Consider the following 142,589-nt stretch of genomic DNA (forward strand, 5'->3'; position numbering starts at 1 on the left):
TGACCACAAGTAATAACAATTATTTGTCTTTTTTTATCTTTTTCAACGATGATATAAAAATTTGAGTTTAAACGGTGGAATGTGTAGACTAATTGACATAAAATTTAAATATAATTGCGTTAAATATACAGAAAAATAACTTTGCCGCTTATAATAATTTTACTCTACTCAAATAAAATTACATTCAACAGAAAATATCAGTTATGTATTAAAAAAATTAAATTTATCTATATGTAAAGTGTAAATTAAACCATTATGATTCTTCATTGGATCCGCTTTAAGCTAACCCTTAATAGGTTAAACAATTGTACTTGTAGTCATCAGGCAAGACTTGGGTAATTCACATTATCAAATTGATAAGCTCAAATCTCATTACTTTACCTGTATGCTAAAAAATGAAAAAGTCTTTAGGTAGGATCATTCATAAAAATTTTGGCTGCTATACTTTTGAAATTAGTCAAATTATACTGTTATCTTGGAAATGCAATTTTAGACTTAAAGGAGTAAAATTCTCTTGGTCAACCGTAGCTACACATCACAATAAGTGAGTTAAGATAGATACACCCGTAATCTTCTATTCATGACTAAAAAAGTACTTACATTGTCGGCAATATTCCAACAATATTCCAACGTTTGCACTTGATTAACATATATAACGTAAATTATATATATCCTCACTGTGAAAAACAATTAAATAATTTGCACTCACGGGGATTATTTTTAGTTTCTGTGGATACGATGGAGCTGTTGGCTTTTCTAACGCTTCTTGTGTGTTTCTTTTCCATGAGGGACAAATCCAAAATAATTAATTATGACAACTCTTATAGCTTACACTACAAATCCTTTTTTTTTTTTTTTTTTTTTTTGGCGATTGGGAAGGGCATGACCAGGTTTAAAAACAAAAGGCTATAACAGGACAAGAGAATCATACTATGATCTTCTTTCTCTTCCGTTATTTTCTGTTTTTTTTTTATTCGCAGAAGTATTCTCTTAACTCCTTCTAAGAGCCAAGAGAAATGTTTAAAACAGAAAAAAAAAAAAAAAGAAGTAAAGTCATTGTGAACAAATTAAGAACAACCAAAGATCAAAGGGGAAAAGAAGGATCCCAATCATACACATCCATAATTTTTAAATTTTTTTTGAAAGGTTATATTGTAATTTTAGTTTTTATATTTCAATTTATGTATAATTTTGGTTTTCTATATTTTAATTACTCACATTTAGCTTTTATAATTTCTCAATTATTAAAATTGAGTTTCTCATTTCTAATAATGTCTAATAAACGTAAGCGTGACATGTTATTAACTTCTTTATTTAATTGACAAAGAAAATAATTAAATATTTAAATAAAATAAAACAAAAAGACTTTCATTATAATTTGTAAAATATTTTATTTAAAATTTTATATAAATTTTCTTTATCAGTTTGTACAAATTAACACAAATTATATTTTCATTATATTATTACTAATTATTAGATTGGATATGTGATGAAAGACTTTATTTTAATTACTAACATTTAGAAAACTATAAAAACTTATTATGAACAATTAGAAGGAGATCGATCAAATTTGTATACAAATTAAAGTATGAAGATTGAAAGTGTAATTAAGTCTTTTTTAAAATAAATAAATTAAATTTTTATATAAAAATATATTATTTTAATTTATTATATAATTATGCATATGTGTTTTTTTCTCCTTTATATGTTTTCTAAGTTTGTCTCTTATTATGTAGAAAAGCGTTAAAATGCTTCTTGTGATTATTATGTTTGGATATTTAGTGATGCGTGAAATAGAATATGATGAGATGAAAAAATAAAATAATAAGATGAAATAAATAAAATTGTCATTTTGTTGTTTAGATAATTTATAGTGAAATAAAATATAAAAAAGATCCAAATTATATAAATATAAAAAGGAAAATATTATATCACACAAAATACGCATTTTGCCACAAATTCATTCATTTGTATTTTAAATACTTTATATAATGAAATCTAATGGGTCATTCTTTTCTATTAATCCCAAGGTAACCTTAGTCAATCTCCATTTGGAGTTTTAGTTGGCCAATTAATTTGAAAGTTGGGCCAGAAGTTTTTAGGGAAAAAATAAATTAAAATGCATCTTTTTCTAAATAACTTCTTTTAAGATAACTTTTTATTTTTGTTTGGGAAGGTTTTCCTCTGTGTATTTTTTTGACAATTTTGTTCAAAATATGATCAGATATTAAATGTTTATATTGTTTTTTTAACATGGATTCAAACTTTGATTCACTGCATTATGGGACAATAACAACTCCATTGATATTGTGGGACTCTAGGTATGTTTATTTTGTCGATAGACATATGATGATACGAAATAAACACACATTCACAGCAAAAACAAGGTAATTGGTGTTTCCCGAAAATGAAAATTTGCTTAAACCAAGGTAAAATCCAAACACACTCTTTTCTACTAGACCCAACTTTTTTTCCTAAATTCTACTAGACACGACTACTCCGTATTGATAAGTAATTAACTAGTATTTGTTTTCTTTGCCCTAATAAGCGTTCAAAACAAAAAGGCACAGTCATATGATGAATAGCGTAAGTGATTTGGTAGCGTCTATTATTGTCTGTACCTTAATGCATTGGATAATTACCTCAGATTGTCTTCATTAACGCAACAAATAAAATATCAAACCACAAGAGTTTGCACGTTTTCACAACTAAATTACTTTTTCAGATAAGGGAAGGCATTATATCCTGAACACAGAACCTCTGTCCATGATTATGAAGCAAATAAATAAATATCAATAGATGCGTGTCGTTGTTTATATGTATTTATAGAAAAACATTTTATATTGTCTCTCACTGCTTGTTAATATGATACAGGATACATTGGTCCAAATTGGCTGCATACTTAACTTTCACGTAAAGTTATGTGTCAACAACACCTCAAAATATTGGAATGTTCTATAGAATCAATAATGGGTCCAAGCTTAATTTGAACCAATTAATTATCTTTTTTAATTGTTTCTTTATCACATGATGTTGTGCAATCGAAGGAGATAAACTCAGAACAATTTATATCACATTATATCAAAATACTTTAAATATATCATATAAATAAAATTGACATCACACTAATTTTAATTCAAAAAATTAAAAATAGTTCAAATTTATAAGTTTTGCTCTTACTTATATAATATTTAACTTTCTTATTTATACTTAATGTAAGATTTCTCACACTTGTATTTCAAACACATGAATCAACTCCTCTACCAGAAACATAAGTTTTTCTATTTATCAAAGAAACATAACAAATTAACTATATGTGAATGCATCCATTGCTTGATATATAGAGAGATGAGGAGGCATAGTGCATCATTTAAGCACTGGTTTTAATATCATGAAAGCCACGAAGCACCAAATTAAATTAGGTATATTCTATAGAATGAATTCCTATGTTGTAGACTTCAATTAATGATGAACAATATTTTCAATGAAAGAATTTGGATTCGTACATAAATTAAGAGCTAACTTGCTTGATATTCAAAAATTAAATGATTCTATTTTGAAAAGAAAAAAAAAACAAAATCATAGTATAGATGGGTAAAAGGGTAGTCACTCATGTCGTCTCTTTATACTTGGAGGAATATTCTTATTATTCTTCATGTATGTTGTTAAATATATACAGTTCAAATATTCTTATCTTCCCTTTCATCTTCTATTTTGATTTCATTTTGTTTCGGTTTCATTTCAGCTATGATAATGAAAATTATCATTTATTAAATAATAATAATAACCAGCACAATAACGTTTCTACCAAGTCTCCACCCGAGTAAAAGGACATCACGTCGCATCAGAGACTTGGAAAATAAAACGCCAACATTTTATTATTTTTGTAACTAAGCCGAATTTGGCACTTTTACAATAACACGATATCTATGTTAACTTTAATAGAAAGATGATAATTGTAGGTACAAGACATATCAACAACCATTTTTCTTTCTTTAAATTGTTATAGCTTATGTACATGTGACACTAGATCGAGTTAAGACTTTTTAGAGCTTATACTTCCGTTTTTTTGCTTTTTAGATTTAGTTCATCATTATTGAACAATTGCTGAAGGAAAAAAATGAACATTGCAGATAATATTGTATAGTATGATGATTACTATCTTTTCCAAATATTAATGTTAATACAAAATCATTTTCGTTAAATTGTAACCTAAGGTTAGATAGTCTGCATTTATCGGCATAAAAGTAAATCCGACAGAATTGAAATTTGAAACTCAATTATTTTGTTTGTTTATCTCTTTACTGCCAAGGAGCAGTAACCGTTGAAGATACAAATCCCCGGCTGATTAGATAGAATTTGTTTTTAAGAGGAAACCATTGGTCCACACCTATATAAAGTCTAATTCAAGGGATTGATGTATTAGTTATTATATTCGCATGAAAAAACAATTTATTGAATCAAAGAATTCATGTTTAATTTTTATTTTATTTAAAATTTTCTTGAATTAATGATTGATGAACTTTCGTCATCCTTGACTTAAAGAAAAAAATATCTCTAAATCTAGTTTGTAGCTTGCTCCACATGCATGACACATTGACCAATAAAAGTTGAACACTTTGATTAACTTACTTACCACCGTGGCAGGTAATAAAACTTTCTTTTTAAATATTTAACAATACAATATAATTATACATATAGAGAGAGATAGATAAATGAGTGTTTTAGGATTAGATTGAATTGATTTTAAGGAAAAAAATATCCAATCCAATCACTTTAGTTTTCTTAATTTATTATTTATTATTTAATTGGTTTGTTTTAAAATTTTAATTTGATAGTAAGTATAATTTAAAATTATTTAGATTGGATAATTTTTTATTTTAATCTTATTTTTATTTTTCTTCTACAAAATATTAAATAAATGGTAAAGATATAACAAATATAAAAAAATAGATAGGAATGTTGTTATAATTATCAAGTTGCATAAATTTATTTTTCATATAATACATATTTAAAAGATTATACCATAATTTGTGTTATATAATGACATAAATAAAATATTTGATATTTTAAACTATTTTTTATTATATTTGTTTATATCATATATTCTTCTATTTACATTATTTATGAACAAGATATAGATATTTCCTATTATCGGATATAATTTATTATTAGAGAATAGATAAGATAAAATCACATCTTTCTCTATTTATATTATCTTAAAAAAGAAAATAAATATTAGATAATTCAATCTCATTTTCATAAAAAGGGATCAGCATGATTCATATAATTCATTCTGATTTCACTATTGATGCTTGTTTACCTTTTAAGTCTCTATAAATTGTAGTTTGAGACCTAATAACCTCAAATAATAAAGAAATGAGAAAACAATTATTATATTTTAAAGAAAAATGATGAAATGATAAAGATTCATTTCATGTTTTTAACCAAATTTAAAAAATGGTAAACAATAATATATATTACATTAATCCAACTGCTCATAAACTCATTCTTGCATGTTCCTCCTCCTCCACTACTCCCAAGTCCCAATCTTTTTATTGAAAAATAACAATGAAGTAATAATAAATAACAATGTAAACAGCTGCAAAAGGCAAGGCTTTAGATTAGATCTCTGTCACCAATCACCATCTCTTGAATTTGTTATTGTGCATCACTTAATAAATGTTAAATTATTTATTTCATCTTTATAGTTTTATAATTCTTATTTTTTTTAGTCATAGTTTTAAGGTAGTCTTTTTAATTTCTACAATTTACATTTTAATTCTCTTTTAATTTCTGTAATTTTGAAAGTGATTTTTTTAGTTCTTATAATTTCATGATTGTTATTTTTTTAGTCTCCATATTTTTTAAATTAGAGAGACTAAAGAAAAATTAAAATGTAAAGACTAAAAATGTAAGAATTATTAAAATTATAAGGACGGAATAAGTAATTTAATGTTAAGAAAATAAAAAAGTAGAAATTTCTTTAATAAAAAAAAAGTATTTACGATCTCAAGATATTACAATGTTTGTGTACTGTTAGAAATGCAATACCCACTTCCACGCAACCTCTCTGAAGCGAAGAGAAGCCGAGTCTGAGGTACAAAAATGCTATTTTTTTTTAGTGTTTTCCCATTTCTGTGTTCTGTTTTTTTTTTTCCTCCTCAGATCCATACCCATTTTCTGAATTGCGCCTGACATTATCAAAATGCTAACTTTTTCATCTCTCTGCATCTGCCACCGCAGAATTTACTCTTTTCATGAGATGGGTCAGTGAAAGTTGGCAACTACCGGTGACGACGCCAATTCACATGCATATACCCATATCTAGTGTTTGTGCCTATGTCCCTTTAGATTTTTTTTTCACGTTTGGAATATTTCAACGTATTCTCTAATTGGTGCCATTACTGGTGCTCTTATTTTATTGCTGTTTTTTTTTTCTTTCTTTCTAATGTTTGATTTCAAAATTCTGCCTAGAAATTAAAAATGATTTTTTTAGGATGTTATTGGTACGAAGTATCCACCAAGGACTAATCTTTATTGGCAACTTGACTAATCACCTTTAGGGAGGTTTTCCGAATCTAATACCACTCGCACCAACAATTTATTGGTATTTAAAAATGATTTTGAGTCTGTGTACTTTGATCCAATAGTGATGTTTTCTTTCTGAAGGAGTGTGCTTCTGGTGAATTTGGTTCAATTTTTCAGTCATTATGGTGCTAGTGCTAGTGAGTGCTGTTTCATTTGTTTCAATTTCAACTTTGTGTGCAGTTATTGTTTCGTGGCTATAAGTTGCATCAGCTAGGTGCTTTGTGGAACTGAATTTATGCCCTTGAATCATTGAGTGTGGTGAGAAAATTATGGATATGGTTATTTGATTGAAATTTAATAGTTGCTTTGCCTTGTGTACTATCTATTTGTTATCTGCCAGATGAAGTTAAAACAATGGTGAAATGTGATTCTTATGCAGTGACAAGAATGGGGAGAGGGAAAGCAGATGGGAAACCGAGAAAGCGGTTGGTCACAACTGTGTTACTTTTAGCGATTGTTGGTGCTTTATTTTACCTGTATTCTAGGAAAAATGGTTCATCTTCTATTGAGCATGGTAGCAAATCTGTAAAATTTGGAGATGACAGTGCTATACCAAAGACCATTCCAGTGAGTTATCTTAGTCTGAACTGAACAACTTATACATTTACCCTTTCCAATAGCCTTGAATGTTGGTGTCTAGTATGAGTCATTATAGTTATTTTACTCTTGTATTCATTTTTTAAGGTCTGTGATGATCGTCTATCGGAGCTGATTCCATGTCTAGACAGAAATTTCATATACCAAACAAGATTGAAGCTTGATCTGACTTTAATGGAGCACTACGAACGGCACTGCCCAATGCCTGAGCGGCGCTATAATTGTTTGATTCCCCCTCCTCCAGGGTACAAGGTGTCTCTCTTTTCTCTAGGCATTGCTTCTCTTAGATGGAACTATGAAAGTTAAATAAATTTGGAAGTTTTCTGTGCTTACAGCTTTGAGTGTCTTATGCTGTTCTTGATGATAAATTGATTATAGATTCCAATCAAGTGGCCCAAAAGCAGAGATCAGGTATGGAGGGCAAATATACCTCATACCCATCTTGCAACTGAGAAATCTGACCAGAGATGGATGGTTGTAAAAGGTGAAAAGATAGGTTTTCCTGGTGGAGGAACCCACTTCCATTATGGCGCTGGCAAGTATATTGCATCAATTGCCAATGTAAGCTAGTTACTCCTATCCGGTATGGCACTAAAATAATCACCAAAACATGAAACTCTTATATGACTGGAAAAAGTTATAAGTTTGTAGTTTATATTCATGATTGGTATTTCAGATGCTCAACTTTCCAAACAATGTGATTAACAATGAAGGAAGACTTCGCAATGTTTTTGATGTTGGCTGTGGTGTTGCAAGCTTTGGAGGATATCTTCTTTCTTCTGATGTAATAGCAATGTCATTAGCACCAAATGATGTTCATGAAAACCAAATACAGTTTGCTTTAGAAAGAGGAATTCCGGCATATCTTGGTGTCTTGGGGACACTAAGACTCCCTTACCCTAGTAGATCTTTTGAACTTGCCCATTGTTCTCGCTGTAGAATTGATTGGCTTCAGAGAGATGGCATACTTCTTCTTGAGCTAGATAGGATACTCAGGCCGGGAGGCTACTTTGCCTACTCATCTCCTGAAGCCTATGCTCAGGATGAAGAGGATCAGAGAATATGGAAAGAAATGAGTGCTCTTGTAGGGAGGATGTGTTGGAAAATAGCTTCTAAGAGGAACCAGACTGTCATATGGGTCAAGCCTCTTACAAATGACTGTTACTTGAAAAGAGAGCCTGATACTCGCCCTCCGCTCTGCAGTCCTAATGATGATCCTGATGCTGTTTGGGGAGTTAAAATGAAAGCTTGCATCTCACGCTACTCTGATCGTGAGTGATATTTTCTCCATTTCATATAATGATTTAGTCTGGTTTGAAAACGCAAGACCATGAGATAAACTGATAATAAGATTGTTCCTATAGACCTTTAACAGTTCAAAAAAAATCTAACTATGAAATATGAATAATAACTGCCTTGTGATTATGGAGCCGTAACTAGGAGTTGACTTTGTAAATCAGATGGCTTTTGCTATTCTAGATAGGTCCATGCTCTCCCCGATTACATTATATTTGGCCCAAGTTACACAACTGCATTTTTGCATATATTAATGTTGCATGATTTCATTCCATTCCATCATAATTCCTGGTATTATTTCTTGACTCTTCTATTAGAAGTTGAAAAGTTAATAACCATATATTCTTCTGGTCTATGCAGAGATGCACAGAGCAAAAGGAGCTGGTTTGGCTCCTTGGCCAGCTCGATTGACCACTCCACCTCCTCGTCTTGCTGACTTTAACTATTCCACTGAAATGTTTGAAAAGGACACGGTAATTTAAAATATATCCTGTTTTACACTTTTACATCTTGCTTATAATCATCACAAGGAAGTAGCTACAAAGCCTTTGGGTAACAGTAAAAAGAGAACAAAAATATGAGTAAAAATACAGGAGAAGTGGGAGAAGGACCTGCTGGGAAGGGGAAACCCTACATTAGCCAACAGAAAGTATAAACAAAGATAACTGCGATCACATTTCTGGCTTGACTAGATTTGATATGAACTAACTAATTATGAACCTCTATTGCTGTCCAAATGTCCTAAGGAAGACAATCTAAATGTGACACCATGTGAATATTTCTTTCAGTTGTGGATTTCCTTTTCACCTCGGAGATGAAATTGGTGCAATGTGCTTGGTTCACCTTATTTTTGAGGAATAGTCGCTTATTTTTTCCAGCTCTCTGAAAGAGTTTGAAAAATAAGCGATTATTTCTCTAAATCACTTTGTTACAAAACATGGACTGAATCTAAGGCATGATAATTTCATTGTAAGATATCTGATTATCTGGTATTATGACGCAACTAATTTTGTGCAGGAATATTGGCAACAAGAAGTTACTAATTACTGGAAAATGCTAGGCAATAAAATTAAGCCTGACACAATTCGGAATGTGATGGACATGAAAGCAAACTTGGGTTCATTTGCAGCTGCTTTGAAGGACAAAGATGTTTGGGTTATGAATGTGGTGCCAGAAAATGGGGCAAACACTCTCAAGATCATATATGACAGAGGGCTGTTAGGAACAGTTCACAACTGGTATGACCCTTATTCTTGTATTTACAAAACAAATAATCTTCTGTAGGTTATATTAACACTGCAATTCCTGTTTAACTTATTGCTTCACTTTTTTCAATGCTCTCTAAAAATTTGGGTTTTTACCAAGTCAAATAGTGTCGTGTGGTCCATGTAATCTAGTAGGATAAGGTTTTGTTGTTATTGTCTCTAAAATGCAAGATACCCGAATGAAAGTGCTACCTGATATAATTAAACCACGTCTTTGTTGTTGCAGTATGACCTTGTTGTGATCTTGTTTTGGCATCAATGTAACAGGTGTGAAGCATTTTCGACCTACCCTCGTACTTATGATCTGCTCCATGCATGGACTATATTTTCTGATATTATTGAGAAGGAGTGCAGTCCAGAGGATTTATTGATTGAGATGGATAGAATCCTGAGGCCGAAAGGTTTCATCATTGTCCATGATAAGCGATCGGTGGTGTTGTCTATAAAGAAGTTCTTGCCAGCATTGCACTGGGTTGCAGTGGTCACATCTAATGTAGAGCAAGATTCAAACCAAGGCAAAGATGATGCAGTGTTGATAATTCAGAAGAAGATGTGGCTGACAAGTGAGAGCATCCGCATTTCAGAATAACAGCATGCTCCCTCTAATGGATGCCACCATTCTTTCCATTCACTTGCAAGTTCAAAATCTCAGCAATACACCCTTGTGGAAAATTGATCTTGTAGCTTTTATCTCGTGCTGTAGGTGCTCTTTTATATTTTAGTCATATTCTCTACACTATATATAGGTAGAAGTGCTAGTGAAAGATCATCCCAAATCATCTTGGTTGAATTTATTTAATTTTGGACACAAGTAGTCACCCTGCTATTGTGATCAAGATATTTTAGATGATTTTGAGTCTAAATTAATTTGAACATATTACAGGATACTGAGGTTTTGTTTATTTATTTATTTTTCCATTTTGCTCCTGCTGATCAAGTTATCTTATTTCAAGCACAGTAAGATCCTGCTTCACTTTCCACATCGCCCAATCCCAACCCCACATAAGACAAGGCAAAAAAAAAAAAAAAAATTGCTTTTGCTTTTGCTTTTGCTTTGACCTGCCATAACTTAGTTTAAACGAGATATATAAGCTTCAGTCACTTGAGAATAAGGCTTTGCATGAACTTATTTTGAGCTGTAATTACATCTGCACATACTTCTGGCTTACATGGTACTCCATTTTTGTTTGGTTGATCTGAAACATAGTACTCCATGAACATTGAAAACTTGTTCACATCCTATTCCTATATTTAGAGATGCCCATACACTAACTTGGCCCAAGCGCAATATGGATACTGCTTTGGCATGTGTACTCAATCAATTATAAACTACTGTTGATATGATTTTTAAAATAATTATTATAAAAATTAATAAATTTATTATATATGATGAGTTATGATTGAATGACGGTCTAAAATATTTTTATAAGTACATAATCTTTATTTGATTTTAATTTCTTTACTTTCAATTATTTGTATTTAATCTTCTTAATTTCTCAATTATTCAAATTAAGTCTATTACCTCGAATTTTCATTTAACATAGAATTAACAAAAGTGTAACATCATTAATTTGTATAAATTAACAAAGAACAAATCAATAATACATCACGCCTCTTACATTTCTATTAAAGGGAAAAGTTTATAAATTAATTAAATAAAGATAACTTCCAAGTTAGGCCAACCAAATCCATAGCCTAAATCAGACCCCAAAACTCATTAGGTTTATGATTACTCAACCCAACTCGATTAACCTCAGTTCTCAGGTAGACTCAAGTTACTGACTCAAACAGACCATGATCACTCGGATTAAATTCTTCCAACCTATACTCAACTTTAAGGTGAAGAAATCAAAGTTTATGCGTAAAAAATTAGGTTGAACCGACTTTAATCATAGTTTATGCGAGTATGTAATTAGCATTGTTTGTCCAACCTTTATCCAATGCTGAAACTCAAGACATTAAATGACAATCTCACATGACATAAATTACTTAAGTTGGAACAGAACCCCTTCAAAATAAATTTGCCTTTATAGTAATTGCATATCCATCCTTAATTTAATTTCAAGCATACTGAGAACCCTAACTAGCTAAAATTTAAAAATAGACACACCTTTACCAATTCACTTTAGGGAGCAATTTCCAAAATAAAATGTAATATGTAAAATATGATACTAGCAATTTTTGTTGTTGTGTGTGAATATATTAGTAGTAGATGTGGAACAAGGTAAGTGGAGAATACATTGATATGAATTATGGACCGTGAAGTCTCCACAAAACTAGCAGCTTACCGTAACGTCAAGGGGAGGTAACATATATGCTAAAATAACTGGTTTGCCAATGACGTTCATCAGGATCAGCCCAGACTCAATTAAAGCTTTTCTCTCAAGGGGTGTTTGATTGGAAAGAAAACTTTCATGCCTGAAAATCTTGAATCTGAAATCATATTTCCTGAAAATAAATAAAATTTATTTGATTGCGCATTGAAATCTTAAAATAAATTTTTTAATAATTAAAAAGTTAAACGATATTTTTACTACATTAAATAATTTAATAAAAAATAACATGATATTATTACTGTAGTAAAAGAAAAATTATTAAAAAAAAAAATTCACCTCCCCCATGAGAAAATGTGAAAAACTTATTAAAAGACATTCCCAAAAAAACATCTTTTCCCAATAATATTATTTTCTTAAAATTGATACCAAATATGAGAAACTAAGTCTCCAGACCTATGATTCTCGAAAAACCAAGAATTTCTCTCTTACCAAACATTCCCTTGCAATGTAATTGAGTTCTCTTCTCTATAGGATACAATTGAGCTCTCTAAATTTGTCATTAGATAATTTAACAACGGTCCTACAAAATTGAATTAGTACCATTCCTTAAAAGGGAAAAAAAAACTCAAATTTTCATTGTCTTTATAAATAGAAATTATTTGTTGTTTCACTCATGCAGATTTCAACTTGGCAGATGTAAAAGCGAGATGAGAAAGAATTCTGTGCCCCACAAACATCAGTATAGCTCCCAAAAGACCAAATGCTTTGAGTGTAGTGAACAGGTCCAGCTGCACACGGCCAAAAAAGAGAAAAACATTTCAGAAGTTGGAACAAACTGATAATATTGCCGTGCCAGAAGAGAAATGGAATAAAAATGAACAGTCCCAAAGAAAACACCTATGGATCAACATCACTGGCTATGCCAGTTAAGCATTTCATCAGGGGAGATAATGCTTCTGATTAATAATAAATTACTTTTGCATTACATGCATCAATAGATACCACCTAATAGAAGAACCTGACTTCATGATTACTTGGATCATAGATCATTTAATAGTGCTACCTGAATGTAGAGTGGACATACCTTCAACCAGAAAAGTACATAAAGTAACAAAACCGCCGCAATACCAACATGGAAAAGGATCCCAAATGTGGCAGGTACTGTTGAACCAGGGAAATTCTTTAGGTTCACCCCCAAGCGCAATAACTGCCAATGACATAAAACAGAGTAAAAACCACGGACTATAAAGGAAGATAGACCAAATCAAAGGATAAAAACAGCTTAACAACATTGTTGTGACAACACTGAACGCAAGTGCCAAAAAAATCCTTTACCATCAAAAAAGCATATTTTCCATAAAATAAATAGCATGTCTGTATAGCCATACTAACAGGTATGAGTGTAGACCTTAAAGGGCTTCCCTACATTGGGCTGGTTCTTATCACATACCACATTTCTGTTTCCATTTCTCTTATTTTTCCCATTCTTATCTCCAATTCCCTTTTCTCTTAAATAACAAGTATATTTATGCCACTTTCTAGTGGGAATTATATTGAGACTTACCCCAACCAAAAAGCCAATGAATGGCAAAAGGATCAAACCCAAGAAAGCAAGAGAGAGTTCCTGGTGAGGTCTCTTTTCAGGAGACCTGAATATATGGGTAATCTCTGCTTTGGGCCCATATCTTGAGTAAGGATCAACAGGTGGTGGTGGAGGACGGGGTGCTTTCTCAGGTGCTTCTGGAAGATCTAATTCAACATGGCCAAGTAGCCGTAAGAAAGAGTTCTCCTGAAATACAATATTTTCACTCAGATTCAGCAAGACTATAGGGGGAGAAGGGGGCAGGTGGAGAGGGGAGATTTAAAATGTGGAGGTAGTGCCAGATACCATGACAGCATCACCAACAGTCAGCTCAATTTCATATTTTCCCGAGAGATAGAAAAGTTTCTCCACCAAGCCAAGAAAATCCTACAAGCCAAAATAACAATGTAAGCTAAGTGAGAGAGAGAACCATTGGAGGAAAATGAGAATCAAAATAATGTTGCAGCATTCCCCCAATATAAAAGGGCAAAACAAAAAATGATAAGCAATTGTATCACAGCCAAGCTCAATAGTTCCAATTAAAGATTAAAAAAAAACTTGCAGTTGCCTTACAAGTGATTAAAGTTGCAATACGTTAATGATGGTCTTGTCTCTTGATTTTTATATTGGATGATATACACACTATAATGAATTGTGAGGATTCAGCTGTATAATAGTTATTTATCATACAATGTAACAAACTGAACAAGTACTCAAGGATAAACTTCAAAACCCAGACAATGAAATAATATGTAACAAGAGATACTTAACGAGAACTTTCTCAAACTTCTTGCCGGTATTTCCAACCACAAAGATGTGTTCAACCTTTGTCTCATGTCTCAACTTGAAAAACGCCTGCAGAACAACAAATACCTCAATAAACAGCATTGAAATGACATTCATTCAAAAGGTCCAAGAGGCGACTGCAAACCTGATGAGGCTTAAAAACATGACCATGAGGAGTTGTCAATTGGAAAGAAAACCTCAACTTCTGCAGGTGGTTAGCTGAGAGTGAAACGGCATCATTTCCAGCCAAATCTAGCCTGGTTAGGACAAGCATAAATGAAAGTAAAAAATTAAAAAAAAATCAAAGCCATACAAGAGTTACATGTAAAAATGCAGAAGAGATATAAATTCATATGCAACAGTTCAGACTTCAAACACATGATAGAATGACAATCATTGAACATACTAATTAGAAGGAGAAAAAAAAACCTATATATCACCATTGATAACTTACAAATAGGATATTAAACCAAAATAGACAACATACTTTTTCTGGGTTTCAGCACTTCCAAGATCACTGTCAAGAACTGTGATTTCTGCATTACCAACTTCAATAATTCCAGTGACATATATTGGTACATGAATTTGGCCTCCAGTTGCATAAACTTTTTCACTGCCAAAATCATGAAGCACAATCTGCAAAATAGGGTAAAATTATACTGAAGGTAGATACAAACATACCTTGATGTAACTAAATGAGAAATAAGTAACTAAAATTAAACAAACAGGAATACCTCAAAAACAAACACATATGTCCCCACATCCACATTCTTCGGCAAAGCATCCAAGACATGAAATCCACTTTCTTGGTCATACCGGAGCTCCTATCATAGAGGTCACCAGAGATAAGAAAGAATCCCAGGAAACTAAATGATTGCATCTGAGGGGGAAAATATTCTCAAGCCTCACCCCTCGGAATAAGTGATTGACTCATCACTCACCTTGCTGTCAATAATAGCTGAATCTTTTGCACCTGTGCTAAAAGCACGGACAAGCTTCACTGTTAACGGTGGTGCAGCTGAACCAAGCACTGTATTCACCTTGACCTGATTTGAAATAGAAATTTGTCAGATATTCCTAACAGTATTGAAAACAGAAAAGTAGAGTAGAAATGCAGAAGTATTGCACAATCACAAATCTAATACTGCAAAGAGACCACAACAGAAAGTAAAATTGTTTAGTTGAGGAAAGCAGATGCTGCTGCAGATATTAATGAAAATGGGTGAGATATTAATGTAGAACTGCATGCAGAAGAATCAACAAAAAATAAATAGGGGATAATGCAACCAGAATGCAAGGTAGAGCTTGTTAATCATTCTAAATAAAAACCATTGAAAATTAATGGGCTAATAATAACAAGTACTATCCTATAGTTACAAAGGAAGCCTAAACTGTGAACTGCTTTAATAAATTTCTCAGAGGTCAGACTCATTAACAGCAAGATTATGACAGCAAATGGAGAGAGAACTATAAATTTACAGGATGGCTGAGACTCAAAATCGACTACAACCAAATGGCTACTAGATCACCATTCACCAACTATTTCCTACTTTCCTTTTGCCAGACAAAAATGACAAATGTCGTGATAAGGCAATGGGATTACCCCATCAACTATCCCAATTTCAACGAAAAACTAATTAAAATTTATAATAGTAGTAAAATAAGGATTCTAGACATATTAAATTAGTTAAATACCTTAAGCTGGCCTTTCTTGGTCAATGAATAAGCTGTTTCTGGGAGTGACAATATCAATGGAATGGAAATCCTACACCACAATAAGAAATACAAGTTACATATTATCACTACATATAATGAGGTTAAGATATCTCGGCAAAGAAGATACAGGAAAATATATGGAAATATCCCCCATAAAGCTGCAATTTAAAATAAGATTGTTTTTAGAAAAGCACTTGCCTGTTGCTCTCTAGAAAAGCTAATGACTCAACTTGATTGAAGAAGTCCTTGGCATCTCCAGGGATTCCAATGCCCAAGAAAAATTTTGCCAGACCCAATATTTTATCCCCTGGAAGCTGGAAAACACAAAGCCAAAAACATTAGCATTAAATTCTAACAGATTGAAAAAAAAAATAAACAGTAATTCCTTACACTCCACATACATTTATTTTTCCAGAAGTTACAGCAGCAAATGCAGTAACCCCTCTAACAACTGAAGAAGTTGTGGAAAGAGAACCCCGTTGCTCATGTCCACCAACATATTTCTCATCAAAATAAAAGGTTCCATCCTCTGAAAAATGACAATAGGTTGAGTGCAGTAGGTGAAGTATAAGGGATAGAGAACGGCAGGGCAATGTAAGTGCAATACCCAAAAAAAATACAAATGGAAAAAAAATATGAGCTTCAAGCAAATTATGTCATTTGATAGAAAATAGCACTCCGCAGCACAGAAACACGTTGAAGCAAACATGCAACAATCACAAACCAACATAGATATATAGGATTGTCAAGATTCAAGCATTTTGAAGGGATGCATCTACTCTCTTTAAGCTACTTATTTCACAAATGCAGGACATTGAGTTTAATAATAATAAGGTCCCATTACAAGCAGTTAATTCAATAGAAACCCTCAATTCTGGTAGTTTCTTCTAGTAAAGCTTACACCCACATTGTCAGCAAAATAATGATAACTTAGATCTTAAGCAGGTAATTGCAACTTGATCAATTGTTAAGCCCACAATAAAAGCAGCAAATAATAAACAAAATGCGATGAAACATAAAAGCACCAACATAAGGAGAAATTTGGAATCTACCACTTACCAAAGAACAAATGCTATGAACAGACAGTCAGACACCAAGGCTGCTAAACCCATTCTAGCTAATTCTAAATTTAAAAATAAGCATTAACATCAATCATTTGGGATGAAGTAAAAGCAAAGCTACACATACCATATTTCTCAATGCCATCAAAAAGCTTTACTATGCCATTTTTCACTACGTTGACCTGCCAATGTGGAGCTAATATAAGATATTGATAGAAGTGCCAAGACAAATTATGTTAGCAAGATGCACCAAAAGCTACAAAAGAATGTATAACAAAGACTAAAATAGTTACTCAGGCTAAATGCATGCGGCTAAACTGGCAAGTTTAACTTCAGTTTCGTGATATGCTGCAATAACATTCTAACAACTATTTATAACACAAATAATGTCATATGCATTAATTTCTGGACATGTATGAAAACTATTACAAACTTAAAAAAAAAAAATGGCAACCAATATAATGATCCAGAACTTTACCTTAGATTGATCAAATTCAGAAGAAGCTAGTGAGATCAATCCAGCAAGGGATTCAAGAGCTAATCCTGTGAAATATATGATGAGATTAAATTGTTAGCATGGATAAACTACAGCTATTACAATATTCCCAAGGATCTCATGATGCTAGCTTTAGCAAGAAAAATATTGGGCATAATGGCATATGAGAGAAATTAAGTATCAATACTGTTGGATTTAGGGGAAGATTTAAGACTAGCTAAATGAAGAAGATAATACTATAGAGAGAATCTAGAAAAAGAAAATGGTTTCTTATTCAGACCTTCCATTATGTGAAATGACTACTAATTCCAAGGCTAAATGAGTGCAACTTCCTAATTACTAATTCCTGTAAATACTAAATGCATTTTAACAAGTGATACATGAACTGCACATGATTCTAAAAAGTACATTTCCATGCAGATTATTACCAGCAGCATAGGTACTAGACTCTGGATTATCAGAACTATAGCGCCATCTTCCGTCACTTTGACTGAGAACCTGCTCGCAATGAAGACACAAAATAAATTTGCAAATTGCAGTTTGAATTGGAGTTGCAACAATATTGAGGTATCATATGGGGGAAACTAAAACAGTAGTTGGGTGCTGTTCTTATATGGAAGCCCTACCATCCACATAAGAAGAGGCCAAAATAGTAGTTACCAAAAACAAAACCTAGTTCCTACCTTATTTGATAAAAAAAAAAAAACCACAATAATACAAACCTTGATTGATTGGAAAACCCCATCAACATCAGCAAGAAGCACATCAACATTAGAATCCTGATCCTGTGCACAAAGAAGGTAAGTACCATAAAACAATATAATATCACATTACCAATAGGCAAGTCACAATTAAAAAAAAAAGTACCACATCCACCATTTAAAAAATAAAAAATCGGAAGATTAGTCATATAATCCATGACCGTGATCTAGGCCGCAACATCAAGGTTTTTTAACTGTCTGCGACTGCAATTGAGATCGCATAGGCCGCATTTGTCTGCGATTTGCTGCGATATCAACAAACGCGACGAAATCGCAATGTGATCGCGACCAATATTTAAAACATTGGTCATATTCAAAGAATTTCGGATATCAATCATACACAGGGAATGAATAGGAAATAAACTTGATTAATGCACTAGTACTCCCTAAGGACTCTACTTAATTAACATATATCTATTTTGGCTGATAAAAAAAAAAAACTCCCTAAGGACTCTAATGAAAACCGTGTAAGGTCACAGTAAAGTAGCGGCTAGAGAATTACCTTTATAACAACCAAACCTCCAATTGAATAGTAGATGTCAAGCAAAGCACTCGCATCATGAACAGTGGCTTTAAGTCTTGAAGCAATATCCTATAACAAAATAAATAAATAAATAAACGCTAGCATCAATTTTCAGCACACAAACAGAACTTTCATAAGCAGTGACACTCAAACTGCAAGCATAACAAAAAAAATAATAAAAGAAAAGTACCTTAAAAACGTTCCCATTGACATTGCATTTTAAAATGGCGTTAACTTTCAAGGCATAGAACAAATCCTTGAGAGGAGAAGACGAGGCTAGACTTTCAACTACTTTCTGACACGTGTCCTCGTTCACAGGAGTATTCTTCTCTTCGATTCCGAGAATCTGAAAAACTCTAAGCGCCTCGTACGCGTCTTCTAAGCTGTGATAAAATAACAGATCAAAGAACGACAAATAGTTGACTTGAGTTACGCAGAACGGTTCAAAATCTCAAGAGAGAAAAAAAAAAAAAAAAGCGACACAAATCTAACAATAATCCTTTCACAGTTTCACGTCCTTGGGATCGGAATCAAACGCAGCGTTGTGAACATTTATTTTTTGGGAAAATTAAACGGAATTGACGGAATCAGAGAATAACAATGCAATGTGTGGGGATCATGATGCGAGGGAGTTTAATTATTAGGGTTTTTGGTTTTGACCTTGTGGGAGTGGCAGCGAAGAGGTTGATTGCAGCGGATCGGTGAGAATGGGAGATGGAGAAGGAGAAAGAGAAAGGGAGAAGAAGTAGAAGAAATGCTGCCGCTACTATCACGTGACTCACGTGCGTGGCCATTGCTGGTGGAGCGGCAATGAATCGGAGAAAGAGAGAGTGGCCACACTTGAAAAGGGAGAAGACTTTCTCTAATGTTAATGTAAGGAGTTAATAATACCACTGGAGATTGCTGGGCTGGGTGGAGTTTTTGGACTGTTTTGTTTGGCACATTATTTTTATTTTTTTTGGGTTAAAATTACAATTTAAACTCCATTATAATTTCTAGTTTTGCATTTCTCTTTTCAACTTTTTTCTCCAAAAAAATCATGTCAACTCTTCACGTGTCATCTCTCAGTACGTGTTTGGTTTCATCTTAAAAAAATTAATTTTAGATAAATTTTTATATGTTTGGTTTTATGTAGACAGAATTTTCTATAATTGATTATGTTGAAACGATTTAGTTAGTTTTTGTATTGGATAAATAATTTTATTTTTAGTTTTATTCTTAGCTTTTTTTTTGCTTTTATAAAAACATTCAATTCAAACATAAATTATCACGCGTTAAAAATAATTTTAACCAAACACACACCAAATCATGTTGAATAATTTGTTTTGGATTCATAATTGATTATTAGCTCAAATATTTAGTTTTTATGCTGGATAAAAAATTGTACTTATTTTTATGTTAAATATGTGTTTTTAATAAAAATCAAAATATAAATTACATCACATTCAAATTAATTTTGTAAGATTAAAATTTTCAATGTCCATATAGAGACACTAAATTAAGGTTATAATTCTATTTAGATTGGTTGAAAGTGCTGAAATAGAATTGAATGTAATAGAATTTTGGTTAATGGTTGAAAGTGCTGAAATAGAGTTGAATGTAATAGAATTTTGGTTAAAATGTAATTTTGATACTTTTATTTTTTTAAATATGTGAATTTAGTTTTCATCATTTTTAATTGAGACATTTTGTTCATCACTTTTAATAAATTCATAATTTTAGTCCCTCTAATTTTTAATTAAGACATTCAGTCTTTCACTTAAAAAAATATGATTTTAATCCCCTTAGTCAATTTCAGACTTGTTAATTGTATATCTTTTAATTCTTTTTTAACAAATTAATTTTTTTGGCAATTAAATAATTTTTAAAAACATTTATCATGTGTATAATAAACAAATAGATGTCCATTGACATTCACAAAGTATATAAATTAACGTTTAAAATTGCCCACAAAAATTAAAATTGTAAACCTTTTAAAAGTGGAGGACAGAATATTTTAATTAAAAAATTAGGACTAAAATTTTAAACCTTTAAAAAGTAAGGATGAAATATCTCAATTAAAAAATAGAGGGACTAAAGTGCAGATTTGAAAAAATAGTATTTTAGCCTAGAATTTTGTTATATTTGCATCCCACTTTATTTTATTTTGTTATATTTCAATCTATTCTATTAATTACTATTCGATAATTAAACATAGTAAGGATTGCTTGCCTTGTAAGCATACTAAGGATGGTCAATATATACACGCGGTTAGACCAGATTACCACCAAGCTCTTCACACACATCCATTTCAATTTTCAAGCATTAACTAGTGTAATTCTTGGAGATCTTTGGACGAAATTGTGGAAAATTCCCACTTTACCTAAATGTCTCCCTTTACTTGTTTCAATGTCATATTTTGAACTCCCTTTACTTATATTTATATATGAGTACTATAGTTAAAGTAGTGATTTTGATGATTTTTTTAAAGCCAAACCACTTACTTATATCATTTGAATCATAATCATGGTTCAATATAGGTTGGAATATAAAAAAAAAAATTGACTACAAGCAAAAGATCTTGATGCTCACAATTGACTGCTTGTGTTTGCGGGAGAAGTTCCTTGCATCATGTGATTATAGAGCCAAATTCAGTCTTATTTGGTTTGCTGTTAGAGAGAGAATTCACAGCATGGTTGCAGTCCGTTTCAATCAAACAGTTCTGGAAATTCATGTGCTTTATTCACCTTAAAGTCTTACGAAGTGCAACAGCTTCAACTTCAATAGGAAGCGGTGATCCATGCTTCCCATCAGAATTTGCAGCGACAAATTAGAGTCTTTTCTTCTTCTTTCTTGATGTTATGTCTATATGAATATTTTTTCCATGTGAGAAAAATTATGGCATCACTACAATTTATATTACACATTTTATTGTTGAAGTTGCATTAAGTGTGGCTGATTGGTCATTATTGTCAAGTAATTGGCCATGTATGACTTTTTTTTTGTTAGTTTGTGAAATTGATATTATTCTTATAAGGTGTTTAGATTTTTATTTTTTTTAGAATTTTGACTAGTTGAATCTTGATCTAACTTGTTTCAAATTCAATTTCAGTTTTAATTTTACTTATTAAAAATTAATTTTGATCCTCTTTGAAGATAAATAACAGCTTAATCTTGAGCTACTGGTTACACTAAATGTTGATCCATATAGTTATGTTCCTATAAAATTTTACATTACATTGTTAGAGTTTATTTGATATCCAGATTAAATAAAGATATTAATAAGTAAAATCTCTTACGATGAAACATATCCAAACTATTTACAACATTCAATTTTATCACAGAAGGCTAACATTAAGTGGAGCCTATTTCAAAACCACAATGACAAATTTTTGTCAAATAATAACATTAACCGAGGATGATGATGTGACCATAAACATTTCATTGATTTGTTTTTTTGGTACAAAGGAAATAACATGGCGTTAGAAAAGAAGAAAGATCATTCCTTAGTAACTCTAAAACTCCATCAGGAGGTGAACTCCAGCTTGCATCCATGTTGGTTAAGTCAGCTCCCCATTGGACAAAATCAATGTCCCAATCTAACAAAGCCAAGGCTCTGATGTTCGAAAGCAATGATATATGTACGGTTCTCTTCCCAGTTGTTTAAGAATGCAATAAACTTCCATGTTATCTGATTCACAAAACACTTCTTTGATGGACAGTATCTCAGCCCCACCCACAGGTGCTCATCCCCACTGGATTTCGAATGATACCACCAGCTCCCAGGGACAACACATGAGTGTGTCAATTCTCGGCCACACCCGGATCCTAAGTTGTTGATCTGCACTTTACTTCCGCAATACTATGATGAGCCATCTTGCATGCATACTCAAGTGGTCACAGGTCCTGGGAAAATACTACATTGCATCTCACTTCCAAGCCCACCACATAGTTAGCACCATCTGCACGCACTTCGGGTGATTAAGAACCCAGGAAACAAACTCTACTCTCTCTCTCTCTCTATATATATATCATAAATGATCAATCAACTAGAGGTAAGGATGATAGAGATAAATCTGGATGTCTAAGATTCAATTCATCATGTTATTAATTTTAATAAAAAATTATTTTTATTTTATTATCATATTTTTTATTTTATTAAATTGTTAATATGTCAAGTTCTTGATTAAAATTAAAATTTTATTATCATGAATATTAAATATGACTAACAAGTTATTGGTTATTTTTTAATTTTGGATATCTAATGTTTTAGGGCACTAGTTGAATGAATATTAAATATGATTAAATACTTGTAGAATTAATTATTAAATAATAAGGAATCCATTAATTATAGGTAATAAGTTTTACTTCTACAATAGATTCAAGACCAAGGTAATTGAGTGAAAGAAATTTTTTTAAAATTATTTATCGATTAAATATAACATGTTAACTTATTAGAGTTTAATCGTTATACTATACTCTACAATTAACCTTAACTTACTTACTCGGATTGACATTAAGGGAATATTGCTAAACCTGTGAAATTAGATACAAATGAATGTTTTAATCTTTCCAAAAAAAAAATTAAATTAGAGAATTTAATTTAATCAAATAAATATTTTAATGAAATATTATTATATTCTTTAATAGCACAAAAAATACAATTAATATAAATAAAAGAGGATTACTTTATAAACGTGGAAGTTATCCATAAAATAAGAATAAAATTTTATTTTTACATATTAAAATCAAATCATGTGATTAATTATCATATTTAATTATACGATTATTTAAAAATTATCTTTATCTTATATCAGAAAATTTCTAAAGATAAAAAAATATGAGATAATTTTTTATTTTCAAAGATAAAAATAAAGAAATATAAATAAATTCATCCAATAATTGATAATAGAAATTGACCTGGAATGGATACACGTGCATAGAGTCTTCACTCACACCGTTCAAACAAAATTTGTTACTTTAAGAATGTATATTCAAGTATATATATATATATATATATATATATATATATATATATATATATATATATATATATATATATATATATATATATTATTGTTATATATTTTAAATATAAAATAGATTTTAATTTTTTGTTGAAAACACTTTTAAATGATGTCAGGTATTATACTAAAACATAACTTTTTTTTAGTTAAGTAGATGACCAAAATTAAATTTTAGATAATAATTTTAAAATAATATATTTTCGAAATATGAAAAACATATTTTAAAAAAAAATATTTATCATATTTTAATCGCACTGATTTTAACCTAACGGTTTCCCTTCTCATAAAAATGAGTCCAACAGATCAAATACAAACGTGATCCCACGGCAGATAAAACAAATATTTTCCAACTGTGTGCGGTCCTTTTCCTTCTTGGTAGCCAGCACCTTTTGTGAATGCCACTAAGCATCATCCAGTATCCAATTCAATTCCTCAAATAACTGGGATTCCTCATTTCATAAAATTCAATGTACCACAATATATTGTATTCATCAGAAGATAGACTATGTAGCAAGGTATGAAAATAATTTTACATATTCATTTCTTTATAATTATAATTCATTATATATAATAAATTTAATTTATTTTTATGATAATTGTCATCATAATAATAATTTATGGTTGAATAACCATACGAATATATTATCATTACATTCTTGTATTATTGAATTTAATGTTTATATACTAATAATATAAAAAAATAATTTTATATTATTATTTAATTACAATTTATTTATTAAATTACTTCTAATATTTTAAGAATTAATAAATTTAACATATACTAAAAAGTGTGATTGAATGATTATAATATAAAACTTCTGATAGCGTGGGTGCACATCCTTTTCTCTATATTATCATATGATAAAAAAATATAAAAGTATCAATTAATTAATTGCAGATTTTAACAAGATTTGATGCCTTAAAATAAAAGAAAAGATCGAAGAGTTACTGAAAAAGAAGATAAAGCAAAAAAAGAAAGAAAGAAGATTTGGATAGTGCATCTCCCGCAACAGTTGACCTTGCGAGACACAGACACGGCACCTTCAATTCTTCATTCCTCAAATCGCAATTCACAAAGCGTCTCAAATTCACATTAAATTTTCCCAAAACTCAAACTCAAACTCAAACTCAAGTAATTCTAATTTTCCCTCCCCGAAAACGATGTCGTTCGAGGTGGAGGAGGAGGAGGCGTTCGAGCACACGCTCCTGGTGGTGCGCGAGGTGTCGGTGTACAAGATCCCGCCGCGAAGCACCTCCGGCGGCTACAAGTGCGGCGAGTGGCTCCAGTCCGACAAGATCTGGTCGGGGCGGATCCGCGTCGTGTCCCGGCGCGACCGCTGCGAGATTCGCCTCGAGGATCCGAGCTCCGGTGAGCTCTTCGCCGCCTGCTTCGTCTACGCCGGCCAGCGCGAGACCGCCGTCGAGCCCGTCCTCGACTCGTCGCGCTACTTCGTCCTCAAGATCGAGGATGGCCAAGGCAAGCACGCCTTCATTGGCCTAGGGTTCAATGAGCGCAACGAGGCCTTCGATTTCAACGTCGCGCTCTCCGATCACGAGAAGTACGTCCGCCGCGAGCACGAGAAGGAGGCCGGAGACGGAGCCGCCGCTGAGGAGTCGCAGATCGACATTCACCCCGCCGTCAATCACAGGCTCAAGGTATATCAATCAGAATTTCTACTATCTAATTGTTTTGATTCGGTAATTGAACCGAAATTCGCGATCGTGATTATTGTTATGAATGCTGAATGATGAATTGGTTTTTTTTTAGATGAATAAACAAAAGCCACTTAAAACATGCTGAGATGTATAATTTCATTGGTTTAGTTAAGTTTGAGTGAATGAAGCAATGATTAGATGTTGTGGTTAACTGGATCACTGAGATGATGCATGTTTTGAGCTTAATTCTTTAGTATCTACTGTATGCTATTGTTGTTGTGATGATGAATTAGGATCTGTTTCGGTAAGCTTCTCCATACTTATAGGAGAAGAAGATCAATTTATGCACGTAAATTTGTATAGAAGCTCTTTTCATTTAACCTTTCCAAAAGCTTAGGTACATAAGTTGATTTTAGCTTGGGCAAAAGCTCAATGCATTATATCTTTTGATTTTCTTTTCTCATAAGTGCTTATAAAAAAGTTAATCCAATTAGGGCCTTATTTTGCTTTGGTCAAATCCAATTTTTTGAGCAATTTCTAAGGGTGTTCAGTTTCACAATTCTCCAAGATTTTGATGAATTTACTTTTTTCTATTGTCTTAACAGTATGTTTTTCTTACCCCCTGGATCATGATGGCTTTTTCCTGTGTTTAAGATGGTGTGTTTGTTATTTGGCCTGTAGGAAGGGGAAACCATTAGGATTAATGTGAAGCACAAATCAACTAGTGGAACTGGCATGCTCTCAGCTGCTGGCCTAACCAGTGGGCATGCTGCGACACCAAAGCCAAAAATCGTGAGTCTTGCTCCCCCACCAAGTGGAGCTGGGAAAATCAGGTCTCCTCTTCCACCCCCACCAAATGATCCAGTTGCTGCTCGGACTGCTTCCACCAGTCGTGCTACTGGTCCTAAAGGGACATACGAAAGTGTGAAACATTCTACCAACGCTTTATCAGATTTTTCTCAACTACAGGTATGCTGGTTCTGCTCGTTCTCTTGGCTGTTTGGCATGTTTGTTCATGTAATTGAAAAGTTTAGGGCTTAATAGTTATTGCATTGCATGACTTAACAGCAACGTTGTGTCTTATAGATTGTTTAAGCATGTTATTTATCTATCTCCTTTTTATATGATTGGTTGGCTTAACTTTTTCATCACTGCATTCTTGATCTTGTATCCCCAAATGTGAAGTTATCGTTCCTTTGTTTACATAAAGGTACTACTAGTTTTGTGCTGATTTTATTCGGTAAAGACCAATAAGAATATTAACTGCATTTATTCTTGTATGACAATTCTGGTAGATTTGTCTATTGTTTTAGTTTTAGATCCTAGTCATCAATCTAGGTTTCTACATATAGTGACCATAATGATTTGAAAAACAATCAATCATCAACTGACTTTCTGGAGCATCCCTGTTCAACCATGAGGCTTTCTGTATGAGTTAAAAGTCCCAACCGTAGTCTAAAATCTAGAGTAACATTCACATTTCTTGTCTGTTTGCATTTACAGAAAAATCTTCCCACAACAACCACCTCTGGATCGACCACAGCTTCAGGATGGGCAGCCTTCTGATTATATATATGAGCATTTTAACAATGAGGCTTTTATTATTCTCTGATTTTTTTGGTTCTTTATTTTGAGAAAAGAAACAGTGGAAGAATCTGCAGAAAGAGATTTCATAAGTAAAGTTAGCACAAAGTACCAAGTAATTCGATTGCTTGAGGAATGAATATCCTGGAAATATTTATGTTTTTCTTTGTTTGTAATAACAGTTTTCTCATATCTCTATAAAAAGAATCACCCCCCGAAAAGAATCTTTCTTTGACTGAGGTGTGCTTGTTATTTTATGTTCAAGGTACTGTTCCGGATGCCATGTGTTTAGGTATATATGAAGTTATTATGTTGCTTGTAATAATAATTATAATTACAAAGTGACAATGTCCATTTTAACAGCTGCTATATGTTACACTTGTAGCTCTACTCGGACGATTGTACTAAATTCTAAAACTCAGAACTTGACATTATATTTTTTGGGGGCTATAAATTCAGATTTAGCATTTGTTCTAATAAAATTTTCATAAATACTTATTGGAAAAGAAAATAAGAAATCTATATGAGAGTTTCTACAAATTAATTTATACATAAATTAATTTTAACTTTTAGAAAAACATATTTCACTTTTTCTTTTTCTTTTGTTCTCTTGTTTATAATTTTTTTAAAATCAAAACAGGCTATTAAGCCATTGATCCAAACTCAATGGGTAGGCTGTACCATTATAGGATTGCACTAAACTAGCCGTTCAAGTTTCAAGAAAGAAAAATTTGAGGTTCAGGATTTTATTTTGAATGCTTTATCACTCCGATACTCTATTCAGGATTCAGATATCTAAGTAATAAATAGCCATAATACTTAAATTGTATTTTTTGTCACTCAAATTACGTTTTCTCTTCCAGTTTTCCAAACAAAAGTTTATATATTTTTAGTCATTCAACTTTTTTCTTAAAAAAAAATATTCTCAGTCCCTTTCCTCAAATAAAAAGTTTACACTTTTTAATCCCTCAACTCTGGTCGAAGGACTAGAGTATTTTTTTATAAAAAAATTAAAAGACTAAAATTTTCATTTAGAGGACTAAAAAGCAACAGATCCCCTAATTTGACAGACTAAGGATATAATTAAACCTATCTATAAAATCTTCCAGTGCTAGTAAAAATGTGGGATTCATGCACACATGTACTAGACAGAAATCATATGGTAAGGAATCGAGATGAAAGAACCAAATGAATCAAAATATAAATTATGCGGCTTTACAAAACTACTATTTACTGCACACCTTAGAGACGTCTGTTTACCTATTTGTCCCTTCTCACTTCTCAGTATACAAAATTGAGCTAAGAACCCAATGATTGGCTCTACTGGCATTCTTCTCACATGTAACCCACAAAAAGAACTCAAGATCAGTACAAAAAGTAAACCGTGTCAGCACAAAGAATCATGCTTCAGAGTCTACCGTTCGGACTATATAATGAATATTTCATCAACTTAAAGCACCCCGCAGTCAGAATTGATACATTGGCAAATAGCCTCTGTTGATGGTCTCGTTTCAGAATTGGTAGTCTGGTTTCAGAACCCAATTTGATCCTTTATGCAGAGTAGCAATTTCCTTTAACAGATTCTTAAACAGCACAACATCTTTTGAGGGAATACGGTCCTTGAAATACTGAACTATGCTGGCTGAATCGGAACTACCACCTCGTTGTTGTATAAAAGTACAGATTTTCCGAATCAATACTTCAGGTTGTACGGATGAATTTTCAGTAGCCATGGAAGATCTAGCATCTACAGATCTTGCTTGATTAGTGGAACTTGACAACACACCAAACTGATGTTCAAGCCCGGCACCAATGGCTTTCTCTTGGTTACCTCGAATTTGAGCCAATAGTTCGGCGGAAGATAATGCTTTACCAGAAGATTCCCCAGCAGCAAATCCATTGATCTTGTTAGTTCCCTTGTTGGGTAATTCGTTAGATGCTTTGCTATCATGGCTTCGGACCATTCGTGACTGACGTAAAGCTTCTGCAGCTCTTTGTGCAACCTGGGATGCTTGCTCCATCAGTCTCATCTATACTCATCCTGGGCATTCATGATCAAATCATGGTTCATGGCACTCTGCCATCATAAAATGAGTTTAGCACAAAGGAAACACGTGGAAAAAGGAAGTACCAGAAGAGTAAAAAGCATCACTTTATAACTAGAAACAGACCAATATGGCAATATCACATTCTAATGTAGCCAGAGGCTGCGAGCATGGTAGAGATACCTTGTAATTCTTGTATAAATCAACATATGCAGTATGCTTGCTTTGTTCATAATTATCTTAATTCTTGAATATTATGCAACAGGGTGTGGATTTCCTATAATTAGTCAGTCAAATAGGAAGTAATGATGCATGAAAAATTGGATGTGTTAGCTGAAACACAAACACACAGAAGAAACTTACATGTATCCCATTGGCATCAAAAAGGCTTTTCAATATATTTGTTTCCTCATCAACCTTATTACTATTATGTTCAACCTTCTCTTTCCCCTTTCCTCTTAAAGAACCTCTCTCTGATTTGTCATCATTACCAACTGCAACATCTTCAGAATCCAGTTCAGCAGGTTGGCTATGTTTATACTTATCCTTATTTTCTTTGTGTGTCCCAATGATATTGGCTTCTTCAGATATTTGACTGAATATTTGACGTTTCAGTTGACCCAGTTTCTCCATCCACATTAGGTGTGAAAAGATCTTTCATATCCCGGGCTTTAAAGAACCTTTTCTGTTGTGGGTTCTTCAATATCTTATTGGTAAGAAAATGTTTGTAAATCTGACGGTGATACACTTTCTCCTCTATAGTTCCACGCGTAATCAACCTGTACACTGTTACATCCCGCTTCTGACCAATACGCCAAGCACGCTCTCTGGCCTGTTAAAAGAAACAACAATCTTCTAAATAACATTTTAGGATTTAAATTTGAAACCAGAACATTATCCTCCATGATAATGAAAATTGAAACAATTTCAAAAATTTGAACATATCAGACACAAAATAATAAACAATTTACTTCCAAAACTATTAGCGTTGTTTGAAATTGATGGTTATGGATGGGAATGAAATAGGGTGATAAAAATGCTTCCTTTTCCATAATATTTTAATCCACTCACCATAAAATATCTAAACGCAACTTTTGTTGTCTTTATATGATTTATACCCAACTAGTTAAGTGAACATGGTGAATTCAGGGAAGTTTGTCTTTCAACAATTCCAAGAACAAAAGGATGTATTAAGTACAAACTTACCTGCATATCAGTTGAAGGATTCCAGTCAGGGTCATAGATGATCACCCTATTTGCACCTGTAAGATTCGTCCCCAACCCCCCAACTTTGGTTGTTAAAATGAAAATAAATATTTCACTTGAATCATTAAATTCATCTATTAAAGCCATTCTCTGTTTTACAGGAGTGAGACCATCCATTCTCCGATAAATGTGACCAGAAGTTGTCAAAAAATTCTCAAAAATGTCAAGCATTTGTTGGGTTTGAGTAAAAAGGAGAACATGGTGATCCTGTTCCTTCCAAACTTTAAGCACTTGAGCTACAACTTTCATTTTCCCACTACGTTTTGGATTTCCATAATCTGGATCATCAAAGGCATGATCCCTTTCAAGTAGGTTGGGGTGGTTGCAGATCTTGCGCATCACATCAATTCCATAAAGAGAATTCCTGCGTCCATCCAATATTTGCTCCACATCAGTGCTAGCTAAAAATGCTCTATAAGCAGATACTTGCTCTGATGTAAGGCTGCAAAATAGAACATGCTCAGTTTTCTTTGGAAGTTGGGCATTCACATCAGCCTTCATTCGTCGGAGAAGATAAGGCATGATTAAATCGCGCAGCACCACAGCACACCTATAAAATGACAAAAGTATATTGATATTATTTGGTATTGGAGGCTTACCTTCAAAGCTAACTAACCAACATCTGTAGATGAAATATGCCAATAATCTAATTTAAAATATTCATCAAGAAGAATCTTTTGCTTATTTTCCCACTATATCCTAAGGATCAGGATGGGTGAATCTCATGTAACTTGAGATTAAAACAATATAGTTAATTAAATTTTATGTTTGAAGAATTACAATTTACAAAATCCTGGAAAAATATTTGCAGTTAATGAACAAAAAGCATTTATGTTTTAAACAAGAAATACTTTTGGAATGAATTTTCAAATTGTTTTCTCCAATTCATTAAACCTTGGTCAACTTACAAGTGACAATAAGAAGGATATGAAAACAACTGACCACCTTGACCTCATATACCCTCAAAACTTTCAGTTGGTAGTGTATTGTAGTACACCCATAAGTCTATCAGAATGTGCAATTTATCGATTCTGACTGCTGTCGGTGTTATTCAAATTGGTTATGGAATTCAACAGTTGGGGAGGTAAATTGCACCAATTAGAAAGTTGATGGGAGCAAATTGCTATAATTTTGTTAGAAATTCTAGAGTCTAATAATCATGGTGAATGCTTTACTTTGCACATTAGGATAATTTTTCTTTTTGGGGCAGGGGGGATGCTACAATGAAAGTTGAAGCTAATAGCAAATTCGGTGAAGTTGAGGATTGGTTTCCAAAGTTAAATTAAGTATATGATCTCTATATTTGACACAGCTTTATATTTTGGTCCCTACATTAAGAAAAACTCTCTCTCTCTCTCTCTCTCTCTCTCTCTCTCTCTCTCTCTCTCTATATATATATATATATATATTAATGAATCGATTTCTACTATTAACCAAAGTTACAACAGTGTTAGACACTTGTCTTACACAACAGTAGGGACCATAGATACCTAAGTTTTAATTTAAGCTTTCTCTATATTTACCCTTTCCCCCAACAACAAAAAAAGGAATATTTAACCAACCTGTATGTATTACACTATCAAATAATTTAAAATCATCATAATATAATTTTTAAAGTAATTATTCATTTAATTAAAATTCAACAAATTTATCATGATAATAATATGTAAATTTGAGGTTTGAACCTCAGCATGATCTAATTTACTAACCAATACCTCTGTAATGAGATTATATAAATGTGATATTACATGATGTGATTGAACATAACTCTTTAAAACTATTAGGATTGTCCACCTTTGGAATGAGAGCAGTAAGGATATTTGCAAGTGAGGCATCAAAATGACTTATGAAGATCAACATGTTGGGGTTAGGGCTAGCATATACTCCTATGAAGGTGTATTTTTTCATACCTTAAAGGATATCAAAAGTAACAAAATATTGATTGTCTTAATAACTAAGACTATAATTATTGTCATTGGATGTATAAGGACCTAAAGGCCACCCGAATGTCCATAGTAAAGATCGAAGTGTACCTCACTTGGGTCCAAAAGGTCTTCCTTCTATCAAATTGGATACAAGTCTACATAAGTATAATGGGAGTAGTTTTATGCCTCCTACTAATGCCCGACCATGCCTCTTTACTACATTATTATTATGTCCATGATGTTCCAAGAAAGCACTAAAATATCCCTAAATTTTGTCATACAAACTATGAGAATAATCATCATTTAACATTATCACAACTCGGAGAAAAACATAGACGTAATAATATTGCCCTTAATTCTTTGACGCATGCATGTTTACATTCACACTTGGTGGATGGACTTGGTTATCAATTGTTATGTCATGCATGAAATTTTCTTATTGCAGGTCATTTGTGATATCCTTCTCAAGTAAAGTCTTGCCAATCAACCAAAAATAAAAGGGGGCTAATTGTTCTATGTATGGTTGACTTGAACAAAGTTTTTGGTACACTTTGTAATGTCGCAGGATTAAGAACACTTGAGTGTGTCTGAATAGTTGGAGGATTGTTGACCATGAAAAAATTACTTTCATTATAGCATGAACATTTGAAGAAGATTGGGAATTTAGACTAGTAGTAGTATCCTTAAAGGTGGGTAGATCATGCGTTTTTTTTTTCGAAGGGTGGTTTTGAGGGTTGATAATGATCCCACACATGATTGACTGTTGAGTTTGCAACTTCATTAAATGTTGGTGCATTATTACATTTATTATCAGTATTGGTTACATTTAAAGGTCTATTAGACTTAATTTATAATTTTCTTTTTTTCCCTATCTTTATTAATGGGAGAAACATTTTTCTTATAGGTGGTAATCATGCAGTTACCATGCAAATAAGTTACCACTATTTTTGCACTTTCCATATTTTTCTCCAATGTCAAAAATTTCTACATGATTATTACTGAATTATTAGCATTCAATGCACCACCTTGCCCTACCTCATGGGACTAAGGAGTCTGCCATGGATATTGTGGGTTTGCTGTATAGTTGCAAGACGATGGTTGTAACAGTCACACTTGTACGAATGAGGTGAAATCTTTCATACCAATTGTAACTTTATACTAATGGCCATTGAGTCATAATTTACCTCTCCACATTAATGGAAATAAATTTTCTTATTAAACCTTTAGTGTGTTATGATCCACCTTGATTTTGGTCATCTTACTATTGAGACTATAGCTTGAGAGAATCTTCCATCATAGTAGGAATGAAGACCAAAATCAAATGGTCCCTCTACCTCTAAAGTCACATTGTCTTTTGACAAATTAAATTTTACCAAGTAAAAATCGTTATCCATGTCCATTATATCAAAGTCTCTATTTAGACGTCTCTCCTCCATAACATTACAACTAGTATTCTTCCTTAATAATTTTAGATTAATTAAATATTTTTTCATCTTTGTAATTTAATATTTTTTTATCCTTGTAATTTTTTTTATTTAAGTCTTTACAAAATATTTTTTTTTCTTAAAACACTTAATATAAAATTTTAAAGAACAAAATAAAACAAACTAATATTTGAATAAAATATAATAATGCAACAATGTTCAAACTTTCAAAATTCAGGCCGGCTACAACTGGCAGTGGTTTTGACTCCACCAATTTTGCAAGAAAAAACGATACCTATCATTCATAACATTCTCTCTGCCAGCATCCGCATGCAAAGGTATTTTTAAAACTTATCCAAAACTTTTTTTAATATTATTTCCCCAAAAGAGACAAAATTCTTTCCCATTAAAAAAAGGGGCAGCATTGAAATCGAAACCAGTTTCTCGCGCGATCCAAAGTAACTAATTTTTAAATGTAAAAAAACCGAAAATTGCCCTTTAATATTTTCTTTTCTTTTAAATAAATAATCAACTTCATCTTCCAAAATATGATAGATGATTAATTAATTTCTAAAAAATAAAAATATAAATTTAATATTCAAATATATAAAAAATATAACAACTTAATTATACTATTAAATTTGTGAGATTATTTTCTTATTAATTTTTTTTTATATTTGTAGAACTAGTTTCAAACTCACTTTTTAGAATAAATTTGATTATTTATTTATTTTTTGTGCATTTTTCCATTATTATTATATTTTTGTTTTTGTTTTTAAAAAGAATATTTTAGTTGCAAATTTGGCATAAAAAGTGAACGCCATGTCATGTACGAATACACACGCAGAGAGAAAGACAGCTTGAAACACACAAAATCACGCGCAAAATTCGTATCTCTCACTCAGTTCCTCACCGAAGCCATTGCCAATCGCAGTTGCAGTTGCCATTGCGCAACGAATTTGCTAATCTCTCTATCTATCTGTCTAGGGTTTCGCGGGATCATCATAACAACAACACATATTTTTCATAACGCGGTAATCCGAATTCTCAGCTTCTTTCTAGCAACGCAATTCTTCTTCCGCGTTGTGGTTTTTTCCTTGCTTTTCCTAAACCCTAAAAAAGTTAAATCCTTTTTGCTTCTTTCACCTCATGCCATCGAATTTACTATTTTAGCCCCGGAAATGCCTGGAACCGAGGAATTGAGGTACCCAGAAGAAAAAAAAATCGTTTTTACTCGTAAGCTTTTGAGGGAAAATGTAAATATCCGTCGTGGGAAATGGTTTATCAGCGAAATTAGAAAGTGCAGGGAAACAAGACTAAAAATTTTACCTTTTTGGTGTGTGTAAAAATTGTAGGGTGACTTATGTAATTATGTTCATATTGATGAAGATTTCTTGAGATTGAGTTTTTTGTTTTTCCTTTTAGGGGTTTGGAGTGAAGTGTTTGGGAATGGTTAGAAGGGTGATTGTGAAGCATTGAGGTGTGGAAATGGATTCTGCAAGGAGTTGGCTTCAGAAGTTCCAGCCTCGAGATAAAACCAGGGCTGCTGGGAAGAAAAAGGAGGAGGATGGTAATGGAGGAAACCAGGATTCGAATGAAGCCATAGATGAAGCATTGCTTTCCAGTGTCACGAAGCAGAAGGTGGCAGCAGCAAAGCAGTACATTGAAAACCATTACAAGGAGCAAATGAAGAACCTTCAGGAGAGGAAGGAGCGGTATGGTTAAGTTCATCTCTGATTCTGATAAATGTTATATATATATATATATATATATATATATATATATATATATATATATATATATATATATATATATATATATATTCGGAAGGAATATGCTTAACTTAACTTTACGAAGAATGACTGCATGAAAACTGACAAATGTTTTTAATTGGTTAGTTATTTAATATTTGATCTTCTTTTGATTTCTGTTAAATCCAAGTAATTACTTGCTCACCTTAAAAAGCTTTACACATGTACTTTCGTGCATAAGGTCATTTGTTCTAAATAGCATCCCTCAATTCTGAAACATCAAGTGAGGACACCTGCTCGTCTTTAAACCACTTGCCTGTAGTTTTTTGTGGCGTCCCTCTCTGCTTCTTATAAGAACTTTTAGTGTTATTCTTTAGGCCGGAGTTGTCTCTTGTCAATCCTATTGGCTGCTCTGAAATTCGATCTCTATAGCTGATGCTGTTGATTGATACTAAGTTTTAAAAATTTTCGGATAGAGTGTTATTTTGTTGATATTTGTTTACATCATTTTGGACTTTAGTTCTGTAAATCTTCTGATATTTGTTTTTAGCATTTCCATTGCACTTTTCCATCACCACGTAGATACGAGTCATACCGCAAGATATGTTAAATTGTTTGCACTTGGCTGCACTGATTTAACTGGGATTTCCAAGAATACAGTCAATGGGGTGTGTGATTGAAAATTGAAGTTGGAATGTCTCATCGAGTTCAGTCTTATGAAAATATTTGTATTTGTAACTCAAATTTGATAGTTATTGTCTTTATTTCCGTGAGGAGGTTTGAATGTTTTTGGGAAATTTGGAGGACTATCCATACAAAGAGTGAGTTACTTGTTTTTTTTTTCTTCATGAAACTAGTATGTGAACTTGCATCTACTGAGTTTGAAGAATCACTATTATGTTCTTAATGGGAAGGTTTAATGAGATCCAAGGTCATTGGCTCATAACACAAGCTCTTATACTGTGGAAGCTATAAAGTTCTAATAATTTACTTGATTGGAAATGTACTATAGTGGGAAATGGTTTCCTCTCTCTACTTTTTGTTGAGGTGCATGAGAAAATTGCAGAATTGGAAGTGGCATCTTTGCTTCAATGTTAATGTGTACTGTGTTAGCTGTTTTGGCAAATATGTGATAAACTTTTATAACATCACTTGCTTATAACAGTCGAACCATCTTGGAAAAGAAGTTGGCTGATGCTGATGTCTCTGAGGAGGATCAAAACAACCTGCTTAAGTTTTTAGAGAAAAAGGAAACAGAATATATGCGCCTTCAGAGGCATAAGATGGGTGTTGAAGATTTTGAGTTATTGACAATGATTGGAAAAGGCGCATTTGGGGAGGTATGTATATGATTATTGTGATATGACTGACTATGCTTTCTTCCTCCTATTTATGAATATGTTTTAAAGACTGGTAAGCAGTTGGCTCCCAAATTGATCTAGTTGGATAGTGAGATATCCACTATTTTGAAAATTTTTATATAGTTTATAATGTATATCACATACATATAAATTCTCAAAAATGATAAAAATTTAACTATTTAAGTTTCCTAGATAGGAATCAATCATCATCTTCAAAACCTAAGTCTTCTTTATCATTTTCACTACTATTACAGCTGTAGATTTCATTCTGGAAATTGAAACCCCAAAAATAGCTCCCCAAAAAGCCCTAATGTCCCTGTTCTGAGGGTTTTTTTTGGAATCAACTCATAGTGCCATTATGATCGCTAATCAGGCCGCTATTCAATCTGCTACAACCGCTACAAGTAACCATTCTATTAAATGAAAAAAAGTTCTTTTCTCCTCTCTCTTTTTTCAAAAACAAACTCTAACTATATCTAAAACTCTGCCGTGCTGAAGAGATTTGTGTGCGCAAATAAAAAGACTGATTTCTGTCTGAAAAAAATGTAATTTAGTTGAATATTGTATGTGCTGAAACACCTGCTCTTTTGTGAACCCCAAATTCATTTTTAGATTATGTGTGTAAAAGTGTGGCAGAATTATCCAATTGATCTCCTCCCTTCTTTTCCCCTGAAATTTGAATTGTTCCAGGTCAGAGTCTGTAGGGAGAAAACTAGCGGTCACGTATATGCAATGAAAAAGCTGAAAAAATCAGAGATGCTTCGCAGAGGCCAGGTTACAATCATTGATCTTGCTAGATTATGTTATTCCAGTCCAGATATTAGTAGTTTAAATGCCTATGGTCAATAAGGTCATCATACTTTATACTTATTCCTGTTTGTTAATATTTTCAGGTTGAGCATGTTAAAGCCGAAAGGAATCTCCTTGCAGAGGTTGACAGCAATTGCATAGTCAAGCTTTATTGTTCTTTCCAGGATGATGAACATTTGTATCTTATTATGGAGTATCTACCGGGTGGGGATATGATGACTCTACTTATGAGAAAGGATATCTTGACTGAAGATGAAGCCAGATTTTATGTAGGAGAAACAGTTTTAGCTATTGAATCTATACATAAGCACAATTATATACATAGGTATGCATATACTTGTTCATTTACTTTCGGAGTAGTCCTATTTCCTTAGTTGTACCACATTTAACTTTTCTATTTAGGGTTAGCTTCTAATTTGTCCTGGTATAACTTTGAGTTAATTTCCAGAATATACCGTTACAATTGTGAAACTTGTCGTGATTGCTACCAAAAATATTTTGAAGGATCCAATTGTGAAAACTGTTTGATGTATGAAGTTGTATTTACATGTATGTGTTTATGTTTGAAACTAAAGCAAACTTAATCAGTTATACATAATACGTTTGTCTATTTAATATTTGGTGTTACAGGGATATCAAGCCAGACAACTTATTACTTGATAGATATGGACACTTGAAATTGTCAGATTTTGGACTTTGTAAACCATTAGATTGTAGTACACTTGAAGAAAATGATTTTTCTGTGGGTCAGAATGTGAATGGATCTACACAAAGCTCAACTCCTAAACGCTCACAACAGGAACAACTGCAACACTGGCAAATAAACAGGAGAACACTTGTAAGTTCCCTGCTAAATTGCTATTATGTTCTTTTTTTTTTTTTTTTACTTACTATGACAGTGCATGCAATTGTAAAACTTGATGTGGTGTTTTTCCTTATGATGTAGTGACATGCCAAAATAGTATAATAGTATATTGATAAATTGTACATGTCAGGCCCTTCTCCCCTCACCCAACCCAAAATGAAAAAAATAAAAATATAAACAAAGGTCTGCATTATAGTATTTTGGGTATCTATATGAATGGTGTTTAAGATAGTGTTCTTCGACATCTTTTTTTTGAGTGCTTGTAATTTTTGAATGTGTAAACATTGCAGGCTTATTCCACAGTTGGTACACCAGATTATATTGCTCCAGAAGTTCTTTTGAAGAAAGGTTATGGGATGGAATGTGATTGGTGAGTTTTATGCATGTGAATGTTGGCATGTTATCAAATATTGGTTTCTCTGCTATTTGTGTTTGTATATCATAGCATCCAAGTTTATCTTTTAATTCATTTTTGGTGATCTTTTCAATAATTTTCAAGTTTCAACCTAGTTTGGCATTCAAATTTATTTCTTCCAAACTTGGGATGCAATTTGGGACTATTTTTTTTTATTTAAATTATTTCCCTTTCAAATGTTCTAAAAGCATAAGCATATTGAGTTTTGCTTCATTTATGTGGAATTTGTATATATAAGGTCAGGGTTACATATTTTATTTTGATGCAATGATGGTTGTTACAAAATTCACAGGTGGTCACTTGGAGCTATTATGTACGAAATGCTGGTGGGATATCCTCCTTTTTATTCTGATGATCCAATGTTAACATGCAGGAAGGTAATCTTTTTGAAAGAAATGTTTCTTGTGACTAATGCTTAATTGACATTCACTTTTGTAAAGAGTACACTTTCTATAAGTGCAAAGTGGATCATCATTGATATTTAAAATGTGTTCTTTAATCTCTATATTTTTATGAAGTGCAAGCAATCTGATAGCAATGCCTGGATTTTCAGAAGTTAATTCTTTCGATTTTCTCATCAATGGTAATATGTTAGAGACTCCCAAGTATCAATGTTTAGTTACAATAGAGTATCAATAGTTTGTACAATTTGTTAGAGTGTATTTGGGAACTTGTTTGCATCATCGCAAATGGGCATTCACACTTTCCAAAGTATGAAATGAAGAAGCAACATTTTGTATTACTGGCATTGAATGTCCATATGGATGGTTTGAACTGATAACCAAACACACAGTTAGTAAGAGTGGTTGAACTATTTTAGCTTAAAATAGGAGAGGTAGAAAGGACCACGATTGAGATTTGCTAGAACAAAGCTGGAGCTCAGTTGCATAGGGTGGAGGAGAGATCTTTCTCCTTGATTTATTCATTTTTTTCAGCAAGTATTAAAATCACTTTTTTTTCCCTCGATTTCCATCAAAAGGTTTCCTAAGATAACCTATTGTGTGACCTACACTTAGAGTAGCAAAATCCTGTTAGCTTAATAACTCTTTTTTTCTTTCTAAATTTTATAGAGCATGCTAATCTTTGTTTCTCTTTTGTGCAGATAGTAAATTGGAAAACTTACTTGAAATTTCCTGAAGAAGCTAGGCTATCCCCAGAAGCTAAAGATCTTATTAGTAAACTTTTGTGTAATGTCAATCAAAGGCTGGGGTCAAAAGGTGCAGATGAAATAAAGGTGTTGTATGGTGTGCCATTTTCTAAATTCTTAGATTTGTGATATTATATATTTGGGTATGGATTTACCTTTGTGCTGCATTCTTCTTTAGGCTCATCCATTCTTCAAAGGTGTTGAATGGAATAAGTTGTATCAAATGGAAGCTGCATTTATTCCTGAGGTCAATGATGAGTTAGATACTCAGAATTTTGAAAAGTTTGATGAGGTATTCAAGTCCCTTATATTCTTGTTTTGTGTAGCTTGTTGTCGGCCACTTTCCTTGTTCATATTTTCTCATTTTGTCTTTTGCATTTGTAGTCTGACAGCCAAACTCAATCATCTTCAAGATCTGGTCCATGGAGGAAGGTAATCTTAGGTGTTTTATTCTCTGTTGGAAATTTTTAACTAGTTATCTGTAGAGCTAGTCTGCTAGTGTCACCTTTTGGTTCACATGATGATGAAGTATGTTTTTCCTGTTCAATCCCTTTTTTAAGTACAGGGAAGAGCAAAGAAAATCAGTTAGTCATCATTGTTTTGTTTATACTTTTGAGCTACTTATCTTTTAATTACTTTGCATAGCTGTGATTGTGAGTAGGCTGTTGGTATGCCTTTTAGTCCCAATGAGTTGAGTAGTTGTTGAGATGGTATAAAGCATAGGCAGGACCGTGGTAGTAGGAAATATCTTGTAAGCTATCAAACTTAATTGGCATTCTCTTATCAAAATTTTTATTTATTCTCCATTTCACTTTTAGACAAATTTTGGCTTTAGAAATTACTTGGCTAATTTCAAGCTTAACTAAAACTTCTTCAGACTTTTGATATGAATAATGTCTTGGCATTGAGCTTTTGATACCTAACAAATAATTCACACTTTTCTTGAGTTCTTAGGAAGCTCAAGTTATGGCTTGGGTAGAAGTGTGTATTTGTTAAGCTTTGCTAAAATGTCCATTTTAGGTTAGCAATAACTTTCATGATTGAGGGTTGTTTATATCTGCTTGAGTTTGAAATATATGAATTTATACTCAAGGGTTATCCACCCTTGATAAAAAAAGCATACCAGTGTTTAACTTGCTATTAGCAGTGGCCAATAGGTGTCTCCTCAAGTTCGAACTTCAAATTGTTAGTTATTTTGTTCTTTACCTGACATCTGTGATCTGTCACAGTTTTTTTAATATTTTTTCTTGCTGTCTTATAATTCTCTATCTTCAAATCTTCAAATTGTTAATTTCAGTTGTTCTCTCACCTCTATTCATTTCCTTTATCTTATTCTTCTTCTGTTGTTTGTTGAGATGTTACAGATGCTTTCATCTAAGAAGGATTTGAATTTTGTTGGATACACTTACAAGAACTTTGAAATTGTAAATGATTATCAAGTTCCCGGGATGGGTACATCTCTTTTTTCTCTTTTCACGGCTACAAGTTGTTTTATGTTTATATGTTTGCCAGGAGGTTCTATTTTTGCTATGTTCATGGCTATTATGCTTGTTTGTAATATATATTTTATTATAAGAGGGTCAGAGGGATATTCAGATATTCATAATCATTTTTTAGAGAATTATGGTTAAGAAACTCTTTGTGAAGATATTTTCAACTTTGATACATTAACCAAAAGTATGAATTGTTTAAGTCTACTGGCTATTACATTAAAAATTAATAACATTGTTGAACATTATTCTTTTGGTTAATGCCCCTCGACGGAATTTATTTTACCAAGAGTTCTTGAATGAATAAAGTATGTATGAGCCTTTTTTTTCTCCATATATTGAGACAAGGATAATTTAAAAGAACATATTCTATGACAACCTTAACTATAGTTCTATCTGTTTCAACTTTCTTATATTTTTTTTCTTCCAGAATTAGCATGTAAAAAAAGATTATAGCCCATGATCTGTCTCTTTCATAGAAACTATGTTTTTGTTGCGGATGGCTGGATGAACATACATTAAAGAGAAAAGAAGATAACAAAGCAGTAGGGTCAATGGAAAGTTATATTTGTTACTTGTAAACCAAAAATTACATGCAACTTAGGAAAGTTAATCTACAGGCAAAACCATTATGTGCAAAACTTGGTCCAGATGATTAGATCTGGCAGATATGATTCATTCCATCTTATGAGAGAAGGCCCGGATAGTATGGAACGATATATTAAACCATAGTTTCACATCAATGAGGTGACATGTCTTTTCAAGCAGGAATTTAGAACATAAATTGGTGGGGTTATGTTGAAAGTAAAAATTCTTTGAATTTTTGTGTTTGTCTTTGTGCTGGATTGTATTTACATTTAATGTTCTGGAAGGTCGTGTGTTTTGTTGTTTTCCGTTGACTTTGCCTTCCTCTTGCCTCACAGCTGAACTGAAGAAGAAACAGTCCAAACCAAAGAGGCCAACCATCAAGTCACTTTTCGGTAGGCTTTCTCATGCTTTGGGACCATTATATTCCTTCCAGCTCTTCTCGTTTAGTTTGTGTTACACCTTTGTGTTTCTTGCATGTAAATGTAATCATAAAAATCTTTTTCATGTGATCAAACTGGCTGACATATGATAGATTGTGAATCAGAAACACCAGAGGCGTCCGATACGTCTGCAAATGATCAACCTGCTCAAGGAAGCTTTTTGAAGCTCTTGCCACCCCAGTTAGAGGTATCTCCTCATCGCGACAAGAATCTTCCTCCCAGGTCCTAACAGGCCCCAACCACATGATCTCTGCAGCAGTCTGACAGTGTAGGAATCATCATAACTCAGCATTTTGACCATTTCCGCGTTTAAAATATCACTCTTGATGCGTTGGATTTGTTCTAAGTTACACGAAATCACTAATATGGCTTGGACCAGTCTCTTGTCAGTGGCCACAACTATTGATTTGTAAATCTCTCACTAAGTATCCGTTGTCACACATGCTACACTAAAACAGACAATACCATGTATATTCGCGTTCTTTTAATGATAGCAAAGCATTTATCCCTGTAACATTGGAGTGTAATGATTCACAAGTTATTTAGCAGAACAAGATATGTTTGATTTTTTTTTAAAAATGTCAATAATCTGTAATTTGTTATGGTTCGTTTTTTTAATATTATTTTTTATAATGGACGAGATTCCTCTAAATTTAAGGTATGTCTAAGTCTTTACTTACACTTTTCCTATTATATTATTGGATGGGCGCATTTCCTTGCTTTTTCTGCACACTATGAATTCTTCTGTAATCTTTTGCCAAGTTAGCATGATACTATGTGTTTAGGAGTAACTACACCTTCATTCTATTTACAGCGGAAATTATATGTTTTCCATTTTCTAAGTTGTACGTACTTAAAACAGAATGATTGGTGTCAATGCTGAATTGGTTGAGAAGAGTGTGAGTTATTATAAATTCTAGATATTATTTTCGATTTTCATGGATAAGAAATATACTCATTAGTCATAAGGGTAATGATAATTACACAAACCAACAAATAGTGCCTTAACACAAATTAGAGTGGACTTTTGACGGTTGAGAGGGAAGAAATGTCTTAAATATTTGTAATTTTAATAATTTTTTATGTAAGCATAAAAATTGCAGGCGAATACGAACGGTTATGATTGATTGCTGCAGGAGCATTACAAGAAGAATGATTCGTATATGCCGTTGAGACTTGAGAGGTGGCATATGCCTAGACTAGATACTCTTTCTTATATTTGGCATCTTGTTATAATTTTATTTTTTATTTTTTACGTAATATTATCTGATCTCTCACTCCTACTATATTTAGCAGTATGAAAATGTCACGTAACAATTCTTAACCGTTCGTTATATATGTCTGATTTAAAACAAATCTAAATAAAATTCAATGTTTCTCTGTATATTTTTTTCTTCATTTTATTACAGTTTTGTTTTTTAACAATGGCAACAAGTTTGAATCTATAACCTTATGCAAATTACCTAAACTTTCCATCATTAGGCTAGCCAATAGCCATAGTGTAGTGAACTGGTTTCATTTCATTACATCATACACACAAATATAAGATGTATGTCCCGTGAGAGATGAGAACATGAAATTGAAAGGAACAAATTTTGGTCATACGAATAAAATGGATACAATTGGCTGATAATTTTAATAATCAATGTATGATTGTAGAATCAAAATTAACTCCTCTCACCTCTCATTAAATATGTTCCATATAGTTTTCTTGTAGACAAACACAATCTGTACCTAATAGTAGCAAATATAGATTAACACATTTTGACAATTGGCTCCTTTACCGTAGTTCGAACCTTTGATTTCTTTACACATTTACAGTGACATTGATATATTTATATATATATATATATATATATATATATATATATATATATATATATATATATATATATATATATATATACACACACACACACACTGAAACGGTCCCATGCTTTATTTTTTTCCTCTTCCAAATATATAAAATAATGATATTCTAGAGTATAGCCAGTGAAGCTATTTTTTATTTATTTATTAAGCAGCCTGAATCAGGAAAATGTCAAAATGACAAAATAATAATATGACAAAATACCATGAACCAGCCCATAGATACGGAAACCATTATTTTCATGTGCCGTGTGTTTAAAGCATATTAACAAAACAAAAAAAGTTTAATTAAGTTTTTTATACATAAAATATAAATTATTTTTATATTATTATTTAACATTATTTTTTTTCAACCAAGTACCTGAAATTTTTTTTATGTTTCATGTTACTATCAACTGTCAGTCTCCTTTCGTTAAGTTATGACGTACGGATCAAGTGTCACATCATCAATCCACATCAATGCCTAGTCAACACTACATCATCATCTTCTTTTCCTTCTTCTCCTTCTCCAATAAAAACTACTACCACCACCACTTTGCCACCACCGCCCATCGTGCTGTCGATCGTTACCACCGCGCTGTCCAACCCCTTCTCCTTCTCTTTCTTTTCTTTCTCTCCTTCATGGTACAAGGTGGTTGGGAAAGGGAAAAACCTAAAATGAAAATATGGATTTGATGATGAAAAGATCACAAATCTAGAAAAAAAATAGAGATAAAAAAAAAAACAGATGTGAAACACAGATCATTTTCCTCTTGTTGGTGGTGCGCCAAATCAAATCTCAAACTCCAAATCAGTAGAACAACTTTTAGATTTTTGGAAATCATCAACTAACAGAGATCAACCATGGTAACGTGAAGAAATTTATGAAATCTATTGTGGTGTGGCTGTCAAAGAAAAAGTGAAAAAGAGAACAACCTGCAGAGGAATGACGGTTGCAGTAGTGAGATTGTGCTAGAGGAGCGACGACAATGGAGGAAGTGTGAGATGTTGAGGGCTCAGCGAAGGCAGCTATTGCAATTGCAGGTGAGATGGGTATGGGTGATGACACATATTGGTTGTGATAGGTACTAGGTGGTTGGGAAAGGTGGCAAATCTGTAATGATTTTGTGGGTGGTGGTATGGTGTGATGAAGTCGCATTTAGTGACATGGACACTTGTACCTATGTGTTTAGTGACAACATGTAATGACGTGACATTATGTCTGTCACGCCATCACTTAAAATATGCGGATTAAGGACAAGTAATAAAATGAAACTTATATTTCAGGTATTAAAAATTTAATTAAACAAAAAAAATCTGAATCTTGTGACCCACAAAAGTAAGCAACTAGATGGCTGAGTTTACAAAATCAATCATCATTAACCATATGTTCTTTATTAATCAGGAGACTTGCATTCTAATAAAAATTAGACATGAATAAACTTTGTATATTAAACTGTCATTGTAGCATGGTAAAATAACTAGGACGGTCGTTCCATTCCCCTACAGCCATAATAAACTAACATAGGCATCACTTTCATCTAAAAGGTGATTTAATAACTGAATTAATATATGTTATTTTCAGTTAATAATCAATGGATACCCGTACAAAAGGGGTTAACCTACTTGTTAAAGATGATGTCTCAATAACCTAGCTAACTACTCGGATTTAAACTTTCTTATTACTCAAATCAATTAATTTATGCTACTAAATATGTTAAATCTACATGGGACTGGGAGAGATGTAACTTTTAAAGATTGAAAAGTGTTCGAGTAAAAAGACATTACTCACGGAAGAAAGTAAACTGGATAAGATAAGCCTAGTCATTATAGTATAAGAATGTTATTCATACAATAATTTATATAACGAATTATATCCAAGAGGAAAGTAACAAATTAATATTTACCAATGAAATAAATCAAAACAAAAGTATATAATGTAATAACTAATAAACGATACCATAAACAAAAATATACATAAAAAATATTATCGTAAAAAATGTTATGTGAATTTTTTAAATGAATAACACATTTCTTCATAATAAGTTCATAGAATTGAGTCATAAGTCATTGACTATGGCGACCGGAGCTTTAGGAGAAAATTTTTAGCATGTTCGTGGAGAAGCCATAAATGTACAAAATTTTTATGCTACTAGCTTCGAATTAGTGTCTAAATTTTTTGTGGATGTGCCTAAAATTAATGATGATTTTTTTTATATAAATGATGAAAATTTTATGTTTAATTTAAGAGCATCCAATACTTTCTCCCTAAAAGATTAGTTAAAAAAAACTGAGAAAGTATATATCTTATCACTTCAGCTTTATTTGTTTCCAACATAGATATATGCAACGAAAATAGCAATGTTCTATTCCTTTTTTTTTTTTTTATGTTTGATTCCTGTAATATTCCCTATTCCAATTAATCTTAATTATCTTAAGTTCCTCGTTTTCTGAGCCTCATTAGAGCCAATATCATTTAAAATGATAAAAACAGAGACAATATCTGCCCGCACTACCGCAGCAAATTTGAATCGAGAAACAATAATTGTATAAATAAAGAGAAATTAAAAAAAATGTAAACTAAAATATTTGATATAAAAAAGAGAGAGAAAAAAAACAATATAATAAAAGTAAATAGTCTATATGATGACGGTGTGAAATTTTTATATTATTATTTAATTACAAAAATTTATTTATTTTTATAATATTTTTTAAAAAACTCACACCAACGTACTATTAAACTCATAATAAATATGTATGTATGAATAATATAATAAATCAATTCAGTGTCTGAATAATTTTCATTTCTTTCCTAACCAACGTAATCTATGACCTGGGATTTTGATTATTGCAATTTTCTGAGTGCCTTTTGCCAAGTCAGAGACCATTAAAGATAAACAACTCAAGCAATTTTCACTACAGTTTTATCATGACATTAATCAAATTATTTTATATAGGGTAGTTGTTGCTCCTTCTCCATCGCCATAGTCACGACAAACAAAAACGTCCCTCTCCTAGCTATTTTACATCAACTATGGAAAATAGCTCAAACAGTTAAGCCATGTAATTAAAAGGTTTGAAAAAATTTAACTTCATTAATTAGTTTAATAGTAAAATCACTGCCAAATCGACGTGTAATGATTAGCTTCTAGTCACTTATTTTTTTCTTAATGTCTTGATTAAGCCGGCCATCCCATGGAATTGGCAATGTCATTGACAATACAATACAATACAAGCCCCCATCATTTTATTTTTCTTTATTGTGCCACGAAATTTTGCCTTTAAAAGTGACACAAACCTCTTCTTCAAAGCCCCCTCTTACACCAATTCCTCCCTTATTCCACTTCTTTGTGTTTTGCTACATGCTTCTTACTTTCTTTCTTTTCCCTATCTCATAAATTTCCTATACATAAGTAGATATCATATATAGAAGCATTTGATATATCCTTCTATATAACTTTTCCTTATCTCGTAAATTTCTTTTACAAAAATAGATAGAAGTAGCATTTGATTCCTTCTATGATGAAAGTGGGATTTGAGGTGGTTCATGCAAATTATAATTCAAACATGATTCGTCCACACATGCATGAAACATGGGATGATCACTACTCAAATAACATTACTACTTCCTTGCCATTTTCATCTCCAACAACCCCATCAAACCCTTATCCAAAGCCAGCAACAGAAAACAACCATTGCCTCAACATGGGGCAGAATAATGAACTCTGTGATTGGATGGAGGAACAAGTTAGCGACTTCACCAAACACCTTGTTGAAGACTTTCCAGAAACAACAACCACTTCTGATAACTTGCTTTCTAATAACCCAACAAGGGTTAACATTGCTTCCCATCACAACCTTAATGTTCCCTCACTACTTTCACCCAAATTCAGTCAAAGAAAACCCTCATGTTTATTTAGACCCCAGTTTGAGTCCTTCACCAATAATGACCCCCCAAACTTCAATCTTCACATTCAAACAAATACCTCAACTTTAGATCAAAGCCAACACAATGTTGTTTATGATCAAGGGTTGAGCCTAATAACCCTTCTAATGGAGTGTGCAGTGGCAATCTCAGTTGACAACCTAGGTGAGGCTCATAGGATGTTACTAGAGCTAACACAAGTGTCCTCACCCTACAAAGCATCATGTGCTGAACGTGTTGTTGCTTATTTTGCGAAGGCCATGACTAGCAGGGTGATGAATTCATGGCTTGGAGTGTGTTCCCCTTTGGTTGATCACAAAAGCATAAACTCATCATTCCAAGTGTTCAACAACATCTCCCCTTTCATCAAATTTGCTCACTTCACTTCGAACCAAGCAATTCTAGAAGCAGTGAGCCATTGTGACAGCATCCACATAATTGACTTGGACATCATGCAAGGGCTTCAATGGCCAGCTTTTTTCCACATCTTAGCCACAAGAATGGAGGGTAAACCACAGGTAACAATGACAGGTTTTGGAGCCTCAATGGAACTCCTTGTTGAAACAGGAAAACAGCTCACAAACTTTGCAAGAAGGCTTGGCATGTCACTGAAATTCCTCCCTATTGCAACAAAGATTGGTGAAGTAATTGATGTGTCCACGCTTCATGTGAAGCCTGGTGAGGCAGTGGCAGTGCACTGGCTTCAGCATTCACTGTATGATGCAACTGGACCTGATTGGAAAACATTGAGGCTCCTTGAGGAGTTGGAGCCAAGAATCATCACCTTGGTGGAGCAAGATGTGAACCATGGAGGAGGAGGGTCTTTCTTAGACCGTTTTGTTGCTTCCTTGCACTACTACTCCACCCTCTTTGATTCCCTTGGAGCATACTTGCACAATGATGATGAAAACCGGCACCGTGTCGAGCATGGCCTTCTCTCCAGAGAGATCAACAATGTGTTGGGCATAGGAGGACCTAAGAGGAGTGAAGACAAGTTTAGGCAGTGGAGGAATGAGCTTGCTAGGCACTGTTTTGTGAAGCAGGTTCCAATGAGTGCCAATTCAATGGCTCAAGCACAATTGATATTGAACATGTTTTCACCTGCTTATGGGTATAGCCTTGCACAAGTTGAGGGAACTTTAAGGCTTGGATGGAAGGATACTAGCTTGTACACAGCTTCTGCATGGACCTGCAGTAATTCTAGCTAGATATACCTTAATAAAGGTTCATAGCTAGCTTTTCAAAATTGGGTCTTCAAAGTGTTCAAAGTTCAAAGTAGTAGCTGGAAAATTGAGCTGTATATTGAGAAGATTGATTACAACTTTTTAGGTAATAGATAAACAATTCTGTAGCCATTTTCATATGTTCACACATAATTTATGGTTTCCTTAAAAACTAGTTTGTTTGCTTTTGTCAAATATTCTACTTAGACAAAAGTTAATTATCGCATGGGGTATGTTGTGATTATTTTTTATAGCTAAATGTTAGGTATTAGCTTTTTGTTGGTGAAAAGATTCAAATTCACAGTCCTTTTTTACTTTCTTATTTTTTACTACTAAGTCTAACATTATAATTTTTTTATAGATAAATGTTAATAGGTAAGATTGTTAGCTTTGTTAGTAAAAGAGATTAAACATGTTATCTTTTCACTTTTCATTTTTTCTCAACTCACTTTATATCTTCAGTTCAAGTCAATCTTTTTTTCTTTTTATCATAATATTGATATAAAATTATTTATAAAAAAACAATAATAAATCTTTGTCGAAAATTATAAACACACACAACATATATATTCCTTACACAATTTATTTTAAACACAAATGATTAACATGGATTCGAATTCTATTATTAACTTCATGTTACAAACTTATTCTTCCATTTTTTGGGCCTCGGAAGGTGCGGGAATCTCTCTACTTTCCATCTTCTTGTCTCTCATTGGATGCTTCCGTATCTTGTTAATTTAATTTAACCACATGACCAAACGTGGAAGAAATTAAATGCTATCATGAGTACTTCAATCTTTTCTCTTTCTCTGTGGTCCCAATAATGTTGTTTAAATTTAGGCACGCACCTCCGTGTGCCTCTCTACTTGCATAAACAAATTTCCCAACAAGCTGCAGAACAATGGATGTGATATGAGTTCTAACAACTTCCTTGAATTTCACATGGTTATGTTTCACAAATTTAACCTTGTAGGCATGCTTTTACATAGTGTTCCGCAGATGTGGTCTTAATGTCAATATATTTTAATTCACCACAATACAATCACAATTGCAGTCACCTAGTCGTATTTTTTCACAATATAAAGATTTTTCGATTCACCACAATACAATTGCAATGACAACTAACAATAATTTAAAACCATGTTTTTAGGTGTGAACAAGAAATTAATTATATCAGGCATGTCCGGTGATGACTATAGACTATAGTTAGGTCATGGTGTGTGCACTTCATTAATATTGAACCTATTGAATTGATGTCGTTTTTTTTTATAAGCAATGGTGAAGCATGTTTTGCGGAAAATTTGTAGTCGAAGAATGAATAGGGAAGAAACGCATTTGATGCCTTTTTAACGCGTTTTATTAAAAGCAATGGTGCTGCATGTTTGCGTTTCATGTAATCCCCACTGGGTCAGCCTCTTATGAGTTATGAGGGTACGGTTTAGGTAATTTTCACAACATTCTAAATTAAACTTATTGCCGTATCGTGTATAAAAATAAATAATAAAGCGTTTTATGCTAATATTTTGGCACAGCACAATGAGATGACTAGTGTGTAATATTGATGACTAAGTCCTTATTTGTTATAAAGTTTTAAAAAAAATTATTATATATTTTTTTCAATAGAAAATATATTACATATGTAGAAAGAGTAACATTAGGTGGGAAAATTTGATTATTATAAAAAAAATAAGAAATACGAAATAAGAAATGTAGGGAGGCGTTTCTTGAAAGTATGAATTTTTATTCATATGTTTGTTAGGTATCAGAAAATAAGAAATGTGGTTGTTTTAAGAAATAATTTTATATTCCTGGCCATTGTGTTTGTTTTGAGAAATAATATTATATTCGTAAGAACAAAATAATTATAATGCTATTATGTTTTAAAATAATGATATTTTTGAAAACATAATAGTATTATTTTAAATATATAATTATTTTTAAGAAAATGGTATTTGATAGTTTTCATTGTTATGAAATAGTGAATAAATACATGATCTTCTCTACCGTCTCTTCATGATTATTGAAGACAAAATATCAAAATAGAATCACAAATAAAAAGAAAAAAAAAATAGGGATTTGGATCAATTATAATTTAAATTCAGATCATAGTTAATTTCTATAATTAATGGATTCTAACACTCCCTCTCAAGTTGATGCAAGAATGTCACACATTCTCAATTTGTCAAGAGAATTATTAAGGGCCTTGGATGCTCCTGCCTTGGTCAGGATATCAGCAAGTTGTTCTAATTTTACAAAAGGAAAGGCAATAATATCATCTTCAATCTTCTCTTTGATGGAATGTGTGTCAATTTTCACATGTTTTGTACGATCATGTTGGACGGGGTTGTTAGCAATCTCTATGGCTGATTTATTATCACAGTAAAGCTTCATTGCATCCTTTTGTTCATATTCAATATCCTTCAATAGACTTCTAATCCATAACAGTTCACATATTCCAATTGTCATCCCTCTAAACTTTGCTTCAGCACTTGATCTAGCAACTACTTGTTGCTTTTTACTTCACCAAGTTACTAGATTTCCTCCCACAAAAGTGAAGTAGCCAACGATAGACCTTTTGTCATCTGCTGATCCAGCCCAATCAGCATCAGTATAACCCTCAACTTTGAGGTGATCATGATTTGAGAATAACAAACCTTTTCCTGGTGCAGATTTTAAGTACCATAATATATGTTCAACATTATTCATATGCGGTTTTTTTGGGGCATGCATAAATTGGCTCACGACATTGACTGCATATGCTATGTCTGGTCTAGTATGAGACAAGTAAATTAGTTTTCCCACTAGTCTTTGACATCTTCCTCTATCTGCACTGGTTGCATCAGCACAATGAAAATTCTTGTGATTTTATTCTATGGGAGTATCAATTGGTTTACACCCAAGCATTCCTGTTTTAGCTAACAAGTCTAAAACATACTTTCTTTGAGAAAGAAAGATACCATGCTTGGACCTTGCAACTTCTATTCCTAACAAATATTTGAGATCTCCAAGTTGTTTCATGTCAAATTCAGAAGCTAAATGTCTCTATAAGCTTAAAATTTCATCAGGATCATTTTCGGTCACAATCATATCATCAACATATATTATCAATGCAGTGATCTTACCTTGATTATGCTTGAGAAACAAAGTGTGATCATAATTGCTTTGTGTGTAACAGAAAAACTTCATAGACTTTGTAAATCTTCCCAACCAAGCTATTGGTGATTGTTTCAATCCGTATAGGGCCTTTTTAAGCTTACACACCAAAGGAATATTTGCGTACTTTGGTATACCATGAGGAGGATCCATATAAACTTCTTCCATTAAATCTCCATGTAAAAAGGCATTTTTTTACATCGAATTGAAGAAGTGGCCAGTCTTGATTTGTTGCTAGTGATAATAACACCCTCATTGTATTGAGTTTTGCAACTGGTGCAAAGGTTTCTTGGTAATCAATCTCGAAGGATTGAGTGTAACCCTTTGCAACTAGCCTTACTTTATATCTCTCCACATTTCCATCAATTTTATGTTTGACAGTAAACACCCATCTACAACCAACTGTGCTATTTCCATTCGGTAAGGTTACAAGTTCCCAAGTAGCATTTTTCTCCAATGCTTCCATTTTTGTTTTCATTGCTTGGATCCACCTAGAATCTGCTATAACTTCCTGCAAACAACTAGGAGTAAAGGCACTAGATAATTGAGATACAAAATTGACATATGACTTGGATAGCTTTTCAGATGACATGTAGTTGTTTATGGGGTATTTGACCTTACAATTAAGAGTTGGTTCATACTTAATTGGGGGTTGTACTCTATTTGTAAAAGGTGGAAGAGTGTAAAGGCTCACTATAGGGTTAGAATTTGGGGTAGAATAGACATTGCATTGTATATCAGTGGAAACACAATTTTGTGTATCAACAACATAATGAAAAGGAGTAAGAGTTTCAGGTGATACCTCTACAAAATTATTTTCGAATTGGATCAACAATGGATTTGAGGTTGAAGGAGAGATTATACTATCATCTTCGACCATATTCTCATTTACATTATTCTGAATTTGATCATTCATGTTCTCATCTCCATTATCTTGAATTTCGTTATTTGTTGTTGTCGGCATAACATTAAATAACCTGATATCTTGGTCAAGTCTATCATCATTCTGAACCTCCAAATCACCCCCCCCCCCTTTGAGGTGAAGAATGAAGTGTTTTCCAGGGAAAAAACTTTTCATGCTCTTGAAATGTAACATCTATTGACACAAAAAATCTTTTTGTAGATGGATGATAGGCCTTCTATCCATTTTGAGTGGTGTTGTATCCCACAAAGACATATTTCATTGCTCTAGATTCTAATTTTGTTCGCTGGTGAGGATGCAAATGCACATATATGACACAACAAAAAATATGGGATGGTAAATGATTGATAAAATTAAGGGTGAAATGATGAGAAAAGACATCAAAAGGTCTCTTAAAGTTTAACACACTTGAGGAAACTCTATTAATAAGATAAACTGCATAGCTTAAAACTTCACCCCATAAGTTAGAAGGAATATTAATGTCATATACCATGATGTTTGATGAAGAATACCAACAAATTTCATAAAATTTGTCAACTCATTTTTGTAGTATTCCCTTCCATTATCAGACTTGACTATCTTTATTGGAGTATTAAATTGTGTGCTTATCATTTTGTGAAAAACTTGAAAAACCTTACACACATCACTTTTGCGTTTAAGAAGGTATAACAAAGTCATTCTTGTACAGTCATCCACAAATGTCACAAACCATCGCATTCCATTATGTGTGGAAAGAGGGGCAGGTCCCCAAACATTAGAGTAAATAATAGAGAAAGGAGCATCAACTCTATTGTTATTTATAGGAAAAGTAATGCGATGACTTTTTGTCATTACACAAGTTTCACATTTAAAATCACAGATATGACAATGGTCAAACAATGAAGGAAATAATCTCTTAAGGTAGCTAAAAGATGGATGTCCTAATTGCTTACGTCATTGCCAAATATCTCTTTTATTCTTGGCTTGTGTTTCATCACTCATAAAGTGAGCCAGTGCTTTTCCTTTGGTATATTGAGAATTACCTTCAAGATAGTATAATCCTTCACTTCTTTTACCACTGTCAATCTTCTCCTTCGTATGTATATATTCTGTAGAGTACAATATGTGGGAAAGAACAAGAAAGCACAGTTATGTAACTTGGTTAATTGACTAACAGAGAGAAGATTGTAGTTGAGAGAAGAAACAAAAAACACATTAGAAATGGATAGCAAGGGAGAAATGGATATTGTATCACTACCCATAACTGGGGAAGAAACACCATTAGCATTTATAATGATTGAAACAAAACTATTAGAGAAAACTGTCTAAACATATTTCTATCACAAGTCATATGATTTGTTGCACCTGTGTCAATTATTCAATCACTACCCTTAGTAGTGTACCATCAAGACACTCAAGATTGAAGATAGATCATGTATATGTGGAGTAGAATCTGATTCATTTGACCTATTCTCCATTTTCATACTCAGAAATTAATCTTCAATTCTTAAGGAGGAGAGGTAATTGGAGTTGATTATGATACCATGTTAAGAAAATGGTATCGGATAGTTTTCATTGATATGAAATAATGAATAAATATATGATCCTCTCTACCATTTCTTGATGATTATTGAGAACAAAATATCAAAACAGAATCACAAATAAAAAAAAATATACAAAGATTTAGATCAATTATAATTTAAATTCAAATCAAAATTAATCTCTACAATTAATGGATTCTAACAATTATATTTTTTAGGAGAAATATAATTATAATTTAGTGATAATATAAAATTACTTTACATTATTAATGCATTATTATTAAATTCTAAATTATATATCCACACTTCTCTTACTCAGAATGAATTAGTGAAAATGTTTTTTTTTACCGAAATTTGAAACAAAAGATATAAGTCTAAACCCTTAAATAATTTTTTTGGTGTCGTTTAATCCTATCCTCTCCCCATCGAGATATAAGTCTATATATATATATATATATATATATATCATTTTTCGGTATATGATATATATAAAATTTCAACATCGAAATGTCATATCCATGCATAAATCCCAGCAAGCATCATAATCAATCCTTATCAATTATTGCAAATAGTATGCTATTCCATAATCGTAAAAGCCTTCATTAATTCCTGAAGGGCCTTTTTTGGAGTGGGCTCAGTCGCACGTTCTCTTCCTGTATAAATTATAAACATGTACTCGTGACATATTTATTAGAAAATCATTATAAAGATGGTTTTGTGAATTTGTCCTTTTTTACTGCAACATAAAAGTATTTTAAAAATTAAGTACACAATTTTTTTTATAATTCGTTATAAAAGGTGTTCATCAGAGTTTATTCTAGTTTATGAAATCTATTCTTTTTGTATAAACTTTTTAAATAGAGAAGTTTATTAAAACATATTCTTTTTTAATTTGTTCAAATAATTTCCATAATTAGTTTATGAAATAAATTTCGTTTAATAAGAATTTGTTAAATTAATACATCATTCAATTATTTACACCCTTATTTTTTAAAAGAATAATAAACATTGAACATATAAGTCCGTACACTGTCAAAAAACATATAACTTCGTAGATTTATTGCAGATTTATTTTTCTACTCCATAAGTACAATTTAGTGGCTGCAAAAAAAAAAACAGTACATTTGTAGTGCTTGAATGTTTAATTCTTATAGTTTTACCGTAAATTGTTGTTTTTCTTAGTGTACAACTTTAGAGGAGGAGAGAATGATGTTTCATTCTAAGATAGGAAAAATTCCCGAACTTAGAGAAGGCTTATAAAATAAATTACTTATATTTATCTTAACTTATAAAGACGAATGAGAAATTAAACTTATATTTAATTTAATACTTGTTTACTTTATATAGTATAAGATTATTTTCATTTTCATCATTTTAAATTTTTTGGTTGTTTTCATTTTGATTTTCTCAATTTTTGGTTTCTATAATTTTTTGTCTATTTTTGTGTATACAAAATTTTCTACTAGATTTAACGGATGAATCTAATGACAGATACTATAATAAAAAAGACAAAAAAAAAACAAAATATTCTTATATTATAAAGACTACAAAATTATTTAAGACTAAATTAATCGTATAAGTTTCTCTTATTATCATAAGGAGTAATTTCTCTTATTATTATATGGAATAATTGCGACCAAAATGCCTTGACAAGTTAAAGACTATCAGAATTGACTTGAGAGCACCAGCAGCAATGTAATGTAGATACAATGACAAAAAAAAAATAAAAAAATAAAAGGGGAAAAACTGTAAGGAAAATAACAGAAAAAAAAAACGAGCATGAGAAAAAGGGCAAAAATATAAATAGAAAATTAAGGAAAACATTTTTTGTCTTTTGACAGCGCAAACGTGGACGGCAGACAGAAGGAATCGCGTAACCTCAAGTCTTACGTCTCTTTTTCTCTCATTTCTTTTACGAAGAAGATAAATAAATAAAGAAAAACACAGTGAACTTGAGTTTATTTAAAAAATAAAAATAATCTTGTTTTTATGGTGCATTAACATTTTACTTCTAGGTTGAAAAAAGAAGAAGCTTAAGTATAATATTCATCTCCCTATTTTACTATATCCATAAATTTAATCTCTTTATTTTAAAATAAAAATATTAATTTTTTTAAAATATATCGTATTATTCTCCTTATTTTAAAATAAAAATATTTAATATTTTTATTTTAAAAAATTCACAATTTCAATTAAATCCTTAATTATACTTAAATTTTATTTTTTATATTAACTCAATTAAATTTTAGATCTAACATATTCATTTAAGATATTATAAAAAATAATTTAATCAAGTAAAATATAGGAAATAAAAGATAAAATTAAAAGTTAAACAAAAATTTTGAATTTTTAAAAATATGAGAACCCGCATTATGAGTTTTCTAAAATATGAGATTGATTGAAAGTCTCTTAAAAACAAAAAAAAATCGCATTTTTTAGATAAAAGATCAAATATTTCTATGTCAAAATAGAGTTATCAAAATTTGCATTTAAGAAAAAAAAAGTAATATAATAACACGAAGTAAAATTGAATTTATTTAATATTAAAAAATGAATTTATTTAAAAATAAAAATTAAAAAAAGGAAACAGGATTCCTATAATCCTCATGCTTGCCTGCTTTTTTCCGTTCACATTATTCTTCTTCTTTTGTCTCTCTCTCTCCTCACGCCAAACCACACCAGCTTCGTCCCTTCATCTCCTCACTTTCTCATTTGTGGAATTACTTTTGTCTCTTCCTCTCTGATCTTCCACAGGCTCCTATTATCCCTTTTGCTTTCCCAATCCTTTTCGCGAAAAAAAAAAGTTCACTTTCTATTTTGGCCCCCTTTTGTGGTTCCTGAAACGCGTTAAGGGTTCTGTTTGTGTTATTGGGTCAATAATGGGGTCCTGTTTTTCTAAAATTACGGCCTCAATTTTTGCGGTCTGGGGGTGATTGATTTTGGGGTGAAGGAATGTAGCTGGAGGAGGTGGTTTTGTGTTCTCAATTAGAATTTCATCCTCATTCTTCAAAGGGGGTGTTGTAAATTTCTTAAATTTGATTCCTTTTTTGTTTACCCTTTGTTCCGGATACGCTGAATTGGTTCCAAATTTGATGACTTTGGTGTGAAATTTCATTGGATTTTGGTGGGTGTTTGAAGAAAGGTAGGATTCTTTTTTTTACGCTTGTGAATCTGTGGGTGTGGGTTGTTTTTTCCCCTCTCTGATTGGGATTGTGCACAATCACTTCGAATTGGGCACAAATCTGAGCATAAAAGAAGATCATTGCAGCTGGTGATTTTAGGTTATTTCATTATGGAGCATGTGATTGGTGGCAAGTTTAAATTGGGAAGGAAAATTGGTAGTGGGTCTTTTGGGGAGCTCTATTTAGGTATGCTCATATTTCTTTTCTCTTTTATTTTATTTTAATGCATTTTATTATGTGACTTTTTACGGTTTTTTTTTATTGCTGTAAACATGTAACGTTATATTTTGTCTTATGTTTTAGCTGTCAATGTACAAACTGGAGAGGAGGTGGCTGTTAAGCTGGTATGTTAAATTCTCTTCAAGCTTTTTTTTTTCCTGCCTGGATGGGCCACAATTTTTTTTTATTATGGAAATCTTTCATGAATTTATAGAGATCGCTTGATTTTTATTTATTTATTATTATTATTTCTGGTGGTTCTGATTGTATTTATACTATATTATCTTAAATATGCATAATGATGTTAATCACCTTGTATTAATCTGGTATATATCATGGTCTCTGGGGTCTTTTGTTATTCTATGCGGTAGGCATTGTCACTTTGGATGTGACGTGTCCTAAATTTTTTGTTAGTGCTACGGGAGTTCCGACAACCAACCGTGATACATAGAATTTGACATGAGACATGATTTATGGCTAAAGTAAAATAACAAAAGAAACGTCATGTCTTGCTGTTGGTCTCTTGCTGTTGAGTGTTAACTTTTGAACAATAAGTGGATGATCTGTTCTCATGTATTGAAGTGACATATGGAATGTCATTATGTTTTCTTTGTAAGATTGTCTTGTAGCTGCTGGATACTCACTTTGGTTCATATTTTTACAACACAGTTTATGTTGGATTCATCATCATATTTTGCTGGTTTTGGAGATAATTTTTTTGTTACCAGTTAATGGTTTAACTACTCATGATGTTCTACATTTCAAGTTCCTAACAATCCCATCTTGTTCTGCCAAACAATTCCAGGAACCTGTGAAGACCAGGCATCCACAGCTTCACTATGAGTCAAAACTGTATATGCTTCTTCAAGGAGGAAGTAAGTCTACATCCCTCTTTCTTTTTAGTATTTAGGAATTAGGATATTAAAAGTATTATCTAACCTAATGCTAGAAGTTTCAGGCAAATGTATCTTAATAACATTAATCATTATATAACATACGCATTTGTCCCTGTTTTCTTGATTCTGGTGACATGATTGGTGCACCATATCTTCTTTAAGTAATGAAATCAGAACCATTAGTCTCAAACAGTCAAACCTTTTCCTTTATGAAGCGGGGATTCCCCACCTCAAGTGGTTTGGAGTTGAGGGAGACTACAATGTCATGGTTATCGACCTTCTTGGACCAAGTCTGGAAGATTTATTCAATTATTGTAATCGGAAGTTCACATTGAAGACAGTGTTAATGCTTGCGGATCAATTGGTATGTCTGTATGCAACTATTTTCAAAGAAGGTACTTTAAAAAGTGATACTAATGTTTTATTTGCTTAATATTCTTGTCTATTTTCAGATTAACAGAGTTGAATATATGCATTCAAGAGGTTTCCTTCACCGTGACATAAAGCCGGACAATTTTCTAATGGGTCTAGGACGAAAGGCAAATCAAGTATGTTATTGTTGAAGATAATTTCTTTCAATTTTTGTTTCCCCCCGTCTTCTTATATTCCCTTATCTATTGTGAAATCTGTATACCTTTTTGTGAAGTTTAATGATCAAGAATATGTATGAACCGGGGGGGGGGGGTTAAAACTGGTGTTCAAAGTTCAAACATATGGCAGGATCATTTTTTAGCTGTTATCTTCACGCCTTGCTAATGAAAGTTCTTGTTGAGCACATCCAAGAGCCAATTATGTATGCCTTTTGTAGAAAACATAGTCCTAGTGAAATAGTTTTTTTTGGTGAAAAGTCCTATGGAAATAGTTTGTGAAGGAATAAATTGTAAACTAAAGTTGTTGGGAGAAGCTTTAGAATCACATGGTTTATGGTGGTTTATGATTAAATAAAAATGAAGTGGAGTAAATGGAAATGCAAGTTAAACAAGAGGTGCACAAGCATTGGCATAGAGGTGAAAATTGGAGATTATTTTTAGTAGGGTATCTTGTATCTATCATACAGAGTGAAACAGAAAGAAAGGGAGCTCCAAAGATGTAAATCATAGGATTCATGTGGGCAGGATGAAATGTAGAAATGTTCCAGGTGTTATTTCTGATTGAAAGGTGTCTCAAGCTCAAAGGAAAATTTATTGAACAGCCTAGATCAGCATTGGGTAATAAAGTAGCAAAAAAAGTATAATACAAGAAAATATAAGATCATGAATTAATGCATGAGAGAAAGTAGTAGCACCTACTTGGGAAAAGATGATTGAATCTTGCCTATGATGGTTTGACCATTTGGGGAGTACAACAGAAACCCTACTAAAAATAATTGATCAGATGGGGGATGGACTGATAAATAAAGGCAGAGGATGACCATGAAAATTGAGTAGTTAAGATGAAGATCTAACTAGCCTTTTGGAAGTCTTGGTTTTTGACTGAATATAATGGCATCATTTGATCCAATATGCTTGTCTCTGTTTGGAAGATTTTGGTTGTTTTTTTAGTCTTTGATGTGTAAATAGAAAGGAAAGGAAAATTAAAGTGATTCTGATGCATTAAAAAAAAATTCAAAATATAAGCTTAGCTGAATGCTATTGGAATTGGCAGTTATATACTAGGATTCCCGTGTTTGTCCTTTAATTGGTCTAGAACATTCTTGCTTTTTTTTGGTCGTTTACAATCCCTAAACAAATTTCACCAGTGCATTTTTCTTATTTTTTCTATGATTCTATGATGTTTTAGTTCATAATACATCCTAACACTATTGTTTGATAGACTTCATTTTGTAGCCTTCTTGCTGGTCAAAACAATTGGTTTTTTGAAGGGGAAATGTTTTCCTTATCATTATATATGCTTAGTTATTGGCCAGATTTGAGTTAATTTTCTGTTAGGACTTAGGGCAGACAGAAGGGGAGGTGAAATTGTTTGGGAAATTTTGAACAGTTAGTTAGGCACAAGTAAAGCAGTTAGTTAGAGGCTATTGGTTAGATGAATAGGGGAAATGAGGATGGAAGGATTCATTCAAAGAATTATAGTTAGTATGAAATGGGAAACCCTTTGTGAAGAGGACACTGTTGGAGAATTCTTTTTCCTATTCTTGGTCATTTAATAAAATTGTTCCTTTTTTTGTTTCTCTCAAAGTCTCAATTTCTCGACTCTCTTTCCTGGGTTTGTAACATTCTTTTCTTATTTTAATTAACTTGTGGATGTTATACATGACTTGTTTGTCCATCTTTTATTTCCAATCTATTTTAATGGATTCCAATTCTTTTGTCCGACTAAATAAATGTTTGATAAGAAATAACTCAGTTTCACATGCAAATTTCAGTTTTTTTAACTATACATCATTCTGGGTGTCTCATTTCAGGTGTATGCCATTGACTATGGCCTTGCAAAAAAATATAGGGATCTTCAGACTCATAGGCACATACCATACAGGTTGGTTTTGTCTCATTATTTAAGTAGGGTGTAATATTTAGTTAAGCAACAACACTTGGGCAAACCAAACCTGATTTAGTAATTGCACAGATCTTCCTTTCTTTGATTCTATGCATTTGCATCACTTTAATAGGCTATTATTACTAGTGTATTTTAACAATAATAATAAATTATTATTATTATTATCATTATCAAACTTGCTCCAACAAATTCCCGCTGGTAGAATAGTGTGTGATACCCATCGAGCTACAGACCCTACTCACAGCGTTGGAATCCCCTTGTTTGAAATATAGCCTCCTTGATCTCAAACTGTTTTTCTAATAATTGTGTTCCTTGCATAGGGAAAACAAGAACCTTACAGGCACAGCACGCTACGCAAGTGTCAACACTCATCTTGGAATTGGTGAGTAATATTTTGTGCTGCTTTATTCCTTTTTCTGTTGACAAGAAAAAGTTAGAGGTGAATTATTACATTATTAGACTTGAATGTTTTCTATAAACTAATTATATTTATTTTACTGGTAGAACAAAGCAGAAGGGATGATCTGGAATCTCTTGGTTATGTGCTCATGTATTTCTTAAAAGGAAGGTTGGATAATTGACAAATGCTTCTAATTTATCCCTTTGGAAGTCAGATGTTATTACATGATTTTCTCACCATCAGCTTTCTTTCTTACATTTTCCTTTTTCAGTCTTCCCTGGCAAGGACTGAAAGCTGGCACCAAAAAACAAAAATATGATAAAATCAGTGAGACAAAGGTGTCAACTCCCATAGAGGTATTATGGCTAACTGGATCTGTGAGGTTTTTCGGAGAAAGTAACACTAGATCTTGATTTGATACATGTTAGGCTGGATTTTCTGATACCATAGAGGTTAATAATAAGACAGGCCAGGCTTGAAAGCCAGCTCCGGAGTAGTTTGGACATTTGAATGTTAATACTTATACAAGCATGGCTGCCGGTTTCTTGTACACTAGAAATTTGGCACTAAGTGTTCTACTTTTATTTAATACTAAGATTGACCAATGCTCTCTGATTTTTGTTCACTTTTTAATTCTTAACCCTGTATTAATCCTTGTTTTCAACAGTAGGCACTTGGCATTACCTGTAAAATTCCCCCACTTTTGTCTCAGATTTCAATTTTATTAATCCGTTGAAAAATGTGCTTGTGTAAACAGGTGCTCTGCAAATCATATCCGTCTGAGTTTGTATCATACTTCCGCTATTGCCGATCACTGCAGTTTGAGGACAAGCCAGATTATTCGTATTTAAAGAGACTTTTCCGAGACCTATTTATTCGAGAAGGTATGTTACCCAAAATATCTAATTGGGATAATGCATTCAGTATATTATGCTGGAAGCTTTTAGTGTATTTAGTGGTTGTAAATTGATCTTGACATTGTTTATGCAGGGTACCAGTTTGATTACATTTTTGACTGGACTATGTTAAAGTATCCACAGATCAGTGGCAGCTCCAGAGGGAGGGTTAGTACTTCTGTGCTTGCTTATTTTGTTTATGTTGTCTATGGTTGGTCACTTACTGTAGTTGTAATAACAGCATGTCACTGGCAAGGCAGCTATGCATGCAGGTCCACATGTACAAAAAGCAGAAAAGATCTCAGGTTCATTCTCTTTCTGCTGATTAAGATAATGAAGTTTGGTGTCCTAATGAGCCTGACCTTGGGTGGTCAGAAATTTTGAATTTAATATATGCTGTGTTAGAAAATAATTGCATGAAAGCAGTCAACTATCATTATCTTTTTCATGGCTCCCACCAAAGTTAAACTAATTTACTTTTCTCAATTTCAATTTTGTATTGGTCATGCGATTTCTTTCAGTTGGGAAAGAAATTCGAGAGAAATTTTCTGGTGCAGTTGAAGTGTTCTCCTGGAGGAACCCTGCAAATGCTAGTCCTCGTGGTGATCACACCAAACATAGAAGTTTTGAGGATGCACCAGTGCAAAAGGATTTGGTAATATTTTTCAACAATAAGAATATATGAATCACCATTTGAAGTTTTCATATGAGAATATTAGGGCCTGTATGGTTTAACAATTTTTTTATTTTTTGTTTTTTCACTTCCTGTTTTCTCTAATAATAATAAAAAAAAATTGTCATTGTTTTCAATTTGCTTTCTAATATTTGTACAGGAAATGGTGAGAATACCAAAATATTATTTTCATCATTTCTGTACATATATTTGAAAATAGGAAACAAAGTGCAAATTTGGTGTTATTTTGTAATTATAAATTAAATCAAGAAAATAAAATGGAAAACGTTTTCTCAAACCAAAGAGACCTCTTATTTTCTAGATATCTGGTTTGTAGAGATATTGCATGCTATTGTCTTTTGTATGGAGGGTTTATAGTTTGGACTTTGAAAAACTTCTATCTTGGAAGAAATGGGGAAAGAAGCCAATAAGAGAGTAAATTAGCTTACTTTTTCTCATAAATGATGGGATATTTTTTGTTCTAATCTTGTGTTTTAATTTTGTATATGGTTTCAATATCCTCTTTTTTAACTGAAGATTGATTTGAAACTAGCAAGTAGCCCATGTACTTGTGCTAGTAAATACGTGTAAAATATATAAGTTAAATTAAAATAAAATGTTTCAGAGAAGGCTGTTTTAATTGATGAAGGATTGTTTTATTGTTAGTAAAAATATAAATTAAAACAGGATATAAGCTGAAACATTAAGTTTTGAAAAGTCCCCAAAATTAAGTTAATTTATAGTAAGATTGTTTTATTGCTAATTTCCAAGCATTATGTTTTACGTTGATGGAGGAAATTTGAATATTGATTAAAGAAACTATTTGAGTATTGATTAAAGAAACTAAGGTAAGTAAAAATCTTCATTTTATTGAATAAATAGTTAAAAAGAAAAAAAATATATTGATTTGATGTAATATAAATCTTTAGAAGACAAGTGTCACAAAATGAGAGAGAAACATGACAAAGTGAGGAGATATGTGAAGACATTATTCTACTCAGGAATGAGGACCGGATTTGTTATATAGGGGTGGATTCACTGGCTGAATTATTAGAAATCACTTGGTGATTTCCACTTCTAAATCAAGAGAGTCATTAAAAGAGAAGTGAGACCTACCAAAATTGGTGATTTCCAATCAATAATAGATGTTAGAGTGATGCTAGCATTCCTTGGTGGTACTTGACTCCAATCAGATTTATACTTTGTGATTATTGAAGAAGTCTTGTGTTTACTATCAATTATTGGTGTATGTTTAACTCTTTACCATGTATTTGACAGCACTATGCGCAACACAATTCCACTCGATATGGCAGCAGTTCAAGAAGAGCCATGATCTCATCGAACAGGCCAATATCCTCAGGTGACCATACTGGCAGGCAAACCATAACTGGGAGCCGTCCATCTGGTGCTCACAGAGTTCAACCAGTGTATGACACCAAACAAGCAACTTATACGCATGGTGGCTCTATAAGAGGCCGTGATGATCCTCTGCGGAACTTTGAGCTCCTCAATATCAGGAAGTAATTAAGTAAAGGTTGTGTCTTTTTGTTGTTATATTCTGAATTATGACACTCCTGAGATGCAAGATCACCTTTTATTCAAGAATAGTCTCAAGCATTATGGAAAGAAACCCAAGAGTTGAGGTCATAATGGCATGATCTCCTGATATCAGTTTTGGACAAAGGTGGACTTTTTTCTGCCCCCAGAATTGTTGTTTCACCAGGTTTCTCAGCCACTGTAGCGTGTTCTTAAGACGTGCCGAAGAGAATTCAACTGAAATTCTTTTAATATTTAATTACTGTACTAGATGAGACCTAAGTTGTAGTACGCTCCATGATACAACACCATGTTCTTGTTTCTTAACAATGAGGTCCAACGCTGCCTGCATGTTACATATTAAAACTGCCCTTAAGAATGGAATTTATTTACAAGCTACTTTTATTGTTCTGACATGGCTTGAAAGTTAAAAGGATTTTCCACTCTAGAACCAGAACTCATCAATGCACGTTGTGTAGAGAACTTTACACTTTATAAGTTAAATCTAGACATGAATGTAAGTCTGGCATTATCATCATCCTCTAAGCTGCGATGTTCTTAACACTCGTGATTGGGTTTCTAGTAAAAACTACTGCTTGATCGTTTGATTAATCTGGTTGGTTATAAGGTGCAGTGTAACGTTTGTTTTACCGTTTCAATCCGTTGGTATGCGTTCTTGTGACAAGCAACAAATTGTTACTTCTTTGAATGTACATCTGGAGTTTGTTCACGGAAAAATAAACACACTAAATGATGGAAACTTTGGATACACATGAAAAGTACAAGTATGATAAATTGAACTTCTGAGATCCCAAGAAAAGAGTTATGGAAACAATTATAGTTCTGGTTTACAACTGAGCCTGAGAACTGCAGCCTCTGACCAAAAATAATATGATTGCCAAACGCTTCTGAAGGTCATCAATGCCCTGCCCGAGCTGCAATTACATCAAAATTCAAAGGTCAAACAACTAGACAAATAAAAAGCAAACCATCTAAACAAAACATGACACCCAAAACAGAAGTGTCAATTTGTAACTTCAATTATAAGGGGCCAGAGTAAATTCTCAACTTATAAGTTACACAAAAGAAATTCATATATATTCTGTCTATTAATTTCGTTGTAGACAATAGAGCGGGGTAGGAGGGGGTTGTGGAAATGGAGGGTTGATCTTTTCAAAGGATTATTTCGATTTCATTAGGAAATTCTTTGTTGGTATCCTTCCTTTTTTCCAAATGAAACCAAGAGAGATAGAATTAAAGCGATTGATTCCCTAATCCTCCATTTTGCAAAGTGGAAATAGAGAAGAGAAGGAGAAATTTCAAAAATTAGTGTGTAGAATCATTGTTTGATTTTAGTACACTTTAAATTGGCATAAATGTAGAATCATTGTTCGTGTTTCCCTGGCTGTGGACTTTAATTATACTACATAATTTATGTGAAGACTGAAATGATGTCAGATGCCATAGTTGATGCCTTGGATAATGATGAAGTTGAAAAGGAGACTGAAGAGCTAAAACAGGTACTAAAACCTTTCATTTCATTTTTTATTTAAGTTTTTTACGTGCTGCAATGCTAATTTGTGTTCTTTTTGGGGCTCTGGCAGGAGTTAATGATCAGCTACTCCCAAAAGGAAGAATCAAAACAAAGAGAAAAATACTAACCATAATTTTTCTAACGCACTCTTTTAACTTAGTGTAACGATGGAAAAAGAAATGGTGTAGAAGGTTTATGGACTCCAATGTCTATTTTTTTGTTGCATTCAGTGAAAGTTTGAAAAACAGATATTATTATATTTACCTTCTCAGTCTCAGCGGTCATGACCATATTCAGTGGAAACTTCACAATCTCTTTGTATCATAACACGGTCCAATCTAAATGAAAACTGGTATATTTAAAATTTAAAACATTGGCTAAATTACCCGTTTAATCTTTTATGTTTTAAAAGCTTTAATTTAATCCTTTATATTTTTAAAGTGAGTTAAAATAGATATTATGAAATAATGATATATTTTTTTTAATTTTTGAACACGATTTTGAATATTTTTATTAATTCAAGACAAGCAAATTGTTTTATTAGATTCAATTATATGAAAGCTATAGAATTCAACTGATATACGAATAAAAAAGAGATCAAACATGATAAAAATTGCATAAAAAATAAATCTTATGAACAATTGGAAAAAATTTAATATTAAAATTTCAATTTTTTTATTACTCATTGGATTCACTTCTCATGCCATCTTTACTACGGTGAATTGATGAGATTATTTGATGCGTTTGATGTTTATAGATATAACTAAAAAGTCACAAAAAATTCAATTGTTAAGATAATTCACCTAAATCTGTATGATTTTAAATATTATATAATTTTTTTAAGTTATAAAAAAATTCAATTTGAATACCTTCAAATTTTATAGTTCTCTACGAAAATTCTTGATAGTATTGATTAAATACTATCGATTTTTTTTATTGTATAAAATTCTTGAGTAAATACCATGACTTTTTTATATAAAAAAGACATTTAAAACCCGTATTTGTTGAATACACCACTGATTATCTTTATCTTTAAAAAAATCAACCATGGCTTCGAATTTGAAAGTTTAATATAAAAAACCTTAACTGAATTAGTGAAAATCTTTTTTAAAAAAGGTACTCAAGAAAGAAACATTATTTTCTCCTTTAGTGAAGTTGGTTAAAGGGCCTATGAAATTTTGAACATAATAACGCAAGCACGAATCTTAGTTGGGTGGATGGTGGGAGGAACAGAAATGATCCAAATATACCTCGATGATATTAATGAATTTGTGGCAACCAAGATTAAAAAATGTCCAATTCCAAATAACCGTTGGAAACAGAACATGCATATATATAGTTAATAGTCTTCTGAATCTGATATCTTTCCTTACTTCCTCGTCAACAATCATTGTTCATTCGGCGAATTATCCTATTCAACCACTCATTGCCTTTCGATCTCTCTCTCTCTCCTGCGACACAACATCTCATTCTAAATTCCCTTCAATTTCATCTCTCACACATCCATACCTCTTCAAACCATAAAAAAAAATTAAAATGATTCACCTTTTCGCGTTAATAAGTCACTTCCCAAATCGTCAAGGTGCTTCCTTTTCCTCACCTCTGATTTCATATTTGCCTCAGAAACATTTCCGCAACTGGGTTTTTCAAGAGCTCTCTAACGTGCGGAATCCGATTAAGATCATCTTTCTCTTATTGTCGGTGTTACCAACCAAACAACGATTTAATACGTGTCTTTGTGTTTATCTTTTTTTCTTCTTTTGTTTTTTTTCCGACAATTTGGCAACTTTAAGGAAGCTAACTTAGTTGTAATCATCGAAACATGCCGTTGCCAGTGAAATTGACCCTTTTGGTTTTTTTTTCTTTCCTTAATTGTAGAAAAAATAATTTTTGTTTAATGTGTTGAGTTTCTTCAAATAACAGCTATTGATGGTGTGATGAGTCTCAACTCTCTAGTAAGGAGCTTGTTGGATTGAAAAAGGAACTTGTGTGGGTTAGCAGATGGTTGGTTGTGAGGGACTGTGGGGGGTTCTTATGAAGAGTTCTGGAACTACTGAGTTGAATACCTTTTACCCCATTAAAGCAGAATGCCAAGCTGATGTTCCAGCCACTCGATTTAAACCAAGGGTGAGCTTGAGCTTCTCACTAATTCAATTGTTTTCTTATCACACTTCTTATTGCTTGGCCATTGTATTTTGATCACAAATGCTCACCAATTCAATTAACCCTATTTGGAATGATTGTAAACTTGTATATACCCTCTTTGAATGTGATAAGCAACTTATGCATGGGACATAAATGATTTTTTTTAGGAATATGTTGTTTTTATATATAAAAGGGGAAAATAAAACCTTATGATTTAAACACTGCATTTTCTGTTTCCATAGGCTGGCAAAACTCTAAGTCAAAGAAGATGGCAGGCATCATTCTCCCAAGATGGTCACTTGGATATTGCAAAAGTGCTAAGACGAATACAGAGAGGGGTAACCTTTATTTGAGCTTTTGAAATTTAACCTTTTGAAATATTCAACCACAAATACAGCAACTAGAAGCTCTATGATTAATGGTCTATATAGTTCAATCCTTGTTGCCACCATTCTTTTAACTAGCCCAAAGTAGAAACGTTACCAAAGTATAAAATCATTCATGTGTTTTTACCTATGAGCTTACTTTTGGGAGAGTTGGTTGGTGACACTTCCCCACCCCCCTCCTTTCACATGCCCGAAAGACACTTTCTCTATAAAAGCGACACCATAAGATTGTGATTTGTGATAAGCGATAACCATTTCATGTGCTTTATATTTTTCTTCCTATGTATATTAAAAAAGTTAAATTCATTATCATATTATTGTTCAAGTTATGTTCCTTCTGATTTGTGCCTATACTTATTTCTATAAATTATTTAGGGTGTCCATCCTTCAATCAAGGGGGAAGTGTGGGAGTTCTTGCTAGGTTGCTATGATCCTAACAGTACACTTGAAGAACGGAATGAGCTCAAGCAACGCAGGAGGTATATTTTCATTTAAATGTTTTTTTTTGTCAAATCTGTAAATCAGATTTACAGAATTAAAGGAACATTAGCAATACTCCTCAAATTTCTGTGGTCTTCTGAATTAAGGTATTTGTTCATTAGGAATGCAATTTGTGTTGGTTCTAAGATGATTGATGTTATTGGTGAATTTTTTCACTTTGTCTTGTTTAAACTGTGAAGAAGGGCCAAGTTATCAGTTTTTTAGTAGCTAGCATATTTTGGGAGTTAAAACAAATAAAATAAGTGGACCGTATTTAGCCGTCATCCATCAATTCCACCATACTCCAGTTGTCACTTCATGCAGTGATTTCCTGCTGGTTGCTGCCATGCTGCTATTACCTGTGTTTCCCATCACGTTTTCATTTATCACCACTGTTCCTGCCACTGTCTGTGTTCATTGCCATTACAGCACTGCTGTGTAATTGCTGGCCAAATATTCAGATTGTGTATTATTCTAATAACAATTGTGAGACCAAAATTGTTACCTCTTGGATGCCATGCTTCCAATTAATATTTGGCTTGGTGCCTCATAATATATGAACAAGAAGATTAGTACTCTTTGCTTTAACTCCCAAAGAATCTAGACTATAGTAACTTGAGACTGGGCGGCTTCTTACATTTCCTCCTATATTCTTGTTTAGTTTTTTTCTGAAGTGCTATTGGTGTTTCTAATTTTTCAAGGAGTAAACCCTAAATCTTTTCCTTTTTTCCCCTTCTCTGTATTGATTGAAATAAACAAAAAGTAAAATCTTTAATAAATTTATTGTACAGGGGGCAGTATGATATGTGGAAAGCTGAATGTCAAAAGATGGTCCCAGTCATTGGTAGTGGAAAATTTATTACAACACCCCTCATTGATGATGAAGGCCAGCCAATAGATCCTTCTATGGTAGGCGTCCAGACTTCAGATAAGAAAGTTGTGCAGTGGATGCAATTATTACATCAGATTGGTATGTATATGCTTCTGCATAAATACTGGATGCTTTTTCCTTTCTGTTTGATAAGAAAGTTTTGCTTCTTGGGCTTCACTGAACCAAAAAGCTAGTGCCATAAATTTGTGGATTCATGAAAAGTGAGAACTCTTTTTGTACTTACAGATTGACATTGAAGCAGGGTTGTGTTCTTTTGCGGGTGTAAGGTCATGATTCTATCAGCACTTTTCACTCAATTGATTAGCAAGTAAATTTTCTCTGCAAAGAGGACAAATATTCTAAACATATAGTTTAAGCTTCAAATAAATTTAAGAAGTTCTTTTAAAGTAATGGATTTAATGTGTAATAGCAAATGCACCATCCTTGCTTACATACCATATAGATTATACTTCCATAAATGCAGCTAATTAACAAATTTTAGAAATCATTAAAACCGAATAGCAACCTGAAAGTTTAGTATGGCATAAGTCAAATTAAGGCAGAACACCTTGTGCCTGATTTGTGATGGTGATGGCATATGTTCCATGGTGTTCACAGAACAACAAGGTCGTTATGCTGTTATTTTCTCTTTTTGTTTGTAGTTTATTAATAGTGTTATTTTCCCCTTAAAACAATATTTGCTTGTGCTTTATTAATAATTAATTTGTTCCAACAAGCATCCAAAGTGGCAATTGATTACTTGATTACTTGATTACTTTGCATTGTAGGTCTGGATGTTCATCGAACAGATCGAGCACTTGAATTTTATGAGACTGAAGCTAATCAAGCAAAACTCTTCGATGTTCTAGCAGTTTATGCTTGGTTGGACAATGATATTGGTTATGTACAAGGTAACCTGTTATGTCTAATTTTTATATGTTGAACTGAAAGAGCTTCGAGAAGTTAGAGACATTCTTAAGGGGTTGATTTCTTTGCAGGAATGAATGATATTTGCTCACCTTTGATTATTCTTGTTGAGAATGAAGCAGATTGCTACTGGTGCTTTGACCGTGCAATGCGAAGGATGGTAAGCCATACATAAATCAACAACAAACTCACCTAAAAGCTTGGTTGGATAATTGATATTGAGAAACTACAATCTAGTGGGTAGTGGCCTTGAAAATTTTTGTTAGAAAACATGCTTAGTTGTCCATCAGACTGATATTTCTTTTATTGCTTTGAGCTACATTTGTGCATGTCAATATTTACTGGTGCTATTCTCGCAACCCATTTGGTACTTTTACTTATAGTTGTTGAGTAGAGACTAGAAAAGACGTGGGTAGGAATTTCTCGAACTTTTTTCCTGTTCTGTTTGATTTGTATACATGTTTTCCACACTTGATGAAATATTGCTGCACAAAAAAATGTATGACAAAGTCCTGGAGCACAGACTCACTCTACTGTTGGGATTGAAACTGATTTCTCAAGAAAAAGTTGTGTCTTGTTCCTTATTTTCTTAGTGTGGTACCCAGTTCTTTCTCAAAAATCAAACAGAATACAGTTGAACATATTACTATAGCTAGTTCAAATAAAGAAGTACTTCTGGCTTACTTCAATAACTTTAGGCCTATTCTATCTGTTGCTGTTAATTTTGTTTTCATTTAAAGAATAAAAAGTCTGTGATCTCAATAAATTATTTTTTCTGGTGTATTTACATTCCTGCTTTTGTTTCCACAATAGAGAGAGAACTTCAGGTGCAGTGCAAGTTCAATGGGTGTCCAATCTCAGTTGGCTACACTCTCACAGATAATGAAAACAGTTGATCCAAAGCTTCATCATCACCTTGGTACGTAAAACCTGTTTGGGAAGCTTCTAATATGCTGTGAGTAGTAGTTTCATATTTCAGATTCTTCTATATTTATAATTTGAACCAGAACCAACGTCAAATGCATCCAAAATCTTTTCAGTTTAAGATGGTGGATGTTTGTGGAAATATTTCTTTCTTTGACAATCATATTCTAAGATTCCTTGATAACAGAAAATTTTATAAGTATCTGCTCGATTGCTAATTTTGCTATTAAAATTCATCTATAGTAGTGTTAGTAGTTAAGGGGACCTCTCATTAAGGGAGACATTGCATGATAGCTTGCCTCAGCATACAGAAGCATTCTTCAATGTCCGTGTGAAAGAACCAAGAAAGCAACCCTTTTAACTTCATCACTTTTTTATTTTGCAGAGGATTTAGATGGAGGAGAATATCTCTTTGCATTTCGCATGCTTATGGTTCTTTTCCGAAGAGAATTTTCTTTTGCAGATACTTTGTATCTTTGGGAGGTAAGGACGATTCCTATGACGATTTAATTTTTCTCAGGAAATGCATATTTAAAAGTTGAGGACCTCAGCTACCGTTTTCTGATTCCTCAACATTCCTTGATGAGATAGAGTATTTCACATTAATAGCTCATTTTAAGACATAATATAGATTGTTTCCAGTTGATGTGGGCCATGGAATACAACCCATACATCTTCACAAAATATGAGGATCCAGATCATGCAAAAACAAAAGGCCCCTTGCCTCCAACAAACGACAAACATTTGAAGCAATATGGAAAATTTGAGAGAAAAAATGTGAAGACTGGGCATACAGAGGAAAATAGTGCACTGTCTGTTTTTCTTGTTGCAAGTGTTCTTGAGATCAAGAATAGGCGGATTTTAAATGAGGCCAAGGGCGTGGACGATGTTGTCAAGGTATCTCTCTTTCCTTCTATGCCCCCCTTATGGATACATATATGATTTTGCATGTTTCTCACGTGAACCTCTCTCTCCTCAGATCTTGGGAGACATAACCTCAAATCTTGATGCTAAAAAAGCACTTAATGAAGCACTGAAAATTCAGAAAAAATACCTAAGCAAGGTAAGTTTCATTCTCTGTCTTCCCTGGCTGGCTGTGTTTAGGAAAATCAGTTCTTATAGAAAATAGACTATGCATGTCCCTGTAATATTGTTTTTAAAACTTAAATTATCAATATTTTTTCTCTATTCTTTTTGCCTGTTTTTGTTGTAAGTAGTCCATTACTGGGAAATCATTCATACATAACTAATTAATCTGTACTACCCTTCTTTCTATTTTCACCACAAACAAGTAAACCTTGCAACTTTGCATTCATTTTTTCATGTTGCTTCCATCCAAGAGATCTGAATTTTGGTATTTGCTGTTTTGTTCATGCAGGCCAAGAAGGGATGACAAAGACAACAATAGATTTTCTGTAACTACATGATGGCAGCTGTGTTTGCATGATCTTCTGAGGTTTCAGTTGCTCTTGACAGACCATTGTTTTCTTTCTTTCATTCTTTTTTTTTAGTCTCTTAGTGATGGCAAGCAGTCCCTGCTCTGCCTGTGTTGAAAATCAAATTATAATCTTATACATGAAAAAAAAAAATACTTCGTTATTGATGTCTGGAGATCTAGAGAACCAGAATACGTCAGCTTTCATATTGTAGAATTATTTTATAGGTAAGAAAGATCTTCTCTTCCTCAATGAGGGACATTTATGCTATCAAATCAAAACTGATAAAATTGTAAAGTATTTTTTTAACCGAAGGACAGTTAATGATTCAAAATGATATATAGTAATGAGGTTTGAACTTAGGATTTTATGTATATTATCCTAACTTTTTTATTATTAGATCAACTTTAGTGGGTTGTAAGTTATAATTTTGCTTTTGCTAAAATATTTCTAAAGGTGTCATTTATTAATATATTTCTAAATGAGGGGAAGAAAAGTTTACTCTAAAACAGCGTAAATTATTCTATTCTATTTCATGTTTTGTATATTTTATATAAAGCTTTCACAAATTTCTTCATATTTTATTAATGTTACGCGTACATTCAAAATATTTTTGAAAAAAAAGTTGACAAAAATATCCTTGTTGTAATTTTTTTGTCTCGTTATGCAAACCCTCTTTTCTTAAAAAAAATATTAAACCTAAATACCTAATCACTTCTATTTTATAAATGCATTATAGCAAAAATTTGAAATTATTAAATTCTCAAATAAGAAATGTTTTACTATATCAGTATAACATTAGTATATCAGAATAATAATTTCTTGATTTAATTATTAATTATTAATGATTCATATAAGTATGTTTTTATTGACTTTTTATTACAATAATTTTGAAAAAAAAAATTGTTATTGGTAGTTTTGTTATTAATAATACTTTTATTATTTATTATGTATCTTAAAATTATTTTCTTTAAATATCAATAATTTTTTAAAAAAATACTATTGTAAAGATATTTAATTGTATATAAATTAAATATAAATAAAAAGATTAAAGTAACTTACTCTTCTACAAATCGAATCGTTCATTACGCAAGCGCAAATAGGACTTTACCCTTTATAAAAAAAATTATATATTAAACTGAAACATGAAATATCCTTTCGAAAATTAATCATCATTAGATTTAAAACTGCACCTTATACAGTTCAATTATGCATTGCATAGGATACAATGATAGGAAGAAGCAACGTACTGATATTTTCTCCTTAGCAGGATTTTTTAAGCATGACTTTAATGTAGAGATCTTTTTTGGACCTCAATAGGGTCTAGTATATGTAGGCCAAAAGGAATCATCAATTGCATAATAAATAATTTACATCTGAATAAAAGAAAATGCTCTCATAAATCGAACGCAGTTAAAACATCTCAACTTTAAAACATCTATTAAAATGTATCAAAAAAGTCTACCAGTGAAATTCTTTAGTTACACTATGATAGCCAATTAAGGACTCCAATCTTAATAAATATCATATCAGGATGATATTTAACCAGACTTAAATATATATCTTTATTTTTTTTTCTCTAAATTTATCTTTGTAATTTTAATCTTTTTGTAAATTTAAGTTTTTTAATTTTAGTCTTTAAAATATATTTTGTTTACTTTTAATTTTATAAGGGGTTATTTTTTTAATTTTAATTCTTATAAATGAGAACTTATATGTGGATTATAAATAAAAAAAATAAAATATTAAAAAAACATAAATTTATACAACTAAAAATGAATAAACAAAAAACTTACAATAACAAAAATTAAAAAATATTAACTTATAATAAATAAAACTAGAAAAATAAATTTAGATGATAAAAAAAAACACTAATGAGAAACAAATGAGTGGCACTGTGACAGTGAGGGAGGGTAAAAGTGGAAAATGGTCAGGTGAAGGTTGTTGTGTAGTGTTAGTGTAGGTAGACGGCGTTAGACAGACGTGGGTTTCTAGAAGACGACAGAAGAAGTCGGCGAGTGCGGCGCGCCACTGTCGCGTGTTTTGCTAGCAGGTTTTGTTGTGTCTCACATCATCATCTCTTGTCCTTTTCCTCTTTCTTCTTCTCCTTCTTTCCCTCACACCCTTTACTCTCCCCCATCAAACTTTTATTAACCCCTCTCCGCGTTCCCATCACACATCATTTCACATCAATACTAATACCACTCACTCACTCACTCCATTCCAAGTTTTTTTCCAACAAAACAACCTCAAAAACCATTATTTTCCTTCCTCCAACAAATATGTGTGGTAGTCATGTCTTATGGACGATGATGTTTTCTTTTGTTATCGTGACAAGCACGTTTTTTTCACTCTCCCACCAGCAGCAACAACAACCACCTTTGGATCCCTCCGAACAAAATGCACTCTACGATGTTCTTCACTCTCTCAACCCCACCATTCCCTGGCGCAACCTCTTCCCCGACGATCTCTGTCTCTCTGCTCCACACGGCGTCGTTTGCGACTTTCCTACTCATCAAAACGAAACTCCTCACGTCGTTGAACTCAGCTTCGGCTACGTCTCCGACGAAACCCCAAACCCACCTTGTTCCCTTAACGCCACACTCAATAACCCTCTAATCTCCACCTCTTTCCCTTACCTCCGCAAACTCTTCTTCTACAATTGCTTCAACAAAACCCTTCCTCCTCCTCTTTCTCTCCCTTCTTCACTTGAAGAACTTGTTTTCATTAACAACCCTTCTTTCGTTGCAGCTCTAGATACCTTTCTTCAAAACCTCACTTCTCTCAGGAGACTCATTTTGATCGGAAACTCCTTTCACGGTGAGGTTCCGTTTTACATTGGTGGTTTTCTTAATCTGGAAGAGGTTACTTTGTCTAGAAACAACCTTAGTGGTAAAATCCCCGCGAGTTTGGGGTTGCTGAGGAAGAATCTCAAGGTTCTTGATCTCAGTGGGAATAACCTCTCACAATGTCTCCCTCACTCGCTTGGTAATCTTTCCCAGCTTTTGAAGCTCGACTTGAGCTTCAACGCGTTTGGTTGCAGAATCCCTGAGAACTTGAGAGGGTTGCAGAGTTTGCATTTTTTGGATTTAAGCTTCAACCGGTTCGGTAATTTTGGGGTTCCTTTGTTCTTGGGGGAGATTCCAACGTTGAAGGAAGTGTACCTGAGTGGGAATTTTCTCTCTGGGGTGATTCCTGATATATGGGAAAATCTCGGGGGTGTTGAAAAATTAGGTTTTTCAGAGATGGGTCTGGTTGGGAATATCCCTGCTTCAATGGGGGTTCATTTGAAAAAACTAAGTTATATTGGGCTTGATAACAATAACCTTGATGGGTCTGTGCCTTATGGCCTTTTGCAGTATGCTAGTGAGATCAATTTGGAGAACAACAAATTGAGTGGGAGAGTGGAATTGTTCTCAACAACAACAAAAGTAGGACAAAAGGTGAAGCTTGCAGGGAACAAAGGACTGTGTGTGGACAACAAAGTTGTTGGTGGTGGTGTCTTGGGTCAACAACAACTGAAAGCCTGCAAGAAAACTGATGTTCCTGATGCTGTCGTTTTCAGTGGGACTTCTTCTCTGCTGCTGCGTTTTTATTCTCTCGCTGGGGTGGTGGTTGTTGTCTTCTTTGTCTTCATCTTCACGGGATTTTGAAGGTTTAGTTATTCGTGTAGAGAGAATAGGTTTTTGTCTTTTAGACTCTGATGGGGAAAGTGTGTTCTTTTTTACCAGTAAAACAACAACAGAAAGAAAGAGAGTGCAAACAGACATGTTTATTCTGACTAGGAAAAAGGTTTTTTTCAATTAACAAGTGTAAAGTGCAAGTGACAGTGTTGGGGGAAGAAATATGCTTAGAGAGTGTTGAGGGGAAACTGTTAATTAATTACTTTATTCAAAGTTGAATATATATGTTATTTATTTAGTTCGTCATTTAACTTCTTGCTAGCTACTTAACCTTTGGTTCCTTAGAGTTTTTATTTTTATCACCATTATTGATATAAGTGTTCTTCAATTTTTTTATGGAGAATCTTAATTAATTATTTTTAACGAATTTTATTTTTTAATCATATTTTTTTTATTCATAAAACTTAAATTCAAGATTTTATCTAAAGAGATACAGTCTAAGCGACAAATTATTGATATTTATTAGAGTTTTAATTCACTTAATTTTCATTAGCTGCGTTACATAGTTGAGTTTCTTCTAATATAATTGTTGTATGCACAATCGTTTATTTGATGGATGATCGAGGTGTATACGTAAGTAATTTACTTTTGATGGATGCATAATCAATCAATCAAACAATTATTCTTTGATGGATGAGGTCATTGTGAGGTGCACATCTTAAGTTTGCTATCCTCTGCAAATTGTATACTAGTAATTACGTATTTTGATAAGTTACGACTAACAATAATAATCGGAGAATTGGATCATGTGAAGGGGTTTAGAAGTATAGTGTGGGTTGATTGATCCATAGAGGGAGGAAGAAGAATCAGTGGTTAAAGAGAAGGAAGTGATAATCGATTCTTAAACATTGGAGCAGCATGCTAAGCTAGGCATTCTATAATTCGCAATGACACTGACAGAAGCAATGTGAAAATATTCGTACGATGATGAACTTTGAGATGCTAGAATCCATTAATATCTAAATTGGCATTGCATGGCATGCATGCATGCATGCTAGCTAGAATAGAATACTAGCATAGTATTATTCCGATCTCATTTAATGTGTGTGTCTATTCTTATTATATTCTACCCTGACAACGCGTTAGGTAATTATTGCACTTTTGTTCATTTTAATGCGTAAGATTCTTTCCCTAAACTAAAAATGGAATATCGTGACAGTTCTAAAGATAAAATTTCATCATAAACCAAAAGCCTCGTATTAGAAATTGTGTATTAAAGCGAACCGGTAGAAATGGGTGGATGTAATAAGTATTTGAAATTATGAAACAAAGATTAAGGAATGGAAATAATAATCTAAGAGTTTAGAATTTAGAATGAAGTGGTAAATCCAAAGTGTAGCTAAGACTTCTTAATATACCTAAAAATATGAATTTATTAAACTTTCATTTGCCTTTGATGTTGAACAATTGAAAAACTTAACGGTACACCAAGAGTATTTCGTAAGTAACAAGTATACAATTGTTAATCTCTTTTCGTGTAGAAATTTTTTATTGCTCCTGATAAAACTTTTGTCCTATATAAATAAGAATTGAACCTTAATCGGCATATATTTAAAAGACACAACTACTATCTCCTATAAACATTACAGATTTATGGATATTCTTTATGTTTCGCATGTATAATCCTTCCATCAAAATGAAAATCTTGTAATTTATCTCTCAAACAAACTATTATGAAAACTATAAAATGAACAAGTTGCACTGATATATAAAAGAACAAAAAAGATTATCAAATTAAGAAAATGACATAAATTATAAATATTGAAAATCGGGTAGAAAAGGAAGGAAGTGTTCTAGTTTGAAGAATGATCTATACAACACTCTAACTAATAGGATGAAATAAGAGCAAGATTATTTCAAGATATCTTGATCATTTTCTTCACAGGGCATTGGTTTGTTCCTAGGCTTGGATTGGATCGGGGATCCGGATTCTGAAGTGGGTTGGGCTTTGGATCTCAATTTGGATGACCTGCCACTAGAATTCTCCTTTGGCTTATGGCGACGAGACTTTTTAGGAATATCGGGTACTGTTAGGGTTGGAGGCGGGTGATCCATGGATACGGGTATTCGGGTCGGGATGGATTCTTCTTTGGGCTTGTTCGATGACTTTCTTGGTTTGTTTGACTTTTCCCACGATGGAGAACCACTTACTCCACCCGTTGACTGCCTTTTAGATGCCTTGCCCAAATCCCGAGTATTTCTTCTCCTTGACTCTATCAATAACATTTTTAGCCAACAAAATTCAATCAATTCCAACTTTGTTGTTTTCTCATATTCTTTCAACAATTTAAATTTACTCAGATCATACAAATTTACTCTCTGGTCTAATCATTCATGTATGTACACTAAGAGTAAGTGCTTTTTTTTTATTATTATATGTATCTCTTAACTCACTAGGTCAAAAATTAATTTTATTTATGATACGTGATTATTAATGTTTTAAGGAAATTTTGTAATGAAACTTTAGACTGACGTGTTAATCCTTTACAAATATGTTTGGAATATTGTAAAAAAAATGATATGTTAATCCTTTACAAATGTATTTGGAATATTGTAAAAAAAATGAATGTTCTTATATTTCAATGATAAAAGAAATTAATATTGGATGAATGTTTAGTTTAGTAGACCTCCACAAATTTCAACAATGGATTAACTAATTTAAAAACTATACTTGGCATAATTTCTAATTAATTGAGATTCCAAACTTTGTATGGTTTGATTAAACACTGCTTTTCCATCATCTTTAACTTTTATTAGGATAGAGTCACTTACATGGGGACAAAGTTATTACGAGTTTAATTTTATTACCAATCTAAAACAACTATTATAGAAAATAATACAATAATTAAACTCAATTATTTGTACCTTCAGAGACCCATTTGGCACTGTGCTGTCCTTTATTTTGAACATCTAGAGGTACTGATGAAAATCCTGGAGCAGTTTTAAACTCTTTCATCTGAAAATAACAGTCACAACAAGCCCCCCAAAGGCTTTATTTCGTGAAGGAAAATCAACATAAGCATAAAAACAAAAGCATTCATGTATGTTAGGTAACTAATTAAGTAATCAATAGTACATTCTACTAGATCGAATATTAATATTAATTATTAACAGTCAAGAAATTAAGAAATTTGAGAATTACCCAGCTGGGTAAGTTTACAGAGGATTCATCCCGCATAGACCCTATGTGAGCCACGTGCTCTACATCCGTGGGAAATCCAATCTGTATTTCTTGTTCTTTTTCATTCTCTGCCAAGTCACATATTTTTTTATTAGCATAAAAGGAAGAAAGAAAAGAGAAAATAATAATAAGTATTTTATTAACTAGTGTCCTTAAATATTGATTAAGAAACTAAAAACATAAAATATTTATCATAGAAAAACGTAAAAAAAAAAACATCAACAACACAATTTTAAGGATTTATAATAGGAAATTGTATCAAGGAAAGACTTAATTAAATTTTAGTATTTACTTACCAAATATTTGAGTTAGGTATCTAAAGCCTTTAAGAATGCCCTTCACCTTGTTGCCGGACATGCTCAACTCAACAAATGCGATGTGTTTGAATTCTCTTTTGACGAACTACAAAGTCGTACTTATAATTAAATAACCTTATGTAAAACCGGAAGATGAGAATCCAACAATGACTTTGAGACCCACAACGAAACAAGTTAATTTTCTTTGTTGAACATTCAACAATATGTGTACATTGGAATTGAACAAATAGTCCTGAGAGAACTCATCAAAGGATGATTAGAGGAATTCGTGTATTTGGTTTCTTCTTAGTGCGTGCAAATATGGTTTTCAGCTTCTTTTGGCAATTGAAGAAAGAGAATAATAATGGTTCAAAAACTTGGGGCAGTTTTTGACAAATGTGTAATGAAGGTGGCAGTGGTGAGAAAAGGGTTGAATCTAACTAACATGTCCTGTTTAAAGAATGCCCATCTTTGATTTACTTGAATTGTTGGTTGGTTGGTTTTCCCACACAATCAAAGCCAGAAAGCTGATCGAAATTTTAGGTGTGACATGAGAAGTACATATAAAGGAAAATTAAGGGAGTCCAATTTGAAGGTGCTAAATTTAGGAAGGGTTTAATAGGTGCTTGGATGTTGCTCATTCCTAATTTAATGGAAGCAAAATAACTGGAATGGTCCTATTTCCTTTGGATAATAATTTATTTATTTTTTGAAAAGGCCAAAATAATTCCATTGTATAATTATCCTTACATATGCCACAATATATATATATATAATACAGCCATACCTCATGAATAATGTTTTTCAATGTACTTCATATCACAGATAAATATCGGAGTTTATGTGCATAATCTAAGAAACTTTGACGCTATAAATCAGGATTTTGCTAGTTACATTAGTCATTCACCCATGTCAATATGGTTCTAGACTAGGAGCCATATTGTTGTTTTTCTCAAAATAAAATTAATAAGTTCAACTCCATGTACCCCTTATTGGCTATTACTCCTAACGTCCGTTATTATTTGGCCATATATGTATAATAGGGGGTTGTTAACCGTTGTTTGGGTCGAGCTCAAACCTTAGGCATGAAGACCTTTTCATAATATTTGGTAAGCTTCATAGCTCCAACCTAGACAAGGCCGAGTTTACAAGCAAAAAGTTGGGAAACCAACAGAACGCTTCACGTATCACACTCACGTGGGAAGCAATTATCCCCTATTTGTAAAGTACCCTCTCATATGATATGTGATATATACACAGAGAAATATTATTATACGAAAATGATTATTTTATGTAAAAATAGAAACGATTCATCTCACTTGTTAAATTAAAATAAAAGATTAAGATTAAAATATTTTAAATTCAAATTAAAATTTTATTTAACTATAAAATTTCTATAAAATTTATCAAACAGAAAATCAAATATCTTAAAATTTAATTTGTCATCTTAAAATATCTCAAATTTATTATTATCACTGTCAAGACTGTTTCCGTCACAACTGTCATGGTCGTCATCACAACTAACATCATGACTGTCGTCATCGATGTGATTGTCATTATGATTACTTTTTTTGTCACTAACATTGTCATTGTCGTCACCACTAGATCTTGACATAAAATAATTTTTTTTTAATAAAGGACACAAATTAAACTTTTAAAATTTTTGATTTTATATTCTATAAATCTTTTAGAGATGGTTAAATAAAGTTTTAATTTAAATTTAAAATATTTTAATCTTGATCTTTTATTTTAATCTAACGATTGAGATTGATTATTTTCATTCTTATATAAGATAATCATTCTCATGTGATATATATATATATATATATATATATATATATATATATATTAATGACATATCTTATAAAAGGAAATAATAAGAGAAAAAAAATTAAATCTAAATTGTATAACCATAATTTAAGTGTTGAAATTTAATGTCAAAAAGTCATATTACTTTTTAAGTAATCATATAACATTAAATTTGACAATATATTTATACTCTGGCCTTGATTCTAAGTATATAAAAAAAATTATAGTAAAAAAATTAATTAACATCATTTAGTTTTGTTAATCCAACTTAACATAAGTTTTTTTTCTTCCAAACTACCATTCAAATATCAAGAATAAAAAAATCATTAGAAATAGAATCTCAATTAAATAAAAGATGTTTTGGAGATGAGCTCATTGAAAATTAGTTGCTTATATTTAAGACCAAGTGTTTACTTTGAGTTTAGTTGTCGCTACATACGATCCAAAAAAAATATGGGAAGCTCAACTTTAATAAAGACATGTTGAAGCGAAAAATTTGTTTATTTTAAATTAAAAGGTTATATAATATTTTAAAAATGGTTGAGATAATAAATTTATATTTATCCGGTATTTTATTTCTTTTATTTAAAAATATATTGAATTAGAAAATATCCATTATAAATATTAAAAAAAAATTATCATCTGTTTCTTTTTTTTTCCTTCTAAACCCAATACCAATCCTTGAGTCAAATTATAGATTATAGATGTTACAAAATACAAATTATAAATCACACACAAAGTCAGAAGAATATAGGAAGAATATCATTTGCAGTTAAAAAAAAAAGGAAGAACATATTTTCCTTCTTTTAATACCCGTATATATTGGTTTACTCCCAAAATACATAAATATTACAAATTACTGTGTAATTTTTTTCACACTACAAATTTTGGATAGCACAATTCCAATAGCATTTAACAAAAGGAAATGGAGATTTCATTTTATTTTTTTTCAGTCGCCCCATGACATCGAGAATAATTCTAAACAAATAAACTAAGTTAAAATGCAACATTGTTTTCTACAAACCTAGTCACGTGGAATGTTACCATTTGCCCCTTTTCAAGTTCAACTTATTTCTCAATATTCAGTTTCTTTCTCTTTTGGAGATGGACTTGTAAACTTCTTTGTCTTAAGATGAATTTGTGAACTGAGAGTCTACGATAGCACAACTCTTACTTCAAAAGAAAAGGAAATTAGTAAGTATTTGAAACAAGAGTGTTCTTACTTTACAAATATAAAATAAATTTTTGGAGTTGATTTTTTAAAAGTGAGATGACAACTAATTACAATATTATTTGGTCAAGTCCCAATATTAGATAGGAAACTATATTTCAAATATTGAAAAACTTGAATGCCCAACCATTTAAAAGTTCACAATATTAAGAGTTTTATTTTTTTATTGATAAATTTTAATTGTTAGTTTATTAATTTTGATAGTAAAAAAGATCAAATTTACAACATTTTTTCTTTCTCTTATTTCTTAATCACTCAATCAACCTTATATCTTCTTATTAAGAGCTTTATTGAATTGAGAGATGACACTGTTCGAAAGGAAAACTAGTTGGCATTCTCATAAATTCACCAAGATGTTAACTATTCAATTTATGACAAATTCACAAAGGCCAAAAATTGAATAACCAGCACTAGCCAATTTGTTATAATGCTAACTGATCTATCCTTCAACCAAAATCATCAACACCTTGTAATCTGAGTTCAACAAAACTTAACATATTGTGAGCTTCTAAATAGGTGAATACAAAAATTTCAATCAGTGAATATTTTTATTGAATCCGATTAAGCTGTTGATACCGCTCGAAAGTGAAACCAGTTAACACTCACAAATTTACAAAAAAATGCCATGAACAATCAACCTTCTAGTAATTCAAATTCAACAAAACTTTTAGTCAACATCAAGAATTTTCAATAACTAAAATCTACTTTTCTCATCTAAGGAGACCAGACTGGTCTCTAGAAAATACATCTACCCTATTTATTTTTGTTGGCAAAGTAAAAAAAGTCAGTTTCACACTTTTTTCACATATACTACCAGACTCGCAAACCCAAAATACAGTATGATAGGAAAATAAATTAAAAATAAAACAAATATAAAATGAATTGAGTGATTAAGATACAAGAAAAGAAAAATAATCGCAAATTCGATCCCCTCTACGAACAAACTAACATTTAAGGATAAAAAAAAATAAAATAGAATAAAAACAGGAGAGGAAGAGGATTTCAATTCTCTAACTCATCTGAGGAGATACAGCATATTGCCTTTTATAGGCAAATTCTTACATTGATATAATAAACTCCTAGGCGGTGGAGAGTATTCTTATCTTGCAAGCTGTATAGATTGCAACCGCTTCTCTTTGCGGTTCACTTTTTTTTATTTATTTAAAGAGAATAAGCTTGATTTAATTTTTAACACCCAGAACGTATGTCAAATTTGAAATAGCCTCAATTAGAAAACAGGTTTTGGCCACTTAATGAACCACCGTGTCTAACAGAAAAACAAGTATTTCCATGTTATTTGCAAAAAGATTAAAGAGGAAAAATCAGAAAGGAAGGGACCAGTATATTGAATTGTGAGAGAGAAGCCAAATAGCAACCATGTGAATCAACTCAAATGTACTACAACTTGGAAATCACATACTTATTTGAAACGCACTGCAGCTTCAATAAGACTTCTTCTCGCATCAATCCCTTCCTCGTGAATATGTTTGAACACCAAAAATAATGTAACTAAACCGAATTTTAAATTTGAGCAGAAGTAAACCTTCATTTGTAAGCAGCTTTCACTGCTTTCTGAGCTGCATCATCTAAATCTTCAGCCGTTATTAATGCCATACCACTTTCCTGTTGAATCATTGAGTATCAAAAACATATTAAGCACTTGCTAACATTAATGCTTCGTTTTCTATAAGATTATATTAATAAATCTAACATTTACCTTCAATATTCTTTTTCCTTGATCAACATTGGTGCCTTCCAGACGAACTACAACTGGTACTTTCAGTGCAACCTTGAATATAATGGCAAGAAAAGTAAATGCTATTATAATACCAGGATAAGATAGGTATCATGTTCAATCACAATTTTTTAAAATTAAAAAGGAAAAAATAAATAAAAGAAGGCCGAGGACAATGATATTAGTTCTTTATATCTAATTTTATTTCAGAAATTGTAATATCAACAATTACATCAACATCGTAAACAAAAATTGAAATCTTACATGGGATCAAATATAAAGAATTTACATGTTCTTGACTAACCTCTTTTGCAGCATTCACTATTCCACTTGCTATAACATCACACTTCATTATACCACCAAAAATGTTAACCAAAATTGCCTTCACTTTGTCATCAGCAGTCAATATTTTAAATGCCTCAACAACCTGATTTACATAATTGCATTAAATATGAACAAAAACATCATAACATGGAGAACATTAAAGGTATCTAGGAAAAAACTATACAATTTTTTTAATATAATCTTTTTGGAGTAATGTCTGAGTTAATGTACCAGCAGATTACAAATTGATCTGATAAAGGAACACATAAGAACAATCATATTGATCATAATAGTGTAACTAGCAATAACATAATAGGGAGCAATCCAAACTATAAAACATTACCTGGTTTTCAGAGGCATTGCCACCTACATCCAGAAAATTGGCAGGAGTACCCCCATGCAATTTAATTATATCCATTGTGGCCATTGCTAACCCTGCTCCATTCACCATGCAGCCAATTTCTCCATCTAACCCAATATAATTTAAATCTGCCTTTGCAGCAGTCACCTGTTCAAAGATAAAAGGCACATACAATGTTACACAAACAGTAAAAAGAAAGAAGGTTCAAGGATATAAGGGCTTAATAATCAAGCACAAACAGATCATGCAAAATCTGGCATTGCCATATAGAATCTCACTGTCTTACCATAACTATATCATAAACTTGAGCTCCAATACATTTCAAAAGAATCAAAGTGCAATGAAAGAAATGTAAGTAGCTACATGAGTTAGGCTGACAGGTGTATGTGGGACAGACTGAACTGGGTTTATTAACATGAACCCGCCCAATATATTGGTGAGGTCAATTTTTGGACCTGGACATGGAGCAGCCCAATTAATAATCAGGCATGTTGCTGTTACATAGTTAAGTCTTAAAATTTAAAAGTAGAAAATTAAAACTAAGGGATGTTATGCAATATTATCATGTTATGCAAAAGTTATTAATTTGAGTCAACTAGTCAAGCATTTTATTATTCATCACTAATTACAAAAAATGCTTTTTATAATACTGTGGCATCATGCCAAGTTGGGCGTACCAAAATGTCTTGAATTTAACCCAAATCACTACACCTAATTTATAGAGCCCAAGATATCCCAATTAGATCTGAGCTGGGTTGAGCCCCCCCAGCTCAGGTGGCAAAGATGGAATGGGAATATGCCTATAGGGATCATATGCTCCATTCACAAGTAAGGTAAAACACAAACAAAATAAGAAGTAAACCTCTCGAGGGTCCTCTTGTGTTGTATCACGGAGAGAAAATATCTCTTTCTGGCGATATGCAGCATTATCATCAAAATTCAACTTAGCATCAGCAGCCACCAATTGGTTATCAGCTGTCTCCGCTATGGGATTGATCTGTTCAAAATAATCAATTTTCATTATAGACATTCATAAATTAAGCTTGTATGAAGTGCAAATGCTTACTTCCAAAAGAGTGCAGTCACAATCAACAAAAAGTTTATACAAATTCTTCACTTGTTCAATCGACTTATTTCTATCAGCCACTTTGAGAGCCAAACCATCAACAACCTTTGCAGCACCTTCATCAGTAATACCTTCAAAAACATCAACAGGTACCTACTAGAAAGAAAGAGTACATCAGGTATATCTTGCAAAGAAGACTGCTCAGGTGAAAAAACTAAACCATGATGAGAAATGCCAAGGACAACAAACCTTTATAATCATGTCCGGAAATTTCTCTGCAAGGTCTTCAATGCTGGTTCCTCCCTTACTACAAGCAATTATAATCTGCAAAAGCAAAAACATAATAAGAAAAGAATTATAATAAGCAACATAAAAAAAATTTATTGGTTAAATTTAAAGAAACTGTAATGAAGGAAAGAGGGAGCCACACATTATAGAAGTTATAAGAATTTAAATTTGTATATAACGCAAATCAAAGAAAATTTTTTGAAGCAGGAAACTTACTGGACCAGCACTCGTACGATCCAGTGTTATAGCAAAGTACATCTCATTTACAAGTGACAGCTTTTCACACAAGTAAACCTGTAAAAAATGGAAAATTCAACATCAAACAACCAACCCCTTTTTGTGTATATCTCTATATAAAAGGATTGAAAGAGACCAAAAACAAAATAAAGTAGCAGCTGTCATTGTGTATCCATTTTTAAAAAATAGCGAAACTATGAGCATTACATTTGCAATATCCTATTGTATTGAGTGACATGAAATTTACTTTCATTATCAAATCCAATGGAACAAGTGGTTATCAGTTTATAACTTGAAGTAATGACTGGAAGCACCAATTTATTAACTGAAGATATTACAAATAAGAAACAATACCCATGGAGGCTAAAAAAAGGTGGCATATATTTTCCATAAAGAAAACAAACAATAACTACTCAACCATAATATGTGTGTGAAAGGTTCATATCATTGCATTGCCTTGACTTAGAAATGAAAATTCCAGGCATAAACATGCATACTGAAAATGCTAGCATATCTGCATATAGAATGAATAATTTCAAACCTTGCTAACTATTTTTCCCTGAGGACCAGTCTGTTTGGTAACTAGTATCTGTCCAAGCATCTTCCCTGAAATAATAATAATGACAATGACAACAACAAAATAACAATAACATTAACAAAAAAAATACCACTGGAAAATAGATTATAGAGGATTACATCCTCTATGAATTCAATATGATAAATCAATACGATTGAGCATGTTATGCTATAGTACATAGTTTTGTATTGAAAACCAAGGACATAGAATGAGAAGAAGGAAATTCACAATTAGAGGAATAAAGGAGGAGACATGCATTACCAGCTATGTCTTCAACCTGGTCAGTCTTAACAATGTGCACTCCTCCCTTAAGGCCGCTTTTGAAAGTTCCCAAACCTCGTCCGCCGGCTAAAATTTGACTCTTAACCACCAACTGCACAATAATCCCAGTTACACTCCCAGTCATCACAGTAACATGCAAATGCAATACTCTTTACCAACTAAGGCATTTGATAATGTTTCTTTACTGGAAACTTGCAGAACTAGGGTTTCAATTTGTTACACAGGGAATTAAGAAAAACAAAGAACAGTTTGCAATTCTGAAATTCACTTCTTAGTGTTATTTGTGAGCATCAAGTTGTGGCATAGGTTACCTCATTTTCATTAGGGAAAAGGTCCTTGATGACCTTTCTGGCCTCTTCAACAGAGGAAACAGCCACGCCTCTCGGAACGTTGACTCCGTGTTTGCTCATCAATTCAGCACCCTAGGTTTATGGAAATTCAATAGGCGCTATCAGCGACGACGCTAGGTCAATCATTCAATCAAAGAGCTTCAATACAAATAAACATACACGATTTCACAAATTAAACATTCAATGAACTCCAGATTCATCATCCACAGAAACGATTTATTATCATTCTAAAAATAAATAAATAAATTAAAAAACAAAGGCCAGATTCAGCAAGAGGAATATATAGCGAAAGGAACAGATTTCGCGAAGCTTGTAATAATATCCAGATTCAGCGAGAGGAGTATATAGCGAATTGGAATTGATTTGTGAATCGTAATAATATCCATAACGGTGAGAGAGAGAGAGAGAGAGAGACCTGGTACTCGTGGATGTTGAGGCGGCGGAGTTGATTGTGCTGCCATTTTCCGGCGACCGAGAGGGAGCGAGAGACGAGCTTGTTGAGCAATCCTCTCACCATTGTTGTTGTGGATTTCAAGATCGGACACTCACACGATCAAAAATTAACTCGATTCGATTCTACAAAGAGAAATCAAAAAAAGAAAACCACTGCCTCTACGCTCTCCTTCAACGTTCAAACACTGCGCAGCCTGTGCCAAACGCAAAGACCGGACCCTAGCAAATTTTTTTATTTTAAAATAAGAAAATTTCTAAATTTCTAAATGGTAAGTGCTATAACTTTGTTTTTCTTTTTTCTTTTATGTAATATGGAATCGTATTATTACCTTTACGTACCTGATATCGTATATCCGTATATGGTTGCAAAATAAACTACTAATTATTTATCACAATAATAAATAGTTCTTTAAATCATGATTAAATTAAGAAAATATGTTGTTACTACCCTTCTTTTAGGATTGAGAGAAGAGGAAGAGGATGGGATTATTTATAGATCTGGTGGTATTTTGGAAATATTAAGCGTGGGGTTAATTTAGTATGATAATTTGTATTCCGTTTCATTCGTGGTAAAATTATTTTGGGTTAGTCACATATGATAAGTGCCATTAGCACTAATAGATTGAAAGAAACTTGTAGTTTACAGGAAAAAAAATATATATATTTTTAGTTTATGTAATTTAGTATTTTTTTATTTTTTGTTCTTGTAAAATTATTTTTTTAGTTTTTATAAATTATGTTTGTTTTATTTTTAATCTTTTAAGGTAGCTTAAATAATGTTTTAAACAATAAAAAAATGTTATCTAAAACGTTTTAAGAATTAAACATAAAATAAATATAAATTTTAAGGATTAAAAATAATTTTATAAGAAAAAAATATTGAATTAAAGAACTAAAAATATGCCGAAAAAATTGTGTTAATGGTATGGGCCTATCTAATATGGTTTGATTTTATGGACCTTGGATTCAAAAAAAAAAAAGGAGGAGTTAGCTAGCTTGTAAAGCTTAAAACCCGAAGACCAAGATCATCTGGAAGCTTAAAGCCCATGTTTTTTCAAATAATTGTGAGAATACATTCGGGGTTATTCTTTCTACAAACAATAATTTTTTTTCTACACTTAACATATTTTTTGAAAATTCCAATTTTATCCTTTATATTTCTTCTTCATTCCTTCATTTTATCTGTTTTTCGTATAGCCTACGGATTGACAATCCGTAAGGCACTGTTTATTTGAAATTTTTGGCGTGTATGTTAGTCCCCTTTTTCTCCTCCACGAAATTAGTGTTGATATTGTTCTTGGTATGTGTTTGTTGTTCGTGACTCTTCCCTAATTTCTCCTCTGGTAGTTCCTTGTTGTCCTTCATGAGTTTCCTCTCCTTCGTCGTGAGTAGCGTTGCATCATCACCAATAAGTTTTTTTTCCTTCGTTTACTCCATACGAATTGTCATTCCGTATGATTTATACAAATTGTTAATTCGTATGGTTCATGCAAATTGATGATTCGTAAAAACTATACGGATTGACTATTCGTATATGGATTGACAATCGATAGGAACCTTATGGATTATCAGTCCATATACGTTCAATACACAGGAAAAGAAAACGCAGACAACAAAACTCATGGCAACGATAGCAAAACGAATGTGGACACCAACGACGAGCATATATGGATTGATGAAGATGAAACCACGGATTAAAGAGAAGATGAGAGAATTTGAGAGGAGAAATAAAATACGTGTGAATGAATGATGCAAACGAACGAATTCTCAATCCATATTTCACATTTAAGAGTTAATGAAAAAGAGACAAAATTAATTTTACTCAAAATACCGGGTGTAGAATAAATGGTGTTGGGTGCAACCAAACAAAAATCTCATGCATTTGATGGGTTGAACCAGTCACCCATTACTTGAAGAGGAGTTGATTTATTTTATTTTTTTAACATCCATAAATCGATTTTTTATACCAGATAAAAACGAAAAAACCGCACCACCTTTGATCAACCCGTAATATTTTCATGTCTGGAAGGAATGGAATTGCGTGGATAAAAAATTACTTTATTCTATCATATGCTAGATATGCTACATTATTTTTTCGATGATATCCTATCATATGCTACATAAATATAATATAAATGTCCCAGTATAAATTTATACGAACTATCATATATATCCACTTCCCGACTGATGTGACCGTTGGATATTTATTTTCTAGTGTGTCTACCCTATTCTAACCGATAATGTGATAATAATATTTGTTATTGACTTTTCGCACTTCTATCAAGGATATAGGAGGACAAAGATTGCTCGCAAAAAATACAGAATACAGGCCAAGACAATGAAACAGATCCAAGAGAGAATGGGATTAAAGCACAGAAATATCTAATAATTAACGACAACGAGTCCACGACCACAGAAATTTACCTGAAATGATGAATGAACGTATTCCACAATGCATTATTAAAGTTCATAGGTGTAAATTATAGAAACGTTAATCTTGTACGGCTGAAAATGGGAACAGATCATCTACCTGGAAGTTTCATAAAGCCAGAAATTAGCTCTAAGTTTCATATTAAAAAACAAAAAAAATAAAATTGAATAGTCAAATGCTTTAAAGAGAGTCTTTAGTTGAGAAGCTGTTATTATAAAAAAATATAAACCCAACCATGTGCTATTATACATTGCCAAAAGAATAATAATATGAAAAGTATACTTCCTTATCAAGGAAATTAAATACTCATGTGTGATACTGGAAATGACGTGATTTGAAAAAAAAGATCTCTTAGTTAAATTTTTTGATAAAAATTAATCATAACAAAACCATGAATATCATACCAATGTCATCGTGAGTCCATGGTCCAAAAAAAATACTCATGGTCAGCCAAAATTCATTCCAACTACTTAGTTTGATCGATGAACAAAAACTATAATAAATTAACATGGCACCAGAGGAGATGCACGTCGTTATCCTGAACAAGAAACAAAAACAAAACGTTAAAAGCTTTATCAAATACTATCATAGGGCGGCTTAATCTGCTATGTCATACGAATTTGCTGTCATCTGAACAAACTCAACTCATCATCTACCACTAAGAGCATGCAATGAAACAGTGTAAGGGGTGCCATTATGAGAAAAGGAATGTGACAATGACATGGGTGCATGCGATGTTACCAACCAAACCAAACTATGTTTCTTAAATGCCAGAAACAAGTATCACATTGTCTATGTAAACATCAGTGTTGTTCTTTACAAACACAAGTGACACCAAACACTAGACCACATATCTTTCAATAAAGACAATTTTGTTTGAACAGGATAAAATTAATAGATTAATACGTATGAACGATAATCATTTTGTATTGATTAGTATTTTCCCTCTGCGAATAATCTCATTTCCGTGTAAGAACACAGTTTGAGGGAAGTCTCTCTTTTTTATGTTGGGGTGTTCATTTGTGGGAAGTTTCGGACTCAAAGGGTTGGACTATGTCAGGTTTCTGTCAATATGATGATAAATTATTAGGCAGCAGAGGATAATATATATTTAAGTTGATGAATGCTAGCACATTCTGTCTTTCACATTTTTTCTGAAAGATTCTCTAAGACTTTTTATGATTAATTAAAGTTTATTAAAAATCATTAATTTTGATAAATTTCATTTCTCATTTAATATAAACCAGTAGAGATAATTATTAAATGAGAAACTAAACCTACTAAAAAAATAATTTTCAATAAATTATAATCACTTATAGAGAAAGTCTAGAAAGAAAAGACTCGGAGAAAGTATCACTAATATTTGTCATTGAAGATTTTTTTAATTTATATAAAATTAATAAAACTTGTTTATATATTAAGTGAAGATATATTCTCCAATATGAATATATTCCTTTTTGGATTAAAAACTTAGCAGCCTCTAACCAGATATTTAAACGTATCATAATCATAAAATGTTTCTTAATAATTAATATTTCTTTGCCTCTTCAAAAAAAATCATAAAATGTTTAAGATTTTGAATAATGTAGGGGAGTTAAACTTTCGTAACTTTAAATATGGAAGCATTATCCACGAGGAAAGTACGACAACATTTACGTAGGTTTCGGTTATATGAGGAATGAAAAAGAAAAAGAAATAAATCTGGCATATCATCGTGTTAGAGAGAGGAAAAAACACTTTTTTTTTAATCAAATTATAGTAAGAGTTTGTGCGGCGTGAACACTACTAACATGAACTCCCCATTCATGATTTTTGTTAACTACCAACTTTTTAATTTTTTAGTTTGTAGTTGAGCCAATTATATAATTAAAACGTGTGTTTGGATTTGTGTGTTATACACACGTTACACGTTAAATTTACAAAAAAAAAGTAAAATGAAAAAAATTATTACTAGCTTGCTTGTGCGTCGATGGGTTCAAATTTATACTGAACGTATCATTTAGCACCACTTATAGTAAAATCATGACGAGAATACGAATTTATGTATAGAAGAAAACAAAATATAGAGTATATTTGGAAAAACTGTACCAGCCTTTAAGTTATTCTTAAATAACACTGACATTTCTCTTCGTCTATATATGGTTTGAATTTCAAATCAACAATAAAAACCAAGCACTGAAAAGAGAAATGAGATAGGGAAACAAAAAGAAAGAACAAGCACTTCATATTAATATTGCATAGTAAAACTATTGAAAATCTGGGAGCATAATATAATAAATATGTTTGCCTTTACAAACTGCTTTTGCCTTATTAAGAACCATAGGTTACAGCCTCCAGCGTTGAATGATTATTTGAAAATAAGTAAGGGAGGTGGTTTTTTTATTTATTTTAAAGGAGGTGAATGTTTATTTGAAAACTAGAAGAAATGTGATTGTATTTTTCCCTTATTGACACTTGAGAAAGCATACATTTAGAACTCGGGATATGTTATAAAAGAAAGGAAAAAGAATAAAATTCTTTAGGATATGTTTGAAATTAATTTGAAAAGAAGGATTTGGAAATAAGAGAAATTAATAAAAAAAATTATGATAATTATGAAATATTTATAAAAATAAATAAATAATATAAATTTATAATGTTTCATTTATTTTTCATTAAAAAACATCTAAGTAACTAAACTACAAAAAAAGTAGTATAGCTGTGAAAATGGATGAAATTTTGTATTTTGTCCAGTGGAAATTTCAAGATATTCATGTCATCACACTTTGCAAGAGAATGGTCGACAATCAATCTCATATATACACTAAAAACATATTAAAAATGAAAATTATATACGTACACCCATTTTTTGGTATATGGGTAAGAGGAAGAAAGACAAAAAAATAAAGAAAGAGAAACTGATAAATATGATAAATGATATAATGAAAAAAATAAAAGAAGAGTGAAAGTAAAAGTGAGATAAAAGGAAATTGTATAAAAATATAATAATTAACCCTTAAAAAACAATGAGTAAGACAAAGGGAGTGAAGTAGTCACAAGGCTAAAACTTTTATAATTATTATATTATAAAAAAAAGTATATGATCATTCTTTCTTGGACCATATGCACCTTTATCTATGTTTTTATGTTTGAATGCTGGAGAATTTTCAAAGAAATGGACCGATAGGGTTATTTTTATTTTAAAAACTATATACGGTTAAAAAATTATAAAAATAAATAAATAAAACTAGTGAAAAGTTGAATGACAATTTTTTGCCTTATTCTTTTCATTTCTAAAAAAATGAATGCAAAAGTATATACTTAAAATAGAAAATGAATTCTCTATTTATTTTTTCCTTAAAACTTCTCCAATAATTATTAGGGTCCTTTAAATAATGACCAAGTATTGTTTGTAGGGGAAGGGGAAGATAAGAGAAACCGACATCATGATTCATGAAAAGTGAGAAACACGTTTACGATAAATATTTAAAATCCCGTAAAAAGAAAAAAGATGACTACTTATTATTCTACCTTCTTTTAGCTAGCTATTGCCTTAATTTACGTATTTGAATCCAAAGTAATCATTATTATATAAGTTATAACATAGTTAGGGAATTTATCTCAATTAATTAAAGTCAGTTGAATATGATACATGAGTGTTATAAATTATTTTTTGATATTATTTTTAATTTCTATGAATAAAAAAATTCAAGTTATAACAGGGTGATGTTTATATGTTTTATTGTTTGAGAAAACTAGCAGGCAGTTAAAATTAATTTGGTTTGTGAAATTAAGCATTACATTTAGCATTATTAATGTATTTCCTTTAAAAAACATTATTGATATATTCTGTTTCTATCATAATTTTTCAATAAAAACATGTTCCTATTTATTAATTTTTGATTTAATTATACTTTTAATTAGTCTATTTTATGTTTTGTGTAGTTTTAATTTTAATTTTTTATTTAATTTAGTTTTTCATTTTCAAATTTAAGCATATATATAATTAAGCACTCGTCTAATAGATAACCAGAAGGCGTGGCTTACACGATCCCATGTGTTTGTATGGTTTAACTATAACCTAACATCAAAATTTCCCTTGACCTTTTCTTTTCAGTTCACTTATGAGGACTTAACCCAATATAAAGAATGAAGAAGCACTTGATGACTAATTTGAATTGTTATAGCATGATAAAATAAGGTTAAAATTACAAAAATTAAGAAACGCATTACTAAACAACGTGTCTCAAAAGTTTCAAATTTATCAATTTCAAGCATTGCTGTTGAATCTAGATATAGCTGTTGCTTTTTGCTTTGTGAATAACCGCAGTTCAGATGTTTGATTAAATGTCATAATGAAATTCTATATGTGATAAGCAAACAATAGTTGCAAAAAAAAATAGTTAGCAGATTGGATATCTTACATTTCAAACTTTTGATATATAGAAGTTTGAAGAGAAATAGCCTGATATACAATGGTACAACAATCTAATCATCTAAACGAAATATTAATCACCATTCAAATATTTATATATCATTGAATGGTGATTAATATACTGTTAGTAGTACAATGGCACATGACCAAAAAATTTGACAATCATAAATTAGTCCCATGTTCATTATTCACTCATTTGTTAACTATGCACGTAATGCAACATATCCGATATTATCTCCCTCACGTACTTCATATATTATCTCTACGTATACTGTATAGACAACACAACGTTGCATATTATCACCCTCGCCTACTTAGCTTGAAGTAATTAACTCTTTTTTTATATTTAGGCTAATTATCTCCCTCTTAATATAGAAAAAAGGTTTCGTTTATTTTTTTCAGGAATAAAAGTTAACAGTTTCATTCGTTGGGAAATATTTTAAGAATAGAATGGAAAAAAAATACATGTTTGAGGGAAATCACGCCACTCAAATCGTGCACCATTTTTTAATAAAAGAATTGTACTAACTGGAATTACTCTAATCTAGAATATGTTATTTAAAACCAAAGTTTTTCTATATATGAAAAAAAATATGCTAAGCATTTTTTAATCAACTCGAAATTACTTAACGAATTCGCACAAAGTTGCAAACTTTATACTGAAGTTACAAAAAAAAAAAAATGTTCTCTCATTCCAATAGTATCAACATTAAAAATAAAGTACTCTGCGATTGATTTAGAATTAGAGCTGAAAAGTGGAAATTGTTATTTTGTATGAGACTACATTGTTTTTCACTAGGCCTTTCCATCGAGTTTCTGTTTCTTTTTTCTGCTAAGGCCCAAGGGAGCCTCTCAGTGTGTTGATACTTGATAAAGACACCTAACTGATTTACAATTGCATTATTTTTCACGGTAACAAAGAAATAAACCATTTGTGGATCGGAAACCTGGTTTCCCCAAGATGATGAATGAGACTGCGATGTGACAAGTCATAAGTACGGGGGGGTTGAATTTTTCTTTTCCCTTTTGATATTTATTTTACTTTGAGTCATTATTTGGATTTGCCTCTAATTTAGGCAAATATTGGTTGTTGGGTTTCCACTTTTACACCTTGAGATTCACTGATGCCTATGTTTGATGGTGAAGGAAGATATGAATGAGATGAAAATAAAAGAAAGATAATTTTAAAAAAATAGAGTAAAAATACATTATTTGTAAAATAGTAGATTATTTGGTTTAAGATAAATGTGAGAAATAGAATGAGAATAACATTATAAATTTATTTGGTATGTAATTCAGTAGAAATAGAATGAGAATAATATTATAAAGTTATTTGGTATGTAATTCAGTTTTTATAGTTATGTTAAATTACTTATTTCATCTTCAATGTGTTTATTTTAATTTAGTTATTTTATTATTAAAAAGTTTAATTTAATTCTATAGTTTTTAAAATTGATTGAAATATTGTCATTTTTGTCAAATGTAAGAACACTGATAACTTTTTGTATGTATGGTACCATAAAAAATTATATATAATTGATATGTAAGACATATTTATTAGAAATTTAAACGGTGCTAACAAAAAGGACAACATTGCATTAATCTTAAAAAGTAAGAGGTCAAATTAAAAAATTTAAAATAAAGGAACTCAATCGAACCAATTAAAAAGGTAAAATAACTAGATTAATAATTTAGTCTTGTATCTATTTATAATTATTTTATATTTCTAACTTGTTTTGTTGCATAAAAGTACTTTAAACCTAAAGCATAATTACTAGAGGTGACATTTGGTTGTAAACCCCAAAGTCAACTTATTTGACCTATAATAATGGTTATAACTTTTTTTTACCCGCCTAGAGGGGTGTCAAGGCTCTCAACCTACACATCCCACTTAATAAGAAGATTAAGTTAGGGTTTAAGGGGACTAACCTACAAGTTATAACTATTTTAGAAAAATAGTTTTAATTCAATCTCAACTAGAATAATTACAATCAAACTTGGCCAAAATAATTCAAACTTAGCCTCAGCTAGAGTAATTTCAATTTAACCTCTATTGAAGTATCTTTACCTTAGTTTTAAGTAGCTTGACCTCGACCAAAGTATTTTCACCTTGGTCTCAACAACAACATTCTCATCTTGGTCTTAGTCAAAGCGTTTTAACCTTAGTCTCAACTAGGAAAATTTTAGTCCAATCTCTACCAAGACAACTTTGATATGGTCTCGTTTAGGGCATCTTTTGCTCGATCTTGACTAGAGAATCTTTGATTTGGCTTCAACTAAGGCATCTTCAACTCAAACTCATCTGCGACATCTTTGGCTCAGCCTCGTCCAGAGTATATTTGGCTTAGCCTCTTCTAGGACATCTTCAGCTCGATCTTTTCAATAGCATATTCGGCTTAGCCTCGATCAACATCTTTAGCTAGCTCAATCAAGACCAAGGCATCATTGGCTCGACCTCAATTAAAGCATCTTTAGTTCGTCCTCAATCATAGCGTCTTTGGCTTGGTCTCATCCATGGTATTTTTGCCTCGACTGAGTCCAAAGCATCTTCAGTTTGGCCTCACCAAAGGGCATATTTGACTCAACCTTGTCCAGGGCCTCTTCGATTTGTCCTTGTATATTTAACTCAGTCAGGGTATGTTTGCTCAGCTTTGACCAAAGCATCTCCGGCTCCATCATAAACTCAACCTCAGCCTAAGTATCTTCAGGTCAACATTAGATAGAGCATCTTTAACACAACCTAGTTCTTAGCATCTTCAACTTGTCCTCGAGCCAAAATTTTAAATGTATGGCCTATGGGGTTGACCTTAACTCGTGAGGCCTTGAGGGAATTTTTGGACATATGTGAATTTTTTTATATGGGTCTTTTAGTCTTATAAACTTTTTAGCCTTTATCCAAATGGGGTGAGCCAACCTATTTTATTGCTTGTACTAATTATAGTAAATTTTGATGAAGGAGTCTTAACTCCACTCCAAATTTAGGCAGGTGAGTAGCTTAACAGAAACCTACTTATGACTAATATATAGATTAGTTATTCCCAATACTAATTAGTTTTATAGTTTGTGAAGCACCTTAATTATATCTTCTTTTTTCTCTTAAATCCTTTATTTGAATTAGCAACAACGTAATGTCCATATCAATCTTAAATAAATTATTAGGGTTTTAGTTTTATGATTTACTACATTTTATTGTAGTTCCATCTTTAAATAACTTAATTTTCATAGTGAGTGTTGGTCGTCAACAAAAACTCTTTTTATATGTGACCAAAAACTTTTCAAGACTTGAATCTACAAGTGACACTCTTCAAGAAGAGTTTCAAGCGGAAATACATACAAGGATGTCAATTATTCCTAACAAGGAATTAAATTGGTAATGAGTAAGGCACATATTAACAAAGCAGAAAGGCATTCTACGCTTGTTTTGCCTTTATGGAGGTTTTGAATTTAATAACAAGAGACCTATGATCTAAGGAGAAAGGTGCCAAGTGGAAAACAAAAGCCTTGTAAAATTTCATTCTCCACATTTGAATAATCAAAACACTGTCTAGTCTCTCAAACAAATTTCCTAAGGCCAAGTAAAAGGAAAGTCATTAAAACCAACACCTACCAGCCCATAACACTCAATAATATATTGAAATTTGATTTCATCCCTAACCATATTATTGGTGGAATCCATTATTTTTCAAAATAAAAAAGAAAAAGAGTTAAATCACTCTAACTATAAATTACTATTGGTTGATATAGATTTTCTTTATTTGAATAAAATTTGGTAACTCCTTCCACAAAATAATTTAAACACTCAACATGGATAGTAATATATACATATGAAGAGATATTAACTTTTTTGAGTTGAATTTGGATACGATGTGGTAAAAGATTTGTACACTTTTTCGAAGAAAAAAATAATTAAAAATTACTTTGACACAAATTAATGTTTTTTAATTATATAATCAATTTTAGTTAAATGATAATACGAAACTGGTACACTATCAATATATTTTAATTAAATTTATTTTTTTAATATCAATGTCATAATTATTTAATATATATAAATAAAAATAACCTGTTATTCTATGTTTTTATTTGTTCCCTAACACTTTCGACACCATTTTACCGTTGAGTATAGGCATGCATGACAACGGTTTGAGTAGAGCACGAGTTTAACTCCCCCATCTTTATCTTCACAAAAAATGGGCCAACTTCAAATATAAATGATTTGAAATTAAAATTTAAATATTTGATTTTATCAGATTCAAAAAATCATGATAATCCACCACGTCATTTTTTTATAAATTTAATTTATTTATATGTTTTTAAATAAAATGTAAATTAAGTTACTACTAATATTTTAATTCAAATAATATATAAAAATAATAAAAACAAAGATATTACAAACTAAATAAATAAAAAGTATATTTTTTGTTAAATGTAAAATTTTAAGTTTCTTTATTTTAAGTTGCTATTTGCTTTGCTATGATCATTACACAAAAACGCTCTGCTACCAAGACTCTTGCTTTGCATTATTTTGCTGCTTTAGCGGCGCTATTTAAAACCCAACTAAAACTATTTGCAAGATTAAAAAATTTGCAATATTACAAAATTGGATTTTAAACTATAATGTTTCAATTTCATTTAAAAATCTATACTTTTATTAAGATTTGGTTTCATTAGTGAAATAATAATTAAAAGATACGAGTAGTTAGCATAAAAGGCTAGATCTAAACTTTGATGTCATTATTATATCAAGAATAAAAAGTAATCTCGATTCATTCATAGCATAGCCTTATTTACATTTTGATCTAATTATACTATGTCTAATTACTAAAAAAAATCCTTAAAAAGATTACTATAAAAAAGTTGACTTCCAAAATCACTATCATAAACTCTAACTTTTAAGCAATTTACTGATATGAAAATTCTAATACTGGTAAAATAAGTTGACTACCAAATTCATTTAACGTAAATGAAATTCTCATACTGGTAATGCTTCAAATCTAAGTTCTATTTTTTTAATCGTACCATCAACATGTTAATTTTATGTTTTGATAAAAACATTTAGTTTATTTCAGAATATATATATATATATATATATATATATATATATATATATATATTGAATTTCAATAAACGTAGATCGAATATATACTGTTCTAAAAGTATATGGTTTTTTCTTGGTGGACCAATTGTATATGCTCACGCGTCTTGTACTGAACAGCATTTTAGTTAGACGTGTTTAAAAAGTTACTTAAAAGTTAAAATCCAAAACATAAGATTCGCTTGTTTTAAAGTTAGATAAAACTGATCTAAGACTATTTTTAAACTATTAAAGATAACTAAAATAATCCTTAATAAAAAAACATAACTAAAATATAATTTAAATTAATTTTATAAAAGTTTCACTTTAAAACGAATGCAATCTGAATCCAAATCCTGACAACTTGTGCAGCATGGCATGCCTAAAAGGGAAAAAGAAATTGAAGTTCATTTAGGATTAGGGTACACAATAAAACGAGAGGGTAATTGAGTCATTCAAGGCCGCGTGGCATTTACGTAATACTCGGAACTTCACGAGGGCAATTAAGCAGAAGCTCAGCTATAAATAACGAAGCCCCTGACCCGCTGCGCATTCTCTTCTTCTCACATTTTTGCGTTTTGATTCTCTCTCTCTCTCTCTCTCTTCTCTCTCTCTCTCTCTCTTAAAAAAATTGCCAGATTCCGGCCACAAATTTTCTCGTTTCTCTCTGTCTCCTATCATATCGTCTTCACTCTAGCGTGCCCCATCCGTTCCGTGTCAATTTACCAATTTACCCCTATATTTTTCCAATTTACTTTTTTCACCCGAAGATATAAGATAATTACCGTTTCGTGTAATTTTATCTTTTAAAAGAAAAGAGGAAGTATAGTAGTGACGTGGCATGCGGATAGAGAGCCATGAATACCAAAACGATGCGTCTCCCCCCTCGTCGCGTGTTGACACCTACTGGCACTTCCAATAAGCGCAAAGAGAGAGATGAAACATTCGACAGGCCCAAGCCCATACCCGCCCCACCCCTCAATAAATTACCCAAGCCCGATAGGCCCATCTCTTTGCCCCTCACCGAGGCGAAGCCGTCGTCCAATCAACTGCTGGCGGGCTACTTGGCCCACGAGTTTCTCACGAAAGGGACTCTACTGGGCCAGCCGTGGGCCCCACCCAAAGGAAAGTCGTTGTCCACATCGACGGAGGACGGCGGCGAGGAGGGAGAACCGACCGCGACCACCACCACGGCAGCGGCGGCGAAACCGTGCCGGAAAACAACGGCGGAGGAGCGGGAAAGGTACGCGGAAGTGGCGGGTTTGTTGAAGGGTGGTGGGACCCACTTCCCTGGCGTTGTGAACCCCACCCAACTCGCCCGTTTTTTGTGATGAATGATATGATCTAACACAAAAACAAAACCCCACTGGGAGACACGTGGAACGATCCTATTCGCACTCCCTCGTTCTGTCTCGGGGAGAGTAATTTCTCTCCTCCGACACTCTCTCTTTTTTTTTTTTTTGGGTTAAATTCGAAAGAGGGAAAATTTTCTGATGCATGCAACTTGTATGTATGTCATCCCTCTTGATGTATGCATTCTCATGCGAAATACATGCTTTTTTCCTTTCAACAATTTTTAATCCTTTCATTTTGATTTTGCTTTGCTTTAATAGTACTCTCTATTTTTTGCTGAACAAATCTAGATGTTTCTCTAATTATATATTTATATCTTACTGGCTTTTGTTTATTTCTGCTTGTACGTGTGTGTTTACCTTTAATTTCTCTCTCGTTCGATTAGATTAGTGGAATTAATTACTCTGATTAACGAATGCTAATAGAAAAATCGATTCAAGTAACGCGCGTGCCACATTTTTAACTCCCAAATATAATAAAGAATATTTCTATGGAGTTTCAGTTATGTGTCGTTTAAATGTGCAACAACAACCTGCAGAAAATATAGTTGAGTTTATTTTCTATGTCACTTGAAATTTCTCAGTTGATACTAATTGTTATGTTAACTTTTGATGATTTCTTGAAGAGGGTGTGTGTGTGATTTATATTCTCGAATACACGGAATCTGATGCGAGAATCCAAGGGGCATTATGTGACACGCGTGTTATTATTATTATTATTATTATTTTGCCCTTTTATACTGAGACTGTGTGTGGTTTCTTCCAATTGTTTCACGCACTATATAAAGACTTTTTGATTATGGGTCGTAAAATTTACTAGGAGTAGTTGGTTAGACTTAAAAGAGTCTAATGTAATTTCGGGATATCCAATAATTCATCGTTAAAGTGCTGGTGCTGGGTTCACTGCATTGGGAATTTCAAGGCTTCAAGTCTTTTTCGTTATCTGTTACTAGTAGCATGCTTTGGGAATTTTCTTATCTGGTGCTGTTAGAACTTAGAAGTGCTTGTGCCTCCTCTCTCACAGTGATTATGGTAAAAAGGATAAAATAAATAGCTAGTGTTGTCACAGTTGTACATTACCCATTTGATTTTAACGCGATTGGATTTGTTCTGTGTGTGTGTGTGTGGCTAGAGACGAGTGTGTATGGTTTGGATAAAAACTAAACTAAATCTAATTTAAAACCAAATAAATGGATTGAATTGTAAATTAAATTACTTTTTTTTCCAAAGGTAATTTTTTAGATTATAGACAAATTTTATGTAGTGATCGAAACAATGTAGTGGACTTGAGACTATTTTAGCATGCCGGACCAAAAATTGTTTTTAATTCAAAGTCTTTGTGATGCTTTTTTTTAACTTGTAAAATTTATTTTTGGACTAAAATTTAAAGTCTTTAAAGTATTCTTTAAAAAGGCATCAGTATATATTATTTAATTTTCTTATTAACCACTTGGAATATTTCACAATCCTATAATTCGAAGGGTTTATTGGGATAAAAGGGTTTTCTCGTATCAATTAAATTTTTCCTTGACAAAAAGTCATTTTTGATATAAATTAATTATTATAAAAATAAATAAATTTATCATTTATTATATATCATATTTTATAATTGGAAGAATGGAAGATAGTGTAAAAAAAATAATTATTAATGCATATATTATTTATTTTTTTCATTAACCACGTTGGATATATCACAACACGACAATTCTACTGGTTTAATGGAAAAAAAGTTTTTCTCATGTTAATTTAAAACAAATCATAATCTTGATATGATAAAATTTATATCAAATTTGTTGATTATTATCTTTATGGTAGTCATTAAATAATTAAAACTATTTTAATAAAAAGTATATTATTTAATGTGATTAATGCTTTTGTTGAATTTTTTTAATGAATATTTATTATTTTTATGTGTTTGATAATATTGTATCATATCATCACTTGATGTTGTTATGATGATGTAATTATGCTACATTAGTACAAGGTGTCATGTTATGATTAAGAACAAAAATTAAAATAAATATAATTTACGAAAAAAATGACATATTTGTAAAGATGAACATATATTTAACTCTTAAATTACATGTTAAAATATAAAATAAAAACTTAATTTTATATATCCATGTCTCTATTTTTATATCTTTTCTACTTTTAAGCTCTTGTTCTTTCTCCTTTTCTCTCATATCTTCCTTCAAGCTCCGCTTGCTTGCACTGCCTTTCTAACACCCTTTCTTACCCACCACCTTAATTAATTGTGGTGGTAGTTTTTGGTGGCATCAACCAAAATATTGGTGACAAGGCAATAGCAATAGTGGTTGTGGCAACAACAATAATGGTGATGGTGATGATGATAATAATTTTAATGACAATAGTGGCAACCACGAAGATAATGTAATATTGGTGAGGGTGATCGTGATGATGGTGATAAATCATTTTTTATGATAAGAATTTACAAAAATTTGATGGTGCTACATGTGTTAATTATTAAATGCATGAATTTAATATTTAATTTGAGACTTATTTATTTTTTGTTCTTGTAAATTTGCCATTTTTTTGTTTAATCCATATAAATTATATTTGTTTTAATTTTAGTTCTTTTAAATTAATAATGATGCAACACTGCGCTGATATGATATGATAATGTCATGATGCCATACATGATGACACCTAGAGTGACAACCTAACATAATGATATCATCATTTTATTTGTCCTATGATCACTTTTGTAATGAAAAATGATGATACAAATGACTAAAAAAACAAATATAATTTATAAGGATAAAAATTATTTTTTCCAATAAGGATGAAAAATTAAAAAATACTACATTATAAGGACAAAAATATATTTAAACCTAATATGAAATGCTACAAATATAATTTCTTTTTTTTACTCAATAGTTATGAAATTCCTTTTTTAATCAAAAGTTATTAATTTCACAAATAACTTGTGCATGCATATAAGTGATTCCCACACAATACCCTATTAAGAAAGGATGATGAACTTTAAGTGATTTTCTATTGGTTTAACTTTGATCACTTTAGCTGTTTTTTTTATTAGTTTAACTTATTCTTGATTTTTTAGAACAAATGGAGCATAAGTCCAATAAATGGAGCTATCACATTACCATAAATGGGTCAATTCGAAGGAGGAGATTAATTAAATGTCAAACGGAAAAAATCTCAAATACTTATTGATTCACAAAAAATTGGAGCATAAGTCTAATCGGGTAATTTAGTCCAATTTTTAAAACTATCTTGTACTCATAAAGGCTTGAACTCTGAAATCAATCTTTTTTACATCAATATTTAAGTAATTATATTCAAGTGTATTACTTGAACTCAACAAGTCTATGTAGTCAGTGGAGTAGACTACTTGGATTCATAGTATCCAATAGATTTAAATAAACAAAGAGAAAAACTTTATATTCTAACAAAAAAATAAAGATAAATCCCTAAAATCAGAAACTATCTATTATTAGATGAAAGATATGATAGATATTAATTTAGAAGGAAAATTGAGATCCTAGAATCCAATCTCATCTCTATAAAATGAGATTATTAGTGATAAATCATTTTCATTCCAACCTACATAATGATATTTACATATCTTTACTCTTCTAACTTGAGTGTTGAAGTATTTTAGTAAGTACATCCCACCACATCTATCACCATTTGTGAAAGAGTTCTGGAAAAAAAAATGTCGCCGTAAAACAATCTTGCCAAATTCAATAAATAAGAATATCAACCAATGTGATTTTCTGATTAAAAAATCAATATTTAAGTAATTATTATATTCTAAGTAAATTACAAATAGTTCAACTCATTTCCTCACATGCATACATATATCATCTCATTATCATTTTTTTCTTCTTTTTCATTTCTGTTTTTTTTCCTTCTTGTCAATGTGCATGAATCATCTTCAATGAGGCGTTTTGGCTGCCCTACCTCGGTCAATGGTGTGGCATGGCCCAATAATTATAGTGCCCTGTGTGCCCCACCCGTTAACTCTCTCTTACTTTATTTTACATATTCGGCATACGACTTAGTAATAGGTAGATATCCAAGATTATATTCAGATAAAACAACTTACACATTCTAAATAATGTTTTTGAATGTGCAAAATACCCGTATGTAAGTTATGTAACCCAAACATGTTAGAGTAACACATTTTCTCCAAGTTATGATCTTGATTTAAAAGTTAGAACATGCCAAGTAAAAAGGATTAGATGAAGAGTTATTTGTTTTTTGAAACCTAGCTATTTTTTATATAATTAAAGTATTATTATATTATTTTTGTTTTCTATCTTGTAATGATTAATATTATTATAATCTGATAACTATAAATTATAACCTTGTCATTTTGTGGAAGTATAATTTTTTCATTAAAAAAGTTCACTTAAAAATATAATTTTACATCTTCAAAGCACAAACAGTTTAACCAATTATAACTATTCAATTATGCCTTAAATGCCAAAGAATTTCTTAGAAAAGAGTTTTCTACCAAGAGAGAAAAAGAAAATTCCATAAAAAAAAAACCAAGAGAGAAAAATGGTATGAAAAGAAGTCAAAGCCACACCCATATGACTATAATTTAATTTTATTTTAAAATTAGGCACTGGTTGCCTAAGAGCTTACGAACTTCAATATTTTATTTTGACTAGCACGCATCATGTGACAAAATTCAAAATTTGCAATCTGTCAGAAGTCAAAACTCCGATCTCTCTCCATTTTATTTTTTTAGGATGATTAATAACTGTAAATGTGGAGTACGGTAAAAGTAGCGACTAATTAATTGAGTCAAAAGCTATATATTAGCCATTTGGTCATGACGATCGTGTTTCAATATGCTTATCAACCAAGGTGAATGTACTTATGTATATGATTGTATGCATATATGAAAGCATATAATATATCAGAATGTGTTGATTACATATAACATCCTACGAAGATTGGTGTTTTTCAAATGCAAAAGATTGATTCTATTTGAATCATGGCATCTAAGATGTCATCAATTGAAACCTCTTGTTGGAGGAACCGAGCCTACTATCGTGTATTATGAACTTTGCTCCATATTTACATCTAGCATCTTTTGGGTGTAGTATATCATTGTTACGTAGCAACACAAACTTTCCTAAAAAATTAGAGTCAGGACCTTATGATTCTAAACTGCCTACATATGGATTCAATAACTAGTGTAGATTGGTGTTTATATTCTTCTTACCTTAATGTATATCATATTCTTAAAGATAGTTGAATCATCTGGTATATAGTCTCTTATATGTTGAGACTTGAGAGTTTACATAATCATATTTCACTCACAGACTTACATTTACAAGTTGGTGGACGAGCAAGTTTAATAAAACGAGTTTCTGATATTGATATACGTATAAAATGAGTTTCATATTTATATACTCGTGTATGACTCGTGTGCCACGTACAGGTACTAAGTTTATAAATTATAATTTTTTATTTTATAAAAATATTTATTAGAAAATATGTATAAAAATGCATACAAAAATATATAAACAACTGAGGATATATGTATATATATAAATCTTGTATTATTTTAATTAATATAATTGAAACAATCATATAATTAATATGAATTTATCGAATTAAAAATTGTACTGATATATATTTCAATGACTTATTGCTTCAATTTTTATTTATTTATACGTGTAAAAGTAGTGAACCATGTCAATAAATTGAATTAGAAATTTTGTATTGATTAATTAAAAATTAATGGTGCGATGACTGTAAATTGATCATAATTTTATTTAGAAGTGCTAAATTTAATTACAAAACTATTATTTCAATATTTATTTTATAATAATATGTCATAATATTATTTTAGAGATCGTAAAACCATTACTATATAATAAAAAATATGTTTATATTATCACTTAAATCACATAACTTGTTAAATTTTGGATTAACATAAATTACACTTTTAAAGACTTTTTTTGTTAGACACTAAATTCACAGCGCATAACACTTTTGGGTACAAAAGTAGTCATTTGACTATTTTTTTAAGAAACACAAATTAAAAAGAAAAAAGTTTTTTAATTATACGTCAATTATCCTACAAATTTTAGGTGATATTTTTGAATTTTTCATAGCAAATATAAAAATTTCCACAACAATATTACTTATAAAATTATAATAATTTTGGAAATTAAACTGACAATGTCAACTTTAGGGATAAATATGATGATTGATGGGGCTAATTGTGTCATTTTGAAAATGACTTGAATAAGAAAAGTGAAAAAAAAAATCGTTGTTGTAGGCGTGTGTACTATTCTATTCTACTAATAATAAATAATAATAAATTGATGAGTGGGTGTGAAGAGTGAATGAGAGCCAGCGCACGACTTTGAAACTTATTCCACGTGGCAAATACTTTCCCTCCGCTGTTACTGTTACCAGCGGTAATAAAACATTTACTGGACTGGGCCCCACAACACTAACAGTTGTAACATTAACCTTAACCATACATACAATACATACCCTCTCATTGCTGTTGCTGTTTCTGTCAGATCTTCTTCCTTCCATTCTCATTCTCTTCTGTTTCTACACCAATTTCACTTCAAGTAAATATCATCACACACACAAGTAGAGGAAAATAAAATAAAATAGAGTAGAAGCATAGAAAAGTAAAACAACGAAAGGTTCTCTGCTTTTTTTTTTTTTTTTTTTTTGTTGCTCTCGTGGATTCAAAGGTGGCTTTGATTTGATTGCTCAAATTCAGTAATGGGTGTTGCTGTTTTTTGCACCCTCTGCTTTTCTTTCTGGAAATTCAAACGGTGAGAGCTTTCTTTTCTCTTGTTTTCTTTTACACTCTACTGGTTTCACACGGTTCAAGTTCAAAGTTTAAACCTTTTGCTCAACTGAATTCACTAGCAAATTTTGTGGAAATGATTTGCCTTTTTTCCCTCCTTCTTATGAATTTTATAGTTGCTGAGTCATTGTGGGTCGGTTTCAATTTTGTGAATTTGGCTCCATTATCCTTTTTCTCAATTTTATTTGACATATACAAATTTTAAAGGGGTTTGCGTCAATACAACAGAACGAAGATGAGGGAATCTGAATGGGTTTGACTCGAATTTTACTTTTTAGTGGTGGGGTTTGTGGTTTTTGACTTAAAGGGTTATACTTGTTTTCTAATTACTTTATAATCTTTCTGTTGTGTTTGTTTTTCCTGTTATGGGATTTCAATTCCACTGCATACAGTTTACCCAGTACGAACATTTTTGTTGGAAATTCCAAATTTGCGGCGCTCTTGATTTTTGCTTAATCTAAATGCATGAACAGGAGAGTATAAGGTTCTGAAACGGTTGTTTTTTGTGATGTCTGAGATTTGAATTGTGTGTGACATTGCTGGATTTGCAGAATTTTGAGTGAAGAGGAGAAGTATGGGAAGAAGCAGGATTAGAGAGAGAGAGGAAGGGAGGTGAGTTTGCAGGGAAGATAATGAAGTGCCTACGCTCCGGGGAGTCGTTGGGAGGAGCTGACGATGAAGTGTTGTTTCCTTCGTCATCTGGATCTCTTGCAAGTGCAATCAAGGACTTTTCAGCTAGTGAAAATTCTTGCCTGGCTGAACAGTTTGATAAGAAGCCGGACACTGGCAACATAGAAGAAGCTGAATCATCCTTACGTGAGAGTGGCATCTTGAACTATGAGGTTGATTTCATCAAAACACCTTACCTTTGGTTGTTATACTGAATAGTCAGATATGATTTGTTCTTTGTTATTTACTCTAGGCCCTCGAGAGACTGAGAGTGTATATATATATATATATATGTTTGAAATGATTGCAGGCTTGTCAGCATGGTTTCTTCTTGTTTAGGTTATTTGTGGTGTGGATGTATAAACTACTTTCAGACTTTTCTGTCTATGCTTGTCATTGTGCACTGGAAAGTCGGCATCTATCTGTTGTTGTTTGACAAAATACTTCATCTTAATTAAATATATGACCAAGGCACTGGTTTCTATATTTCTGAGATCATGGCTATTGCATGTTGTTTGTCTGATCTGATGTCCATTTATTAGATTTAAACAATGCAATTTTTTTGGACTTTAGAATTTAAATTAAGTCAATAAAGCCAGTAACTTAGTGTGTTTGTGTATGTGTTTCTTCTTATTTTAAATTAGTGATTATCTATGGCTACTATTATTATTTAAAGAAAAACATGTCTATAATGTGCAGGAAGCTAGAGCTCTGCTAGGAAGATATGAATATCAGAAAGGGAATATAGTAGCTGCTTTGCATGTCTTTGAGGGAATAGATATAGGTGTTGTGACTCCTAAGATCAAAATCGCCCTTTCCCGAAGCAGAGAACGCCGCAAGAGACATTCTCAAAATCATGCTGAACCACAAATGTCTATACATTCTGTTGGCTTACTATTGGAAGCTGTATTCCTAAAAGCAAAATCTTTGCAGGTTCTTGAAAGGTTTAAAGGTACCCCCACTGGTTTTGTGATTCAAAGTCTTGTCTTTTTTTTTTTTTTTTTCACTTCAAGAGATTTGGGTTTTTGTTGCATATTTCCTTTTCAATCTGCACCTAGTAAATCCTTTTCGGCCAGCTACTTTCCATAATATGGCCCCTCCCGATATACCCTGTTACTTGACCTGATTATTGTGTTGTCCATCTTTTTTACCTGAGAACTACATTACCTGGAGATTCCAGTAACCACAATATTGACATTTTTGGCAGAAATTGTTTGATGAAAGGATGGAGTTTTTCTGAACTTGAGTGGTTTTGAAAACTATGAAATTGATAAGCTCCATGAGAATGAGAAGTCATAGCATATTCTAATGTATCTTTCCAATCATTCATGCAGAGGCTGCCCAATCTTGCAAAGTTATTCTGGATATAGTGGAGTCTTCATTGCCTGAAGGCATGCCTGATAACTTTGGTGCTGAATGTAAATTGCAGGAGACCCTCAACAAGGCAGTTGAGCTGCTTCCAGAATTATGGAAACTTGCTGATTGTCCACGTGAAGCTATTTTGTCTTACCGACGAGCACTCCTTCATCATTGGAATCTTGATGCAGAGACTATAGCAAAGATTCAGAAAGAATTCGTTGTTTTTCTTCTTTATAGTGGAGGAGAAGCAACACCCCCTAATCTCCGTTCCCAAATGGATGGCTCATTTGTGCCTAGAAACAACATAGAAGAGGCTATACTTCTTTTAATGATTTTATTAAGAAAGGTCTCTCTGAATAGAATCGAGTGGGATCCTTCAATTTTAGACCACCTTTCATTTGCTCTGTCTGTTTCAGGCGATTTGACAGCTTTAGCCAATCAATTGGAAGAATTGCTTCCTGCGACTATCCATCGAAGTGAAAGGTACTATGCTCTAGCTCTTTGTTATTATGGAGCAGGTAAGGACTTGGTAGCCCTGGATCTTCTCAGAAAGTTGTTGAGGAGTAGAGAGGATCAACACCATGTTCCTGGTTTGTTAATGGCTTCTAAGATTTGTTGTGAGAACTCTACTCTTGCGGAAGAAGGAGTAAGCTTTGCTAAGCGAGTGCTTCAAAACTTGGATGGTAGATGTAATCAGCTAGAAAATCATGCCAATTTCTTTCTTGGTGTTTCACTTTCAGCACATTCGAAATTGGCTGCTTCTGATTCTGAGAGGCTTAAGAGACAATCTGAGGCACTTCACGCCCTAGAAACTGCTGGCAGAATGAGAAACCCCCTTGTACTATACCATCTAAGTTTAGAATACGCAGAACAAAGGAAGTTGGATGCTGCATTTTATTATGCAAAGTGCTTTCTAAAACTGGAAGGTGGTTCTAATGTTAAAGGATGGTTATTGTTAGCCCGGATATTGTCTGCTCAAAAACAGTTTTTGGATGCTGAATCTATTGTCAATACTGCTTTGGATCAAACTGGAAAATGGGATCAGGGTGATTTGTTGCGAACAAAAGCTAAACTTCAAATTGCACAGGGCCAGTTAAGGAATGCCATTGAGACATATACGCAGTTACTTGCTGTTCTTCAAATTCAGAGTAAAGGATTTGGTTCTGGGAAGAAGCTATATAAGGTTTCAGTTCTATCAGTTTGCTGTTGTAATAACTTATGCTGATTTTTCCTTCAATTGAGCTTTCTTATTCTTTCCCTTTAGAATTTGAATAGGAACACATTCTTATTGTGTAGTATTTTTCTTTTCTTGAGAGTTTTTCTTTTTTTCTTTTTCCTATATGCCAGATATTACCTCCTTCAATAAGGGTTTCATTCAATTAAAATAGTAGCATACATAGTCACACATCCCTTTCAAGAGGGTGTTAGGTTTGTCTGGGTTCTACATTCTTGAAGTGTCATAATTTCAAATCTATTATTTATCATTCCATTGTATCTCAATCTCATATTTTGGAATCCGAACAGTCCACACATTGTGCCTGAAGAATTATTCAACTCATACTTGGCTATTACTAGGATACATACTTACTAAATCCCCATTCTCTCCAAGTTCAAGCTTAAGAGTTGTTATTTATTAGTTAGTGGCATTAGTTTGATCAACTGTATTTGCTATAAAAACATTTTTTAAGTCATACTGTATACCACATTGTTGAAATGTACATACCTTAACATTTCCTTAAAGATCCATTAAAAGAACATTTACTTAAAGAAATCAGGCACAAGGATTTGTTGAACATTGTTCGTTACTAAATTCATCTTATTGTATTTGCTGTTTATGGTCGGTTGTCTGCAGATCTGTCAAACTATTTGGTGACGGCTCCGCAACTAGATGGTTGCTTTCTAGGTCTACCATTCATGTCTTAGATGCAATCTACCAGGATGTGCTGTTTTTCAAAACAAAATATAAATGTTTTGTTTGTTGTACCTGCATAATGCTCAGTTTACGTGTTGAAGCATTTTTTATGGATGAGTTGAAGTTGATGTGGTTCATGCAAGACTATATAGGATTTAGACATATGCAATTGCCATTAATGTTCAATTTAGAATGACTGTTTGCATTTGGAATTTCAAAAATTAACTCTTGCTTCAGTATAAACATTGTTGAATCTGGATGCATTTTATTTGTATTCTTTGTCTCTAAGTTTTTCTTTTCCTTTTTAATAATTTTTCATTTTAACTTGTGCAATAAGACAAATTGTTCTAGCTGCTTAATTTTTCTCCCCTACCTCATTACAGGACAATAGAGATCGTGCTAGGAACTTGGAAGTGGAAATATGGCATGATATTGCTTATGTATATATCAGTCTTTTACAGTGGCACGATGCAGAGGTGTGTCTTTCAAAATCCGAGGCCATCAAACCACTCTCTGCTTCCAGATGTCATGCAATAGGTAAATATATCTGATTTTTATTTTTGAGTTTATTTTTTTCCATTTAATTTTCCCCGAGACGAAAAGGATGCTAACAGGTTTTCATCACTTGAAAATAACTGCCAGATATTGTTTGATGTGGAGAATATTGTTTATTTGGGGTATTCTTTATATACAGCTATGCAATATGTTGGTGCACTAAGGTGCCAAAAGATTGGATGAGACCCCGGGGGCATACTCCAAATAACAATAAAACAATGAAATAGATCTAATAACATAATCCAAATTTGTTGATAGTGATGACAATCTAACCTTTGTCTACGTGCATAACTAAATATATTTCACAAAGTACCATATATAACAGCTTCAAAAATCATAAACATATGTAGCATGATATATTGATGAAAGTGTGCTATTTTCAGCAGAATAAGTTGTATCATATTGTACAATCTTATTGAAATTGATAACATGGTGAATACTCATGAAGTTTTCCATTCTAGTTGCTTCTCACTTTCTCAGACATATGGGTTGTTTTGTTTGTTAAATTTCACAGGCATAGTGTACGAAGCAAAAGGTCAATACAAAGAGGCTCTAAAAGCTTTTGGTGATGCCTTGGACATTGATCCTGGCCATGTCCTTAGCATAATCTCCACTGCTGTAGTTCTTAAACGATGCAGTAATAAATCAAATCCAGCAGTTAAAAGCTTTCTGATGGATGCGCTACGGCACGACAGATTCAACGCTTCTGCTTGGTATAATCTTGGCCTTCTTCACAAGGCTGAGGGTACAGCATCATCATTAGTTGAAGCTGCCGAATGTTTTCAAGCAGCACACTTTCTTGAAGAATCTGCACCTGTTGAACCTTTCAGATGACTCATTCTATGATGGCTGGTATACTGGTAGAAGCAAAAGAGCAAGCATGTTTCTTTTAGAGATTAAATAGCAAGGAATTTTCCTGTGAATCCTTCTGTCTCAGGATAGCTAGGAGAGAGATATTGATCATGGTTTGGAAGGCTAGTTCATAAGAAGCAATAGTAATAAACAAAAGAAAAAGTTGGCAAACTCTACAAGCAGTTTTGTGATGCAATGATTCATGCTTGACGTATTCAACTATTCATGTATACTTTTTCACATGCTTCTTTAGAGGTCAATTCAGAAAGTAATAAAAGGAAAAGTAAAAAAAAAAAATAGAGGCTTTTTTCTTGTTTATAATGATTTGATTTGAGTTAGATTTCCTTGCTTGCGAACTCCTCTTTCATGCAAAAATGATTTTGGACATGACATATTTAGACATTGATTATTTTTTAAATTATTGTATCTAAATAATTTTTTTTGTACATTATTATTTTTGTTTGGTGAATTCATGAAGTATATTCAAGGGTTCACTTTATTTAAATTGCCTTATGATATTAATCCCTGTTTAGCTGTTTGCGTTTTCGATATTTGATATTTCATTTTTGTAAGCATCACCTTAACACACTCATGAGTATCAAAGTGTATTTTTAATATAAAAAAAGTGTATTTTTAATATTTTTGATGTCGATACCATTTGCATGAGCACGATAAGCCATATCTGGGATTATTTTTTTTAAGGTCAGGCTAAGAGATTATGATGGTTGACGCTTGGCGTGAATGAGGTGTTGGATTAACACCATTATTTTTAATCAAGTTTTTTTTTTTTTAACTGATTTGGTCTCTCTCTCTTCTAGACTTCACTTTCAAAAGAAAATGCATTTAGAAAGGAAACCCCAGAAACAATAAGTCAATAAATAATTCTCATAGATAAATTATAATTGGAATACCACACGAAAGGCTTTATTAGCTAATGACTTTGGAATATCACTCTCATATGGTTGTTTGGATGAGAAATGAAACAGAGAAAGAAAAAAAGAAAAAGGAAAACAGAAATAGAAATAAAATAAAATAGAAAAGATACTGTTTCAACCAAAGTTACGTCATATAAATATGTCATGAAGCTTAACAATACTTATCTAAGTGTTATATGTTGTGCCTATTAATATAGGTGAGTGTACGAATCAATGATCTGTTTAATTCGATTTATTTTGTTGACTTGTTTATTAAATAGATCATGTTTTTTTTAATGATCCATGTCCAACTGACTTAGCCCGTGGGCCTAATAATATATAAAAACTTTGAAAATTTGTAAAAAACAATAGATATATTAAAAATCTGAAAAATTATTAAAAATGATAAAACTGAAAATTATCTAAAATAAGATGAATAAAAAAAAAGAAAAGAAAATGTACATGGATTAATGAAATAGTAAAACTTAAAATAAAACTTCATCTATATCACTCAAACATCAAATAAAATGTAAAAAAAGCTCAATATCTAGATTTTGACATCAATAAATTCTAAATATTCAATTAATAAGAATGATGTCAGCATATAGTAATATAGTACACACTAAGTATTAATTATCAAATCCTTAATGATATTTAACCACACATCAAATAGTTCTAAGTAAATAAAAGTAAAAAATCTATAAAAATAATAAAAATATTTTTAAAAAATAATTAGTTTGTGGGATGACTCGTTAACCCATGAACCAAACCCATTTGACCTGTGAGTTAACCAAATAATTCCAAATAAACTGGCATTTAAATGATCTTAACATACTAAGTCTATAGATTAGATGGACCGTCTGCAAGTCCAAACTCATATACCCACCTCTACCTATCAAGATATTAGGTCATAATTTCTTTGAAGGCGTAAATATTTACATCCAATGTATTTCTTAACATGCAAACAAACATGCAGTTAGTAATATAAGTTTCATTTATTTCGCTTTTTAAACTCATTCAAACAAGCTCTGTATATATCATGATACATTTAAATGTTTACTACTGTCAATATTCATACATGTTCTGCATATTTGGTTCTGTGTTAGAACTCAAAAAACATGAATCAACATTTTAAATATTTGAAGTTAATTGTAAAGAGTAGCTTTTAGGTAGACGTAGAAATTGGACGTGAGTTTTGCTTGACTCGATGTGTAGCAGTTACTTCTGTATGTGTAGCTTTTGGGCATCTGTATGTGTAGCATTTATCAACGTACTTCCCTTCTTCTCAACGCACAAAACACAAAATATACAATTTTATTACTTGTGCATTTTACGCCTCAGAATGAGGAAATATCCGTTGCAACATGTACTCAAACATGTCCTTAGTTGTCATAGGCACTTGAGTACTTCGAGATTGAACATGAGACTAACAACTAGTTAAGTGTTAGATGATGGTCGAAAAACTCAGAAGCTGGGGACATTACCGGACTCAAGCTAGTGTCGCCAAACATAGAACATGTTTATGTAACAGTTTTTTATATATTTCTTTTTTTTTTTACATTTTTCTTATTTTTTATTACATAATTATGTGTGGTACTAAGATTTGTTAATAAAAAATTTAACGTATAAATAAAGTTAGTGATTTTATTGCATAACCGAGTCTACTGTTGCTCTTATCCCTAATAAAAGGGACAAGGAAAGAGAATATGCAAAACAAGGGCAGACAGTGTATTTATACGTTGTACTAAACACTCCTTGTCTCCCCTGACCCTCAGTTTTGCCTTTTTTGTGAAAAAGTGTCTACAGAGAACAAAACAGAACGGAACAGAGAGAGAGAGGAGCTTCTCTACTTGACTTTCTGGAGAGACATGGAGGGTGCAAACTGGAGGATAACAGATGAAGAAGCAGGGCCATCCTCTTCTTCTGGGATTGCTTCAACTAAACAACAAAACCCACCTGAAACTTTTCATCATAGGAAGGAGGCAGAAGAAGAAGAAGAAACCGAGGAAGAGGAAGAAGAAGACGTTTGTCAGCATAAAAATATCACCTTTGTTCCTGGTCCTCTCCTTTCTCTCAAGGATCAGATCGAAAAAGACAAGGTTTTTCCGATTCTCCCCCCCCCCCCCCCCCTTTACTTTTAAAATCATGGGTTGGCAGCAAGTTTAATTTTTTATTTATTTGTTTTTGCTTAATGGGTTGTTTGTTTTCAATTCATGTATTCTGATGAAAGCTCTCACTGGTTAAATTAGGTAGAGATTACAATAGAATGCCTTGAATGATTCAATATAAAACCGTTCAAGTAATTGTAAATATTTGCAAAATGTCTTTTAGATCATTAGTATTTTATTATGTACAGCTTCTCGTGTATTCTGTGAATAAACACTGCATAGAATCAAATGATTTCCTGATGTATTCCAAGGTAGTTTCTCATAATCGGTTAAGAAAGTGACTTTTGCTTGTGATTTTTTTTTTATTTGAATGTTGGTTGTGCTGTGCAGGAGGATGAGAGCCTAAGGAGATGGAAAGAGAAGCTGTTAGGATGCATGGAAAGTGATTTGGATGGTGTGTTTAAGGAGTTTGTTTATTATCCTTGTTTAACCTCCACAGCACTTTTGCTTGGTTGTGTTTATAAGTTTTTTTTTCCTTATCCATGTAGGTCAGATACATCCTGAAGTGAAATTCCATTCCATTGGAATAATCTCTGAGGATTTTGGTGAAGTTATTACTTCTTTATCTGTGGATGAAAGCCAAAATGGTCATATTCTGTTTACTCTCAGGGAGGGCTCTCATTATCAGCTTAAGCTCAAATTCAGTGTTCTGCACAACATCGTGTCTGGCTTGACATACTGCAACACTGTGTGGAAAGGAGGGCTTCAAGGTAAACTGTCAACACTTTTCTCACATGATTTTAAATTGTGGTTTGCAACAACAATTGGCTGAATTGAAATATTGTGGTTTTTGAGGTATCCACAACTGTATACATGGCTGCATTTGCCCGCAATATTGCTGATCACAATGCAACTGTAACCACAATTTGTTTGTTGCTTTACTTGCTAGATATTCTTGAGTTTGTTGGATGATTATTATTTTACTGTTATTAATTGACTTTAAAATTCGTGGGTTTAAAACAATAATGTCTTGGCTCATGACTCTGGAAACCTGGCTCTCTAACTTTTTTGTATAATCTAAAATAATGATCATACAATATTCACCTAGATAAGTTCATCAGTTTGAATCTGGAACTTCAATACCATCATATATGCTTCTGGAGCAAATGCTCTACGGAATTTACTTTTGATGTGTTTGAGAAGCAATTGAAAGTATTACTGATTATTTGATCTATTTGTCATCCTTCGAGTCAGGGTTTGGCCTTGCATTTTTTGTGATAATTAGATTCCTTTTTCATCATACTTGTGGGAACATTAGGTTTTCGTACCTCCATAGGAGAAAAAAGGGAGCAACGCAAATGGTGGCTTGCCTGTGGAATAGTAATTGCTCTGTTAAATCTTCCTCTCCTTGAAGTGATATGTTCATAAGTTGGAAAAGAAAATAAAGTATTAAAACTTTGTTTAAGTCTTAGTAGTTGTCAAATAACAGCTTCTTTAAGCAAATCTTAATTTTCATTACCTGGTTTATTTATTAGAACTTACTTTTTGTCAATTGCACTGCCACCGCTATTTTCATAGGTAGTATGATTGTACAAAAAACATATATCTTTTGTTGACATTAGTTAATTGGTGATGACATCTTTTTTATGCATTAGTGCATTACATTGAGAATTCATAATTTCATATATATTCTTGGGCATTTCAGTTGACCAGAGCAAAGGAATGTTGGGTACCTTTGCTCCCCAAAAAGAACCATATGTACATGCCTTAAAAGAGGACATCACTCCATCTGGTGTGCTTGCAAGGGGTGTATACTCTGCTAAGATTAAGGTATGAAAAGTAAAATTACACATGTCTGTTTTACCTAATTTTTGTAGTGAATTTGCTGTCTTGAACCTTCTGGTTGAAGTATTTTTTAAGTAAACAATGCATTTTGCAAGTGTCTTAATTTTAAAGGCAAATATATGGTTACTTATCTGCATAGTTATACTTTTATTAACTGATATTTGATATGTATATTTTATACCTGCATCTAAGATCTGCAACTTGAGGAATATTGTCATAACATTTGAAAGTAACGACCTGTTTTTCTTTTTTCTTTCTTTTGCCTTTGAGAGATTTCAACTTGTACCTGTTTGGTTCATATCATGCTCTAGACAGCCTGAATACTGATTCACACCTGTGTTTAGTGCTTGAAATTTGAAAATCCTAAAGACTCGTTACTTACCATTGTGCTCTAGTTCATTATAGTCAGGCATCAATACTTATCACAATCATCTATGGATTAGTCATCTAATTTGCCCTTATATTTTACAGCCACTATTTTAATTTCCAAAGGCTATATTTTACGAATTCATAATCCAAATGAATGAAGATGTAATGATTTATATGGTTTTCCTAGTTGCTGAAGTTGTTAGACAATAGTATGTGTTTTACACCGTCTTTTGTGTGTGTAATTTGCACAACTACTTGTATAAACTTGACACTCTTTGTTTGCTGTGTTATAGTTTGAAGATGATGACAGAAGGTGTCACATGGAACTCAAATATTCGTTAGAGATAAAGAAGAGGTAGTCCGGGTTTATGGCACATTGTGACATTCATCATGCATCTTTTTTGTATTTTTGAATTCTTTTTATAATTTTGAAACTATTTGTTAATTATGCTATTCAGTACTCAAATTTTCATTTAGAGTTGTGAGTAGTGACTTTTATTTTGCTTGCTAATCATACAAAATGGTTGTTTTGCCGTTGGCAAGTCATGTTCAAAGCCATAACATTTGTACGCAAACATGAGTTTTCAAAGCTCTAAGGAAATGTTAAATTCAGCATTTGTGAAAAGTACTTGCACCTTTAATCAGAACCATTAAATTTAATTGATTTATAACTATAGAGAAGCTTTAATATGAATATATTAACTATATAAAGTGTTGGATTCAACTACTTAACTGTGTTCCTTGATGAAGTGTAGAGGATGCGGTTCCCTAATTCTCGATCAAAATAACATAATTGAGGTCCCACTACTACGTGACAGCAAGATAAACCGTAGGCTTCAAAGGTGACATGAAAAAGAAGCATCACCATAGCAAGTTTGACTGTTGCTAGAAAACGGTGCAAGTATTGGTTGAATAAGTGATTGAAAACTGAAAAAGTACTTATCAATATTGTGATTAGAAAAAAAGATGTTTACCTAAATAAGATATTATTCGTAATTTCATGTTTTCTCACTAATCTTGCGACAATTATATGCTTTTATGGGGGACCTATGAAACGGGCCAATAATGTGGCCAGAAAAATGCCAATTTGGATTGGCCCACTTAAATTTAAAAGAAAGTATACATCTTGATTGTTGATAGATCACTTGACTTGATTTGGTTTGATGAAAATAATAAACGAATTATCTCTCAAAATTAAAAATTTGGGGGAATCTTCAATCAGTCTAGTTAAATTTTTTTAAGGGTCAGTTTTGGTCACTAATTTTTTTAGGAACTAAATTGGTATCCATATTCACTATGTAGGGACTAACTTGTGCTGACATACGTCTCAAGTGGGTACAATCACATCTTTTGTGAAAAATGCAGAAGTTACAATTGATAGATGTAGGAGTGATGCGCGTAATAGATAATTCAAACGTATAAAAGACTAAACAATATAATAAGTATATACTGGAGATAAAGTTCATTTAGAAGGGTTTATTTTCATAAAGGAAATTAGTGTGAAAAAATAATTAATTCTATTTGCTTCAGAACTTTGGTTCTGACATTCCCATAATCAATTTAAAGGTTTTAAAAAAGTTTGTGGGAATAATCTTTCCCAAGAATATAAAGATTCCTCAAAAAGCTATTTCAACAAGGAGATGTAGGTGAATTTTCATTCTCGGACTGAAATGTAGGTGAATATTTAGGTTCTTCTCAAATGTTCAAATCACTTCAATGGTAAAGCTTAGGTTCGATTTTTTTTTTTTTTTTGCAGCTAATCATTTCTCTGTGTAAGGCTTAACTTAAATTTGACTTTTGAAAACAATTCTAAAGATCCGTTAGATATCCTAGCTTTGGAATATGATTCCTTCGGTTTCCTTGAACTTTCCTTAACAGAAGCCAAAAGAAAAAGAAAAAAAAAAAAGTATTTTTAAGAAAGATCGATCTGCCCATCTTTTATTTCATGCACTTCCAACCTTATCACCAGATCACCATAGCCCCACCTTGTCACTTATCACCAGATCACATCCTAAAGTATATATATATATATATATATATATATATATATATACACACACACACACCTTATCCTAATGCTTACGTATTTGTGTACGAGTCTCTTACACCCTATATATCTCTACACACATGTATTTGTACATAGAACATAATGAGCAGGGTGTAAGATTATGAATTACTCCTATATGTTTAAGGTTTATGCTATGAGATTAATTATTTGAAATTAACTGCATAACAATTGGATTTGAATCACGGATCGATCCTGATCCAAGTAAAGTACAACATGCGATGTAAAACAAGGGACAAAAAACTGGCTAAGGCATCAAGCATCAGGTTTGGAGGAAGTTAATTCATGCAAAATAAAAAAAGAGGCATTGGTGAAAATAACAATGAAGTGAGAATCGAACAACTAAGGTTGGTTTTTGAAAACACGTAAGTTGTAGTGCTTAACGACGATAACAAGGACAAAAAACAAAGGACGAAAGTACAGAGTTTGAATCGGAAATACCGAAGAAGAAGCCTTAACGACCAAACTCCGAATATATATATATGCACCATGAATTTATTGCTTCACTTTCATTTTAGTATCAAATTAAGAAAATCGTTTTGGTTAGTTTTTGCATGGAAATGGAATCTTCATTGACGCCTCCTCCTCCTCCTCCTAAGTTCCGGTTCAGAGATAACTCTGAGCCGGAATCTCAGAACTCATCGGAGCTGGGCTCCGACGTCGTTTCTGCCATGTCACCGTCTATCCGCCATCCTGATGCCGACCTTGAAATCGAGTCCATGACCGGAAGAGTACTTTCTATAATTTCCAACTTTTTCTCTGTCTACTTTCATTTAATTAATGTTTGTAACAAAGAAAAAGAGAGTGTTGTTAACATTCCTCGTATTCATTTATGTTTTAGCGTGAAAAAAAAAAGAAATTAAAATAAGTTGTAAGGAAGTTTTAATAATAAAATTGGTGATTGGGTTAATGATGACAGGGCATCATGCATCTGTGTGATGAACTTCGGGAGCTAAAGGAAGCAGCAAATGAAGATTTGCAGAAAAACATCTTCAGCAAATATTCCACTTTCCTTAGGTAATTAACATCTCCAACTTTTTCTTTTTTAATGTTTATCGTGAACAATATCTACTATATGATTTAGGATCCTTCTTCGAGTATTAGTATTAATTGAATTCCCTAACAATCTAATTAGTTCACATAATTGTTTTTATACTTCGTGAAAAGAGTTCTCTTTACTCTTTATTTTTTCTTCTTCTAACTAAGCATTTTGTCACATGTGACAAGAGAGTGTAAAACATATATGATATGAAATGAATATTTTTTTATTTATTTTTTGTTTCATGAGGAGTTTCTGTTAAAAAATGCAAACTGTAAAGGAAAGTAAAAACATAACAAAGCTATTTTTATCCCTAAATTAAACCTACCCAGCTATCATTCTTGATTTTTTTTTTCAAACCACCCTTGTAATTCCTAACAAAAATGTCATTTCATATTACTTGTTTTTGGTAATGTTTTATATCACTAATTTATACCCTTCCTTTACAACCGTTTTATATGAAATAAACTATTAAGTGATATGAAAGAGAAATTCTTTATTTTAAGGGGAGGAAAAAGGATGTAATTTTTTTTTTGTAACACAATGAGGATAGTTTATGTTAAATATTTATTAGACCCTGCAACTAAAAAACTGGATTGCTTGTTATTATTCATTAGATGGTAGAATGGCATAAAATATTGAGGTGATGTTATGCTTTTGTGTGTGTAGAATACTAGAGGAAGTGATAGGAGTGGAAAATGAGCTTGTGCAACTGGAAAACCATTTCCTATCTCATAAAAGGCAAGTAAAGGATCTTATAGATCGAATATATCCAAAGATATTGTCCATAGACATAACCTTTGAAGATCATATAAATTTTGTCCCTTCTCCCCCCACCGAATTGGAAGCTCACATGAATGAATGTTTTGAGAATTTGGATATTCTCATATCAGAAAACAAGATAGATGAAGCCCTGAACCTTCTAGAATCTGCAGATGAACATTGTCAAAGCCTTCAATTGCAACATTGTTCCCATAGTGAGATAATATTATATGAATCAGCAATTTCTGAGAAAAAGTCCATGCTTGTACAACAATTGACACAAATAGTTGAGAATAAAAGAACACCGGGACCAGATCTTCAAAGGGCACTAGCTAGGCTTTGCAGACTTGGTGATATTCAACTTGCTGTTAATCTGTTGCTTAAACATTACCGTTTGCGTGTTGCGAATGGAACAGATAATTTGCGGTGGGCAAAATCATCTTCAATTGAGATATACATGAGGGAACTTGCAAGGTTTGTGTTCTCAGTGATTTCACAAGCGGCAAGGAGCTTTGTGATGTTGTGTGGAGAAACATCTCCTTATGCCTCAGAACTTATGTTGTTTGCATATGAAGAAACAAAATCATTCATCATTTGTTTTGATAAATACGTCAAAGGCACCTCAGCAATAAGTGGAGGGTTGTCTTCTGCCATAAAGGCTGTCAACTTTTCTGTCATGTATTGTTCTTTGTTAGAAAATCAGAAATTGGTGTTGCGGCCATACTTAGTGAAGAATCTCTTTCCCTGCATGGAAGAGGTTCTAAATACACATATCAACCATTTTAAGAAAGTGATTTCTATCTTCTCAGCAAGTGATGCTTGGATTTTGGAGAAGTACCTTGTGTCTGGAGTGTTTGTTGGGGCTGGATCTTCAAGTTTAGCTGTTGGGGAACAACATGACTATTGCTTGTTAACCACCAGTGGCCGGAAGGTTTTGACACTATTGCAGGTTTGTTCTATGTTGTTTTATCGGCAAATATCAGTTTGTTAGATGTTAGTTTTGTTGGCAGAGGGGATCGAACCTGCGACCTTTCCCCTCTTCCCTTTTCAGCTTAACCATCCAACTCACATTATATCTCTCAGGTTTGTTCTATGCATTATTAGATTGCTCTTTAATGTAAACTGTATTGCAAAAGATGACTTGGTGGATTTTAATATTACAAATATTAAGAAGTTTGTTATTGTTTCTTTTTGGTTTACATTATAAAAGGACAACCATTGCATGAAAAAAAAGAGGAGAGTCTATTACTATTTCTTTTTAATTTGTTGTTGTTTAATTATAATCAGGTCATTGTGGAAGATATTTCTCCTTTAGTTTCTCTTCAAATGGGGAGTTTAGTCATTAGTGGAATCACAAACCTCTTGGCAGAGTATATTGTCATACTTGAAAGAGCCCTTACTTATGAAACAAGCTCAACAGAACAAGGTAGTCCAAGAATAAAGTTAGCTGAGTCACTACCTCAACAGGTTTCTATTTTGGCCAATTTGTCAACTTTAGTGCAGTTTCTCACTATCATGGTAAAAAATATCTTTAGCAGCAGTGATCACATAGAATTGCAAGTATTGGAAAATCATTCAATTGTTCATCAGCAGCAAGGACTTGATGATTTCCTATTGTTTATTGAAGAGGGTTCCAATAAGTTGAGAAATATGTTCTGCCAGCAATTAATTCTCAGAGAATTGTCTACTTACCACAGGCATGAAATGTTTTCAGCTAGTCATTGCAATGACCAGTTTGATGCTAACACTGTCCCCCATCCAATGCCCTCTGGTATTTTTCAGGTATTATTTTCACAAATAAACACTTAAAAGACTTTTGATTAAGATGATATATGAACACAATAGATTGCGACACTGGGTGGTTGAATGATTTTTCAATTGCAACACTACTAAAATTTTGAAATTGTCATTAAAAAATGTTACTATAACTAGAAAGAAAAGGTGTAGATAGCTATGGATAAATAGTTCCTATCTACTTTTGCATCCCAAAGCTCATGCAAGATTTATATTTTGATTTAATTTGTTGTCACTGTTCTGGACAGGTTTTATTTCTAGAATTAAGGAAAATAGAACAACTTGAGGAAGAAAATGTGTTTGAAGTGAATTGGTTGATGGGATTACTAAGAGAGTTAATGGAGTCTATGTTCATTTGGGTTTCCAACAACAAAGAGATCCTTGCAACTACAGAAGAGAATGTGAGCTCAAAAACCGATGAAGCCAAACAGGTTTTTATTTCCCTCCCTTCTATTTATTCTTTTAGGTCTATGCTAAAAGAGTAAAAGCATCATTACAGCTAATTTGCAATTTTCTATTAATGTGGAGATATTTCTGAAACTATATCTTTCCCATGGTATATTGACATATTTATATGCTTGCCATTTTTGGTGCCAAAATTCATGTGTACAACTCTTACCAATATATGCTTCTTTTTTTTTGTGCACAAACATTTTGTTCAGCTTCTTCCCTTTCTTACCAATTTGTGCTAGAAAAATAAATGTATGAGGTTATGAAGCATGACAACAAGGCAACTATTATCATGATTTTTACCTCTGTAAAGTGATTCTCATCCATCCATTTTCTTTTTTGTATTAAGCAGTTTATTTTGGATGTGCAATTCTTGGTGGAAATTGGAATGTACGGAGGATATTTCTCCAGCGATCCTTTGCTCCTTCTCACTCTCATGAAATCAACCTTCAATTCAGCCGGACTAGACCCTTTCAAGTAATGCATTCTTATTTATAGTGCTTGAGAAATTCAGAGTTCTTTATTAATCATAGCTCTGTAAAGTGCAAACTCAAAACCGTCTAATCACACATGCCACATATTTCTTGAACAAAATGCACATACATAAATTTTACAAGCAATAATTTCTTGGCATCCTTAAATGCAAGTCTTCCCTAGTCTCTTGTTCGATTACATTTGTAACAAACCATGGTTCTTCCAAATTCATACCATTCCTTCCTTTTTCTCTCTTTTGTTCTTCATAAAGAGCCCCTTCATAATCTTCTCTATAATAATTATTAAATAATAGTCATCAAGAGGTTGTCATGGTATTAAAAGCAACCAATGTTTCAAACATTGACTGGTGTTTCCTTTATAGAGATGTAGATGATGATGATTGGGCTATAGATGCTGCTACTAAAACAATTCAAAAGCTGTTGGAGTTTGAGAAAACAAGTTTGCATCCAAAGGAGCCTGCAGTTACCATCAAAGAGGAGTCACATGAGCATGAGAGCCAAATCAATCAATTAGCATATGAAAGTAATTTTTCCGAGGAAGATGATATAAGTTCTTCAGAGAATAACGTAGTAGATACATCATTGGATGCAGAGAAAGATGAGGTTGCAAAACATGAATTAGAAGTTGCTATTGATGCAAAAATGGCTTCACTAGACACAGTATTTAGCCCTGGAGAGGGATCATTAGTGGAGAGAGATTATTATGTTGACTCAAACACTTCAAATTTGATACCAACTTCTATCATTACTTTTCAATTAGAGGATGCTGATTTTGAAGAGGCAGCAGATACAAAAAATGATGAATTGACTCCAACATCTTCTGTGGGTGAGGTAGGACTCAATTCTGAGGAGGAAACTAAATCAAAATCAGACGAATGGCCAACACTTATATAATTTATTAATTATATATTTACACAATTTTAATTTTGTACTTTGATTTAAGGCACTTATTTGAATGCCTTAGTGTCAATGCCACACATAACTATTCAGCATGACTAGTGTATGCACTAGCGCAAACCCTATGCCAAAGTCTGCACCAAGGCCTGGTTTAATATCTCTGATCACATTTAACAATACTCATCTTAAATAGCAAGAATTTAGGTTCCTAATCCATAAAAAAAATGTTTGTTGAAAGTCTTGCTGTCTTAGTGTTTTTTTTTTTTTTTACAACGACAATAATGAGAATCAAATTTAAGTTTTTATGTATCTATCCCGATCTCCACAGTGCTAAAAAAACCAATTAATTAACTAATGAGATGGTAGACATATATTTATTTAAAAATAAAATAACAAACAAAACTCTAATATTTCAAGAATTTAGGTTGAGAATCTAGTCCTGAAGATCCTCCCAAAAAAAAAATCTGGTCCTTAAGATATGGGTATGGATAATAATGGGTAAAGAATTATAAAGTGTTTCTGTATTCACGATTAAAAAAAAAAATCCACTCCTGTATATAACACAATTAAACTTACTACAAATTAACAGCAGCATTCAAATATCCATTCTTATATATTGCCCCTTATATCCGGAATTAAGCTTATTCAGGTACTTAATCTAAATTAACAGATCCTATTAGAGTAATTTAAAAACAAGATAATTTCAACTTACACTTATCTCATAAATTTTTGCAAGTAAATACTAATACTTATATCCGGAATTAAACTTAGTGGGTAATTTTTCTCTCCATTATCAAATTTATCTTCCAAATTTGCAAGATATTCCCTTTTTTTTAAGGGATGCATGATATTCCTAATCACTCAGAGTTTTTTAAGGTTATTATAATATTAAAATAGAGTATTAGAAGCAAGACATAAGCCATGAACGGGTTTTTATTTGAAATTAAAACTGCAGAAGAGAGATATTCAAGCAAGTCATGTTATTCGTGTGTTTAGTACGAAATTTTATTTGTACTAAACAGTATTTTATTTTCATTAGGGGAGACGACAGTAGCAATGCAAAAGACAAGACATGACAAATCCGTCAACGGCCTATTTCTTGTAAGTTGTTGTAATCGTTAGATTACTGAAATAAATAAATAAATAAATAAAATTCCTCATGTTATTAATTGAACAACAAAGGTTCTTCAGTTTTATAAGGAACGAAATCATAATTTGTAAGAAGGTTGGATTCTCATATAAAAATTAAATTTTATAGGTGGATAACTTATAATTATTTTTATAAGTATTTTTTGAACTTTGAATTTTAGTGTTGTAATCCAGAGATCCGACTTACCAGAACTTTTCTGTAAGAAAAAAAGGAAAAGTTATTAATTAATTAATTGAAAAAATAAAAAGAAAGAAGAAAACTGCAATTTACAGGGTGTAAATCACAGTCATCATGTTTATAACGGTCAGTTTCCACTTTTTCAAATGAAATACAATATTTTGGTGAAAGGGAAAAAGAGGCTTTCAGGTTTGTTGACCGTTTTCTGGCCCCAACACAACACGCTCTTCCTCTTCCTTTTTCTCTTCTTCTTCCTCTTTCTTTCACTTACACATTACACACACATGTATTTGATGCCACCAATCTCACCCATCACCTCACACATTCCCATCATCCAAACCTTCTTCCTCTGAATGGGTTGCTTTTTCGGTTGTTTTGGTTCCTCCAAACATAGAAACCACAAGCACAAGGTTCAAGTATGTCTATGACTCTTCAATTCCCCTCACCCCTTTTGAACAACAACCCCAAGATTTTCTTTTTCGGTTTCTTTTATTCTCTGTTCCAGATAAAAACGTGATCTTTTCTTTCAATGCCATAACCCCTTTTCTTGTTTTTCTCAGCAGCCAAACAGAGCTAAGTTTTTTTTTTTTTTTCAGAGAAATGATAGTAGCAATAGCAAGCAAGAGCAACATAGTGTCTCTTTGGTTCATGGTTGCTCCACAAATGCTATTAACCCTATACCCCAACTCCAGTAAGCAATTCCCATCTACGACCTTCAATTTCATTAGTTACATACTATTTTTGGAAGCTTTTGATATAGATATATGTGGTTTTTTTATACTTCTTTTTTTTGTTAATGCAGGGATGAAAGTGAGGAGCAACTAAGTGTTAGCAGCAGAAAGAAAGTGACATTTGATTCCAATGTGAAGACCTATGAGCCTGTTTTAGCGGATGAAGTTGTGGAGAGGAAAAATGAGCAAGCTTTGGCCCAACCAAAGTCATCTTCCTCTGAAGATAGTTCTGTGACTTCAACGGGGTCGAACCCTCCCAACCATAGGTACCAGAATTGCCGCGACAGTGACGATGAGGAGGAAGAGATTGATTATGGAGACAGTGATCTTAGTGATGGTGATGAGGATGATGATGATGCCATCAAAGAAGAATGCAATGAAGTGAGTGAGGACTTTGGGGAAGATGGCATAGTGGCAACTACTGTTTCTGATGATCATGTGTTTGTTGAAGAAGAGGTTAGTGTGAAGTCCATTGGGTCCAACCCTAATGTGAGAGACAGAAGTGCTTATGTTCATCCTGTGCTGAATCCAGTGGAGAATCTCACTCAGTGGAAAGTTCTTAAGGCTAAGAGAACACCAATAAGGCCTCAGAAAGAGAATGATTTTGGGGTTGGTGTCAAAGGATCACCTTTCAGCTTGAATTATTCCGAAAGCGACACACCGAAGAAGTTGAACCGGGAGATCCGAGTTGATGCCAGCCTGTCAAATTGGTTGGTCTCACCAGAAACTACACCTGTTATTAGCAAGGCTGGCTCAGTGGCATCCTTTGCTGGTACCCCTGATAGGAGCACCTCACAGGGTTCATATTCTGTGATAAGTCATGAAGATAGGCCCATTTTAGGGGCATTGACATTGGAAGAGATCAAACAGTTCTCGGCTACTTCGTCTCCACGGAAGTCACCAAGTAGGAGTCCAGATGAGATGCCTATTATTGGCACTGTTGGAACCTACTGGAATGCTGCAGGCTCTGCTGAGGATCCTGGCTCAGTCTCTTCCTTTAAAGGAATTCCGAACTCAACAAGCAAGTACAGAGAGGTAAAGATGAGGTGAACACTTTTAAGAGATACTATTACTCATTAGTTGAGGGTGAATGATTCTGATTTGGACATGCACTGCTGTGTGGTATTGCAGGATAAGAGAGTGAATTGGCACTCAACCCCTTTTGAGACAAGATTAGAGAAGGCTTTGAATAGAGGTGCTTCTTCTGCTTATGTTCCTCGTGTATTTTAGAAGTTTGCAATACTGTGTTGATTCAAGGAGAGTGTGAATTGTGCAGGGAATGTATTTTTTTTATTCTTTTAACATGATTGAGTGTGACTTTTCCTTTTCTACTGCAATTTGTACTTGGCTTTGAAGTTATACTATAAAAATTCAGGTGCAGCTTATAACACAAAATCATATTTCATGTCTTTGCAGCGTAGCTGAAATCATATTCATATTTCATGCTTTAATGATTACAAAAATCATATATCTCATAAAGCAATCTTTTAGTTTTTAGATGAATCTTGCACTATAAATCTATCCAGCTATCAAGGATACACAGCCTGTGCATATATATGCATGCACTCGTAATTCAACTAGTGGTCTTTATGGTTATATAGAGACCCTCTCACACCGTGTTCAGTTGAAATGGGAAGATAGATATCCATACTCGTCTCCATTACACCACCTTAGCATCTTATCCCACACTGTTTGAGTGCTGGACCTGTCTGCTTGGGCAAGAAAATATCAATTCGCACCCAAATCATTGAGAAAATTATGGCTAGAACTATTGACCAGAGGACTACAATGGTAGGGGGTTCTGTTTTGCCTTCCCATTAGACCTTTGAGGAAAGGATATAAGTGCAAAATGACCCACAAGGAGAAGAAAAGCTTCCCAAAGAAAGGTCCCCATGAATCATATCCATTGTTAATGGCATCGGAGATTCCAGCCACAATTCCCACCATATTTAAGATTACAAGACTCGTTGGTGGGATGAGAAGAGTAGTCCACTTGAAGAGATAGAGCTGTCCAAATGCTGCAGTGTCATTTGCTGATTTTGCTCTCACAGTGAAATTAGTGTGTACTCCACCAACTTTAAGGAGACCTTGAAATACAGCAAAAAGGTGTGCAGAAACTCCCCCAGTGACCCAGAATTGCTCATTGCGCCACCAGTCCTGAATGCTAACCCCACTCCAGCGAAGCTCTAGCACACAGGTTAAGACGATGGAGATAAATAACGCCATCAACCAAATGCTAGCAAGGTTTGACAGCTGCACACAACAGAACTTTGGTCAGAAGACATGAACCTAATGCCTACATTGTTTTCCTTTCTTTTAAAAGTATTAGTGTATCAGAGCTTAACAAATTGAGTTATCCTAGTAATCACAAGAGATGACTATTGGTTTCTAATCATATTTCCCATTTAATATAAACCAACTAACCATGGTGTTCGCACAAGCCAAAATCATTTAGAAGTCTTTAGGCCTATCTTTCACATAGCTCCCCTTACATCCTCAATGTGAGAATGGGAGCCTGGTAGAAATGATCATTTTGTGCATGTATATATAGTTAATGAGGAAGGATTACTGCATTCAAGCTAATTGAATGTAATAAATTGACTATTGTGCACCTACAGTGGGGATGATGAACTTTCCAGTCAGAAGACAAACAGCTGGAATTGTACAGTAGATACAATGGGATGGAAGTGAAGGGATAGACAACGGAATTAGTGTAGGCCAATCTCTGCAGCCATTTCAGTTTTCTGCTATAGCCATACCACAAAGGGCAGTCACTAAAGAAAATCTCAGTAGAACCTGAAGCCCATTTCAGAACTTGGTGTAATCGGTCTGAGATTTATAGGAGCAGATCCCTTGAAAGCTGCTTTCTTTTGCATGCAGTACACTGATTTCCATCCTCTACAATGCATGTTAAACCCAGTTAAGAGGTCTTCTGTGACTGAGCCATAAAGCCACCCAATCTGTAGGAAAAAAAAAGTCAAGATGTTTTGATTTCTTGGAAGTCATGAAATTCTAAGTATGGGCTTACATATGGGGAAATAAATGTCTAATTAAAATTAAAATGCATTCTTGATGTGTGCAGGAGCTTTCTATCAACAAATCTAGAATGTTTTTTTTTTTTCATTTTAAGGACTTTTTTTTTTCTCGAACAAGGCAAAAGGGAAAGAGCTCATTGTAATAACTGGATTACCTCTTTTCCCCCCATTCAGTTTTCTCTTCGTAGTCACAGCTTATAACAAGAATTGCTTCCTTAATCAGTAATCGAGAGCGTTGGTTCCTTTTTGAAGTCCACCATCTTCCATCAAAGCAGAAGAAATGAAGGACAATTCCTCTTCCTCATCCTCATCAAAGTCCTCAAGCTCTTGATCAGTCTCGTCATCATCAGATGAAGACTGAGGAGAGTCACCAGAACAACAGCTGCTGCATGAAGGCCAGCTGCAACTCTCCATCTTTGGCCTTTTATCAAAAGGTGGCTCACAGCCATATAATGCCTGCCTGTTGAACACACATCCAGTACCAACATGCATAGGACCTTGAATCCCATCAAGGCATTTCATGTTGATCTATGACACCAACAAAGCAAAATTCAAGGAAGGAGTTAAGGATGAGTTAATGAAATTGCAATTTGTGTTGGGATTAGTAGAATGTTCCTTACATCAAAGAATACAGTATTGTGATTAGCATATCTGTCATTGCAATCAATGCCATCAAACCTTCGTGGAAATTGGACATAACAGAACTTCTTTCCAATTTGGGGGTCCATTAAAAAGCACATAGCCTCCCTAAGAACCTTGCTATTATTGATGTATTGGTCACAATCCAGATTCAATGCAAAAGGTGCATTGCTAAGCACAGCAGAAACTCGAACCTTTTGAGGAAATACAGCATTGTAAGAGTTATAATTTGTTTTTCTTATATCTTGTTCATATAACTGGATGGAATTGAATTATATACTTGAAGTTTTGGGCTTTACGCTACTTACCAGAGCATTTCATAGCACCAGCTTTACTGTGATGTTGATAACCAGGACGTTTTTCCTATGAAACATACACAAGCCTTGGCAGTTCCTTGCCTTCTATGTCCAGTGCACCAGCACTTCCTAGACATACCTGCAAAGACAAGTCCATGGTTATATTTTTATATTCTTCGTTTGTTGACTATCCAAAGTTTTGAAGAAATACTAATTTTTCAGACTGAATTTCAACCCCTCCCTCCAATTTGATTTAGAGGGCCGAAATCAATAAAAATTAACATTTGTCATGGGCACAAAATCCAAATGCAGTTGCCAAACCTGAATCATTCCTGGATGATCATCCATGTTCTTTCCAGGCCATGGATTACCATCTTGCATCACCCACTCCTCTTCTTGTTTTTTTTAGCCTTTGCAGCCAATTCATTAATTTTCACCTTGAATTCTTCATGCTCTCTCTGCAAAAGTGCAAAGGAAAATGTTTCAAGTCTCACACGGATAATAGAACAACATAAAAAGAAAATCAAACATGGCTTATATATATGTAGTCCCCACCTTCATGGCCCTGCGATCCTTAACAAATGTTGGGTGCATCTTATCTTTCAAGTAATCAAGTTTCCAAGAGAGATAAAACTCAGGTGCCCTTGGCTCAATGTTATACTTGTTACAAAAAGGAACCCATATTCTAGCAAACTCAGCAGTTTCTGACAAGGTATCAAAGAAAAGCATAGATGCACTGTCATCAGAGACATAACAGCTAACCTTCTCAACAGGATAATCAAACAGACAACACTGACAGAACCGTGTTCGCCGTTAAAATAGGTGGTTCCTTCAAAGGGTCTGCAGTGGTCACAAAGATATCAACTGGTGCTAGAAGGTTTGGCTCCCCCCCTTCACGCTCAAATCTTATGGACAAACGTTCAAGGTAAGTATCGCGAGTAATGGGGAACCACTTGGGGATTTGGTCTACTAACCAAAGACAATGCAAGCCAGATTTCACAGACTACAGAGGTTATCCATAAGGCAAGTGCTTCATGCACTGGAGTTGTTATGCGCAAGTGGAAGAAGAAAACTAGGATAATGAGACGTATGATTATGACCATGCGATACGGATTGATTAGGCTTCAAGATATTGGAACTTTGCACCACAAAGGTTGCCTTGACTCAGCCAAACTGCAAGGAGCAACACCTCCAAAAATTAGTCATGGTTGCAGTGACAACAATAAGAGGTGAAAAGAAGAATTTAATCAGGATGCATTTATAGTGTAAAAGGTTTTTTATATTGTCATCTGATCATAGCTTGTCATGTAGAATAAAATTGTTGACTTCTATAATTACTACTTTAAAAGTCACATAGCACCAACAACAAATGAAAATTAAACTCAAAGAAAAAGGTAATTTACATATATGTATATGACTTTAATTTATACACATTTAGTGTAAAATATGTTTGCATAGACATCCAGAATATTTCATCCTATTCATTAATAAATAGGATGTGACAAATATTTTATAATGACAGTATATATAAATTTAAGTCTACGTAGATTATGAGTTCTTCAATTCATTAATGGTGTATTTGAGAGAAGACAACAACTTACAGGTAGTCATCTTCTGCTTGGTCATTGCTCTTTAAACTTCTCTTCTCTTTCCGTTTCTCTGCATTGCTGTAGAATGCTTTCTGCCCTTCAAAATCCTCATTAGCAACTACAGAACAGAAGACCAACTCAGAAAAGTGTGTATAGATTAACAAAAAACCAGAGAAAGGAAAACCATTGTGGTGAAATCAACATATAATTAATTAGCAACTTAGCATTAGAATTTGTTTATGTTTCCAAAGTTAAATTAATAGAAAAAAGATGTTCACCACTTCCGGCCGCAGAGAATGCTTGATCATCATTGTGTTGCCACTGCTGTTGGTTGAAATCTCCATTTTCCTGCAAAAAAGACACATGTACAGTGTACCCTTAGCACTTATATTTCATTGTTCCAAAATTAAGTTAAAGGACTAAAAACAAAATTTAATGATATGAAAGTTGAGGGGACTAAATTACATGATATGAATGTTCGGAAACTAAAAACAAGATTTAACGAAAGTAGAGACACTGAAAACAAGTTAATTATTGAGTAATAAAATTTGAACAAGTACGCAAAGTAAGGTTTGAGGGGAGTAATTAAGTAAAACAGAATACCTCTTCCGAGAAACGAAATCCATTTCGGGAGTGAGAACCAGTGTTTAAGACTGCACTCATGGCCATTGCAACAAGGAAGTGTGGATTGCGGAGAGATCAGCAGAAGGGTATATTATATTAATATAAGAAATGGAGGGTTAAGAGTGATCACAAAGGAAGAAGGATAAGCACTTGAACAATGTAACCATCAAATGAAACACCCTGAGAATAGGGAAGTCAAGGGTTTGATTCTGAGGTGACAAGTACTTCAGTTGTTGGATGATCACTTGCTTACTGTGCTATGCTATGTCTGCATGCCCATGCAAGTAGTATGCATATATATATATATATATATATATATATATATATATATAGCTCGTGTCTTCTACCTAACTTAAACTCTACTTTCTTGTTCTACAGATCTTATCATACACTTTCACAATCCTTAAATCTAATATGGACTCATTATACTTTTTTAAAAAATAAATAAATTATCCTTTTCATTTTGAACCGAGTCTCAATAATGTCTAACTCGAACAAACCTAGCTCATTGCCTTAGCACCCTATAAATCGTGGCTAATCTCATGTCCAACTAAGACACAATAATGCAATTTCTAGGACCATTTCTTTGCATCTTAGACTAGACTTCATAGTCAGCTAACGTAAAACTCCAACAACACTTCATCTTGTCATCTATAACACTAATGTCTTCTTCCTCAAAAAAAATTATTTGTTCTATAACACTAATGATTTTAATCCTTGCTATTAATTATAACACTAATAAATCCCTCATTTTATTGGAAACATATATATTTATTTGAAAAAGATCCCCTTCATCTTTGTCAGGATATCACAAATCTAGACACGGGATAAAAACATATGCTAAACTTTTCATTCTAGCTAGCTAACTTGTTATTTGTATGTGTTTTTTTTTTTTTTTTTTATATCAAAAACTTTATAAAAGTTATTCTATTAACGATTATTTGTTTCAGCTATTAAAATATTTTTTTTATTAAAGGATACATTAGAAAAGTTATAATATATGATTGTATAAATAAAATGAAAATTAAGAATTTTTTTCGGTAGAATAATTTTCTTAAAAAAAATATAATCTTATTACTTTTTTAAAGTTAAAAAAAATTGTCTTGAATAGTTGAATGTGTAAAATTGAAGGTATACAAGCACCGAAGACTTACAAAGTTACTAGTAAGATAATTTAATTAAGGAATAACCTTTTAGATAATATGAGAATGGACCTTACAATTGTTTCTGATTAATTGAATCTGGACGTGACAGGACGGTAATAATCTAGAAGTATGGTAGAGATAATGAGTTCTGAACAATAATTAATCGGACCTAACCTAGATAATAGGCATTTAATTGGGAGATTATTGTTGTAGCAGATCAAGTGTCATATTAAACATGAAAAAGTTAAAATGCACTTAAGTAACACGTAAGAGAACTTGGGTTAATCTTTTACCTCACAAAATAATTTACTTTTCGAGCTTGACCGAACCAAGAAACTCAGAAAAGAGCAAGACAACTCTCTAGAAAACTTATGAATTCAAATATTATAATAAAAAAATAGTGTTTTTTTAACCAAGTTAAAAAAAAAAGGTGAGATTCAGTCTAAAAGACCAAGTTATTTGAAGACCAAGTTATTAAGACAACCAAGTCTAAGTAAAATATCTATATTATATAAGCACTAAATTAATTTAAAATTAATTTTTAAAATTTAATTAAATAAAAAATTTAACCTTTTAAATTATGAAACAAAATATACAATAAGACTTACATGCTATTGATATTTAAGAATACCAATATATAGTTTTAGGCTAAACGAAATTTCTAATGTATATATGATCCCTATCCTCACATATTAAAAAGGTTATTTTACGTTTATATATATAAAGAAAACTTTTGTATCCGTATAAAAGGAATTCAACCATGAAAAGAAATAAAACTCGGTTAAACCATGCAAGAATAATATACATATGCTATGTAGAAAAACATTTTGAGAATTTTAGAAAAACACACTCCATAAAAAATTACGTGGAATTTCTCATGATAAAGAATTTGAGAAGACATATCACTTTAGACTAGACAAATTCATATAAATAAAACTATTTATAAGTTCTTTTATACATTTAACTTAAATTAAATAACTATGAATAATTATTATTATTATCCCCCCGGAATTCGTTATAAGTGTTGTGTATTTCTTTCTTATTCTTTTTGTGGCAACATTGAAATACACATCAAACAAAAACTTAATAGAATGAAAACTTTCAAACCTGAATCAATCCTGGTGTGGTGTCTATGATCTATCAGTGCCATATTCCCACGCCACGGGATGCTTTAATTATCCACATTTTTTAGGATTAGTTTCTTCTGAGCCACATATAGTTAGCCAATTAACAATGCGTTCACTTTGAATTCTTCATTGTTAGGGGCTTTATATGTCTCATGCATGTGGGGGCAATATCACCATAAATAAATACATATATAAAATGATAAAATTAAGTAACTTTCATTAGTCATTTCTCAAGAAAAATACTGTCTCGTTTCTATTAAGAAAACCTTATTTGTGGAAAAATGAGGAGAAAATATTTTATTGTTACCCTCCATGCACATTGTATATTAATTCTCATTAATTATTTGACGATTTTGTGTCTTAATCAAATGATAATTAAATACCACATGATTGGCATCATGTGTATTGCCAGACTTTTTTTTTCATCAATAAGAGTTATTACCTATTTCAGTTTAATTTATTTTAAAAACTAGTAATATTTTTTACTTAATTACTATTTTAGCTTTTGAATTTTGGAAATGTGTTTTTTTAGTTCCTAAATTTTAAAAAATTACTTTTTTAGTCCCTAAAATAATAAATTGATACTTGATGACGTTTTTAGTACTTTGTGGTGATTTTTAACACTTTATAAGTTTTAAAATATAACTTCAAGTGGTTGAAATAAAAATTAATTCATGGCAACTAAAAAATTCCACAAAATATCAATTTATTATGTTAGATTCTAAAAAGAATAATTTGTTAAATTTTGGAAAAAAAAAGTTTAAATTTTAGGGACTAAAAAAGACACACATTTCAAATTCAAAGACTAATTAAGCCTAATTTAAAATTAATTTTGATATTAAAGACTAATTTTTATACTTCTTTTAAAATTGTTGAAACTAGTTTCAGAAAGAAAATAGATTGATTTTCCAAATTAAATCATAATACTGAAATCACATAATCTATTACAAGTTTACAACTATAATTTCTTCCCTCTTCTTTTATTTTTTTTTTCTCTCTTTATCTCTCTTCCTTCTTTGCATACTCCCCAAAATCTTTTTCCTTAAAGTAAACGATTATTGCCTCCGGCACACAAAAATAATCTCAAACATTTACACTTAAGCTTACCTTTAATTTTCGAAGTATGTTTATAGAAGGCTTTTGAATGGAGAGCTAGCTAGCTGCACTGGCATAATCACTGGCTCTCACTCCCGAAATGAAGTCCATTATATTACATTATAGGGTCCACAAGGAAATGCACAGAACATCTTCCTTTGATCCAATTCATGAGTAGGAGAGTGGCTAATGAGAGAAACTAGAAGGGAAAACAAGCATTTTTAAGTCACAGAAGTTAAAAATCAAAGTGTAGCATATATATATAACAAACATAACTTGCAAGGTTTGAATTTTGGACCAAAAAAGCAGCAAAGTAAAAGCAGGGTAGTCTCAACATATATATATATATATATATATATATATATATATATATATATATATATATACCTCATCAAACCATGCTTCAGAATCTTGTGAGAATTAAGTAGGATCATTCATTTCGGGAGTCAGATCCAGTGATTATAGCACCAGCTGATGATATATAGATGCCAAGAAAATTAAATTCAGTGGTGTTGAATTAATCATGATTCTAGCCATGGTGAGAAGAAAATGGTATTTATATGTAGAAGAAGAGCAGAGTGATGACTTTGATAGTAAGATATCAACCATAAGTGTTTTTGAATTAGGAGAAAAACATATATCAAACAGTGAGTTGGGAAGTCGTACGTGTGGTTAATTTGAGTCTAAGATGTAAGAGATGCATTGGTGAGTTGAGAATAAAATATCAATTGTTTGAACATAATAAGATTCATAGTAATTGTTTGCACTTTCTAGATTGCTTTGCCTCAAAGGCGTCCTTCAATTCCTAAATTTTTAATGGATAAAGCAAAATGTTCATGCAAATTCAGGTTGCAGCGTCACGTTCCCCACCTTATCATATGGTACAATACAAAAACTTTGTGAATAAATGAGAGAACCAAATCTCAATCTGTGCACGGTTCTCGACATGATGAGACTTGGGCAGTTTTTGGTCACTATAGTTGGAACTTAGCTAGAAGTAGTACTCTCATTGAGCATTACTAATGATGTATGTTACTTAATTACGAGACATTATGATTGATTGATTCTTGTATATCAGCACAAAGTAGTTGTGATTGATCGTGAACTGTCTGATCGATTTACTTCAAAACTAGAAGCCAGATGTAACTTAATCTATTCTTTTACAAGTTTAATTTGTGAGATTTGATTAAACTTATACCTGAAGTTAATCTTTTCTAATATATAGGAATTAAACACGGTAATTAAAGTTTCTTTTCGCAATTAGACTTATACCTAAATTTAAATATTTAATTAAGAGGCATTTGAGATTGTAAATTGCTTGATTGACTCCATGGTAGAAGGCTAGGAGAGTTAGCATATTTATCTACATATTCTTCTTAATAATACATTATTTAAAATTTATTGGAATATTAATATACAAAATTATGAGTAAAACTACTATATAAAAAGTGAGATATATAATATTTTGTAATTTCAAATAATTTTTTTATGAATAATAAAAAGTGTGATAAAGAATATATTATTAATATTTTTCAAAAAATAATTTAATATGGGCATAAAGTCATAATTAAAGGACTGTCAACTCATCAATTGTAATATCCCTTCGTCCATAAATAGCATATACATTAATTAATTGTTTGCAACCATTTATATGTGCGATGATAAATTAGTTTTGATATATTTATAATTAATTTTTAAAATGATTATTGTAAAAATTATGATTTTTTGATTAATTTGATTATTCTAATATAAGTAAAGATAAAATAAGTATTGTTAATTATTTTTTAAAAATATAATGGTTAGTATTTCTATACATAGTTTATTGTGTATATATATACACATATAACATCAACGGTTAATTTTTAATATATAAAAACTGATATTACTTACTTGACTCTCTAAAGTGAGTTTTCACTTCAAAATATGCTGAATATACATTTTAATTATATTGTCAATCCATTTTAATTAAATTATAAATAAGAACAAGTGTTTAAACATTTATAAACTAAAAATTTGTTTATGAAATTACTATATGAACCCTAAACAAAAACATTAAAAACTTCATTATTTCCACAACTACAAAACATGCTTAAAACTATATTAGTATAAATTTTGTTGCTGGTCCAGATCATGCTGTTTTTGAAAGATCAAAATATTACATATATAAATATATGTGCAACTACAGCACTTACTATATATTATGCATTTCCACCTACACATTTGCAATTGACGATCCACCACCCTATCGATAATTTGATGTGGGGGTGGGGCAACATAGTCTACTTTAAGGTTGGTGAACAGGTTCCCATGGTTTGACTCGACCATGTGTAGTACGTAGATTAAAGAATAAAGATTAAATATATAGTACAAACCCTTTGGATTTAACGTATAGTAAAATTTTAGAATAGGTTGCAAATTTAGCTTTTTTTTTTGTGAAAACAAATTTATAATTAGCATTTTATTGAAGTGTATGTAAGTAACCAATTAAGAATAAAACAATTGCTTTGTTAATTATATACGAGCACTGGAAAAGAAAAATGCAATATTTTTATGTAAAGATCATGACTTCTGTATGAAATCAATATATTTAATTTTAACAA

General features: G+C 32.2%; 15 protein-coding genes and 2 pseudogenes across 29 annotated transcripts; 12 read left to right on the top strand and 5 right to left on the bottom strand.

The window, feature by feature from the left end:
• Positions 1-6,020: 6,020 nt before the first annotated feature.
• Positions 6,021-10,636, top strand: LOC100784179 (probable methyltransferase PMT3). Of its 5 annotated transcripts, XM_006588619.4 has the most exons (10): positions 6,021-6,100; positions 6,247-6,332; positions 6,772-6,849; positions 6,971-7,158; positions 7,276-7,440; positions 7,567-7,749; positions 7,865-8,459; positions 8,845-8,957; positions 9,502-9,722; positions 10,017-10,636. In XM_006588619.4, exons 4-10 carry the CDS (start codon positions 6,979-6,981, stop codon positions 10,336-10,338), a joined length of 1,779 nt encoding a protein of 592 aa, XP_006588682.1. In that variant the 5' UTR covers positions 6,021-6,100; positions 6,247-6,332; positions 6,772-6,849; positions 6,971-6,978; the 3' UTR covers positions 10,339-10,636. The 5 variants fall into 5 exon arrangements, with proteins under 5 accessions (XP_006588682.1, XP_006588683.1, XP_006588684.1 ...); XM_006588620.4 differs by lacking the exon at positions 6,772-6,849; XM_006588621.4 differs by lacking the exon at positions 6,247-6,332 and having other exon boundaries at positions 6,049-6,100.
• Positions 10,637-12,502: 1,866 nt separating this feature from the next.
• Positions 12,503-19,850, bottom strand: LOC100814831 (dolichyl-diphosphooligosaccharide--protein glycosyltransferase subunit 2). The gene is made up of 19 exons (XM_003537000.5): positions 19,611-19,850; positions 19,141-19,333; positions 18,930-19,019; positions 18,389-18,451; positions 18,095-18,164; positions 17,649-17,713; positions 17,298-17,352; positions 16,511-16,638; positions 16,308-16,423; positions 16,089-16,158; positions 15,335-15,439; positions 15,128-15,217; positions 14,881-15,029; positions 14,539-14,650; positions 14,379-14,462; positions 13,914-13,994; positions 13,590-13,814; positions 13,110-13,232; positions 12,503-12,813 (listed from the first exon to the last, which is right to left on the bottom strand). The coding sequence occupies exons 1-19, from the start codon at positions 19,742-19,744 to the stop codon at positions 12,697-12,699; spliced, it is 2,070 nt and encodes a 689-aa protein (XP_003537048.1). The 5' UTR covers positions 19,745-19,850; the 3' UTR covers positions 12,503-12,696.
• A 5,033-nt stretch (positions 19,851-24,883) lies between these two features.
• On the top strand, positions 24,884-27,558 carry LOC100818018 (uncharacterized protein At1g03900). Its single transcript, XM_003537005.5, has 3 exons — positions 24,884-25,612; positions 26,294-26,581; positions 27,116-27,558. Exons 1-3 carry the CDS (start codon positions 25,118-25,120, stop codon positions 27,176-27,178), a joined length of 846 nt encoding a protein of 281 aa, XP_003537053.1. The 5' UTR covers positions 24,884-25,117; the 3' UTR covers positions 27,179-27,558.
• An 814-nt stretch (positions 27,559-28,372) lies between these two features.
• Positions 28,373-34,803, bottom strand: LOC100784705 (DNA excision repair protein CSB-like; annotated as a pseudogene).
• On the top strand, positions 34,677-43,356 carry LOC100779528 (serine/threonine-protein kinase tricornered). 5 transcript variants are annotated; one of them, XM_014762946.2, is made up of 14 exons: positions 34,677-35,192; positions 35,282-35,571; positions 36,773-36,947; positions 37,659-37,742; positions 37,862-38,103; positions 38,409-38,616; positions 38,934-39,013; positions 39,351-39,435; positions 40,161-40,292; positions 40,384-40,497; positions 40,590-40,637; positions 41,570-41,657; positions 42,619-42,675; positions 42,816-43,356. In XM_014762946.2, exons 2-14 carry the CDS (start codon positions 35,345-35,347, stop codon positions 42,950-42,952), a joined length of 1,677 nt encoding a protein of 558 aa, XP_014618432.1. In that variant the 5' UTR covers positions 34,677-35,192; positions 35,282-35,344; the 3' UTR covers positions 42,953-43,356. The 5 variants fall into 5 exon arrangements, with proteins under 5 accessions (XP_014618432.1, XP_014618431.1, XP_040862239.1 ...); XM_014762945.3 differs by having other exon boundaries at positions 34,677-34,890; XM_041006305.1 differs by having other exon boundaries at positions 34,678-35,060; positions 42,828-43,356.
• Positions 43,357-47,887: 4,531 nt separating this feature from the next.
• Positions 47,888-49,891, top strand: LOC100785242 (protein SCARECROW). Its single transcript, XM_003536896.5, has one exon. It carries the CDS (start codon positions 48,091-48,093, stop codon positions 49,702-49,704), a length of 1,614 nt encoding a protein of 537 aa, XP_003536944.2. The 5' UTR covers positions 47,888-48,090; the 3' UTR covers positions 49,705-49,891.
• Positions 49,892-57,916: 8,025 nt separating this feature from the next.
• On the top strand, positions 57,917-66,011 carry LOC100783824 (casein kinase 1-like protein 6). 2 transcript variants are annotated; one of them, XM_006588623.4, is made up of 15 exons: positions 57,917-58,456; positions 58,583-58,682; positions 58,800-58,840; positions 59,521-59,590; positions 59,827-59,975; positions 60,064-60,159; positions 62,016-62,086; positions 62,428-62,489; positions 62,612-62,675; positions 62,779-62,863; positions 63,265-63,391; positions 63,498-63,571; positions 63,645-63,708; positions 63,925-64,058; positions 65,355-66,011. In XM_006588623.4, the coding sequence occupies exons 2-15, from the start codon at positions 58,607-58,609 to the stop codon at positions 65,598-65,600; spliced, it is 1,359 nt and encodes a 452-aa protein (XP_006588686.1). In that variant the 5' UTR covers positions 57,917-58,456; positions 58,583-58,606; the 3' UTR covers positions 65,601-66,011. The 2 variants fall into 2 exon arrangements, with proteins under 2 accessions (XP_006588686.1, XP_006588687.1); XM_006588624.4 differs by having other exon boundaries at positions 57,932-58,456; positions 58,596-58,682.
• Positions 66,012-68,410: 2,399 nt separating this feature from the next.
• LOC100785775 (rab GTPase-activating protein 22) lies at positions 68,411-74,624 on the top strand. Of its 3 annotated transcripts, none has more exons than XM_041006306.1 (12): positions 68,414-68,843; positions 69,070-69,273; positions 69,534-69,629; positions 70,053-70,156; positions 70,949-71,127; positions 71,817-71,939; positions 72,027-72,115; positions 72,769-72,874; positions 73,265-73,362; positions 73,522-73,776; positions 73,859-73,942; positions 74,258-74,624. In XM_041006306.1, the coding sequence occupies exons 2-12, from the start codon at positions 69,148-69,150 to the stop codon at positions 74,270-74,272; spliced, it is 1,275 nt and encodes a 424-aa protein (XP_040862240.1). In that variant the 5' UTR covers positions 68,414-68,843; positions 69,070-69,147; the 3' UTR covers positions 74,273-74,624. The 3 variants fall into 3 exon arrangements, with proteins under 3 accessions (XP_025979809.1, XP_040862240.1, XP_006588688.1); XM_006588625.4 differs by having other exon boundaries at positions 68,415-68,728; XM_026124024.2 differs by lacking the exons at positions 73,859-73,942; positions 74,258-74,624 and having other exon boundaries at positions 68,411-68,728; positions 73,511-73,651.
• Positions 74,625-76,624: 2,000 nt separating this feature from the next.
• LOC100786293 (piriformospora indica-insensitive protein 2) lies at positions 76,625-77,968 on the top strand. Its single transcript, XM_026124025.2, has one exon. It carries the CDS (start codon positions 76,625-76,627, stop codon positions 77,966-77,968), a length of 1,344 nt encoding a protein of 447 aa, XP_025979810.2.
• A 1,886-nt stretch (positions 77,969-79,854) lies between these two features.
• On the bottom strand, positions 79,855-81,806 carry LOC100790731 (CRIB domain-containing protein RIC6-like; annotated as a pseudogene).
• Positions 81,807-85,723: 3,917 nt separating this feature from the next.
• LOC100527938 (succinyl-CoA ligase [ADP-forming] subunit beta, mitochondrial) lies at positions 85,724-90,468 on the bottom strand. Its single transcript, NM_001364202.1, has 12 exons — positions 90,151-90,468; positions 89,697-89,807; positions 89,365-89,476; positions 89,068-89,132; positions 88,506-88,583; positions 88,251-88,325; positions 88,002-88,154; positions 87,798-87,932; positions 86,918-87,082; positions 86,555-86,677; positions 86,233-86,304; positions 85,724-86,138 (listed from the first exon to the last, which is right to left on the bottom strand). The coding sequence occupies exons 1-12, from the start codon at positions 90,250-90,252 to the stop codon at positions 86,061-86,063; spliced, it is 1,269 nt and encodes a 422-aa protein (NP_001351131.1). The 5' UTR covers positions 90,253-90,468; the 3' UTR covers positions 85,724-86,060.
• Positions 90,469-102,642: 12,174 nt separating this feature from the next.
• On the top strand, positions 102,643-103,778 carry LOC100798647 (uncharacterized). The gene has a single exon (XM_003537037.5). It carries the CDS (start codon positions 102,965-102,967, stop codon positions 103,436-103,438), a length of 474 nt encoding a protein of 157 aa, XP_003537085.1. The 5' UTR covers positions 102,643-102,964; the 3' UTR covers positions 103,439-103,778.
• A 6,187-nt stretch (positions 103,779-109,965) lies between these two features.
• Positions 109,966-115,941, top strand: LOC100800762 (protein NPGR2). Its single transcript, XM_006588626.4, has 6 exons — positions 109,966-110,262; positions 110,849-111,139; positions 111,666-111,918; positions 112,301-113,508; positions 114,621-114,774; positions 115,307-115,941. Exons 2-6 carry the CDS (start codon positions 110,930-110,932, stop codon positions 115,624-115,626), a joined length of 2,145 nt encoding a protein of 714 aa, XP_006588689.1. The 5' UTR covers positions 109,966-110,262; positions 110,849-110,929; the 3' UTR covers positions 115,627-115,941.
• Positions 115,942-118,262: 2,321 nt separating this feature from the next.
• LOC100803429 (rho GDP-dissociation inhibitor 1) lies at positions 118,263-121,876 on the top strand. 2 transcript variants are annotated; one of them, XM_006588627.4, is made up of 6 exons: positions 118,263-118,657; positions 119,057-119,120; positions 119,215-119,436; positions 120,372-120,496; positions 121,174-121,235; positions 121,636-121,876. In XM_006588627.4, the coding sequence occupies exons 1-6, from the start codon at positions 118,427-118,429 to the stop codon at positions 121,724-121,726; spliced, it is 795 nt and encodes a 264-aa protein (XP_006588690.1). In that variant the 5' UTR covers positions 118,263-118,426; the 3' UTR covers positions 121,727-121,876. The 2 variants fall into 2 exon arrangements, with proteins under 2 accessions (XP_006588690.1, XP_003537087.2); XM_003537039.5 differs by having other exon boundaries at positions 118,264-118,657; positions 121,631-121,876.
• Positions 121,877-123,505: 1,629 nt separating this feature from the next.
• Positions 123,506-128,980, top strand: LOC102668725 (exocyst complex component EXO84B). The gene is made up of 7 exons (XM_006589755.3): positions 123,506-123,676; positions 123,865-123,962; positions 124,654-125,695; positions 126,034-126,528; positions 126,789-126,971; positions 127,343-127,467; positions 127,847-128,980. Exons 1-7 carry the CDS (start codon positions 123,506-123,508, stop codon positions 128,376-128,378), a joined length of 2,646 nt encoding a protein of 881 aa, XP_006589818.3. The 3' UTR covers positions 128,379-128,980.
• Positions 128,981-129,856: 876 nt separating this feature from the next.
• Positions 129,857-131,834, top strand: LOC100805024 (uncharacterized). Of its 3 annotated transcripts, none has more exons than XM_006588628.4 (4): positions 129,857-130,124; positions 130,305-130,399; positions 130,511-131,474; positions 131,571-131,834. In XM_006588628.4, the coding sequence occupies exons 1-4, from the start codon at positions 130,062-130,064 to the stop codon at positions 131,667-131,669; spliced, it is 1,221 nt and encodes a 406-aa protein (XP_006588691.1). In that variant the 5' UTR covers positions 129,857-130,061; the 3' UTR covers positions 131,670-131,834. The 3 variants fall into 3 exon arrangements, with proteins under 3 accessions (XP_006588691.1, XP_006588692.1, XP_006588693.1); XM_006588629.4 differs by having other exon boundaries at positions 129,878-130,118; XM_006588630.4 differs by having other exon boundaries at positions 129,880-130,124; positions 130,511-131,485.
• On the bottom strand, positions 131,822-139,617 carry LOC100786824 (cellulose synthase A catalytic subunit 4 [UDP-forming]). Its single transcript, XM_041006096.1, is given in 17 exon segments — positions 131,822-132,235; positions 132,237-132,692; positions 133,056-133,113; positions 133,115-133,273; positions 133,275-133,399; positions 133,709-134,002; positions 134,107-134,357; positions 134,422-134,548; positions 134,731-134,816; positions 134,819-134,867; positions 134,965-135,189; positions 135,191-135,385; positions 135,387-135,582; positions 136,011-136,116; positions 136,277-136,346; positions 136,602-136,651; positions 138,875-139,617. Coding segments are annotated over 17 exon segments (2,616 nt in total). The 5' UTR covers positions 138,918-139,617; the 3' UTR covers positions 131,822-132,109.
• Between the last annotated feature and the right edge of the window lie 2,972 nt (positions 139,618-142,589).

Source organism: Glycine max, chromosome 10 (assembly GCF_000004515.6).
Source record: "Glycine max cultivar Williams 82 chromosome 10, Glycine_max_v4.0, whole genome shotgun sequence".
Lineage (NCBI taxonomy): Eukaryota > Viridiplantae > Streptophyta > Magnoliopsida > Fabales > Fabaceae > Glycine > Glycine max.

Bases quoted from the DNA above. Each gene is read 5' to 3' on its own strand.
- LOC100784179 (XM_006588619.4), top strand. From the start codon at position 6,979: ATGGGGAGAGGGAAAGCAGATGGGAAACCGAGAAAGCGGTTGGTCACA. The intron at 7,159-7,275 runs GTGAGTTATCTT...TCATTTTTTAAG, and splicing joins CTATACCAAAGACCATTCCA to GTCTGTGATGATCGTCTATC. The intron at 9,723-10,016 runs GTATGACCCTTA...TCAATGTAACAG, and splicing joins TTAGGAACAGTTCACAACTG to GTGTGAAGCATTTTCGACCT.
- LOC100814831 (XM_003537000.5), bottom strand. From the start codon at position 19,744: ATGGCCACGCACGTGAGTCACGTGATAGTAGCGGCAGCATTTCTTCTA. The intron at 19,020-19,140 runs GTACTTTTCTTT...ATTTTGTTATAG, and splicing joins TCAATGGGAACGTTTTTAAG to GATATTGCTTCAAGACTTAA. The intron at 13,815-13,913 runs GTATCTGGCACT...ATTGTATTTCAG, and splicing joins CTGTTGGTGATGCTGTCATG to GAGAACTCTTTCTTACGGCT.
- LOC100818018 (XM_003537005.5), top strand. From the start codon at position 25,118: ATGTCGTTCGAGGTGGAGGAGGAGGAGGCGTTCGAGCACACGCTCCTG. The intron at 25,613-26,293 runs GTATATCAATCA...TTTGGCCTGTAG, and splicing joins CCGTCAATCACAGGCTCAAG to GAAGGGGAAACCATTAGGAT. The intron at 26,582-27,115 runs GTATGCTGGTTC...TTGCATTTACAG, and splicing joins CAGATTTTTCTCAACTACAG to AAAAATCTTCCCACAACAAC.
- LOC100779528 (XM_014762946.2), top strand. From the start codon at position 35,345: ATGGATTCTGCAAGGAGTTGGCTTCAGAAGTTCCAGCCTCGAGATAAA. The intron at 35,572-36,772 runs GTATGGTTAAGT...TGCTTATAACAG, and splicing joins CTTCAGGAGAGGAAGGAGCG to TCGAACCATCTTGGAAAAGA. The intron at 40,498-40,589 runs GTATTCAAGTCC...TTGCATTTGTAG, and splicing joins ATTTTGAAAAGTTTGATGAG to TCTGACAGCCAAACTCAATC.
- LOC100785242 (XM_003536896.5), top strand. From the start codon at position 48,091: ATGATGAAAGTGGGATTTGAGGTGGTTCATGCAAATTATAATTCAAAC.
- LOC100783824 (XM_006588623.4), top strand. From the start codon at position 58,607: ATGGAGCATGTGATTGGTGGCAAGTTTAAATTGGGAAGGAAAATTGGT. The intron at 58,683-58,799 runs GTATGCTCATAT...CTTATGTTTTAG, and splicing joins TTTTGGGGAGCTCTATTTAG to CTGTCAATGTACAAACTGGA. The intron at 62,676-62,778 runs GTTGGATAATTG...TTCCTTTTTCAG, and splicing joins ATGTATTTCTTAAAAGGAAG to TCTTCCCTGGCAAGGACTGA.
- LOC100785775 (XM_041006306.1), top strand. From the start codon at position 69,148: ATGGTTGGTTGTGAGGGACTGTGGGGGGTTCTTATGAAGAGTTCTGGA. The intron at 71,940-72,026 runs GTAACCTGTTAT...ATTTCTTTGCAG, and splicing joins TGATATTGGTTATGTACAAG to GAATGAATGATATTTGCTCA. The intron at 72,875-73,264 runs GTACGTAAAACC...TTTATTTTGCAG, and splicing joins AAAGCTTCATCATCACCTTG to AGGATTTAGATGGAGGAGAA.
- LOC100786293 (XM_026124025.2), top strand. From the start codon at position 76,625: ATGATGTTTTCTTTTGTTATCGTGACAAGCACGTTTTTTTCACTCTCC.
- LOC100527938 (NM_001364202.1), bottom strand. From the start codon at position 90,252: ATGGTGAGAGGATTGCTCAACAAGCTCGTCTCTCGCTCCCTCTCGGTC. The intron at 89,808-90,150 runs GTCTCTCTCTCT...CCATAAACCTAG, and splicing joins TCAACATCCACGAGTACCAG to GGTGCTGAATTGATGAGCAA. The intron at 87,933-88,001 runs GTAAGCATTTGC...TATTTTGAACAG, and splicing joins GTGACTGCACTCTTTTGGAA to ATCAATCCCATAGCGGAGAC.
- LOC100798647 (XM_003537037.5), top strand. From the start codon at position 102,965: ATGAATACCAAAACGATGCGTCTCCCCCCTCGTCGCGTGTTGACACCT.
- LOC100800762 (XM_006588626.4), top strand. From the start codon at position 110,930: ATGAAGTGCCTACGCTCCGGGGAGTCGTTGGGAGGAGCTGACGATGAA. The intron at 111,140-111,665 runs GTTGATTTCATC...TATAATGTGCAG, and splicing joins GTGGCATCTTGAACTATGAG to GAAGCTAGAGCTCTGCTAGG. The intron at 113,509-114,620 runs GTTTCAGTTCTA...ACCTCATTACAG, and splicing joins CTGGGAAGAAGCTATATAAG to GACAATAGAGATCGTGCTAG.
- LOC100803429 (XM_006588627.4), top strand. From the start codon at position 118,427: ATGGAGGGTGCAAACTGGAGGATAACAGATGAAGAAGCAGGGCCATCC. The intron at 119,121-119,214 runs GTGTGTTTAAGG...TTATCCATGTAG, and splicing joins CATGGAAAGTGATTTGGATG to GTCAGATACATCCTGAAGTG. The intron at 121,236-121,635 runs GTAGTCCGGGTT...GATGAAGTGTAG, and splicing joins TCGTTAGAGATAAAGAAGAG to AGGATGCGGTTCCCTAATTC.
- LOC102668725 (XM_006589755.3), top strand. From the start codon at position 123,506: ATGGAATCTTCATTGACGCCTCCTCCTCCTCCTCCTAAGTTCCGGTTC. The intron at 123,677-123,864 runs GTACTTTCTATA...TAATGATGACAG, and splicing joins TCGAGTCCATGACCGGAAGA to GGCATCATGCATCTGTGTGA. The intron at 126,972-127,342 runs GTTTTTATTTCC...TGTATTAAGCAG, and splicing joins AAACCGATGAAGCCAAACAG to TTTATTTTGGATGTGCAATT.
- LOC100805024 (XM_006588628.4), top strand. From the start codon at position 130,062: ATGGGTTGCTTTTTCGGTTGTTTTGGTTCCTCCAAACATAGAAACCAC. The intron at 130,125-130,304 runs GTATGTCTATGA...TTTTTTTTTCAG, and splicing joins ACCACAAGCACAAGGTTCAA to AGAAATGATAGTAGCAATAG. The intron at 130,400-130,510 runs GTAAGCAATTCC...TTGTTAATGCAG, and splicing joins AACCCTATACCCCAACTCCA to GGATGAAAGTGAGGAGCAAC.